The sequence below is a fragment of the Oryctolagus cuniculus genome, chromosome 1 (assembly GCF_964237555.1).
Source record: "Oryctolagus cuniculus chromosome 1, mOryCun1.1, whole genome shotgun sequence".
Lineage (NCBI taxonomy): Eukaryota > Metazoa > Chordata > Mammalia > Lagomorpha > Leporidae > Oryctolagus > Oryctolagus cuniculus.
The window spans coordinates 213,880,071-214,020,617 of NC_091432.1; the positions used below are offsets into that span (position 1 = coordinate 213,880,071).

Here is a 140,547-nt window from a genome sequence, read left to right on the forward strand (position 1 = left end):
CCTGTTGCAGCAGCATCGTCTCCCCAAATGAGTGAGCAGGTCTGCAAGCAAAGGTGCTTGCGAGCCTGATGGGGGGATTTCTTCACATAGTCTCCAAGGCGAAATCTGCCCGGTGTGACCCCTCCATGCTGATCCGATGTGGGGCCCAGAGCAGCTGTCCCCAGCAGTGGTCCTCAAACTGCCGAATCCCAGCAGAGCTTGCAGAACGCAAGGGCCGGGCCTCAGCACCTGCTTCCCTGCGTCGGCCGGGCTGGCTGGGGCTGGAGCACTTCCACTTCTCCCGTGTGCCCACGCGGGGCTGACACTGACCTCACACAAGCACCGCTCTCGGAGCCTGCAGAGTGCATTTGATCCACTGAGCTGGACTGAAGAAGCCAATGCCGCGCTTCCGTTGGTAACGCCACATCACTCTGAAATTAGCCACCTCGGAGGTTTGCACGCATCCTAAGCCCACTCTCGATAATTCTTTGCCTTCACTCTGTGGCTAAATGCTGCCAAGACTTTTGCAGGAGCTTTGTGCTTTGTCCGGAAGACTTCCTCATTGTAGTCTGATGCTCATCAGACTTCTAGCTCATCTCCAGAGCTGTGCTGACATCCAAGCCAGCTCCAGAACTTGATGGGCCCTGGGAACCTCTGGTTCCAGGTGTTGACAAGGCAGACAGGTTGGCCCTGGTCGGGAATCACAAGAGTTTCCCTGCCCCCATCCCTGAACCCCCAGAATAAGACCCTATGGGCCTCATCAATTTTTTTTAAACAGGATTTTGTTTATTTGAAAGGCGGAGAGGTGGTGCAAGAGAGAGAGAGAGAGAGAGAGAGAGAGAGAGAATCAGAGATGGAGAGCTCTTCCACCTGCTATTTCATTCCCCAGAAGGCCACAAAAACTTGGGTTGGGCTAGGCCAAAGCCAGGAGCCCAGAGCATAATCCTAATCTCTCACATGGGTAGCAGGGGCCCAAGCACTTGGGTCATCTTCCACTGCCTTCCCAGGTGCATTAGGAGGGAGATGGATCAAAAGCAGAGCAGCTGGGACTCAAACTGGCAATCTATGCAAGTGTTGCAAGTGGCAGTTGAACGCGCTATTCCACAATGCCGGCTCCCCGTTCTCATCAGCTTTCTTTTTCAGAAAGCCCCGCTTGGACCACTTCCTTGTCTCCTCCCCCGCAGAGCTGGTATAATACAGACTTGGGGCTGCCTCCAGACAGGGAGCAGGGGGTGGGGGAGAGGAAAGGGTGGATAATGCACAGTGGGTGGGTCGCCTTTCTGGATTGGATGCAGAAGGAAACTCATGTCATTGCCACAAGCCCAAGGCCAAGTGCAATTCCTGGAACACTGTTTCTAGGAAGCACGTTGTTCATTAACTGTGGGAGACACAGTCACAACAGATGAAAAGCTTACAGGAATGTCTGAGCACATGGGAAATGCTGGGAAGCGGGCGAGTCCAGAGTAGATGAGTCGAGTCTCAGCAATAAGGAAGTGGCCTATAGAGCCGTTACTGAAGAATGGGGAGGGTTTACCAATGCCTCAAAAGCTGGGAAAAGGCTGGGTTTTAGGGAGACACATTTAGGAAAAGTCACGAGGTTCCCTCTGGCCTCCAGTTCAAGAAGATGGACACTCAAGAGAAGGGTTCTTGCAGAAAGGACCCGAGGCTGCAAGGACCAGGGGAAGAACTGGTCATTCTTCCAGAAGCTAAAAGAATTTCAGATACCTCTCTTAAAAGCCAAGAAAAATGTATTACCCAAGTAAAACAAAATTTTAAAATATTAAATTTATTTGAGAGGCAGAGGAAAAGACACACACAGAGAGAAAAAGAGAGAGAAAGAAAGAGAAATAGAGAGAGAGAGAGAGCGCCCTCCCATCCTTTGGTTCATTTCCCAAATGCCTGCAATGGCTGGACTGGGCCTGACTGAAGCCAAGAGCCAGGAACTCAACCCAGGTCTCTCATGTGGGTGGCAGGAACCCAACCACTTGAGCTATCACTGTCTCCCAGAGTGAACATCAGCAAGATGGTGGGGTCAAGAACCAAACTCAGGTTCTCCGGTGTGAGATGTGGGTGTCTTAACCACCAGGCTAAACAGCCACTTCTAAAATGATCATTTTTCAAAAGAATATGAAAGATCAGAAACGGAAGCAGACACAAAGTATTAAGCAGCGACCATGACCCAGCCCTTCCTTGTGGGGTAGTCTTTCCCCGCCAGCCACTGGGATGTGCACTGGGGGGTGACGTCTTCAGAGTTCCCTTCTCTCTGGCCACTTCTCCAACCTCTCTCAGGGATCACTGGAGTGGAAGCCCCAATCCTGCACACAGACAGGCAGAGATGCTAATCCAGCCCTATTTTTTGAGACAGCCTAGAAATGTGGGCAAGCCCTCCTTCTCCTTCTGGCCAGGGTGCTGCCACGGGTTCCCTAGCACTGAGCCCTGGGAGGAGCCTGAGTGCCCGAGAGGCCCTGAAGGAACCAGCACAAGACATGGGACTCCAGCACCCTGCCCCGTCGTGTTCTGCCTGGAATCAAGATGTGGAAAGGAAATTCTGCATTTAGAAAGTGGCTGGCGGTGTTGACATATCCTGGCACCCAATCAACAACTCAGCGCAGCTTCTGAAAGGAGATTCTCCCATCTGTGTGGGGGCCCAGGGGGGCTTTATTCCTCCTGAGATGTGGAGAGAATGGTGACGTGGACTCCTGTCTCTGTCCACAGCTCCCCTCCATCTCTTATAGCCAGGAGTTGGGGGGCAGTGGAGTTCCACTACTCAATAGATACCAAAACAGGCTAGTTAAGGCGCCAATGAGATCTTCCCTCTTTTCCTTAAAATGATGTCTAAAACCCACAGCTGAAAGCAAAAGAAAGGGCCCCACAGTCTTCTAAGAGTTGCCAATTTTGTGGGTCATCATTTTCCCAAGAGCGAGGCTTCTCAAAGTGTGATCCCCAGACCAGCAGTACAGCATCACCTGGGACTTTGTCAGAAATGCAAAATATTGCGCCCCTCCACAAGTATGGCATCAGAAGCTCAAATGGGGAAAGGATCAGTAATCTGTGTTTTAGCAAAGCCCTCAGGGGATTCTGATGTGTCTAAAAAGTTAGGGAATTAGACTGAGACAGAGATAGCGTGAGCAGAGCCTACTCTCGCTGGGCAAGTGGAGTTGGTAGTAGTTACTGGATGAGACCTTCCTGTTGCTAACTTCCCGAGAAGTCTCTTCCCCAGGCCCTATAGGGCTGTCACTCCCTCCTGTCACACCTGAGAAATCCTTGACTTTGAGAGGTAACTCCGCAAAGCCACGCATCTGCCAACAACAGCACCGCGACTAGAGCCTGATCGTATCTCCGTGCCATAGAAGCACAGGTGTGGCAGCCCCGAGAAACTGGGAGGCCGAGGGTGCCTCAGTGAAAGTGACCTGCCAGAAGCAGCATCGTCTGTCATTCTTTTTTTTATATATAATTTTTTTTATTTTTTGACAGGCAGAGTTAGACAATGAGAGAGAGAGACAGAGAGAAAGGTCCTCCTTTCCGTTGGCTCACTCCCCAAATGGCTGCTATGGCCGGCGCACTGCACTGATCTGAAACCAGGAGCCAGGTGCTTCCTCCTGGTCTCCCATGAGGGTGCAGGGCCCAAGCACTTGGGCCATCCTCCACTGCCCTCCCGGGCCCCAGCAGAGAGCTGGTCTGGAAGAGGAGCAACCAGGACAGAATCTGGTGCCCCAACAGGGACTAGAACCCCGGGGTGCCGGCAACGCTGGTGGAGGACCAGCCAAGTGAGCCGTGGCGCCGGCCGTCTGTCATTCTTTATCCTAGGAAGCCCTGCTTCTACTGAGTGTGTGTCCCACCCACGGGGAAAAAATCAGAACCGTGGGTAGTGTGAAATCTGAGCTCTTTGCTCCAGGCAGGTGTGACAGCTTATGAGTTGGAATGATGTGTGTGTGTGTGTGTGTGTGTGTTTGAGAAACAGAGTGTTCTGGTCCAATGCTCTTGGCAAGAGTAGTCTTGTGGGAAGGAAGTAGATGGATCCAAAGCTCAGCCCCTCATCTGCTCCTCCCCCTTCACGCTCTGCCACAGGAACACCTAATCCTCTACCCACCCAGCTCAGGGATGACCCAGCCCCCAGCAGAAGGCCAGACTCTAGGGTCAAAGGCACCCTCAAGCCTGCCAGGTGGCCCTCAGGCAGTGCTGACCTGGATTGGTTTTTGCTGACTTTACCTGCCACTGAATGAAGTTTTTTCACCACAGCACTGCCTCTTGGACTCTGGTCTCTTAAACACAGGCTCAAGGAAAATGAACTCCAGGCTGAAGAATGTCAACTCCAGGACTTGGGGATTTGTGGAAGCTTTTCAAGGAGGGGAGTGATCTGTACAACATTTTGTATTAACGCTTTTTTAAAAAAAAAAAGGTTTATTTGGGGCCAGTGTTGTGGTGCACTGGGTTAAGAGTTTTGGTTGGAGTCCTGGCTGATCCACTTCCCATCCAGTTTCCTGTTAATGCTCCTGAGAGGACAATAAATTCTGGCCCAAGTGTTTGGGTTCCTGCTGCACACATGGGAAATCTAGATGAAGCTCCTGGCCCCTGGCTTCAGTCTGGCTCAGCTCTGACTGTTGCAGGCATTTGGGGAGTGAAGCAGTAAATGGAAGAACTCTCTCTCTCTCTCTCTCTCTCTCTCTCATTCTGACTTAAATAAATGCATGCATAAAATGCTAATTAATTAATTCAACAGGCAGAAAGAGAGAGATAATGAGACAGAGACACACATATAGCAGATAGAAGATATACAGACACTAGCAGATAGAAGATATACATATAGTTTACTTCCGCCATACCCACAGCAGCCAGTGCTGGTCCAAGTCAGGAGCCAGGAACTTCATCAGGTCTCCCACAGGGGTGGCAGGAACCCAGGCACATAGACCTTGATCTAGTGCCACCCAGGTGCATTAGCAGGAAGCTGGATGGGAAGCAGAGTAGCTGGAACTCACACCGGCACTTCGATATGGGATGAGCCATGCCCAGCAGCAGCTTAATCCACTGCTCCACATCACCAGCCCCAACTCTGGCTTCTTGAGTGCTGTGACTTCACATCCTCCTGGCTCTCCTCCATTCTCCCTGGCCGCCCTTCCCAGGATCCTTTGTGCCGCCTCCTCCCTCCACCCATGTTTCCTAAGGATCTCCTTAGCAAACCAAGGGGTTTGGAAACTCGTTCTGGACCCTGTCTTCTCTCTACACTGCAGAAGCAAGTTCAAACTTTTGCATCTTTTTAAGCACCTCTACATCCTGATGATCCTAAATTCACATTTCTAGCCCCAAACTTTAATCTTCATTTGTGTCTCATGGACATCTGAAACCTCAAATAACTTCTCACTGAATGTGAGTCTTCCTTCAATAAATCCTACTGATGCTATTTCCAAAACACATGATCTACTCATTCTCTATAAGCTTCTGCTCCTGTTCTTGTTTGAGCTAACAGCATCTCTCCCACTGAACTTGCCCTGACCATTTCTGTCCTGACGCTGCCTCTTAAGTTGACCCTCAATTCTTTCCGTATGGAACCACCAGAATAACTTGGATAAACTGCAAATCAGACCATCTGGATCGCCTGTGTAAGTCCCTCACTGGCTATGTGATATATTTGGGATGAAATCTAATATTGTACCGCACCTGCCTGGCCCTCTGTGACCTGGCCCCCATCTACCTGTGCCGGCCAGAAGTGCTGCTCAGCTGTGCTTTCATTTCTTCACTCCTTCCAGGCACGTGGGATGATTGTACTTCTTCATGCCTCGACCATTGGACTTGTTTTAGACAATGAATTGCGAGCAAAGGTGATCTAAGAGCCAGCTCATAATGAAACTGCACTTTCTTTTCCTGCGACACAGACTGGGGAAACCAGTATGGATGTATATGGTGCCATAAGTCAGAGGATGAAATTGGAAAACCTGATTTGCTGATAATACTGCATCTCAAGGACAGCTGCCCTAGAAATGTACCCTAAACTGCAGTGGACCTTCTTTCCTGGAAAAGAAGCTTCTGGTGGCCAGCATTGTGGTGCAGCAGGTAAAGGTGCCCCTTGCTTGCCCCGTCATCACACATCCCAGCACCAGTTCGAGTCCTGGCTGCTCCACTTCCCATCCAGCTCCCTGCTAATGCATCAGTGAAGACTTGGTACTTAGGCCCCTACCACCCATGTTGGGGACCCAGAAGGAGTCCCAGGCTCGAGGCTTCGGTCTGGCCCAGCCCCTGCTATGTGGTCACTTGGGGAGTAAACCAGTGAGTGGATGACTTCTTATAAAAAATTAATTTTCCCACGGGGCCGGCACTGTGGCGTAGTGGGTAAAGCCGTCACCTACAGTGCCGGCATCCCATATGGGCACCAGTTCAAGTCCTGGCGGCTCCACTTCCGATCCAATTCTCTGCTAGGGCCTGGGAAAGCAGTGGAGGATGGCACAAGTCCTTGGGTCCCTGCACTCACATGGGAAACCTGGATGAAGCTCCTGGCTCCTGGCTTCGGATTGGCTCAGCTCCAGCCTTTGTGCGGCCAACTGGGGATAAAACCAGCGGATGGAAGACCTCTTTCTCTGTCTCTCCCTCTCCCTCTCTCTGTGTAACTCTGACTTTCAAATAATTAAATAGATATTTTTTAAAAAAGAGATAAAAGACATAGGAGAAGCCATTGGCTCTGAAGATGAGGAGGTAGTTGATAATCTTCAGGCTTCGGGGCAGAGGCTGCTTGCAGCAGGTGGACGCACGAGTGGGAGTGGATGGGGATGCAATGAACTTTAATAAACAATAATTTCTGCCTCTGGCTAAGAGTGCCAGGAACTTTCACACACGCTGTTTCCAATCCTTTCCAAAATGAGTGCAGTTGTCCCTTTGTATCCACAGAGGACTGGATGAAGGACCCCCAACACTCAAGTCTGGTGAGGCTCAAGACCCTTACACAAAACATTGTAGGATGTGCATATAACCCTCACAACCCTTCCGTGTCCTTTCAAACCTCTCTAGATGACTTGTAATTCCCAAAATAATGTCAATGCTATATATATAGCTGCTACATTGTTTTGTTTGAGGAATAGTGACAAGAAAAAGTCACATGTTCAGTACAGATGCATTTTTTCCCCCTTCTTATAGTTTCAATCTGCAATTGGTTGACCTAAGGATCTGGAACCCATGGGCACAGAGGATTGACTTTGAAACTGAAGCTGGGATATTAAGTCACTTGGTTCACATCACATACTCAGAATGGCTGGATTAAAACCCAGGTGAGGACAGGTGTTTGGCACAGCAGAAAACACACTGCTTGGGATGACAGCACCTTGTAATCAAAGTACCTGGTTTGAGTCCTGGCTCTGTTTCTAATCCAGTGTGCACCCTGGGAGATGGCAGATGAAGATTCAAGTACTTGAGTCCCTGCCGCCCATGTGGGAGACCCAAACTGATGAGTTCCAGGCTGCCGGCTTCAGCCTGGCCTATCGTCAGTTGTTACAGGCATTTGGGGAGTGAACCAATGCATGGAAGATTTGTGTGTGTCTGTCTGTCTCTGCCACTCTGCCTTTCAAATAAAATGAAAATAAATAACTAAAAATTTAAGCAAACATCTAAAACCCAGGTGTACTGGCTCCACAGCCCATGCAGTCTCCATCACCTGGTATGCAGGACCTAGGTCTCCTGCACCTGCCACAGAGCTGCAGGAGCCTTTGGAACAAGGAAGAAATAAAGATTACAAAGAGCATACGAAGAGGGATTACTTATAAGAAGCACCTTTAAAACAAAAGCAAAGGACAAAGTATTTTCAGAAACTGTCCTTGATTTTCAATGTAGATAAAAACAACTGAAACATTTATTATTCATGACAGGAATCACAATCAATCTGCAGATTGGAGTGAATTGAGCGGTCCAAGTGCAGGCACATACACATTCCAAGTTAGCAGCCGTGATATGGATGGGTAAGACTGAACCATCATGTGACAAAAAGGAAGATGTGGTTGAAACTTTACCGAAAGAGAAACAGATATGCATACAAAGGCTCACGCGTGCTTCAATATCACTGCTGAAGTTAAACATTAGAAAGGAAAGATACACTTTCTTCCTCATCACCCAAAGAACATCTGCTTCACTTAGGCTTAGGTTAAAACATATGTCTTTGATCCCAGGCAGGGTCTGAGTGATACAAATCAAGCTGAATGGGGGCAAGTCTGTGGGGAACAGGTATTTTCCAAGCAGGAGTAGTTCTCTGTGTTTTTTAGTTTCTTATCATTATATAGCTTCAATGATTGGCAGTTTACAATAAGAAGTGAATTTGCAGAAAGAGAGCAAGAGAAGAAAGAAAGGTGGAAGGAAGGAAGGAAGGAAGGAAGGAAGGAAGGAAGGAAGGAAGGAAGGAAGGAAAAGAGAGAGAGAGGGAGACAGGAGGGAGGGAGAAAACATCTGTGATGAGGCTGGGATCTGCAGCCTTGGTGACAGGTGACAGCCAGCCTTGCCTGAAGATGCCTTCAACACAAAATGGTAGGTGGCGAGGATCTGACCCTCCTTCTCCAGGGTGACCACATTTTAGGAGGCTCTAGATGAAACGACGTGGTCACGACCAGTGTAGTGACTACTGGGTGAAGTATCCCCCGGACATAGTGACCAGAAAAATTTGTGAATTCTGAGCTCAACTTCTCCAGCATATGTGACAAATCAGAAGACACTGAAAACAAGATTGCCTGTGTCCACTGGTCCCTGGGCATCACTGAGGCACCCCACAGGTTAGGTTCCCTGCTTGGCGTTTGAAAATTCTCCAGGCCTAGAGACAAAGCAGATGTGCTGTTGGCCTCCCCAAGGTGTGGGCATCCAGGGCTCCATAGCAAAGGCTTTGTTTCAAGCAGAATTGGTCTGCACTGACCAGGCAGTACCCTTTCATTGTAAACGGTGAGCAATCTGACGTTGGCAATCTCTCTCTCTCCCCTAAGACAAGTCCATGTTCCCACACGTTCATTTCTCAGAATTCCTATACTTCCAGTAGACCAGTAGACTGTTTCTCGCTCAGACCTAGAACCTCCGTGGTTCTGTGACGATCACAAGGCTGGGACATCTGGCTGAGTAGAGAGCTTCAGACTGGGCCATACAAGCCCAGGTTCCGCGCAGCTTGGGAGATCCTGGGAGTTTTCCTCTGTGGAAATGGATAATGAGCTGCTTTGCCAGACCTGTGTGAGTTCCCTATGGGAGGAAGACACTGAATGCTGGTTTTTGAACTGCAACCCACTGCCTTAGTTTGGGTACTGCCCACCTGACATGGACATTGGGCTTCCTCTGGAGTTTGGGTTCCTTGCTGACTCATCTGATTGTTTTCAAGCAAGCATGGGTCTCCGTCTGGAGGGAGCCTCTGGAGAGACTCTATGAGCTGGCCTTTGGGTTTTACTTGATGATCGGTTTCCTGGTAGGTTTGGACCAAGCGATGCATCTCCAGGTGCGTGTGCCATGCAGACCCCGGGGCCTGATGATGACCTCTGGCCGCCTCGTCTGGCGTCCCCTCTACCTCATCATCTCCCTCTTCCAGAGACACTGAGCTCCTTCTCTCCTTGTTAATCCAAACAGCACTGGTCATGGATTCAGCAGGAGTAGGCGTGTTCCCTCCTGAGAAGAGAAGGCACAGGCAGGGTCGTCACCAGGAGGTACATGAGCAGCTCTCAACTAGAGGGTCTTTAAGCTTTCAAACTGAGGGGAGATCATGCTCCAAATGCCCAGGGAGGGGTACTCAGCGTTATTGCCTGTGTTTATACATACATGGGAACACACATGATCTTACTAGCACATGCTCACACACACACGTGCATGCTTCCCCCAACATGCACACAAATTACATATAATTATTCATTCATTGAACAAATGTTTATTGAACACTTAACATATTCCAGGCCTAATTTACTCTAGGTATCAGGAATACAGCAGTGAACATGGAGATAAAACCCTGCATGATGTGTCCTAGTAGGGTAGGAAGATGGTAACAAAATGAATATGTTTTAAGAACATTGCAGCTGGTAACCATGCTATGGAAAAATTCAAATATAATTGACAGTCACAAACTGGAGCGAGGGAGTGAACTCTGGGAGGAAGTAGGAAACTAGTCCTTGAGGGCTGAGGAATGGCAAGGAACAAGGATGCATGCACACTCCCACACATGTAAGGGTTCACATGCACTCACCATTGGGAAAGGGTACTCTGTACATATGGGGCTTTGTGTCCTGGGATTCTGATAAAGAGATTACCAACCAAAGCAGAGTAGTAAAGAGCTGTATTCCTCCCCTCCCCTCCCCTTCCCTCTCCTCCTCCTCTTCCTTCTCCTCCTCCTCCTTCTTCTTCTCTCTCTCTCTCTCTTCCTTCCCTCCCTCCATCCCTCCCTCTCAGAAAGAGAAACTCCTACCCACTGGTTTATTCCCCAAATGCTCACAATGACCAGGTCTGGGTCAGGCCAGGAACTCAGTCTGGGATTCCCACAGTCATAGGGACCCAATCACTGAGCTGTGGCCACTGCTTCCCAGGGTCTGCACTGTCAGGAAGCAGGAGTCAGCAGCTGAAGCTGGGATTCCAATCCAGGCACTCCCATGGGGCATGCGGGGGTGGTGGTAATCCTGAATCTGAGGCTAAATGCCTGCCCTTGAACTATGTCTTAAGATGGGTCCTTGGGCCAGCGCCGTGGCTCAATAGGCTAATCCTCCACCTTGCGGCGCCAGCACACCGGGTTCTAGTCCCGGTCGGGGTGCCTCTTCCAGGCCAGCTCTCTGCTGTGGCCAGGGAGTGCAGTGGAGGATGGCCCAAGTGCTTGGGCCCTGCACCCACATGGGAGACCAGGAAAAAGCACCTGGCTCCTGGCTTCGGATCAGCGCGATGCGCTGGCCGCAGTGTGCCAGCCGTGGCGGCCATTGGAGGGTGAACCAACGGCAAAAGGAAGACCTTTCTCTCTGTCTCTCTCTCTCTCACTGTCCACTCTGCTTGTCAAAAAAAAAAAAAAAAAAAAAAAAGATGGGTCCTTGTTTTGTTGAGAACCGGCCGTTACCCTTCTATTCCAAAGACACTGTTCTGCAAAGACACTTGCAGCAGCTTCTCTGAACTGACCAGTTCGCATGGATCCCAGCGGTTGGCAATGGCTGAAGCAATGATGGGCTCCTTCAGCTCAGAGGCACCACCTTCCTTTCCAAAAGGCGGCACAGCTGCTACGCGGGACAGCCAGGGCCCTCTGGCTCCCAGTACCCTCCCATGCTGGCCTGCAAAGGGCAGACCATGAAGAGTCCACGGCACTGTATCAGTAACAGCCGAAAGAACTCAGCTTTGACCTTCCTGGGGATCTCCCTCCTCCCTCCACCTGCTCCTCTCCGCTGGAGGATAAGGGGCTGGAATTCGACAACCACTTTACTTCCTGAGCCTGTGCACCGAACTTGCTCCTGGTATGACATCTTCATTGTCTCTCCCGACAGGGAAGAGGTTTCTCTGTCTGCTGTCTGAGGCTAGAGGAGCCTGGGGGAGAAGGGGCCTCATAGATGTCCACGCCCTGTAGCGGGCTCCCTGGCGGCTGGGAATGCCGCTAGTTTTCTGCCCCCAGAGCCAGTTTCTCAGGTCAACCCAGCCAGGAGGCAGAGCTCCCATTCCCCCACCCCCCTTGGCCCAGCAGCGAAGCCAAGCTTGGCTCACCGGGCTGACCAGTCTAGCAAGATCAGAGACAGGGGCCAGGAAGACCTTGGGACAGACCGGATCGAGCTGTTTTGATCCAGCATTCCCTGCAGCACTGCTCCGGCAGCCCGGCTCTTCCCGCCCCTTCTCTCTCCCCCCTCCCCACTCCCCCACCAGGAGGGCTGGCAGAGCCCTGGCCCTGCCCTCCCTGCAGCTCAGCCAGGTCCCCTCCCCCGGCACCCTGCCCGGTCCTACCTATTGGGAGCACCATGAGGTGGGCCTGGGTCCTCTGCAGCCTCCTCAAGCCTTCATACTGGGCCCGCAGCACCTGGGCGTTGAGAGGGGGCCCTTGCCCCTGCGCCGGAGTGCCAGAGCCCTGAGCCATGAAGCGAGGCTCCCGCTGCCCAAACTGGGGCAGGGCAGGGCACGGGCAGGACAACCCCTTCATCCGGATCAGATCCGGGAGAAAAGCAAACACCGGTGGGGTGAGGCTGGGGTGGGGGCGAGAAAGGGGGCAAGAGTGGGAGGAGGGGGGTGGAGAGGAGGTGCGGGGCAAAGGGAAGCAGGAGGGAGGGAGGGGGGGAGGTGAGGGGGTGGAAGAACGTGGAGGGGAGGGGCAGGTGGGAAGAGGGAGAAATTATGGGGAGGAGGGGGGTAAGAGAAAGACTCGGAGGAAGGAAGTCCGGGCGGCAGAGAGGAAAGGAATCGTAGAGGAAGGAGTGACTGCAAGGGGGGATTCTTTGTGGGGTGAGAGGAGAAAGTGAGGAAGATGGGGCAGAGGAGCAGGTGGGGGCAGGGACTGGGGTGGGAGGTTGAGGGGTGAAGCGTAGAAAGAGGAAAGAGAACAAGGCAGGCACAGCTGCTCAGAGTGCTTCTGGGAGCCCCAGGAGGGGGTCTTATTCCAAGTCCTTCATTGCTTGATCCTCACGTTTAGAATCCAATTCCAAGAGCTATGGCGAAGTCCTGGAGCTGGGGCTGAGCCATGCCAAACACTTGCCCAGCAAGCGGCCAGCCTGCCAGTTGGGTTTGCAGCTATCCAAAGGAACTCTCTCGGCAGCCCCATGAAGCGGGTGCTCCCAACACACACACCAGGCAGAAGCCCAGTGCGAAAGTCAGCCGTGGGAACAGAGGCCAGGGAGCCCTGGGCTGCAGCCAGCCCCGCCCCTTTGGCATTTGAGGCAGCCTCTGTGGTCTCAGGGTTTTCCAACAAGCAGCAAAGTGGTGTTCATGTCACCCACAGCCAGGCACACCCTCACCCTCTGCTTGCCACCCCACCATCTGCAGCCCCCCAGATCCCAGACCCTCCCTTATGCTGGCTTTGACCTGCCCTTGCTCCACTTGCCCAGCTGAGTTCCTTTCTGCTTTCTCCTAATGCGGTGCTCACAGAATACCCAGCATGCTTAGAGGCAAGAGAAGCAGTAGAAGCTGAACTCCGGAGATGTGCAGCTGGCGGGATCTGGTCACTGCGGGGGTTAGGAGACAGAGCGTGCATCTTCATGGTGTAGCCTGTTGGTCTGCTGGGCTGACACAACCACAGGCATAAACCACGACTGTTACTGACTCAGTTCTGGAGGCTACAGTCATCCAAGGTCAAGGTGTCCGCAGGGCTGGCTCCCTCTGAGGACAGCGAGGAAGAATCTGTTCCACGCCTCTCCCCTTCCTTCTGGGGGTTCGCAGGCATGCTGTGCTGTTCCTTGGCCTGATCTTTGCCTCCATCTTCACTCAGTGTTCTCTCTTGTGTGTGTGCCTTCCTATCTTTCTATTTCATTAGGACACTGGTCACCTTGGATTAGGGCCCAACCTAATGACCTCATCTGATTCTGATTATATCTGCAATGACTGTTTCCACAGAAGGCAACATTGTGAGACTGGACTTAGGATTTCCATGTATAGATTTGGGGGGGGGGCACTTTAATTCATAGTTCTGTTCATTAGTTCTGTTCTTGGAGTAGGGCACAGGGAGGAGCCGGCTGGGGGAGACAGAAAATGGAAGATTTGTTGGAGATGCTGCATTCTGAGGTTGTCAGAAAGGAGTTCTAAGCTAGGTAGAGAGATGGAAGCTGGAAATGGAGGTGTCATTATTTGTGAATATGATATAGTTCATCACAGGAAAATTTTTCTCATCAGGCAGCCAGGAATACCTAGGGTTATGAGGTGAGCCAAAATAGCTCTTTTTAAAGTCTCTCCATTATCTCACTCAAGTCCATGTTTATTTATTTATTTTCATCTACTTGAAGGTCAGAGAGAGAGAGAGATCTTTCGTTCTTCCATCCACGGGTTCACTCTCCAACAGCTGGGCTGGGCCAGGCTGAAACCTGGAACTCAGTGTGGGTCTCCCACATGGGTGGCAGGGACCCAGGCACTTGGGCCTAGCATCCTTAGGAAGCTGAATTGGAAGCAGAGAAGCCAGGACTTGAACTGGCACTTCAGTATGGGATGCGGGAATTCCAAATGGCCCCTTAACCTGCTGCGCCCTAGCCTCTGCCTCTCAATCCGTGTTTACTGGGCAGTAGAGGACCTCCTGTGTGTCCTCCTACTTTGCTCTTTCTCCTGCCCTGGGTCTACCTTCTTTCTCCCGGCCTCTGGGCTATCATTCTCTTCTAATTGTTGGAGTAGGGAATGAATGGTCCTGGCTGCGTTAGAGTTACTACAAAACTTCTTAGCATATCCTCCGGGCTATGACGTTAACGAAAATAGTCACTGTCTTCCCTATCTCATCTGGGCCTCTCCCTGTTATCCTGGCTTGAGTTGCATAGGGTTCCCATCACGAGTTATGGAGGATATGATGCCCATTGTACTCCATAGGAATGGAAGGCTTCAGCTCATACGGGTCAACTGAACACTTGGAAAAATTGGGTGATAGCTTCAGTTATGTAGAATGTTTTGAGAGGCCACACTCTGGGAATGATCAGTATTTAAGGGGCAGACAAAAGTAGGAAGGTAGTGGTGCAACTTGGAAAAGCACGGTCACAAAAGGAAAAGAAACAGCCCAGAGCAGCATCTCGGATGCCACTAAAAGGGAAGGGTGACCAAAATTGGGGTGGGGCAGAACCCCTGATCGCCTGCATCTGATGGATGTACTCAGGAGGCTCCATCGCTAAGCGTTCGGAACATCGCTGCTTCAATGCATCCCCGAATGCTCTGATTCCATGAGCCTGGGAGTCCAGAGACTGGTATAGCTCTAAAGTTCTTCACTGTTCTGGTGAGCCATCTGCCCCGTTTTCTGGGTCACTGGGGCGCTGGTTAAGAGACAAGCGGTAGGAGCTTGTCAGAGCTTTTTTTTTTTTTTTTTTTTTTTTACAGGCAGAGTGGACAGGGAAAGAGAGAGAGAGAGAGAGAAAGGTCTTCCATTGCTGTTGGTTCACCCTCCAATGGCCGCTGCGGCCTGTGCACTGCGCTGATCCGAAGGCAGGAGCCAGGTGCTTCTCCTGGTCTCCCATGGGGTGCAGGGCCCAAGCACCTGGGCCATCCTCCACTGCACTCCCTGGCCACAGCAGAGAGCTGGCCTGGAAGAGGGGCAACCGGGACAGAATCTGGCGCCCCAACCGGGACTAGAACCCGGTGTGCCAGCGCCGCAAGGTGGAGGATTAGCCTAGTGAGCCACGGCACCCGCCCAGAGCTTCTTCATAGCATTTTGTCAGGTCTGTGGCACGAGCTCAAGGCAAGAGGGCCCCCTGCATACTGGGCTCAATTTCTACTACATTCGCTGTCAGCCTTCGTCTTCTGATGTTGCCCATTTTTGTCTCTTTCTGTGTGTGCATCTTTGTGGCTATTTCAATAAGAAGTAGGTAGAGGTTACTTACTGTTCCTTTATGATTTGTGGTGATAAGAATAAGACTGTAGGGGGAAAATGGCAACTGGATCCCATCCTACGGAGTCTTTGGAAATAATTAACTGAGTGGTTCAGAGCTCAAGACCCCAGAGTGAGGATGAGGTGCCCTGCTTGTATAATTATTCCCAGTTTCTATGTGAATGGAAACTATACGGAACCTGATAGGCAATGTCTGTGGTCAGGAGAGGAATCTGTCATTAAAGGAGCCGCCATAGCTACAGCTCTTACTGGAGCTTGCACTAGGCCGGGAGGACCCTGGGCCACTGTGTGCAAGGGACTGGCTCTGTGGGGAGACTTGGGTGGTGACAGCTGCCACTCATCCCTGGGCCACTATTCCAGAGGCAATGGCTCAGACTGGAGGTGCTATGATGGGAGTGCCAGCCCTTGCTGGGTGGAGACTGGGAGCCCTGATGAAGGAAGCCTTTAGGTGAGCCCCTTTGAGAGCCCAGGGCTGGGTAGACACCATGCATGGGACAGGGGTGGATCCCGTCCTCATGAAAGACTTCAGCTTGAGGTGTTGGCCATCGGAGAGTCCAGGAACACTTAGCTTGCCCTGATCTTTAGCTTTTCCTCTCCTCTCTGATGCTCTTACTCTGAGACGTTCCCACGCCTACACCCCAGCGAGGTGGCCATAGGGAAACCCCAAGGGCCGGATGACGAGTTAAGGGAATTCTCCTGTCATCTCCTGCTTCCAGAGAGCAGGGTGCCTTATGCTACAGAGTGGACTGTGCTCTGGGGAGTGCGCAGTGTTCACAGAGAGCTGGGTGTAAAGGGGAGGGACTCACGAAGGGCCCCAGGGCAACACACCCGAAATTCAAAGTTCTCAGCTGCGCAGAATGAGGAAGTTTCCCCTCTGATACATGAGGTCGCCCACACCCAGGGAAACAATGGGTCCATTCACGGAGCCCAGACAGTGATGGGGCAGGTCTGTGCTAATCAGTCGGGATTAGGCTGCTTTTTATCACTATAACACCATACGTGAGAAAGTTTAACTACACAAAGAGAAAGGTTTTATTTAGTGCACCGTTCTGGAGCTTCAAGTCCAAGGCTGGGTGGCTTGGGTTTGGTGATCTAGTGAGGTTGGTGGATGGCACTGGCAGAGTGTATGTGCAGGAAGGACCCCGTGGCGAGCTAGGAAGCAGGGAACTGTTGGGCCCAAGCTCAGGTTTTTATAACATCCCTCTGGGGAGCGCTACCTTCTGACAGCACACCCTCAATGTCCTAAGCCGTAGGTGCTGTGGTGTGGTGGGTAAAGCCACTGCCTGCAGTGTCAGCCTCCCATATAGGCTCCAGTTCCAGTCCCGGCTGCTCCACTACCAATCCAGCTCCTTGTTAATGTGCCTGGGAAAGCAACAGAAGATGGCCCAAGCACCTGGTCCCCTGCATTCATGTGGGAGACTCAGATGAAGCTCCTGACTCCTGGATGAAACTCCTGGCTCCTGGCTTCCATCTGGCCCAGCCCTGGCTGTTGCAGTCATTTGGGGAGTGAACCAGCAGACGGAAGATCTCTTTCTCTCTGCCTCTCTGTAACTCTGTCTTTCAAATAAATAAATAAATCCTTTAAAAAAAAAAAAACCCTAAGCTCCCCATTCCCCCATATCCTCCATCTCAAATCACCATGACTGGATTATTTCCCCTTCTTCCTACCACTGATTTATGATGCTGGGGCTTAATATCCTACATGAGTTTGGGAGCCAATGGTACTGAAACCATTCTATGTACGTAATTAACTGCCTTTATTGTGGTAAAAGATGCATAACATAATTCCACCATCTTAACCATTTTAAGTGTACGATTCAGTGGCATTGAGTCTGTTCACATGCTATGTGACAATCACCTTTGTCCATTTCCAGGACACTTTCATCATCCCAAACAGAAATTCTATACCCATTAACTAATAGCTGCCATTCCTCTATGACTTTGCCTATTTTAGGTACCTCGTATCAGTGGAGTCATACAATAGTTATCTCTTGGGTCTGACTTATTTCATTTAGCATGATGTTTTCAAGATATATCTATGTTGTAACACATATCAGAACATCCTTTTCTTTTTTAAGGCAGAATAATATTCCACTGTGTGTCTATACCACCTTTTGCTTATTCATTCATCTGTTGATGAACACTTGGGTTGTTCCCAACTTTTGGATGCCAAGAGTAATGATGCTATGAACACTGGTGTGCAAGTGTTTGTTCGAGTCCCTGCTTTCAATGCTTTTGGAATTTCTGGATCACACTGTAATTCAATGCTTAACATTTGGAGAACCTGGACAAAACCAAATTTAACATCCCATGAGAACACCATGAGAGGAGCAACATTACTGCCCTTTCTCCTTCACTTTTATACACCCAGTCCATAGCCAGGCCCTGGAGACTCTGGCTCTGAAAGGTGTCTCAAACCCTAGCACCTGACCCCATTTCCACCACCATCACCCTAGTCTAAGTTGCCATCTTCTCTTTTCCCAAGATCACAGCCTTTTAACTGGTTCCCTGTTTCTACTTTTTTTTTTTTTTAAAGATTCATTCATTTATTTGAAAGTTAGAGAGGAGAGGCAGAGAGAGAGAGAGGTCTTCCATCCAATGGTTCACTCCCTAGTGGCTACAATGGATGGAGCTGCACCAATCTAAAGCCAGGACCCATGAGTGTCCTCCGGCTCTCCCATGCAGGTTCAGGGGCTCAAGGACTTGGGCCATCTTCTACTGCCTTCCCAGGCCACAGCAGAGAGCTGGATCAAAGAGGAGCAGCCGGGACTAGAGCAGGCGCCCATATGGGATGCTGGTGCTTCAGGCCAGGGCATTAACTAGCTGAGCCACAGTGCCGGGTCCTCCTGTTTCTACTCTTGACCTCCCTGCTCCTTTCTGCTCACAGCAACCAGCGTCCTCCTGAAGGCAAACTGGGCAGCAAATTGGGCTTTGTGGCTTCCCCTGGTTAAAGTCTTCAGTAGCGGGGCACATATGTGGCTTAGCAATAAAACTCATTGGGACACCCACATCTCACATAGGGGTGCCTGGGTTCCAGTCCTGGGTCTGCTTCCCGTTTCAGCTCCCTGGGAATGTGCACCCTGGGAGGCAGCAGGCAATGGCCCCAGTACTTGGGTTCCTGATGCACACATGGGAAGGTTGCATTGTGTTCAGGCTCCCTCTTTGAGCCTGGCTCAGCCCCCACTGTTGCAGACACCTGAGGAGTGGACCAGCAGATGGGCGATGCCTTTCTCGTCCTTTTTCCTTCTGTCACTCTGCCTTTAAATAAAAACAGAACAAAACAAAACAAAAAAATACCTTCAGTGGCTTCCCAATGCACTCAAAGGAGCATTCAAAGGCTTCACCTCACCTATGAGTTTGTGCCCATCCTGATCTGCCTCAGTGTCGGGGTCACCCCCAGTGTCGGGGTCCTCTTCTTCCCCTGTCTTTCTACATTCTAGACAAGATTTCTCGCAGCAGGCTACAGCCAGGCCCAGGGGTGTAGACCCTGGGCCAGGTGCCTGCAGTCACACAGCTCCTGCATGGACTCCAGCGGCCCACACAGAGTGCCATTTTCTCAGAGCCACGATGGGAACAAAAGGAGAAAGCTCTCTTACCAGCGCATCCTTCTCTCACTGTCTTGAATGCCCCTGATATCTTCCTGTTCAGACCTTTGCTGTGTGCTTTTCCTATCTTCCAGAACATTCCTTTGCCCACCCTCACCTCCAGCCCGCCATTGCATCCCCACTCTGCGGCACTCACAGCTGTCCTAGCTAACTTGTACCACCCTCAGTTCTCAGCTGCAAAACGCATATAAGGTACCAGTAAAGAGCAGGGGCTCTGGAGCCGGCCGCCATGTGGGTTGGCATTTTACCTTTGAAATTCTTATACTTTGTATCTTTGGCCCACTTGCTTCACTGTGTCTGCGAGAAATTGCCAGAGAGAGTGGGCCAGCCTGAACCCAGCAAAGCAGCAAAGTAGATTTCACCAAGCACTGTCTGCCAGGTGCCAGATACTGAGACAATATTGCTCATGTGTTGCCCCATGTAATCCTCACGTTATTCTCATCACCCTGCTTTCCAGATGGCGAACTTGAACTTCAGCAAGGATAAGTGGCTTAGCCTAAAGCAAGACATTGAGAAACTTCTCACCTCCCTAGCAGTCACATAGAGAGTAATATACTGGAAGACCATTTGCCAGAGAGCAGTGAAGTCCTGGCCTCCACTATTTTTTTTTAAAGATTTATTTATTTTTGTGAAAGGCAGAGTTACAGAGAGGTAGAGGCAGAGAGAGAGAGAGAGGAGAGAGAGAGAGAGAGAGAGAGAGGTCTTCCATCAGCTGGTTCACTTCCCAGATGGCTGCAATGGCCAGAGCTGAGCCGATCTGAAGCCAGGAGCAAGAGCCTCCGGGTCTCCCACATGGGTGCAGGGGTTTAAGGACTTGGACCATCTTCTACTGCTTTCCCAGACCATAGCAGAGAGCTGGATCGGAAGTGGAGCAGCCAGGACTCAAACTGGCGCCCATATGGGATGCTGGAACTGCATGTGGAGGCTTTACCCACCAGCTCCCTGGTCTCCACTATTGATCCAGATCCCGCTGTAGCTGATAAATCCCAGCTTGGTCAATTTCAACAGAAAGATATTTCGTATGAAGAAGTCAGTGCTGATAAAATAGTTAGAAAAAAACAGAAAGTATATTAGCCCTCCAGACCACTCTGCCTCTCCCCTTGCATGGCGTGACTGTTACCTTCCATCCCACGCAGCATTTTGCAGCTCAGCTTGTGACTTTTGTATCAAGATGGAGCCTCTGTCCCTGCCTTGAACTGCGGTTGCTGGAACAGCATCACTTGACCAATAGAGCAAGGTGGAAAAGATGCTGTGCCCACTTCTGATGTGGCCCTTGACTGTGGCTTTCCCTGCCTCGTTGGAAGGTTTGCTCGTGGGAGGTGCCTTCTCTGAGTCTAGACACCAGGCTGTGCACAGCCCATGCAACACAGAGCGGCTACACGGAGCTGTTTCCATCAGCAGCCTCGGGAGCACTTCCCGCCAATAGTCAGCATCAACTGCAGCATCAGCTGTCCCTGGGACACCCAGCCCAGTCCAGCTTTCGGGTGACTACATCCCAGCCAGCATCTGAACATAACTTCATGACAGATCCCCAGGGGAGCAGGCACAGGCCACAAGAAACAGTAAGAGATTGTCGTTTCAAGCCATTAAGTTCGGAGACGGCCTATCACAGAGCAACAGCTAACTGGAACTTTCCTGACTAGGAATGTGCTGTGGCTGGTGCTGAAACCACTGAACAGGAAAACCACCTGCTAACGTAAGGAACTCCCAGGACAACTGGTCCCCAAATCGGGGACCCCTGCTCTGCGATGAACCACACACAAAATGGATTCCTACATTTTGCCTCTTTGCTCCCCCTCCAAAAAAAAAAAAAAAAAAAAAAAAAAAAAAAAAAAAAACTCATGAAAATGCCTATGATTGGTCAACTGGATCATGTATGAAATCCTAGCTACAAGGAAGTCTGGGAAATGTAGTTTTTTTAAAAAAGCTGTCCAGTCTGTAAGATAAAAGTATATTGAAATGGATATTGAATAAAGCGGTCCTCAGCCATCTGTTCTAATTCCTCAATGACCAAGCAATCTCAGGACACAAGAAAATGTTTTAAAAATACATTCTGCATGATTCAAACTCTTCGTCCAAAACATCTGTTGCATTCATTACTCTGTACATCACACTCAATTATTTTACTATTTAGTTGCGTTTCTCTCTGTTCTGAGAGTTCTTTGATCTTTATTTTTTTTTTTAGCAACTACAAAAAACAGTTGAAACATGATAACCCTTTGGTGATTGGTTATTTCTTTATTTTTAGAGAGATCTTTTTTTAAAAAAATATTTATTTATTTTAAAGGCAGAGTTAGAGGAAGGCAAAGGCAGAGAGGTCTTCCATCTGCTTGTTCACTCCCCAGATGGCCGCAATGGCCAGAGCTGCACTGATCCAAAGGCAGGATCTTCTTCCAGATCTCTCATGCAGGTGCAAGGACCCTAGGACTTAGACCATCTTCTACTGCCTTCCCAGAACATGGCAGAGAGCAGTATTGGAAGAGGAGCAGCTGAGACTCGAATTGGCACCCATATAGGATGCTGGCACTGCAGGCGGCAGCTTTACCCACTACACCACAGCGCTGGCACCGACTGGTTACATTTTAACTAGAAGGATGCCGAAGTCTTTGTAGGTTGGACTCATTGTACACAAAAAATAGAATAGTCTGGAGTCTTAGAATATCGGTAAAATTTTCTTTTATAAATTCAGTGTATGTTAAGGGGTTTGTTATTAAGGTAAAAACTCACCTAAAATTCACCATTTTAGCTACTTTAAAGTAAACGATTCAGTGGCATTTAGTACATTCACTGTGTGGTACAAATGCCACCCTCGTATCTGAAACATTTTCATCACCACAAACAGAAACCCTGTATCCACGAAGAGGCCCCTTTCGCCTCCCCTCTGTCCCCAGTCCCTGGCAATCGTTAATTTGCTTTCTGTCATGACCTACTCTGGATATTTCATATAAATGGAACTATACAGCATGTGACCGTTCGTGTGTCTTCTTTTCCATGGCATAACACAGTCAAGGTTCACCTGTGTGCATGTATCAGCACCGCCTTCCTTTTGACAGTGGAACGATATTCCACAGTACGGCTGTACCTCCTTTTCTTTATACACCCATCCACTGATGGACATTTGGCTTGTTTCCACCTTTTGGCTGTTGGGAATAGTGTTACTATAAATTGTTGTTGCTAGGTTTGCATTGATACTTGCTCTCAGTTCTTTGGTTTACATACTACAGAGTGGACCAGAGGGGCCATCTGCCTGCTGTGTGTCATTGCCATCGCAACATTTCCCTGGCTGAAATGTGTTGCATTTGATGGCATTAAAGGTTGTTTGCTTTGTGTGCATTGGCTTTTCGGCTGACAGGTCAAGAGCTCTGCCCTGTAGCCGGCGGGCTTCTGTTGGTGTGCTTGTTTAGGGAAGGGATTATAGCTTTTCATTACAAAAAGACAAAATAACTCCCTGGCTACAAACAAGATTTTCAGAGGAACTGACAAATTTGGACTTCTTTGTTCTTCTCCCCAAACCCTGTTATTTCAAATGAATTTAAAATCAATAGGCAACAAGTTCTTCCAAATTTAGCTGTGTCCTACCAGAATCCATGCCTGTGCAACTACTGCTTTGTATAATAATCATATAAAACCCGTAAGTGACAATTAGAGGTCATATAGTGATCAGACATCTGAAGTTGGCAGCCAAAATACCTGGGTTTGAATTCTGGCTGTCCTGCCTTCTATTTGTGATATCTTGTGCAGTCTTCTTACTCTCTCTGCACCTCAGTTTCTTCATCTGTAAGGTGGGCTAATACTAGTACCTCTGTAAGGATGCAAATACTTAGAAGAGCCTATGACATGAGGGCAGTCTTTGTTGAACATTTATAAACAAATGCATCCAGAAAATTACAATGCCTACAATCAAGATAATAGATTAGTAGTAAAGTAAAGCTTCCTCTGAAGGAGGTTCCTGTTGATTTTAGTTGTGACAATGCCCTTGGCCGGCGCCGCGGCTCACTAGGCTAATCCTCCGCCTAGCGGCGCCGGCACACCGGTTTCTAGTCCCAGTCGGGGAGCCGGATTCTGTCCCGGTTGCCCCTCTTCCAGGCCAGCTCTCTGCTGTGGCCAGGGAGTGCAGTGGAGGATGGCCCAGGTGCTTGGGCCCTGCACCCCATGGGAGACCAGGAAAAGCACCTGGCTCCTGGCTCCTGCCATCGGATCAGCGCGGTGCACCGGCCGCTGCGCGCTGGCAGTGGCGGCCATTGGAGGGTGAACCAACGGCAAAGGAAGACCTTTCTCTCTGTCTGTCTCTCTCACTGTCCACTCTGCCTGTCAAAAAAAAAAAAAAAAAAAAGACTCAGTTGTGACAATGCCCATCCCTTTCAACAAAAGAAAAAAAAAAAGCCAAAACCAGGGTGCCCCCCTGAAACAAAACATGTACAAGCTATAGAGGGAACTTTGTGGCACAACCAAACTTTTTTTTTTAATTAAAGCTTTTTTTTTTAAAGGAAATACATTTGTAGCTTTTTTGCCTTCTTTTTTTTTAAGATTTATTTATTTATTTGAAAGAGTAACACAGAGAGAGAAGGAGAGGCAGAGAGAGAGAGAGAGAGAGAGAGAGAGAGAGAGAGAGAGAAAGGTCTTCCATCTGCTGGTTCATTCCCCTAACGGCAGAAATGGTCAGAGCTGGGCTGATCAGAAGCCAGAAGCCAGGAGCCTCTTCCGGGTTTCCCACATGGGCGCAGGGTCCCAAGGACTTGGTCCATCTTCTACTGCTTTCCCAGGCCATAGCAGAGAGCTGGATTGGAAGTGGAGCAGCTGGGATTTGAACCAGCACCCATATGGAATGCTGGCACTGCAGGCAGCAGCTTTACCCACTACATAACAGTGCTGGCCCTGGCACAACCAAACTTAATAATTCACTTCAGATACTTAAAAAGAGGTACTCCAAAATTTAAAAATAATCTTTCCAATGACAATCAACTATAATAACAGCTTCTAGCTTTTGGGTTTGAAGTCAGGATTCTTTCATGCATCCAGCAAGGACTTATTCAGCTACCATAATGCCCAGACACAATGCGAAGTATGGAATAGTGGCTAAAACAGGTATTATCCTCTTGTATCTTCCAGCCCAGAGGTGGGGGACAGAAATGAAAAACAAGTTAACTATGAACTGTACAGTTACAATCTATCATAAGAACTAATTGAATAGAATACAATAGATAAGTTAAATGAAATAATGCATAAGAAATGTTTAGGAAAGTGCCTGGTCCTTAAAAAACTTGCAATAAGTGTTACCCATGACTATTAATTATTCAAAAATTATCATAATCTATCCAGTTTATTCACCTATTTTTAGGGGCCAGCGTTGTAGCACAGTGGATTAAGCTGCTGCCTGATATGACAGTATCCCATATGAGCATTGGTTCAAATCCCAGCTGCTCCACTTTTGATCCAGCTCCCTGCTAATGGCCTAGGAAAGCAGAGGAAGATGGCCCAAGTACTTGGGCCCCTGAACCCGCTTGGGAGACCCAGATGGAGTGCGAGGCTCCTGGCTTGAGCCTGACCCTGCTATTGTGGCTATTTGTGGCATGAACTAGTGGTTGCAGGATCTCTTTCCATCTATGTATGTGTGTGTCTCTCTTTCTGAGGGAGCGATAGAGATAGACAGAGATCTCCCAACTGATGTTTCATGTCCCATATAGCCATAAGGGCCAGAATTAAGTCAGACCAACGCCAGGAGCCAGGAGCTCCATGGGGTCTCCCATGTGAGTACAGGGGCCCAAACACCTGGGCCATCTGCTGCTTTTCCCAGGCCATTAGCAGGGCGCCAGATCAGATGTGGAGCAGCAAAGACTTGAACCAACACCCATATGGGATATTGGCATTACCAAAGATGCCACAATGCTGGCCTCAATAAATAAATAAATCTTAAATAATAATAATAATAATAATAAAAACCTCATCATCTTAAATTTAGGTTTGCTGCCCTCTGGTGGGAAATTGGAGTCATAGCCACGCATGTGGCTGAGAAAGGTCTAGTGTTGTGGGTTTCAGCTGCCTCCCAGTGACTGGGACCCAGGAAAGGCATGGGATAGGCCATGTAAGATGCTTGCCTGCTGTAAGGCCCTGGTTTGGGAAGCTCAGATGGCTTCCTTGTGCATGCCCAGTGCCTTGTGATAGCACCCCCTCCCCCCCAACTCTCCTTGGGCAGCTGTAGACGTTGGTCAGTGGACTGGGGTAGAGTGGCAGGCCCAGCTAAGCAGACCATAAAAATAGCACAAGAGGAGCTGGTGCCGTGGTGCAGTGGCTTAAAGCCCAGGCCTGCAGCGCCGTCATCCCATATGGGCACCGGTTTGAGTCCCAGCTGCTTCACTTCCAATCTGGCTCTTTGCTATGCCTTGGGAAAGCAGTAGAAGATGATCCAAGTCCTTGGGTCCCTGTACCCACGTGGGAGACCCAGAAGAAGCTCTTGGCTCCTGGCTTCTGATCAGCTCAGCTCTGGCCGTTGTGGTCATTTGGGGAATGAACCAGTGGATGGAAGACCTCTCTCTCTCTGGTTCTGCCTCTCTCTGGACCCTGTCTTTCAAATAAATAAAATACCTCTTAAGAAAAAAAAAATAGAGCAAGACACTTGATCAACAGAGAAAAGGCATGGTGAGTGTTTGCCTGCAAAATGCCTGCTGCCAGGTGGCCAGGGCTGCCTCCCATCTCGAAGATACCACAGCAGCCTTGGGAACCTGGGTGGGGTGTGGGACTGCTGTCTTTTTCCTCTCTTCTCTGATCATCCTCTCACCCGCCATCCACCACCCCCATTAGCCCAGCTGATTCTGACGTCAGCATTTAGCCACCAAAGGTGCTTTACATCCGCCGTCCCAGTCCACCCCCTCATCCTGCACATGAGGTGCTCAGCCAATGCCAGCCACTGGCAGTGCAGGACTCACATCCACTTCTTTCTGTCCTCAAAGCCTGCGCTCCTCCCCCGACCCCATATCCCATGGTATTAACAATGAGTTCCTCGGAGTTAGGAGATCACTTGCTGCCTTACATGACAGCAATGCGTTCTTTTCAAAATCGCTGTGTTCAACAGTGTTAGTCAAATTAGCACATAATGCTTTGTACAAAGCTTTGAAAACAAATGGATACCTTGGAACCACTGGCTCCTCAGGGGCATCAATTGTTTCTCTTCTCTAAAATGTTGATTTATTTATTTTTATGTATTTGCAAGGTAGAGTGGCAGAGCGATAGAGACTGGGTGTGGGGGAGGGAATCTCCCATCCTCTGTTTCATGAAGCTAGGAGCCTGTAACTTCATTTGGGTTTCCCGAAGTGGGTGACCAGGGTGCAAGGACTTGAGCCAGGAGGATGGATAGGAAGCGCTGTGGCTGGGTCTTGAACCAGGCACTCCCATAAGGGATGTGGGCATGTATCCCAAGCAGCGGCTTAACCTGCTCTGCCCTAAAGCATGTCCCCAAACCCAGGCGCCCTGATATGGCTGTCCCATACAACGTCCTAACTACTGCATCAAATGCCCATCTCCTATTTTATTTTAACATTTTACTTATTTATTTGAGAGACAGAGACAGAAAGAAAGAGTGGGCTCCCATTTACTGGTTCATTCTGCCCACCACCCCTTATGCCTGCAGTGGGTAAGTGGGTGAGAGCTGAAGCCAGGAGCCCAGAACTCCATCCAGTTCTCCCATGTCGGTGTCGGAACCCAATTAGTAGAGCCATCGCTGCTGCCTCCCAGGGCTGTATTAACAGGGAGGTGGAATCAAGAGCCAGAGCTAGGACCGGAACCCACATGGAAATGGAACACAGGTATCCCAGTGGGTATCTAACTGCTGGGCCAAACATCTGCCCTGGGTTATTAGTATTCTAATTCAATTTGTTATCATCTGTCACTGCTATTCTTTTTGATCTTAAATTGTCAAAAGGGTGACCCCTGTACAAGCCAGCAGTTATGTACTTTTCCATGTCTTCATCAGCCTTGGAAATTTTCTTCTCTATGAACACACAGAATGCTCCATTGTCAACTCCTATATTGCCTCAACCAGACCTCTCCTCTCTGCTGTTTCTGACTCCTCCCAGCGACTCCTGCGATCATGAATCCTCTGGAGGACATTCCAGAATATTCTGCCCAGCATAGGCCTGCTGCTGACCAAGTCCTAGTGTCCATGTCTCTGAAAACGTCTTGCTTCCACTCTCGTTTGTGAAGAATGCTGTTGAGGTGCGGAAATCGAGGTTAGCAGGTGTTTTCTCTTACTTTGAAAGCATTACCCCTCGTTTCTAGGAGAAGCCAGCTGCCACTCTAACTCTACCGTTCGAAGGAAATGTTGTTTTTCCTACGTGCTTTTGGTGTTGTTGTTGTTGTTTTTGACAGACAGACAGACAGAGGGGCCGATGTTGTGGCAGCATGGGTTAAGCCTTTGCTTGTGGTGCCAGCATCCCATATTGAAGTGTGAGTTCCATGTCTGGCTGCTCTGCTCCAATCCAGGTCTCTGCTAATGCCTCTGGGAAGGCAGTGGAAGATGGCCCAAGTGCTTGGGATTCTGCCACTCATGGGGGAAACCAGATGGAGTTCCAGGCTCCAGGCTCCAGGCTCCAGGCTTCAGCCTGGTCCAGCCCCAGCTGTTGCAGCCATTTGGGGACTGAACCAGCAGAGGGAAGACCTCCCTCTCTCACTCTCGGAGACTCCCTTGAGGTATAAGGCATTGAGCCCTTACGATGCCTCCTTGCCACCCACACGGGTGACCTGGACTGAGTCGGTGGCTTCTGTCTTCAGCAATGAGCAAGAGCACGAAGAGGAGGAGGAGGTGGAGTGTGGACTTGAAGAGGGACCAGGGCCCCGCCCAGCCCAGAGGACCCAGTATCAGGATCCCACGCGCAAACAGGAGGGAAAGCTCCTCTCCTGGGAGCCTGCCTGCCACAGCCCCGGGCTCCCCGGTGTTGTGACACTGTGTTTCCCTGCACATGAGATGCAGTCCTTGGCTTCTATGCCATGGAGTAGGGGAGGTCTTGTTCTGCATGGGTCCTGTGGAGTCAGGCGCCAAGCTCCTAACCAGGGCCTGCTTTTACTTTTATTTTGCATTTCTGGTCTGAGCAAATCAGCATTTCTTAAAGGGAACTGGCTTTGCAAGGAATGGGGAGATGGCTTATCCTTATCCTTGGACTTCCTTCCTCACCAGTTGAATCTCAATCCCAGGAGAAGGAGGCTCCAGGCATCAGTACTTTGCAAACTCACTCAGGTACAGCCAACGCCAAGAACTACCGAATTCTTTAAATGGTTGCTCGTCAAGCCATCTACTCTGGGAGCAGTGGTTTCTTTCTTTTTTTTCTTTTTTTTTTTCTGCCCACATTGCTGGCCGTCTGTTTAGGGGAGTTGGGGAGGAGAGAGGGGATCTGCCTCCTGTCCGCACCTGCCTCCACGCCCAGTCCTGGGCCTTCCGAACAAAGCACGGCTTTCATGTGCTGGGCTGCTCCCTGCATTCTGAACCTGCTACACTGACTCAGAGAGGAAGGGTAAGTCTAGTTCCACGACTTTCAGCCCAGACTGCAGCCACAGCTCTGACACGAAAGCTTGCAGCCGGCCTTTGGAACGCACCTGCACGGGCAGCGTCTGAACAACGTGTTAGTTTGTGCCTGGATCTCGACATGTGTACGAGGCTCCAGGGGAATGTATGGAAACTCTTCTGGCTTCTGCACACACACACACACCCCCCGCCCCGCCTTGTCAAAGATTTCAACTTCATCTGTGTCTTTTGGAGGCCAGGAAGTTTTGCTAATGACTCCTGGGCTTCCAGAAATCACCCACCTTGACTTAGCCTGGTAAGAATTGTTCAATTTGGCATAATTTCCCTCCAATTTTTTTTAAGATTTTATTTATTTATTTGAGAGAGAGAAGTACAGACAGTGAGAAGGAGAGACAGAGAGAAAGGTCTTCCATCCGCTGGTTCACTCCCCTGTGGGGAGCAATCCGGACTAGACTAAGTTACTCGAATTAGGACTTATTCTATGCATCTGCTCTCCCACAATATGGCGCTGGGAGAGAAGTAAACAGCTTCCGCACAGCTGCCTCCAGTTCAACCAATTAACTGTAGGACTTGCTCCTGATTGGAGAGCAGCGTACTCAGCCGAGTTGGGATTGGCGGAGGAGGACTATAAAGGAGGAGAGAGACGGCATGCACCAGAAACATCTATGGGGAACATCTAAGGGAACACCTGTGCAGCCCCCGAGAGAACCGGCCGGCGGTGTGCCGCTCCCCTGCGGAAGTGGGGAATGCGGCCAGGGGGAACTGCCCTTCCACGGAGGTGGAAGGGATAGTAGCCAACCCGGGAAGAACCAGCAGCAAACCCGGGGAGGGCCGAGCAGACGAAAGAACAGCGCAGGGTCCTGTGTCGTTCCTCCACGAAGAGGGGGAGCGACATAATGGTGCCGTGACTCGGATAGGAAACCTAGCTCGGATAGGAAACCTAGGACGGATAGCAAACTTAGGAGGGAAGAAACGGGAAGAACTGGGAAAATATCGGAGAGAGAAACTAGCAAACAGCCTAGGGAAAATACCGGAGAGAGAGACTAGCAAACAGCCTAGGGAAAAGCCGGACGAAAAGGGTGCCGGAAGAAGCTATTGAAAGCCTAGGCATAGACTCAGATACGGACTACGGGGGGAAGCTGGGAGAAATCTCTAAGGTCGAAAGCGAAAGTGAAAGCTAGAACAAACAGACTCGGACGCGGACTGTGGGGAGAGGCCAGGAGAAATGAGGGAGGAATATCGTTGGAGGAAAGTTTGGGGAAACATACCGGGTAGAGAAAAATGTTAGGGAAATTGAAGCCGCGGGGGGCAGGCCGAGGCGGAAACGAAAGCCACTTTGGGGTTCTCAAGTTAGCCCGGGAATAGGGGGCGAAAAGTTGAAACCAGAAGCTGAGACGTAAGCCAGATTGGGATCCGTCTGATTAGCCCGGGGAGCAAAGGACGGGAAGCCAAATCGTGGGGCGGAGACGTACGCTGGGTTGAATTCGCCAGGCTAGCCCGGGGAACTTAGATTGAATCCTAGTGGCGGAGACGCAAGCTACGCTGTGTTACTCGCGGAAGCCGCCGCGTGCAGAGAGAGCACGGGGCGTGAATAGATAGGGAACGCTGGCGTAGGCCGTGGTTTAGACGCGAAAGGGTTAAGCCGAGCCGCGCAAAGCCGGGAAGCTGCGCAGATGAGAGAGGCGCGCGGGCTGAAGCGGCGCAGAGCCGGGAACCCGCTGGCGGGGCGAGGTGCCGGGAAGCTGCGGGGATAAGAGAAACAGAAGTTTTAGAAGTAAAGTGGGAGAAATAGGAATGCCCGGAGATAGAGAAATAGAGAGAAATAAGGCCTCCCCTCAACATGCAACAATTAGGAGGCTTGGATTCGGTCTGCCTGATTTAAGGCGGTAAGCGCCAGCAAAGCTCGACCAGAGTATGAGCTGCAGGTCACCGAAGATAGGCACGAACCGACACTAATAAGTCTCCCCCACAATAAGGCAATGAGAAGGCTTGGATTCGGTTTGCCTGATAGGTTTTGTAAACACCTGCAGGCAGTTCTAGCAGAGTAGAGCATGCGCTGCAGGGCACCGAACACAGGCACGCATCAGCGCCTAAAAACCTCCTCACAATGGCGAAGAGAGGACCCGGATTCGGTTTTCCTGATTGATAGGACTTGTAAGAGCCTGTGGCAACGCTAGCAAGTAGAGCAGAGTGTGTGCCGCGGGACACCGAAGACAGGCGCGTATCAACGCTAAAAAATAAAAAGAAAGGGGGATCTGTGGGGAGCAATCCGGACTAGACTAAGTTACTCGAATTAGGACTTATTCTATGCATCTGCTCTCCCACAATATGGCGCTGGGAGAGAAGTAAACAGCTTCCGCACAGCTGCCTCCAGTTCAACCAATTAACTGTAGGACTTGCTCCTGATTGGAGAGCAGCGTACTCAGCCGAGTTGGGATTGGCGGAGGAGGACTATAAAGGAGGAGAGAGACGGCATGCACCAGAAACATCTATGGGGAACATCTAAGGGAACCCGTGCAGCCCCCGAGAGAACCGGCCGGCGGTGTGCCGCTCCCCTGCGGAAGTGGGGAATGCGGCCAGGGGGAACTGCCCTTCCACGGAGGTGGAAGGGATAGTAGCCAACCCGGGAAGAACCAGCAGCAAACCCGGGGAGGGCCGAGCAGACGAAAGAACAGCGCAGGGTCCTGTGTCGTTCCTCCACGAAGAGGGGGAGCGACACTCCCCAAATGGCAGAAATGCCCAGAGCTAGGCTGATCTGAAGCCAGGAGCCAGGAGCTTCTTCTGGGTCTCCCATGTGGGTGCAGGGGCCCAAGCACTTGGGCCATCTTCTACTGCTTTCCCCGGCTGTAGCAGAGGGCTGGATCAGAAGTGGAGCAGCTGGGACACCATCAGGCACGTATGGAATACAGGTGGAGGCTTAGCCCACTACGCCACAGCGCCTGCCCCCTCCCTCTGAAGTTTTGACATTTAATTTGACCCTTTTGAATATTCTGTTGGGCTATTTTAAAAAAATGTTTATTTTCATTTTATTTGAAAGGCATACATACACACACAGAGAGAGAGAGAAAGGACTCTTCCATTTGTTGGTTCACTTTCCAAAGACCCCTAGTAACCAGGGATAAGACAGGTAGATGCCAGGAACCAGCAGTTGCATCCCAGTCTCCCACAGGGGTGGCAGTGGCCTAAATACTTGAGCCATCACCTGCAGCCCCCAGGGTGTGTGTTAGTAGGAAGCTGGAATTGGGAGCAGAGTCAGGAATCAAACCCAGGCACTTTGATACGGGATGCAGGCACCTGAACCGCTGTGCCAGACACCTGCCTCTGAGGGGCGATTCTCTTCTGGTGGATTTGAGCACGTGGTAAGCCAGGAGCAAACGACCCTTTAAGCACTGGAGTCAAGTTCGATGTCTGCTGCGCTTTCAACCTCCTGAAAGTTCGCTGCATTTGTCCTCAGCCGTACGGACCCCCTCAGGCCTGGGTGGCCTCCTCACGTCCTCACTGGGGAGTCAGGAAGGAACCCATCTTTTCTGCCTCCACTTCTGTGTCCCCAAACGTAGTCCATCCCTCCTGGGACAGCGGACATTGTTTTGAATGGCCAAAGGAGAAAGAATGTAGCAGTGAAACTGTGAGCAAAACAAGCAAATAGATAAATTAAAATTCAAAAATAAACCAATCTGGCCCGTGGGAGGTTTGTGAACACGGAGGATGATGGCTATGTCGGCTGGGCCTGACTCCCTCAGGTCTGCCATCCGCATAAGCTAGGGGACGCAAGGTTAAGTGCTGGGGACACGAGGTAAGCGCTGGAGGAAGTCTTCATCCATCCAGAAACTGGAAGTTGCTTTTTATTTTGATGCCTAATTGAAACACTCCCAGGAGACACTCTCCCTTCACGGTCTAGTGACAACAGTTAAATCCAGCGATGGTCCCTGTACTGAGCTCACCTAGCAGCCCACGGAGAGGGTGGATTTACATCCAAGGTCACTCAAAATCAAGGCACATGCAAGCTTAGAAAGTAGAAAACACCCTTAAATAAAACAGTAAAGTGACATTTGTGACAAATACTGCACTGCAGGACAACAGTTGAGGAAGAGAGAATCTTTTCAATGAATAGCATTTGGGCCACTGGACATTCATATGGGAAAGCATGAATCTTGACCACTACTTCCTCACATTTGTATGCAAAACTCAGTTCTAGACGAACTGCAGGCTCATGTGTAAAACGACAGTCCACCCTCTAGGAGAGATCATGGAAGGGATATTTTTATTCACTCAAAGAAAGCAAAGATAGCTTGAGTGGGACAGAAAGACCAATAAAGGATGTGATTGATAAAAACTGACTCCATTGACATCAAAATTCCTACTTTCTTACCAAAGATTCAATTAAGACTGAAGATGTAAGGCACAGAGGGAATATCAGTTGATGGGATCATACATAGAATGTATAAAGAAATCCTATACATCAATAAGGAAAAGCAATTTTAAAAGATTTATTTGAAAGGTAGAGCATCAGACAGACAGACACACATACAGAGAGAGAGAGAGAGAGAGAGAGAGAGAGAGAGAGAGAGAAAATCTTCCATCCACTGGTTCAAATATTTGCAACAGACAGGGCTGGGCCAGGCTGAAGCCAGGAGCCAGGAACTCCATCCGGGTCTCCCACATGGGTGGCAGACACTTACTTCCTTCCCAGGGTCATTAGCAGGGAGCTGGATTAGAAGAGGAGCAGCTGGGACTCGAATGGGCGCTCCAATATGGAATACTGGCGCTGGAAGGTGCGGCTGAACCCACCGTACCAGAACATGGGCCCCGTAAGAAGATGGCTAGTAAGCAAGCCAAGACTTAGGTGCTTCAAACACGAGGCCAAGAAGCCCGTAAAAGGTCCTCCTCCTCCACGCCACTGAAGTCAACAGCTACACTTTTTTTTTTTTTTTTGAAAGTCAGAGTTACACAGAGAGAGAGGGGTCTTCTATCCGCCGGTTCCCTCCCCAGTTGGCCGCAACGGCCAGAGCTGCACTGATCCGAAGCCAGGAGCCAGGAGCTTTTTCCAGGTCTCCCACCGGGGTGCGGGGGCCCAAGGACTTGGGCCATCCTCCACTGCTTTCCCAGGCCATAGCAGAGAGCTGGATCGGAAGTGGAGCAGCCAGGTCTCAAACCAGCACTGGGATGCCAGCACGTTAACCTGCTGTGCCACAGCGCCAGCCCCAACAGCTGCACTTCTTACAGATGATATGAACGAGATACCTGCAACTTTTTGTTTCTTTTTCCAGCAGTTTCATAGTAACTCCAACAATTATTAGTAGAAACGACATTTGGCCCTGATAATTGAACTGAATATACATTTCTTTTTTTGAAAATATCATTTTTTGATAACAGCAGCAAATGTACCTCTTCCAACTTACCACAACCTCTTTCCTGATTCTATGACAGCAACACAACTATTGGTTCCAAGTAGACGATGAAGGAAGATATAGTCCCTATGTACATAGCTTTTTTTTCTTTCTTGAGAATTCATCTTGAGTTATCTTTTATTTAGATAAAAATAAAGAGGCAAGGGTCTACTGTCATTTGTATACAATTCCTGTTACCTTGGACAAAATAAAAATGTAAACGGGAATGAAGTGTGCTCATTCTCCCTAACTAGCAAAAAAAAAAAACAAAAACCATTTTTTTCCTATCTGCAAATTCCATTTTGAATTCTTCATCCTGGGTAATAATCATTGGTCTTATGGTTTTTATCTATTTAGCCATTATAGCACCAAATTTCAAAACACTGATGCTATTTTCCATTGTTTTCTACAGATTTTTACAGTTAGCTAAGCAGATTGCTTAAGCCTTACATAAACTATTTCATGTAATACTGTTGTTTTTTTTCAAGAATCTCAAACCAGTATTCGTGGTCAATACTTGTTCAATATAGTCAGTTTTTTTTTTTCTTTTACTATTATTCACCTGGTTTCCAGACTCTAGTCTTGGCATCGTACTTCTTTGTGTACAAGGTTATGTTTCCTGTTCTTGTAATGAAGACTCTTGTCCACCCGCTTCTAGCCTAGAATCCCAGTTAGGCTGTCATCAATACCGATTGGAGACTAGCCATGAAACAGGTAATGGGAGTAACAAAACAGTATTTCCTAGAACTTAGGAGTCTAAAACCCAGTTTCGGCAGCTTCTTTATCTGTGTCATGAAATGTAGGTTGTATTATTCGGGTAGGGTGAGGTGACCTCATCAGATGGCTGTGGCTGAAACACGTTCGTAGGGCACAGTTCCCAAGAGGAGGGGTCGCAACACCTGGGCAAGCACTCGAGACCATCACGGGGCACGGGCAGCGAGGGCAAAACGCAGGCTTTCTGAAGCCTTTACTGTGGTTTCTACGGGCTGGAATAGGTGAGGCAGGCTTAGCAGGTTTATCACTGGCTGGTCTGAGTGAGTTCAGCAGGCTCTGGGGTATAGCAGCCACCTCCCGTTGCTTGGTACCTGGCTCCAGGGAGACTGAGGCAGGTGGACAGCGGCCAGAATGCAGCAGCTCTGTGCAGGTGTGGGGCTCTCCGCTGGTTGGCTTAGACAGCTCACACTTACCCTCTAGGCAGGAGCTGGCTCTTCCTGGGAGCAGCAGTCTCCCCAGGGCCAGCAAGGCCAAGCTGGAGACACTCTATTTAGAAGAATGGATGTCATATGAAGCACTATCCTTTCTGTAATGTCTACCAAGTCGAAAATGATTGTCATCAATTTGAAGCACACTTGTTTGGCTAGAAGTGACCTCCCACTGCCCAAAGCTCACTCTCAGTGTCACCCCACTACCCAACGATGAACTCCAGAAGTTTTGTCTTTTTGGCCAATTTGCTGATTGCATGGATGTAATTTTCATAATCTTATAAGATACATCCTAGAGCTAACTCGTTCCTTCTGAATTATGTATTTGGTATGAATAATTTTTCTTCTTTCAATGCTTTAATTAGAAGCTAAAGGATCATTTAGCAAATCTCAGGAAGTTGCAAGGATTTCATCTGACTTCAGTGGATTTGGAAATCATACTTTGTTCACTAGTAATTCAATCTTCATTAATAATTTATAATATTCCATTTCTGGATTTTACATGGGTTACGCTTAATAAAGTCTGTTAATTTTCTTTGTTGGCAGACTTAAATATTTAAATCATCTCCTGGGGGTGGGTGCTGTCGTGTAGCAGGTTAATCCGCCGCTCGGAGCACCTGCATCCTGTATCCCACTGCCGTGTTCTAGCCCTGGCTACGCTGCTCCCACTCTCGCTTGCTGCTAATGCATCCAGGGAGGCAGCAGGGAATGGGTCGGTGTTTTAGCTCCTCCCACCCATGGGGGAGACCCGGATCGTTACTTGGCTCCTGGTTTCAGCCAGACCTAGCACCTGCTGTTGTGGATAAATATCCCCCAAACAGGGAGGGATGCTGCTGTCCCAAGCAGTGCCTGCCCCAGAACTGTCCATCTCAAAGATGCACAAGGGGCTGGCGCTGTGGTGTAGTAGGTTAAGTGGCTACTTGCAGCACTGGCATCCCACATGGGTGCCAGCTCGAGTCCCGGCTGCTCCACTTCCGATCCAGCTCCCTGCTAATGCTCCTGGGAAAGCAGCAGCAGATGGCCCAAGTGCTTGGGTCCCTGCACCCACTTGGGAAACCCAGAAGAAATTCCTGGCTCCTGGCTTTGGCCTGGCCCAGCGGGCCATTGAAGCAGTTTGGGGAGAGAACCAGCAGATGGAAGACCACTCTCTCTGCCTAAAGGTACATAGAGGCTGGACTACCTGCCTCCTCCTGTCCTCGCACCTCATCCATGAGACCCAACCGTCTGGGTCTCACCTTGGTTCCCACTCCCAGAACTCCGTGGATCCTTTGTTCCATTGCTCCTACCTTCTCCTCGTCACAGCCATCATTCTGTCTGTCCCGTGTTCACTATCCAGCTCCGCGTTTGATATGGCTGCTTACCTGAACTTCTTGCCCAGCCATGGGGCCTGCTACTCTTCTCTGAGGGTTCAACACTGAGGCTTTGTGTCTTCTGTGCTGGTTTCCTGGCTTAGCAGGTCGCACAATCCCTGTCACCTGCTGGGTTTCAGCTTGCAGTCACCTCATAGAACCCCACCCCGACCACGTTCTGCACCAGGTCTCCCTATCATTCTCAAAGACTGTGCTGAGCTTTGTGGTTCTTTCTGCCTCATGAAATGTACCACTCTAGGCTGTATTCATTAGCTTGCTTCCCCCTCTAGAATATAAGTTTGTGAGGGTAAAGGGGTTTTATTCAGAGCTGTAGCCTACTCTCAGCACAGCACCTAATATACAGAAGACATTTGGTATTTCTGAGATCAACTTAGTCCAGCATTCTGATTTTTTTTGTTTTAAATATACATTTTGAAAGGCGGAGACAGAGATGGGGAGACATCTTTTATCTGTTGGTTCGGTCCCCAAATGCCTATGAGCCAGCCAAGCCTGGGACTCAATTTGGTCTTCATGTGGGTGGCAGGGACCCAAGCATTTAAGCCACCACCTGCTGCCTCCCAGGGAGCACCTCAGCAGAAGCTGGGACAGAAGCAGATCAGTGTCAAGTGCAGGCACGGACACGGCGTGCAGCACGTGAAGTGCTATGCAGAACGTCCAGCCCAGCAGTCTGATTTCAGATAAACCCAGGGCAGGGCCCACCATTTTAACACTGCGAGTTAGCTGAGTGGTTCGGAGTAGCTGTTCAGGTGTCAAACTTCCTCAGTTCATGCTCCAGCTTCTGCACTGACTAGCTGTGATGCCGGGAAATGAATGACCCTCTCTTTGCCTGCTTCCCCACTGGCAACGGGGAATTACACGTTACAGAACAAGGTCGCTGCAAAGGTCCGGCTTTCCATACAACTAGTCCCGTGATTCTCATTATTACCTAAACTTGAAAACTGTTCCGTCAAGCAGTACCACCCGCCTTGCCGGATTTAGAACACAAGAAGTGATGCTTTCTGAGAAAATAACTAGTAATTTTTCTACATCTTTTCACCAGATACAGTCAAGTCTCTTTCTGGCCTATAAAACTAGAGTTTCTTAGACATTTTGAAGAGAACCACAGGGCCTGTGGCAGTGTTTGGGGGGAACTCCCTTGTGAGTTGACCTTGAAGAATTTCGGATGGGTTTAAAAGGACTTTGTTACCCTGAGTTACTGAGATGCACAGCTCCTGTGACCTTTGGCACAGTGATCTTAAAGCAGAAATAAACAGTCCCTTCAGGGCAGACACTGGTGGTCACACTGATCATGCACACAGCACGGCCGACGAAACTGCTAGAACGAAGGATACCATCTTCCCTGAAACCCCCAAGGAGTAAACTGTGCAGACCATTCTATTATTTGCATTGTTCCTCAAAACACATATTTTCAAGAAATACATTAAAGCAGTAATTTTTTAAAAAAAATCAGAGGCCAACATTATTAAAATGTGATTGAAAAATATACGAAAATAACTAGGAAACACAGTTTTAAAAAGGGTAGAATTGATACTTTATTGTCATTTGTAATCAGATGGCAGGTGGGTATATAGTTTCCATATTTCTACTTTTTGTAAATAAAAAAAATTACAAATCTTAAACAGCTGGAGGCTGGTTATGTTTTCAGAAAACACAATTAGAGTAGTTCATTAATGGTGGCTTCAAGCTTTTCCTTATTAGCTCCAGAAAATTCACCCACCTGTTAAGAGAACATTGAATTGACATCAGACAAGGCATTGTACCACTGTCTGGTACATAAGATAGGAACACAGAAGGAGGGGAGAACAGGATGATCTTATTAAAAATCAACTTCCTGAACAGCACACAGTTCATTTAAATTAAAACAAGTCAAGAAAAGTCAGAAGGTTAAAGTACATTTTCTTTTCATACAAATACTTGTAACAATGATAAACGAACCGCCCCAGTCCAAGAAGTTCTGCGTACTCTATGGCATGTACAAGCAGTACTGATCACCAGGACTCAGCGACTAGTTCTAGCAAAACCAATTCTCCTCTAGCCATCACGTTATGTCCTTACTGAGCAAGGACAGATTTTCACACTCTTGGAAACAGCGACACCCTTTACCCTAAGAGGGAGAAGGCGCTCTGGCTGTTTATTCACACACAGCGCGCGTTCCTTCTGCCCAGTCAGCTCTCCACGTGTTCGGGTGTACATACCTTTTGCCCCTTTTTAAAAAACTGGAAGGTCGGCATGCATTTGACTTCACACTCTGCAGCAATATCCTGGGGGCGGGGCAGAGAGCAAGGGGAAGGGAAATAAACAAGACCATGAAAACAGCTTTGACATTCCTCACCCCAAGCCAGGCGCCTCTGCAGGTGACACGCCCACATCACAGCACCAGGACAGTCTTTAGCACATGAAAATCGATCAAATGCACACAATGGCAGTATAAAGGTCAAACGGCTTATATTCTCAACCAGAATTTCTTACTAACAGAACTACCTCCGCGGAGGGACACAACAGGCAGAATGCTACTACACAGCAACCCAAAAGCTGCTGAATTTCAATGCAGGCACTTGGTTAGTGCCTGTTTCTCGGTCGTGGCATTATGGGAGTAGGGTACAGGCAGAAATGCAAGGGGTGGAGATTTGATCACAATCTTTAGATGGAAGAATTACTTCTAAGTCTCCATCAGCAGAAAACTTAGGGTCCCATTCATTGGCATCTCTGCACCCTTATTCAAATCCACCCACCTACAACCTACACCACTAGATACAGGGCTGCTGAGAGAAAGAGCACATTATCATTTTAAAGTCTTTGGACACATATACCCTTTAACTACCTTCCAAGGAACTTGTATCAATTTACCAGTGTTTATCATGACTTCTGCCATCCAGTTGAAGACTTTTATGAAATCAAATTCATCAGCCTTACCCTAACCATCCATCCTAACACAAGCTTCATAATTCAGCATCAAACAGACTTCAGTTCTGTGACTGCAGTTTTCCAGGCCCAATGCCTCAAAGGCAAAAGACAGAGACCCAGTGAAGGTGTTAAGATGCCAGGAGACGGGCGTGCACTGTGCCTGACACAGTGCCTGTCACTGCGGTATGTTTGGTGCTTCCCAGGATTATTTTTAAGGTTCCATTTCTTCTAGATTTAACACAGAAATATAAGAACGAGGTAAGGAAGCAACAGCTCCGTCCAAATGGTTAATCATTAATAGATGCTTGAAAGGAACTGGCTCTATTACTTTGGACTTTCTATTCGATTCCACGGATCCACCTCTCCTGGTCCTGGAACCTGACTCTGTTTTAATCAAGGCAGCTGACGCATACTTTATTTTTACAAAGCTTATCCCTGCTCATCTCCCCCAGTTTCTCTGTTTTGATTCTGGAAAAATACCTTCTGGATTTTCTTGTCTGCACTGTCTCAGAGTTATCACAACCAGCTTTCCAAAACTGTCATGTTGGGAATGGGTTAAAGTTAGACAAACCAGGGAGTACTGACATTTTAATAATTCCTAGTCAGGCCAGCACTGTGGCTCACTTAGGCTAATCCTCCACCTGTGGCCCTGGGTTCTAGTCCCGGTCGGGGCGCCAGATTCTGTCTCAGTTGCTCCTCTTCCAGGCCAGCTCTCTGTTGTGGCCCCGGCAGGCAGTGGAGGATGGCCCAAGTGCTAGGGCCCCTGCACCCGCATGGGAGACCAGGAGGAAGCACCTGGCTCCTGGCTTCGGATCGGCGCAGTGCGCCGGCTGTAGAGGCCATTTGGGGGTGAAATAACGGAAGGAAGGCCTTTCTCTCTGTCTCTCTCTCTAAAATAAATAAATAAAAAAAAAATAAAATAAAAAAAAATAAAATCTTTCAGAGACCTCAGGAAAGTGCTTTTATAATTATACTGGACCTTTCCTGTCTACAGGAGCTTTATTTTTACTTTTGTTTTCTACTTCTTGTTCTCTGGACAACTCTGCCCGATCCCATAGAGAGTTGAAGGGAATGCATATTATTCAAAATTTCTCAAGTGGTTTCATGTTTGCTGTTTTAAAAACACTCCTTATCTTTATCTCTCCCTTCATTCAAACAGCTGGCCTACTTCTAATGACACCTCTCATTTCCTTGTTTTTTTTTTTTGTAATTTAAAAATGTTTGCATATAGAAAAACTGATTTTGGGGAGGGGGCACCCTAGTTTGGGGAGTTTTGACTAATGCATAGTTGTAACAGACAACCACCCCCACAATCAAGATACAGAACCACTTCCCCCAACATTCCCTCCAGCTGCCCCTGTGCAGACAAACTACGTCCAGACCCCAACCCCTGGTAACCACTGGTCTCTTCTTCACCCTGAGCATCCTGTCCAGTCTCAGACTTCTGATACTGAACACCACAGGACTGTATTCGACCTCACTAAATGGGACTTCACTGGGTGAGGCTAGACCGCTGCTTTGAGTGAGATAACTTTCAGCCTTTTGCTGCTTCTGTTATGAACTCATTCCCAGCTGTCCTAACCGAAATGGAAACACACGGCATTCTAGACGACAACAGAAGTTATTCAGGCTTAAATCAGTTTGCATTTTAATTTGCAAAATATGTGTCATCCCGATTTGTCTGTCAAAGAAAGCATATCGGCCCATCATTTTCTCACAAGAGAATTTCTTCTTGCGCAAGCACTTATGGATCCTTCCATTGAAACCCCTTCGCTGCTCTAGCTTTGGGACACGGAGGCAAAGTTAAAAGGTCTCCAGTTTGTCAGGTCACCTTAAGTTTCAAGACACTTTCAGGGTCATAAGGTCCCCCAAGCAGACACGGAAGAGCAGCTCTGTCGGATCCTCAACTGCTCTGCACTGCCACTTTGGCAAGGGCTCAGGCTGCCGCGGCCAGAGCACCTGTCCCGTGTGCCGCGTGGTGGCTGCTCTCTGCCATCCACCTACTGCACCTTCTGGGCTGCAGTTCCACACCCAACCAGCAGGGGCACCAAGACAAACTACTCCCACGTCTACCGCAAAGATTCCAGGACACCACGCGCACAGGGCGCTGGCCAAGCACATTTTATTACTTTCAATAAAAAGTAGGTGACCTGGCAGGGTCAGGAGCAGTTTATCTAGTCCAGCAGCAATCTTATCCTGGCCAGAAGTGACCACATAGAAAAGATAATACTGTAAGTTTATTGGAACAAGCACTCAGACAATAATTTTTTTCTCAAACAAGCGCAATTAGACTTGTCTCAATTTAAAAGAATGGTAAAGGACGGAATTCACCAGGAGATCGTGGTAGGCTGAGCATCCCTTATCTAAAATGCTTGGGACCAAATGCGTTTTGGATTTTGGAATATTTACATAGACTTTATCTGTTAAACAATCCCTAATCTGAAAATATGATAGAGATGTTCCAAAATCTGCAATTCTTAAAAAAAAAAAAAAAAAAAGAGGCGGAGTAGCTGGACTCAAACAGGCACCCAGCGGGGATGCAGGCGTCCCAGGCAGGGCCTTCACCTGCCGCTGTGCCCCAGTGTCTGCCTACATAACTTTTTGAGCACTGTGTCAGCCATCAAAATGTTTCGGATTTCTGATCAAGACACCCCACCTGCCTAGCAATAGCCCAGGCTGGCCGGGATCTTCCGTGCAGGCACTGGTGTGAGACTAGGAGTCCCCTCACTGTCCTCACGGCTCCCTGAGGATGCAGTTTTACAGAGGAGGGAATCGAGGCCCAGCGAAGACAAACACGGAGCCTGCGCTGCGAAGGACGGGCTAGGCCTGGGAGAGCACGCAGGCGGGCCAGGCAGGGGAGCCACTCCGCCTCACTAGCACTACGCCAAGAGGAAAAGGGGGCGAGGACTGTCCTGGGGACACAGAAGAAGCACCTGGAGAAGGGTCCGTGGAGGGGGCAGAAGCACCTGGAGAAGGGTCCGTGGAGGGGGCAGGCGGGGCAGGGGAGGATGGACCAGGGAAGGCAGGATGGAATGAGAAACTGCACTGAGGATCAGCGGGGAGCGCTGACGGACGCCAATACTACCGAGAAGGCACTGCCGCATCCTGTTTCAACCGGCCCCTCCTCTAGGCATCTCATGCTGGCTCAGTAAGCACCGATGGCAGCTTGACAGTGCGTGAAAGCTGCGGCTCCAGACGCCACCAGACTGGCTTGGAGCAGAGGCCAGTGAGCCATGAATGAACTGCATTCCCACCGCCGCCGGGCGAAGACGCTCACCTATCTGTGCAGAGCCATAGGGCGAGCCGGCCTGAGCAGGCTCTCCCAGGCCAGCGCGCTATGGAAGCAGGAAAGCCATGTGCCAACACCCCGACCTGCACTCCCAAGACAGGGCACCCTTGAGTGTGTGTGGGGGGGTTAAGAGCGAGGGCCAGGCGGCCAGATGCCTGCATTTTAAACCCAGGTTCTGCCACTGGCTCCATGCAACTCCAAGGACAACGTCTCTGTTAGGGAGGATGCCAAGGGCACCGAGGAGGAAATGCTTCGACACCTGGGAGGCACACAGCACGGTACCGGACACACCTCAAGTGCAAGACAAGCATTCACAAAACAGAGCCAACCCCGACATCCCCCGAATTCTTCTCACAGTTCTCCATCAAGCACCTGGGCGTCTCTTACACACGTGAGTCTTCTAATTGAAGAGAATCGGCTGGGACCAGAAGAGCCTTGTCAGTGCACTCTGCTGTGCTGTGACAAGGTCAGGAAGAACCTCCACGATCTGGTGACGCCACCAGGTTTTCAGAGTTAATGACGACAGTCAAATTCAACTTCTTTTTACCGAACAGCTCAGAGTGTTAGGTAGAACAACAGGGGTTCAGGCAGGTGGGGGGGTGGTAAGGTGCAGAAACGCTGATCACCTATTTTTGTACTCATTTGAAGATGTGATATGCAGCCTTGAGTCCACAATTGGCACACTTACCTGTTATTTTAATATAGGGTGATAGTTCTAACATGATCTGACACATTCATGACAACAAACAAAAACAGTGTCATTTAGAGAAAAAGATCAATTTGAAAAGCTCAAGTAGTATCTCAAAATTCCTACAACATACCTGGCAGTCATCCACGTCTACTTCAATGAACACCACGTTGTTAAATTTTTCAGAGAGGGCCTGGACATTTTTAAATGAAAAAAAAAAAAAACAAAAAACAAAAAACAAAAACAAAAACAAAAAGATTTAGATCTGAGTGATGACCATCAACACACACAAGCTTCTTAAAATGAAAATGTGAAAGATTCCCGAACTCAGACTAAGGACCAGGGAAGCATAAGGAGCATTACGTTTCTCCCAATCAAATTCTTCTTGGTGTAAAATAATTTGGCTCATCAACTACCAACTTCGAGGGCTGAAATTTCAAAAAGTGCCCCTGTTTCAACGTGACATGGCAAAACGACCTAGAAAGTCTTCCATAGGCTCTGGGTACCAAATGTTCATTTATTATTTGTTACACTACTACTTTCAGGAACAGCAAAAAACCTCTTCAGCTGTCCTCCTCTCCTAGCTGTGTGGCCACCAACCCCAGCCCCGCCAGCGTCAGCCCGACACTCACGTGAAAGAAAGGTTTGATCATTTTGCAGGGCCCACACCACGTGGCTGAGAAGTCCACCACGACGAGCTTATCTCCTGCGCTGTCCAAGACTTCCTGAAAAGCAGACTACAAAGAGAAAAAGATAAGCTGATGTTAAACACTTTCATGTAAGAAAAAAAAAATAAAGCCAAAGCAACTAGGTCTGAGGGCCTCTTGCACTTGGGGTACTATTACTTGATAAGCTGCACCAACACATAATGTGCAGCATTTATTTATTGGTAGTCATGCCTTCATCAACAGTTTATAAAATACTGGGAATTGGCTAATTTATACCCAAAGGAAGCAAAGGAGAGGAAAATAAAAACAGAGATTTTTATGAAAAACGTTTCCACATCAAACCCAGGTACATGGTGGACGTTCACTAAATGCTCACAGACGGGTGAAAGGGGCCACTTAGATGGGAGAAGCCACAGAGGAACAGGATTGTGCGAAGAAAACATCACAAGTTACTTTAAAAACACCAGCACTTGTGATTATGTAATGTGTCTACGGCGGAGCATGCAGAAAGCTAAAAATAAAAACCAAAAATGTCAAGGAAACTCCCCTCTCTTAAACCCCGACGCTCGGTCACTATTCACACAAGCACACTGCCTCGTGTTCTCCCTCTCGTGAGGTTTCCAGAGTGGAGATCACACGGCTTGTGAGCCTTCGATTTTTGCCCTTCATCCCGAATCTAGGCCCTCACTGTTCATTCAGTGAAGCCCGGTGTTAGCTCCTGGGGAAAGAAACCTTCCCGGGGCATCACGTCGCATGAGGAACACATGCTGCACGACATCCCAGAAACAGTGACCAAGAAATCCCTACCACCAAGCTCCCTGAATTATTCACCAGCGCTCTGGAGACGGCACCCCCAGGAACCCGACCTTCTAGCTACAGGGGACTCCACTTCAGCCGCAATTAGTCGGCCGGTGCTCGCTCACCAAAAACAAAACCCGGGCAATGACGAGAAATCAGAACACAAATCTTCCTATCTGGAATCTAACAGGGTTTTTCCCCCCAAGGGAAAAACACTGGTCAGATTGGTTCAATCAAAAACGGACCGTTCTCTTCCCTTCCCCACAAGAATCATATTAGATCCCACCCAGCCAAGGAGGACAGTAAGTCAACAAAACAACATAAGGCAAACAGTAATAAGAACGAAGTCGCCAGCTCTCCAGGAGTAGTTTACTTCTGCAGAATTCTCCCTCCCGTGTTTGGGGAAGCAGTTCACAAAAGGTGTTCCTAGAACGGCGGGGAACGGTGTGTCATGACTTCGCTAACCTTTGCAGGCATGCGGGTCTACCCACCCCATTCCTGGGTGTGTGCACTCAGGCAGTATGCAGCAGGCTAAGTCACGAGTACACAAACTCTTCTGTCCGAACCATCACTCGCTGTTCCAGACACATTTTACTCAAAAGCCTTCTCAACGTGAAGTTTTCAGATCAAACCGGTCTTCTTTCTTTCTTTCTTCCTTTCCTTTTCCCTCCCCTCCTTCCCTTTCTTTTTCCTGCAAGATCCAGGTAAGACAGGGAATAAAGTATAAGGAGTGACAGTGTCTAGTAGGATAGACATTTTTTTTTTGGAACAGAAGGGACCTTTGTTAAAAACTTGATGAGGGCCGGCGCCGCAGCTCACTAGGCTAATCCTCCGCCTTGCGGCGGCGGCACACCGGGTTCTAGTCCCTGTCGGGACGCCGGATTCTGTCCCGGTTGCCCCTCTTCTAGGCCAGCTCTCTGCTGTGGCCAGGGAGTGCAGTGGAGGATGGTCCGAGTACTTGGGCCCTGCACCCCATGGGAGACCAGGAGAAGCACCTGGCTCCTGCCATCAGATCAGCGTGGTGCGCCGGCCGTGGCGGCCATTGGAGGGTGAACCAACGGCAAAAGGAAGACCTTTCTCTCTGTCTCTCTCTCTCACTGTCCACTCTGCCTGTCAAAAACAAACAAACAAACAAAAACTTGATGAGGAAGAGGAAGGCCATTATTGTGGCTGCCATGTACAACATGGCAGTCTTCTACCACAGTGCTGGTTCAAGTCCCTGCTGCTCCCTGCTACGGGCCAAGTACTTGGGTCCTGCAACCATCTGGGAGACCTGGATGGAGCCCAGGCTCCTGGCCGTCACCTGGCCCAGCCCTGCATTGCAGCCATGTGGGGAGTGAATCAGCGGATGGAAGATGCCTTTCTCTGCCTGTCTCTCCCTCTCTCTGTCACTCTACCTTTCAAATAAAAACGAACCTTTAAAAACAAAAACTTACTGAGGTTACTTTCAGGACAGAGTATACTGTATTTTTAAAACACTCACGGTTTTCCCCAAACAATTCTGAATACAATTCAAGGAAAACTACCTAAAACTCTGAAAAACAGCACATAACAAAAGCCTGGTGTAAATGAACACGAGTTAGAGACAGTAAGTGCAGCCTTCACGTACAAATTCTCTTCTCCTACTTAAGTTTGCCTAAAACTGCTTGAAAATTACAAAGAAGCAACTCACAATTTCTAGCTCCAGAAACTAACAAATAGACACACATAATAGGCATATTATAGACACAGACACAAGTAATTGGAACAAAATAAGGCACCTGGTGAAATGAGGAAGAGCAGAGTCTAACACCTCTCTCATAAACAAACCCGGCTCAAGGTTAATAAGCACCAGCAATCCCAAGGCATCGAGCAAAGTGCTTGGTGTGTAGTTCAGTACGTGGAGAAGCTATTACTGAAAAAAACCCACCATGCACTGTTAATCCCTTCCTCTTCACCCTGTAGACCACTATTTCACTCATGTCTACAATAGACCCAGTGACCCTAAGCTACCAATAGTGCCCAAGAATCAGAGTTTTCCAGATGGCCAATGACATCAACGTTAGCCCATGAAATGAACATTTAGGGTGTATGCAGTATTTGCAAATGACATCAGAGCAACTTCCAGTTAATGGCTCTGGATCAGAGTTTTTAACATCTGGGGCCAGCACTGTTAAGCAGCTGGTTAAGCAGTGCCAGCACCCCATATGGGCAATGGTTCAAGTCCAGGCTGCTCCACTTCTGATCCAGCTCCCTGCTAATGCACCTGGGAAAGCAGTGGAAGATGGCCCAAGTGCTTGGGCCCCTGCACTCAAGTGGGAGACCCAGAAGAAACTCCTAGCTCCTGGCTTCAGCTTGGCCCAGCCCTAGTCATGGCCATTTGGGGAGTGAACCAGTGGATGGAAGATCTGTTTATCTGCCTTTCAAATAAACAAATAAATCTTTCCAAAAAAATTTTTTTTCAAAGATCAACTGATGATCAACATCTCTGGGGGCTTGGGGGGCCAGGCTTTAGAGCATCTTGGAGCAATGGGTTTCCACTCACCCCTGCACACCCTTCTCACCTGTGAGGGAGGAGGGTGGTGCCCTAACAATGAAGGACTCAACAGTGTTCCAGGAACAAAATCAAGTTTCCAAGAAAACAAATACAGACCTCGCAACGGCCTTCTCCTCTCATGGATTCTCACCATGAGGCTGCCAGACCTGGGGGACACAACCCCACCTCCCCCAGGCCCAAGCTGAGCACCTGCCACACCTTAATATCCACCACTAAGGATCTCTTTTCAACAAACGACAGGGGTGCTATTTTTTAATATAAAAGCGCACACGCACAAAAAATGAGAATCTGAATAAGAAAAAAAGGGCCAGACGATAAGAGACCATGACAACATGTGTAGGAAAAAGCAGTTAGGGGTCAATGAATAATCAACTGATCAGGCACCGTCACACAGAAACTGGTTTCCAGAGCCATCTAGCAACACATAGGTCACGGGAACCAGGGGCGAGGGTGGGCACTGGCCTTCCTTGCTCTCCTGGGGTGGGGTGGGGGCACCGCAGGGATCCGTCACCCCTGGAGCAGCATAACCGCTACCCCTTTCTGCTTCTGCCCTTAGCAAACATTTGTGGAGTCGCCCCAGTACCGCAGACACTATGTTACGTCTGGGTTTCCCAATCTGGATGGCATGAGCCTGGCAATAACGTTCGAATACTGGGACACTTTTCGCCTTGGGCATTTTTTTCAAAAGGACAGAACCACAACTAGGGTGCGAGCCACACAGCCCGAAGCCGCCCGCCCGGGGGAAGGGGAGACGGGGGGACCCCCGCTCCTACCCACGCAGCGGCGGGGCTGCCGAGGCCCTCGGGCCGGCCTCGAGGACTGAGTCATTCCAAAGCCAACGCTGCCGGAAACACGCCCTGCGCCGCAGGAGGCGGAGTCCCGAGGGCCCGGCCCGCAGCCTTGCGGCCCCCGGGGACCCACGCCGAGGGGTCGCCAGCGCGGTCGGACCCCCGTGCGCCGCCACCGCGCGCGTCACGCTGGAGGCCGGCCGGGCGAGGCCGGGCGCGGACCGGGATCGCGCGCCCAGCCCCGCACCCAAGCAAGCTCTCTCCACCTTGCGGCACGGGGAGTGGCCGGCAGCGACCCCGGGCCTCGCCACGGGGCCTCGGTCTCCCGACACAGAGGGTGGGCGAAGGCGGACCCTCTGCACGCCCTCACCTCTCCCAGTCGAGGATCGTCGGGGTGGAGCCCCCCGGCCGTTCCCAGCGCTCGTGCACACTCGGGCGCACAGGGCGCGGGAACCGTCACCCCGCCGTCTTCCCGATCCCCAGGGCGCGCTCCGCGACCCCGGGCGTGCGCAGGCCCCGGCTTCTCTCGGTCCCGGGCCGAGCCACCGCGTCCCCTCCTCCAGGGATGCCCAGGCAGCCTCCCCACCTCGAGCCACGGCGGAGTCGCGCACTGTGCCCGGGCCTTCCCGGGGAGCTCGTACCTTGCTTTCGATCTGCTTCACCATTTTGGCTGCTGGTGGGGAGGGGGCTGACGAGCGACCGTAAGAACAGATGGAAGCGGATCCAAAGCGCCGGGCCGAGCCTGTAGCCGGAGCGCGCCGCCCGCCTTCCCTTTATAGCAGGCAGGGCTGGGCGCCGCGGGGCGGGGAGTGCGGGCGCGCGCGGCGTGCGTGGGGGCGGGGGCGCACTCGCAGGCCCCGCCCCCTGTTGCCGAGGAGCCGGGGCGGGGCGGGGCGGAGGGGCGGGGAGGCACCGAAGAGCCGGGGTGGGGCGGGGCCGAGGAGCAGGGGCGGGGCGCGGCCGCGGTCCGGAGCTGGGGTGCGGGGAGCGCCCGTCCTTGGCGTGGCTCCAGGAGGACTCCTCCGGCCCGAGGCTGGCGCGCCGTCCGGGGACCTCGAGGGCGCTCCTTCGCTGCGCCGCCGCGGAGCCACCGGGCTCTCCGGGATCAGCCGCCTCCGTGCCACACACCCAGGCTCGTGATGAGCACAGACCTGGGGCCCACGCGGCAGGGCTGGGATTCCGCAGACAAGGCCCGCCTTACCCGGAACCCCAGCCCCTCGGGCCGCGCAAAGTGCTGAGTAACGATGACTGGAAAGTCTCCGTGCGCCGTCGCACGCTTCCGGGAGGACACCGTGGCCGATTTCTGCCTTTTCCCTCCTTCCTGTCCCCTGCTGTCACCGGGGCACCTGCCGCCCCGCGGTGACCCGGCGGTGCAGTGCGGTGGGGCCATGTTGAGTGAGCTCTGAAGCTTCGTTCCCGCGTGCGCCCCTGGGCGGGTGCCGAGTGTCCAGGGTGCCCGGACACCCCCCCACCCCCCGGGGTCTGCGTGATGCTCCCTAGCGCATGCTGGTGTTTGGACGGCTTGGAGTGCTTGTAAAGGCATTAGGACAGTGCGTGGCGCATAGTAAGCACTCAACAAATCCCTCTAATTACAGCCGTTGTGAATACTAATTAGGCTGGCTTGGTGTGGCGCGCGACCCGGCTGAGCTTGGCTACCGTCTGTGTCCCATGGCATCAGTGCACGCGTCTGCAGAGTTTTTGTTTTGTTTGTTTTTTTCTGGAAGTCAGAGTTGGTATGGACAGAAGGGTGTATCGTTGCCGGTTGGGGCTGCCAGGGGTGGGGACTGTGGAGGGTGAGCGTGTTACCGGCACTGTGAAGTGGCGAGGTCTGCCTGCACCTGCTGGTGGGCCGTGGAGAGAAGTGAGAGCCATAGGTTTCGGAGGGAGGGTCCCAGGCTTGCATAGAGCTATGAGTTCTGCCTGCAAACTGGAAGGGAGAGAAACCAGAGGTTTTGGATCAGTTGTACTGTTTCTGGAGGGCTGAGGGGAGGTAGGGAAGGACTTGGACCAGGGTCACTTTCTCTCTCTCTCTCTCTCTTTTTTTTTTTTTTTTTTTAAATTTTTGACAGGCAGAGTGGATAGTGAGAGAGAGAGACAGAGAGAAAGGTCTTCCTTTTGCCATTGGTTCACCCTCCAATGGCCGACACGGCCGGCGCACCGCGCTGATCCGATGGCAGGAGCCAGGTGCTTCTCCTGGTCTCCCATGTGGTGCAGGGCCCAAGCACCTGGGCCATCCTCCACTGCACTCCTGGGCCATAGCAGAGAGCTGGCCTGGAAGAGGGGCAACCGGGACAGAATCCGGCGCCCTGACCGGGACTAGAACCCGGTGTGCAGGCGCCGCAAGGCGGAGGATTAGCCTAGTGAGCCACGGCGCCGGTCAGGGTCACTTTCTACCGATGGCCCTAGCAGAAGGAGGATGGAGTACTTTAATGTAGTGACTTTCCCCAGGAGAGTCAGGGTTACTGGGGAGAGAGAGAATCAGGATTATTTTTTTAAAAGATTTACTTTTTTATTTGAAAGAGTTACAGAGAGAGGGAGAAAGACTGAGAGAGAGAGAGAGAGAGATTGAGAGATCTTCCACCCACTGGTTCATTCCCCCAGATGGCTGCAATGGCTGTGGGGGCTGGACTAGGCTGAAGCCAGGAGCCAGGAGTTTCTTCCAAGTCTCCCACGTGGGTGCTGGGGCCCAAGCCCTTGGGCCATCTTCCACTGCTTTTCTCCCAGGCCATTAGCAGGGAGCGGGATCGGAAATGGAGCTGCAGGAGGGTCAGTATTTACAGAGGAGCCTTGTGGAGCATGGGGGTAGGATCTGGAGCCTGCTTTTCTGCTGCTGGGTCTTTAGTCTAGCTACTTGTGAGCTTCCTGGCCAAACTGTTACCTGGGGAACTTGTGTGGGAGGTGTCAACAAATCACTGAGCTATAGGAAGTGACAGTGTGGCCATCCAGGCCACCTTCATTTGATGTCTCTCCTGGGACTTCCCAAATACTCAGTGACTCGGGTAGAGGAGGCACTGACTCCTTCCCGCCTCTGCAGGACCGGTATAGAGTAGATGTGGAGGAGGGTACAGATTCAGAGGATGAGGAGCCAGCAAGGCCAGAGTTTGTGTTAAGTCTGGGCTGGGGGTCTGGTGTTGTGGTGCAATAGGTAAATCCTCTGCCTGTGGTGCTGGCATCCCATATGGGCACCAGTTCTAGTCCCAGCTGCTCCTCTTCTAATCCAGCTCTCTGCTATGGCCTGGGAAAGCAGGAGAAGATGGCCCAAGCGCTTGGGCCCCTGCACCTGTGTGGGAGACCTGGAAGAAGCTCCTGGCTCCTGGCTTCAGATCAGCGCAGCTCTGCCCATTGTGGCGGTCTGGGGAGTGAACCAGCAGATGGAAGATCTTTTTCTCTCTCACTGTCTATAACTGTCTATAACTCTGCTTCTCAAATAAATAAATAAAATCTTAAAAAAAAAAGTCTGGGCTGCAGTTAGACTCCCTCATTCTCATCCCCACCGCAACACTTGGTAGCTGGGTAACTGGGCAAATCTAAATAGCTTTTTGTGCCTCAGTTTCCTCAACTGTAAAATGGGGGGGTGTCACAATACCTGGTGCTATTCCAAGGGTTGAGTGAGCTAAAATATATTGCAGGTGTAAGCTGTGCCTGCTATGTGAACCATGTTTCCAGGCAGTTTATTGCAATGGTGAAATCCATCTGGAATGGTGGCAGAGCTAGAGTGGAAAGTGTGACTGTGAATAGGTGTCAGTCTGGGGCTGGTGTTGTGGGCAACAGGTTAAACTATGGCCTGTAGCCCCGGCATCCCATGTGGGCACCAGCTCAAGTCCCAAGTGCTCCACTTCCTATCCAGCTCCCTACTAATGTACCTGGGAAAGCTGCAGAAGATGGCCCAAGTACTTGAGCCCCTGCACCCACATAGGAAACCTGGAAGAAGTGCCTGGATCCTGGCTTCGGATCGGAACAACTCTGGTCGTTGCGGCCATTTGGGGAGTGAACCAGTTGATGGAGCATCTCTCTCTGTTTCCCATTCTCCCTCTCTCTGTAACTCTGCCTTTCAAATATATAAATCTTAAAACAGACAAACAAAAACCAAACCAAGTGTGAGTCTTCAGTGAGTTAAGTAACCAGAGAAGCAGTAATGAGCCTCAAAGGAAAGGCGCTTTTTTCTTTCTTCTCCGAAGGGTAGAGAGCGGACCAGTGGGCTGGATCTGGCCGAAGGAACAAGGGCCCCCGCCTACAGGGACATGGGAAAAGGCTTTAGGGTTCCGGTGAAAACAAGGAGGTGACAATCTGGGAGGAGAGTGGGGTACAGAGAAGTGGAGGGGCAAGAGGAGGAGAGGGAGGGTGCCCTGCAGTCCCCACTTGGGCCATTGGCTGTGCGCATTAGCGCTCTCAGTTGCAAGGAGAAAATTTTGCTCAGCTTGATTAAAACCCCAACGGGAATGAGTAACCCGTATTACCAAGAGCTCCTAGGGGTCCCTCTCGCTGTTTCATTCTCAGGTAGGTTCTCCAGCTGGCGGAAGGCTGGGCCAGGCAGCTCCAGGCTTAGGTGTGTGTTAGCCCAGCATGTCTGCAGAAAGGGCGTTTCTCTCCCCCGGCCTGGTGAATGCCCCAGAGGCTGACCTGCACTGACGGGTTGGTGGGGTGAGGGTGAGCTTCCTGGAATCATTTGCACTGGGGACTGGGAAACATCCAGAGAGGGTTCCCAGAGAAAGGGGCGATGGATGCCAGACCAGCAATAGTTTCACAGCCCCAAGACTCGCCGAGATGAGATGAGTTGTGTGGGTGGTGAGCCTGCTTCCTGTTTCTGGGTCATGTGGGCCTGGAGAACTAGGTCAGCTGTCCCAGTGCAGGTCCCAACCAAAATCTGAAGGCAGCTGTGGGGCCTGTGGAGCAATTTCTTCTCAGATCCCAGATCTGAGTGTGATCCTTGCCTGCTTAATTTAGACAGAGTGGGGATGCTTGTTGGTACTGCAGCGTCTGCGCCAGGGAGACATGTGGAACCACAGTCTTTCCAGGCAGAGCCTTAGAATCTGCATTTTATTTATTTATTTATTTAATTAATTTATTTGAAAGTCAGAGTTACAGAGAGAGAAGGAGAGGCAGAGGGAGAGAGAGGTCGTCCATCCACTGGTTCACTCCCCAGATGGCCACAATGGCAGGAAGCCAGGAGCCAGGAGCTTCCTCCGGGTCTCCCACATGGATGCAGAGACCCAAGGACTTGGGCCATCTTCTACTGCTTTCCCAGGCCATAGCAGAGAGCTGGATCAGAAGTGGAGCAGCCGGGACTTGAACTAACACCCATATGGGATGCCAGCAATGCAGGTGGTGGCTTTACCCACTGCGCCACAGTGCCAGCCCCGGAATCTGCATTTTAAAAAAATCACCCCTCTCCTGGGATTAGGTGCCCTAAGATTTGATCATCTGCCCTGGGAGCTGTGCCCGGGGGAGATGGGGGGAGCAACATTAATTCTGCTTCAAGACTGTGACTAGCAAGAGAGTTGAGAGCATAAAAGAGAACATGATTAAGTGACATAAAACAGGGAGCTCCAAGTACTATGATAAAGAAAAGGACAGGTTAAGCACCCAATCTCCAAAATCTAAAACTTTTTGAGCGCTGACATGAAGTCTCAAGTAAAATACTCCGCACTTGACCTCACATGATAGATTGCAGCCAAAACACAGGTGCACTAAACATAGTGCATAGTTACCTCCAGCCATGTGGATAAGGCGGATACGAACCACAAATGAATTCTGTGTTTAGACATGAGTTTCATCCCCAAGATCGATCATTATGTATATGCAGCTGTTCCCCCAAAATCCAAACACGCTGGTCCCAAGCATTTTGGATAGGGGATACTCAACCTGTAGAAGGGAAAAGGATAAATAAACCTGTGCAGGATCCAAAGTGAGAGGCCCAAAGCTGAGTGCATCATCATTTCTCTCACATCCCTTAAGAGGGAGAAACTGTCCTTGTTTTATAGAAAAGGAAACATTTGAAGAGATTACCTAAGTCACACCAAAGGCTCACTGATTCTTATATTCTATTCTCAAAAGGAAGGAAATGCCAGCCCATTTTTTAAGCCCATCTACATATCTCTTTACTTTTTTAAAGATTTATTTTACTTATTTGAAAGGCAGACTGACAGAAGGAAAGACAGAGAAAGAAAGAAATCACTCCCCAAGTGGCTGCGACGGCCAGGATTAGGGATTAGGCCAGGCCAAAGCCAGGAGTCTGGAACTCCATGTGGGTATCCTGTGTGGGTGGCAGGGCCCAAGTACTTGAGCGATCTTTCTCTGCTTTCCCCAGTACGTTAGCTGGGAGCTGGATCAGAGGCAGAGCAGCCAGGACTTGAACCGTGTTCTGACCCGGGATGCCAGTATTGCATCCCCAACCACGTTGGCCCCAACCACGTATCTTGGATGAATTGCATTTCACTAGTGAAAAATATCTGACAGCGTTTATGCTAATTGATGAACTATATAGATTGTGGCACTTCAGATGTGAACTGTGGAGATTTTAAAACACATAAATTTATGTCATACTTTCAGTGCTAAGGATCTTAATGTAGATAGCATAGAATACAGTCACCCCTGTGAATAATGACCTGTATATCACTGCTCCGTAAGTCTCTGAGTCTGCCCAGTGATCCCCTCCGCACCCTGGCACTCTGGAGCTACCAAATGCTGCCTACTCTCTCCTCCCAAAAGTCCATGGATTTGAGGAAATTTTTTTTAAGGAAAAAAACTTGATCTTAATTCACAACATGCAGCAAAATAACTCAAAACTTAGTGTGCAACGTCTAGGAAGATGATCTTAGCAACCTTGGAGTAGGCAAATATTTAGGGGGCAGGATACAGAAATCATTAAGCATAAAAGAAAATGCTCATTTGAATTCAGCTCACCATAAAAAAGTGAGGTGATGCATATGTTAATTGACTATTTAACCATTCCACATTATATACATATGTAAAAGCTTTGTGTTTGGGGTCATTGTTAGGTGGCATTAAGCCGCTGCTTGCCGTGCTGGCATCTCATGTTGGGGTGTCAGTTTTGAGTCCAGTCCGCCCTACTTCCAATCCAGGTCCATGCTAGTGCTCCTGGGAAGGCAGCATAAAGTTATCTGATCCCTGCCACCCAAGTCGGAGACCAGGAAGGAGTTCCTGGCTCCTGGCTTTGGTCTGGCCCAGACCTGGCTGTAGTGGCCATCTGGGGAGTGAACCAGCAGATGGAAGATCTCTCTCTCTCTTTCTCTCTCTGTAACTCTGCTTTTCATGTAAATAAATGTTTTTTAAAAAAGGAAAAGTGTTTAAAAATAAATGAAAAGGAGAGTCACAGACCAGGAGAAAATAGGCCTAATTCATCCACTCAACAAAGGACTTATATCTAAAATGTATAAAGAAGTCCCACAACTCAACAATAAAAAGATGAACAATTGGCATAAAACCGAGGGTAACAGATTTAAACAGACACTTCTAAAAGTAAGATATATTAGTATAAATGACCAATAAACAGGGACTAGGGAAATTTAACCTGACACCATTATGAGATACCATATGTATCCACTAGACTGGTAAAATAAAAAGGCACAAATGTTGGCAAGCTTGTGGATTAACTGCAAATAACTCATACAGTGTTTTACTGTATGACCCAGTAATTCATCATCTAGATATTTATCCAACAGAAATTAAAATATATATCCACACCAAGACTTGCATACAAACATTCATAGCAGCTTTCTTAATAATAGCCCCAAACTAAAAACAATGCAAATGTCCATCAACAGGTGAAATAATAATAATGTAAATATCCATGCAGTAATACTCAGCAACCTTGTGGAACAATCCGCTTAGTATGCAATAACATGGGTGAGCATAAAACACTATGCAGAGCAGAAGAAACCAGCCGATAAAGATGGTAGCCTCGCTTTTATAGGAAGTTCTAGAGCAGATAAGTGACATAAGTCAGGGATTTGCTGGTGCTGGGTGGGGAGATGGCAGAGGCGTAGGGGAATTGTTTTGTGGCCACATAGGTCTACACAGTTTTCACAACTCATGGAAAATGCATTAAAACTAGGTACACTTTATGTATTATGGTACAAATTACACCCCTAATCAAGATTAAAATGGTTAAAAATGTAGTCTCATAATAATCATTTCTAGGCCCAAAAGCCTTCCTTGAGGACATTAAAATATGTTGATAAAGCAACAAAAGGTAAGGTAAATGGAAACATTTACACAGTTCTATAATTTGGACCATACAAATTGTAAGCATGTGCACTTTAAAGTAGATAAGCCTTTTATTGTGATTGTAGCTTTCAAATAGAATATATAAGGAAACATACATAATCTAGTTGGGTGACCTACCAAACTTACCCTAAATCCAGAAGCATGGAAAAGGAGTGGGGGAAATATGCATAAATGGGTTTTGATGGAGTCTTTACAAAGGGACACTTTCGCAAGCTCAGAGTCATCCCCACTAATGCTTCCAGAGCTACACGTAGCTAAAAAGGTAAGGTGAGTGTGGTGGAATGAGAAGGCTGTGCCAAGATGGCCGCTGGCAACAGAGTCTGCCTGGCAACAGGCTGTGATTGGATGGCTTCAGAAACTGCCTGGCAACAGGGTGTGATTGGTTAGGGCATAAACCGCCCCTTGACCAGATTGGCTGCTTTGGCTATATAAGCTGTTGTAGCAACTGAAATAAATGAGTCTGCAGGCTGCTTGCCTCAAGCCTGCTTTCACCAGACTCCGGGGGTCTGTGTCTCTTGCCCCCACCACGCTCCTCCTGCAAGAAACGAATCCACTGCAACAGGTGAGAATCTTCCTCCTACCTTAACATCAGGTAAAAAGCAAGGATGTCTGCTGTCACCACATCTATTCAATGTTGCCTTGCAGGTGCTTGCCAGAACCCTGAGGCAGGATAGAGAAATAAAAGGCATCCAAGGGCCGGCATCATGGGGCAGCAGGTTAAGCTGCTTGCCTGCCACCCACACCAGGATCTGTTTCCCATCCAGCTTCCTGCGAATGCACCTGGAAAGGCAACAGAAAATGGCCTGGGCCTCGGCCACGCATGTAGGAGCCAAGGATGAAGTTCCTGACTCCTGGCTTCAGCTTGTCCCAGACCTGGCTGTTGCCATCATTTGGGGAGTGAATCAGCAGATGAAAGATCACCCCTCATCCCTAAATCCCTCTATCTTTCAAATACATAAATAAATCTTAAAAAAATACAAAAGAGATAAGTGTTGTGGTGCAGCAGGTAAAGCCACCCCTGCGATGCCCGCATCTCATATGGGCATTGATTCAAGTCCCAGCTGCTCCAGTTCCAATCTAACTCCCCACTAGTGGCCTGAGAAAAGCAGCAGAAGATGGCCCAAGGGTTTGGGCCCCTGCTACTCATGTGGGAGACCTGGAGGAAGTTCCTGACTCCTGGCTTCAGGCTGGCCCAGCCGTGGCCACTGAGGCCATCTTGCAGATGAACCAATGGATAGAAAATCTCTCTCTGTCTCTCTGTCCTTTTCTGTAACTCTGCCTTGCAAATAAGTAAATCTTAGAACACATACACACATACACACATGCACACACACACAATGAGGTTTTATTAAAAAAAAAAAAACATAAAAGCATCCTAGCTTAAAAGGAAGAACTGAAACATCTCAATTTTCAGATGACATGCTCTTATATGTAGAAAATCTTAGGAAATCAGAAAGCTGTTAACACTAATAGGGAAATTCACCAAGAATGCAGAATATACCTTCAAGAAGCAAAATTTAAAAACACTGAATTACTTGGGAATAAATTTAATTAAAAAATAAGACTTGTACAATGAAAAGTAGAAAACCTTGTTCTGAGAAATTTCGGAATAAAATAAGTGGAAGGACATCTCATGAACATAGGTTGACAGTCAATATTGTTAATTTGGCAGTACTTCCCAAATTGACCTATAGATTAAACACAATGATATCAAAATGCAAGGTGCTTTTTGTGCTGAAATTAGCAAGCTGATCCTGAAGTTTTTGCAGAAATACAAAAGATTCAAAATATTCTTGAAAAAGAACAAAGCTGCAGGAGTTACACTTCCTGGTTTCAAAACTTAGCACAAAATTATAGCAATCCAAACAGTGTGGTGCTGGCATAAAGACAGACATGTAGATCGTGAAATAGAATTGAGAGACCAGAATTAAACCCATGAATCTGTGTGTAAACAAAGGTGCAAGTCCATTCAGTGGGGGAAAAGTAGTGTCTTCAATAAACAGTGCTGGGACCACTGGAAATATATGTGCTAATGAATGAAGCTGGGCCCTACTTCACACCTTTTATAAAGATTAACTCCAAATGAATCAAAGATTTGAAATTATAGACTCTTGGAAGGAAAAGTAGTTGTACATTTCTGTGACATTTGATTAGATCAGGAACTGATTTCTTAGATATCAAAACAGCAGCCATATAAAAATAAAAAAAATTGGACTTCTCCAAAACTAAAATATTTTGCTTTTTAAGGACACAAGTGAGAAAGTAAAAAGACAACACACAGAGTGGGAAAAAATACTTTTAAATCATATATTTAAGGGAGCTTTATCTAGAATGTATGGCGAACTCTCAGAATTCAACAATAAAAATACAACCCTTTTAAAATAGACAAAGGATTTGAATAGGTATCTCTCCAAAGATGATACACAGATAGCCAACAAGTGTATGAAAATACGGCCAACATCAATAACCGTTAGGGAAACACAAATCAAACTAGAGTGAGATACTTCTTTGTACCCATGAAAGTGACTGTTGTAAAAGACAGTAGCAAGAGTTAGTGAGAACATGGAAGCATTGGGAGCTTCAAGCACTGCTACTGAGAACTGAAAGATGAGACAGCAGCCATGGAAAAGAGTCTGACAGTTCAGTTAAACATAGTTACCTTATGATCTAGTAGCTCTATATAGCACAAAGTTGGGTCTAGAAGATTTGCAGGTGAATGTCCATTGCAACATTTTTCTTTTCTTTTCTTTTTTTATTTGACAGGCAGAGTTAGACAGTGAGAGAGAGAGAGACAGAGAGAAAGGTCTTCCTTCCATTGGTTCATCCCCAAATGGCCGCTATGGCCGGCATGCTGCACCGATCCGAAGCCCGGAGCCAGGTGCTTCCTCCTGGTCTCCCATGCGGGTGCAGGGCCCAAGCACTTGGGCCATCCTCCACTGCCTTCCCGGACCACAGCAGTGGAAGAGGAGCAACCAAGACAGAATCTGGTGGCGCCCCAACTGGGACTAGAACCTGAAGTACCGGCGCCACAGGCAGAGGATTAGCTTAGTGAGCCGTGGTGCCGGCCTAACATTTTTCTTAATAGCCAAAATGTAGAAACAATCCCAATGTTCATTCACTGATGAATATATAACAAAAGTAATGTATATATTCAATAATCTATTATTTGACTGTAAAGTAGAGTAAAATTCTGATCCATGTCAGGATGTGAATGAACCTTGAAAATATTAAATGAAAGAGCCAAACAGAATAGGCCACATTGTATATGATTCTATTTATACGAGATGCCTAGGATAGACAAACCCGGAGTCAATAAAATAAGTGATTTCGAGTCCAGGGGAAGTGAGGAAGGGTAGTGAGTACTAATGGGTGTGCAGGCATCTCCTTGTGAGGTCTTGGAAACGTTCTGGACTTAGTGGTGATTGCATAACTTCGGGAATATACTAACAACCACTGAACATGAATATGAGGGATAGAGATTTCTCTTCTGCCTTCACCAAATAATCTAATGTAAAGTATAAAAAGAAGAGTGAAGAAGAGAAAAAAAGGAAAATCTTTCACATACAAGCAGGTGAATCCAGTCTTCGAAATGCTTGGGAAACCTTTTCCCTCCCCAGGGCGTGAGTGAATAGAGGAAAACCATCTTTGCCCAGGACCATTAACAACTGTCTAAAGCCAAGGGACAGCCTGGCTCATGTGGGAGGACAACTTGCTTACCTACGAGTATATCCACTAATGAGGAAGTGGGTATTTCTTAGTATGTGCTCCTCACCTGTATGGGATTGATGTGCCATATCATTCAGTGGCATTCTGTTAAAGAATCCCACTATGCACAATTACTTTAGTGAACAGGTAACCTTTAAGGAAGAGAGACTGATCTCAAGAGAGTTTTTTTTTGTTTTTTTTTTTTTTTATTTTTTTATTTTTATTTTTTTTTTTTTTTGACAGGCAGAGTGGACAGTGAGAGAGAGAGACAGAGAGAAAGGTCTTCCTTTGCCGTTGGTTCACCCTCCAATGGCTGCCGCGGCCGGCGCGCTGCGGCCGGCACACCGCGCTGATCCGATGGCAGGAGCCAGGAGCCAGGTGCTTTTCCTGGTCTCCCATGGGGTGCAGGGCCCAAGCACCTGGGCCATCCTCCACTGCACTCCCTGGCCACAGCAGAGGGCTGGCCTGGAAGAGGGGCAACCGGGACAGAATCCGGTGCCCCAACCGGGACTAGAACCCGGTGTGCCGGCGCCGCTAGGCGGAGGATTAGCCTAGTGAGCCGCGGCGCCGGCCTTCAAGAGAGTTTTATCTGATTGAATTCTTTAGACTTAGAAGCAATAAAAGTTCAATTGAAATACGTGATTCAGGGGCCAGCACTGTGGCTCATTTGGTTAATCCTCCACCTGCAGCACCAGCATCCCATATGGGCACCAGGTTCTAGCCCCAGTTGCCCCTCTTCCAGTCCAGCTCTCTGCTGTGGCCCGGGAGGGCAGTGGAGGATGGCCCAAGTGCATGGGCCCTGCACCCCATGGGAGACCAGGAAGAAGCACCTGGCTCCTGGCTTTGGATCGGCATAGCTCTGGCCGTTGTGGCTGTTTGGGGGGTGAACCATCAGATGGAAGATCTTTCTGTCTCTCTCTCTCACTGTGTAACTCTGTCAAAAAAAAAAAAAAAAAAAAAAAAAAAAAAAAAGAAATACGTGATTCAGGATGTGTAACCCTAGAACTATTCAGAAATCACCTGACTACAAAGAAGTGATTGAATGCCTCTAGAAGCACTTCAAAATTGTTCTTGATGGTGGCAGCTTTGAGGGTATGGTCCAGGTGGCGTAAGGCAAGAAGTAGCACACGATCATTGGATTTTTATGTTGATTTGGCCTTTAGCTTTTGTCTTTGTAAATTGATGATGCTTTTGAGGCATGGTTTATCTGTTATAACCTTTGTCCTAGGAAACAAGGCCACTCTTTGAATAAGAATACATATCAGAAAAGGCAGATTGAAGAGACCACACAATTTAAGTATGTATAGTGAATAACTTTTGCCAGATATGAGATCATTGTTTAGTTATAAAGAAAATCTTCACGTCAATAAGTCACTTGGAGAGCCTGATTCATATAAAGGTACTGTAAGTTTATCAGTAAACAAGAATATTTATTTTTTATTTTTGAAGATTTCTTGGGGCCAGCGCTGTGGCACAGTGGGTTAACACCTGGCCTGAAGTGCCAGCATCCCAGAGGGGCATCAGTTTGAGTCCCATCTGCTCCACTTCTGATCCAGCTCTCTGCTAGGGCCTGGGAAAGCAATCAAAGATGGCCCAAGTCCTTGGGCCCCTGCACTCGTGTGGGAGACCCTGAAGAAGCTCCTGGCTCCTGGTTTCAGATCAGCACAGCACAGCTCCGGCCGTTGCGGCCATCTGGGGAGTGAACCATCGGATGGAAGACCTCTCTCTCTCTCTCTCTCTGTGTAACTCTGACTTTCAAATAAAAATTAAATAAATCTTTTAAAAAAGATTAGTTATATGAAAGGCAGACTTACAGAAAGAGGGGGAGATAGTGAGAAAGAGAGAGAGAGAGAGACTGAGATTGAGAGTCTATCTACTGATTCACCTCCCAAATGGCTGCAGTGACCATGTCTGGGCCAGGCCGAAGCCAGGAGCCTGGCATTCCATCCATGTCTCCCACATGGGTGGCAGGGGCCCAAGCTATCAGTCCATCTTCCATTGCTTTCCTACACAAAGATTTGCATGGCTCACATCAGAACTGGAGCAGCCAGGACTCAAACTGGTGCTCACGTGGGATGCTGGTGTTGTGGCTCAATGAGCTGCTCCACAACGCTGATCTCAATATTTCTGATAATTCATGAATATAAAAGCAATCTCCAGATAAAAAAGTGAAAAATACTTAATAGAAAGCATAGAATTTGAAATGGTAAAAAGAAGGAAGAACTTTTGCTTTAAGGAAAATATGCTGATTAAAATGATAGAATAGGCCGGCGCCGTGGCTCACTAGGCAAATCCTCCGCCTAGCGGCGCCGGCACACCGGGTTCTAGTCCCGGTCGGGACGCCGGATTCTGTCCCGGTTGCCCCTCTTCCAGGCCAGCTCTCTGCTGTGGCCAGGGAGTGCAGTGGAGGATGGCCCAAGTGCTTGGGCCCTGCACCCCATGGGAGACCAGGAGAAGCACCTGGCTCCTGCCTTTGGATCAGCGTGGTGCGCCGGCTGCAGCATGCCCGGCCACGGCGGCCATTGGAGGGTTAACCAACGGCAAAGGAAGACCTTTCTGTCTCTCTCTCTCTGTCCACTCTGCCTGTCAAAAAAAAAAAAAAAAAGATAGAATAAAAACTAATACTGGGTGGGTAGGTGGTGCAGCATTTAAGTCACCACTTGGGATGCCCACATCCCATATCAGAGTACCTGGTTTAAGTCCCAGTAAGTCCAGTTCCAATCCAACTGCTTTTCCTTTTTTTTTTTTTTTTTTTTTTGACAGGCAGAGTGGACAGTGAGAGAGAGAGACAGAGAGAAAGGTCTTCCTTTTGCCGTTGGTTCACCCTCCAATGGCCGCCACGGCCGGTGCACTGCAGTCGGCGCACCACGCTGATCCAAAGGCAGGAGCCAGGTGCTTCTCCTGGTCTCCCATGGGGTGCAGGGCCCAAGCACTTGGGCCATCCTCCACTGCACAACCTGGCCACAGCCGAGAGCTGGCCTGGAAGAGGGGCAACCGGGACATAATCTGGCGCCCCGACCGGGACTAGAACCCGGTGCGCCGGTGCCACAAGGTGGAGATTAGCCTAGTGAGACGCAGCGTCCAATTGCTTTCTAATGTGTGCCCTGGGAAGTAGCAGAATGGCTCAAATACTTGAGTCCCTACCACTCAGGTAGGAAACCCAGATTGAGCTGGACTCCTGGCTTTGCCCTGGCCCAACCCTGGCTGCTGTAGGCATTTAGGGAATAAAGCAGTTGATAAAAGATCGCTATTTGTCTCTCTTTCTGCTTTTCAAATAAAATTTAAAAAAATCAAGAAGTCTAATATTACTTGAATTAATTGTGTTTAAGCCACCAATTTTATGTTCCATCATAGCTTCTCTGCTATACTGATCAACATGGACTATAATCAAGTGATACAGAAGAAGCACAAATGACCTAGAGATAAGCTATTAAAAGTAAGGAGAAAAGAAAAAAAAAACTTGTCAATTTTCACTCTTGATTTAGCCCTGATTTGTCTTTGTTTTGATTTTTTAAAAGTCATCTTTAAAAAAGATATTTAAGGGCCGGTGCTGTGGCGCAGTAGGTTAATCCTCTACCTGTGGTGCCGGCATCCCATGTGGCTACAGGTTCTAGCCCCGGCTGCTCCTCTTCCAGTCCAGCTCTCTGCTGTGGCCTGGGAGAGCAGTAGAGGATGGCCTGGGTGCTTGGGCCCCTGCACATGCATGGGAGACTGGGAAGAGGCTCCTGGCTTTGGATTGGCACAGCTCCAGCTGTCGTGACCTTTTGGGGAGTGAACCAATGGAAAGAAGACCTTTCTCTCTGTCTCTTTCACCGTCTGTAACTCTAGCTCTCAAATAAATAAATAAAATCTTTTAAAAAAGTAGATAGACTGAAAAATTAAAAAGAAATAAAAACACATTCAACTTCTTTTTTTAATTTGATAGGCAGAGTTTAGACAGTGAGAGAGAGAGAGAGACAGAGAGAAAGGACTTCCTTCCATTGGTTCACTCCCCAAATGGCCGCCACAACTGGTGTGCTGCATCGATCCAAAGCCAGGAGCCAGGTTCTTCCTCCTGGTCTCCCACACGGGTGCAGGTGTCCAAGCACCTGGGCCATCCTCCACTGCCTTCCCGGGCCACAGCAGAGAGCTTCATTGGAAGAGCAGCAACCAGGACTAGAACTGGCGCTCATCTGGGATGCCACTGCGCTGGCCCCTCTTCTGACCTCTCTGAAATCCAGATGCGTTTTATAAGCCATGGTCTTGTGCGATTGGGGCCCAAGGACTTGAGTCATAGCAGAGAGCTGGATCAGAAGTGGAGCAGCTGGGACTCGAACTGATGCCCATATGGGATGCTGGCCCTGCAGGTGGCCGCTTTACCTGCTACGCCACAGCGACCCCATCAATCCAGGTCTTCCCATGGGTGGCAAGAACCCAATTGCTTGAGCTATCCCTGCTGTCTCCCATGGTCTGCATTTGCAAGAAGGTGGAATCAGGAGCTGGAGCTGGGAATTGAACCCAGGTACTCTGTGGTAGGCCATGGGCATTTCAACTGCTAGGCTAAATCCTGTCCCTTCGTAGGCGGTTTTGCCTGCACAGTTCACGTTCTAAGCATTTGTGTGGGGGAAGGAAGGGCATTCCCTCCATTTTGGATTATCCACCAGATGTTTCCACATCACATAATCATTGATTATAACGTCGTTATGTGGCCACATTTACCTCCAGGAGAGGCTGGAAAATAGCATCTTTGTTCCAAGCAGCCAAGTTAACAAAGCACGGATTCTGTGAACTGAAGAAATGAAGAATGGATTTTGGTGGGACAGCAGCCGATAGTGTCTTCTAGATATCACGTATTGATGTATCGCGGTGAATCCACTTCAAAAAGATGTTCACCTCATGCCCATGTCTGACCTTCTACCTCTGCTGCCACTGGCCTGGCTCAGACTCTCCACTTCCTACCTGGGCCACACCTTTGCTACTCACCTCCCTTCTGTGTTTGCTTCCTCACAGTCCATTCAGCACACCGCGATATGTAGCTCTGAGCACGCCACTCCTCTGCGGGCAACACTTTAGCAAATTGTTTCATTGGTCTCCGACTAAAACTCAGACACTGACCATGGCCATGAGACCACACATGATCTGTTACTTTCCACCTGTACGTGTTACATCTCTAGGTACTGCTGCTGGCCTCAGCGTCCCTCTTTGGTTCACTCTCACACTCTGGGGCCTTTGGAGGAGCCAACAGACCACACTCCAGTTTCCTTTCCTGCATTTGGAATGAACTGGGAAGAAAACATAAGGTTCAGACCCACAGGGTTCAAATATCAGCCCTATTCATGAAAAATTCGGGATTGGAAGATAGGCTTAACAGTGTAGCTATAATCAGACTTTCTTGGGACTCAAAATCATATTGCAGAAATACAAGGACTGAGTTATAGAGGTTTCATAGCTAATTAGTTCAGACCAATACTATTTTATTTCTTTTTGAAAATTTTTCATTTATTTTTCTTTTTTTTTTGTTTAAGGTTTTTTTTTTTAACTTTTATTTAATGAATATAAATTTCCAAAGTACAGCTTATGGATTACAATGGCTTCCCCACCATAACGTCCCTCCCACCCGCAACCCTCCCCTTTTCCACTCCCTCTCCCCTTCCATTCACATCAAGATTCATTTTCAATTCTCATTTATTTTTTCTTATATGAAAAGCAGAGAGAGGGAGAGAGAGAGAGATGGGGGGGCAGGAAAAGAGATTGATTTTCCATCTGCAAGTTTGCCCTGAAAATGCCTGTAGCAGCCAGGGAAGGGCCAGACCAAATCTAGGAGCCTGGAACTCAATCTAGGTCTCCCAGCGGCTTGGGCCATCACTTCTGTCTGCCAGGGTGTATGTTAGAAGGAAGCCGAAACCAGAAGCAGAGTCAGGACTGGAACCCAGGCACTATCGCTATGGGCATTCCACTTGGCATCTGCACCACTGCGTAAGGTATCTGCTCTCTTGTATTGCTTAGTGACTCCAGAAACTACTCAATAATTTACCTAATGATAAAATAGCTTATTCTATGATATCAATGATGATGTTCATACGATTCTTAAATAATTGTCGAGACACAGGTTTTTTTCTCCCCATTAAGATTGCAATTTGCAGAAAATTTATTGCTGTTACTTAGTCATTTTCTCAGAAAGTATGTCTAGGAAATTAGTGGCTTTGTTGGAGAAATATGATAACTGAGCACATAAGACAGCACTGCCCCCACCCACCAAGAAAAATAAACATTCCAGGAGGTCAGTTCTACTTAGTCCTGAGTTGAGTCTTGTAAAATAACATTTATTGAACATGATTATCCAAACTATTCATGAATTCAAACAAATACAACTATTTAACTTTGAACCATTCCCAGCTAAAAACAAACAGTGTGCTCTTAAGTGGAAAATGTGGCTTAACCACCAAAGACTTAAATTGGAATCCAAAAATGAACTATAAGGTGATTCAATTGAGAGGCAATTTCTCTTGTAAATATTTTATTTTGCAACAAATCGTGCCCTTTAGGAAAAGCAAAAACAAAAACATGTGCTTTCAGAGCTAATTCTTTTGATAAAACTTCTCAGACCACTTGCAAAGCAAATACGACACCATGTTAGCACACCATCTGTTCTTCCCACACTGTAGCCTCTACCGTGACCACATGCGTCTCCAGGACAAGGGGGAGTATTTAGGAATGCTCCTTGATGGTGAAGGAGACAGAGACGCCCAGCTGCAGGGATGTTCCTGAGGTCACATAATGTGTTATGTGCATTACGTTAGGAGGAGATCTTGGGTAAGAGTCTGCCTAATTACGATCCAGAAGCTGAAGACCTTGGCCATAGGCCGGGCTGTGACAGCTCTTCATCCTGGATAGTGTCCTACTCATATATGGGACAATTTAGCTGTAGCAGTTGGAACTCCGCATATCACTCCAAGTGACAAAAACCAGACTGCCCCAGACAAGAGCTTTTCCCAGGTAGGAGCAGCCTCAGTACCGGCTTGATGAAGGAGCTCTAGCAATGCCACCAAGACCTTTGGTTCCACATCCTTATTTGTCTTGTTTTCACAGAGCTGCTTCACTCTTGTAACCGTTTGATTGGCGAAGTCCCAAACCTAATTTTCTATCGCTTCAAATCCAATGAAAACAGAGTAAAAAGAAAGAATTTCCCCCAAAGTCCCAGCCCAAGTTTCACTGTGTCCCTTCGGCTCTGATTGAACAGACCAGTCACTGTGTCACTGGTGACATATGTCACGTGGCCTCATATCACTGCAGATCTTGGTCACCTGCTTTACCACTTTGGCTGGACTGGGGGGCAAATGTACAGAACCCTGGGTGCATAGGATCCTGCAGAAGTTTCCAGGAGCACCCTGATTCCCCCGTAGGATGGCAGGCACTGGTTTCCTTGTCCCTCTTGGCATTCACATAATGTAAGAGCCAGACTGTCCTGGCAGGAAGTCAGGCTCAGAAAAGTAAGCTGAATGTTGAGTAGGGGGGAGAAAAACTCCACCACCTCCGTATTTTAGCAGCCCGTGCATACTTGAAATTCTCAATTGTGAGAATCTTTGCTTCTGCTTTGGCTTCTGGAGCCGTGCTGACAGCTCCCATTGTGAGGGGAGGAAGCTGGAAAAGTCTTGAAGCACCACATTCAATGTCAGCAAACAACTTAGGTTATCACTTAAGCAGTAGCCCAAGAGAGCCTCCGTTCCCTGGCATGCATAACTGGGAGTCAGTTTCACAATCTTGAACCAACAAACCAGCATGCTTCTTTCAAGGTCTAGAGAAGAGAGAAGGGCAGCATTTCCAGTCTGCAGCCACTAGTCTAATTAAATTGCTTCTTCATATTGCTCAAGGATAACCAGCAAATTAACATCAGCGCTCCATCCAAAGGGAATTCCACCTGTGAGGATCCACTATTCTAGGGGAAGGAAAACAGGTAACAGGAATACAGGCTAATTTAGGAGCCCCAAAATATTAGTGATGTTTTTCCTACTACAGGTTTTCAATGTGTTTAAACTCTTAAACTTAGCAACAGTGAGATTATTATAGATGAGAAGAGTTGAGTTTTATTAGTCAGGGTAGACCAAAGGACAGGGAAGTTTCCAGTAAAGGGGAGGTTTTATCTGTGCCTGAATTTTGTAATCCTTATGTTCTAAGTCGTCGACCATTCCGGAGATGTTTTTGTTTCACAGTTAGCTTGGTTGAAGCAGGAAAGATTGCATGCATTTCCTTCAACCACTGACAAAGCAGAAGCTTGCAAAGAAAGTGATTCTCCCAGGCTACATCTGCTTTAAAAGAAAAAGGTTGCTTCTCCGCCTTGTGTCCCATACCGATCTCCATGCTAAAGGACAGGTTCAAAGTTTTGCTGTGAATGTTGAGGTTGGTAAGCAACGGAAACTTATGTGGTATGATTGTTTTCTCACAAAATTTATGGTAATGTTTCAGAACTAGGCTTAGAAGCTAAGCAGAGGAGATGACACTGTGGCGTAGCAGATAAAGCTGTCGCCTGCAGCGCTGGCATCCCGTATGGGCGCCGGTTCGAGTCCCGGCTGCTCCACTTCCAAGCCAGCTCTCTGCTATGGCCTGGGAAAGCAGTAGAAGATGGCCCAAGTCCTTGGGCCCCTGCACCCACGTGGGAGACCTGGAAGAAGTTTCTGGTTCCTGGCTTCAGATCGGCGTAGCTCCGGCCATTGCAGCCAACTGGGGAGTGAATCAGCACTTGGAAGACTTCTCTCTCTCTGCTTCTTCTCTCTCTGGGTACTCTGACTTTCAAATAAATAAATAAATCTTAAAAAAAAAATAATAAATACATCTTAAAAAAAATAAACTAAGCAGAAACAAGAAGGGGGGGTAGGTACATGGAAAACAAGTGCCATTCCCAATCCAATAATGATTCTGCTCCCTTGTTCATCAGGTACTCTTCTGCCACTGGAAATGATGCCACCAAATCAGTGTTACCAGATAAGATACAAGCCTCCTGCTTTCATTGGGATTTCAAATAAATGCTGGATAATAGTTCAGTATAAACGTGTCATATTTATGTAACATTTGAACCATATTTATACTAGAAAATTACTAGTTGATACCTGAAATTCAAATTTAATTCAGCTTCCAATATTTTCATGTTAAGTCTGGCAGCTTTGCCCTGGATGTCCCACTGCTACCACCTGCCACTCAAATGGATTTTCCAGGTGATTCCTGGATCTTTGCATCTTGAATTCTAGAAAGAACCTGATTGTTGAGGACTCTGACATCATCACATCATCCCCTGCTCTGCTGTGAGGGAAGTCAGAAAGCTCGTGGTGGCCAGCGCCGCGGCTCACTAGGCTAATCCTCCACCTGCGGTGCCGGCACCCCGGGTTCTAGTCCCATTTGGAGAGCTGGTTCTGCCCCGGTTGCTCCTCTTCCAGTCCAGCTCTCTGCTGTGGCCCCGGGAAGGCAGTGGAGGATGGCCCAAGTCCTTGGGCCCTGCATCCACATGGGAGACCAGGAGGAAGCACCTGGCTTCTGGCTTTGGATTGGCGCAGCGCACTGGGCATAGCAGCCATTTGGGGGATGAACCTATGGAAGGAAGACCTTTGTCTCTGTTGCTCTCTCTCATTGTCTAATTCTACCTGTCAAAAAAAAAAAAAAAAGAAAAAAAAGAAAAAGAAAAGAAAAAAAAGAAAGTTTGTGGTGTCTTCAGCATTGCTAGTGGGAAGAAGCCCTTGTCTTCTATTAAATCTTAAATTCTCAAACACAGAGTTGGGGCAATAATGAGGATCAGGCATCAGGGATGGAGAGAGAAAAATGCCTACCCTATTGCCTCATTGACATCCATCCCTCATCTTTGTTATGTCTAGTGGCCTGTGAGTTGGGGTCAGACGTGATTAACATAACTCTCTTTGCTAGTGGCTGGTTCAAGGACTCAGCGCTAGGCTAAGCTAGATAACGAATGGAAATGTCTGAACCGTGGGGTTGTTTTAGTGTTGGCATGTGATGTGATCTGGGCCAATGAGAGGAGGGGAGAGTTTGCTAGAAGTTTCTAAGGAAAGTCACCTTACTCTTTTTTTTTTTTTTAAGATTTTATTTATTTATTTGAAAGTCAGAGTTACACAGAGAGAGGAGAGGCAGAGAGAGAGAGAGAGAGAGAGAGGGAGAGAGAGGTCTTCCATCTGCTGGTTCACTTCCCAGATGGCTGCAACGGCCGGAGCTGTGCTGTGCTGATCTGAAGCCAGGAGCCTGGAGCTTCTTCTGGGTCTCCCACGCGAGTGCAGGGGCCCAAGACTTGGTCCATCTTTGACTGCTTTCCCAGGCCCTAGCAGAGAGCTGGATTGGAAGCGGAGCATCCAGGCCTCGAACTGGCACCTATATGGGATGCCGGCACTTCAGGCCAGGGTGTTAACCCACTGTGCCACAGCACGGGCCCCATCACCCTACTCTTGAGAGCTACAGAAAGAGATGATCCCATCTCCTCCTAGATACCATTTTGCTCACTGGCGAACACTGGAAATTCTCTCTTGCTTATAGCCTGAGATGAAGAACACAAAGAGCAAACAAAGGCGGAGGGAACTGGAGCTGGAGCGGTGCGGTGAAATATGCAGAGCCTGCCTCCCTCTGGACACCCAGGGGCGTGTCCAAGACACATTTGTTTGCCTTATGCAACTTCAAGTTGGGTGTTCTGGAACTTAGAGCCAAAAACAACCCAATGGAAGAAAAGACTCATGAACATGGGAGATTTTTTGTATGCTTATCGCTTGGTGAGTTCTGAAAGTTTAGTGGCATGTTGTTTTGATTGAATTAGAAATTATTGCTAATGAATTTGTGAGGCAAAGATTAGCATTTAAATTAATGCAACACAAACATCTAGAGATTGACTTCATTAGGCCAGGGAAACAGTTTATGATTCTTGCCAGATTCTTGCTCTTTTCGCATAAAAACACTGAGGATGAGGCAAGCTCTCAGGCACTACCTCTGGAGACCTAAAAAAAAATTAAATTTCTGTAAAGACCTACAGTGTAAATAGAAATAGTATTTTGGAAAACACTGTCCTCCCATCTCTTCCTTGCTCATGTGGTGGACAGCTGCCTAGCAAATGTGCCCACCTCCTTTGGTGATAGCAACCTGCTTTTCCTTTGAGTCCCTGCCTCCGCCTCCATGCTCTGTAATCCTTTGGGGCCGGCCAATGCAGATACCACATTTGCTCCCTATCTCCAGCCTGAAAGGTGAGCATGTGGCCTCAAGGCCAAGTTCACAAGAAGTCACACCTCTAAGGGAGCAACACAAGAGGGAAAATCTTCTTGGAATTATTCCCAAAGGGACTCTTCATGGATACCCACTCTTAAGATTCTTTTATTTTATTTGAAAAGGAAAGAGAGAGAGAGAAATATCTTTTCTATCCACTGGTTCACTCCTCAAATGCTACAACAATCAGAACAAAGCCAGGAGCCTGGAGCACAATCCTGGTCTCCCATACTGGTGTCAGGGACGCAAATAGTTGAGTCTATGCCTGCTGCCTTCCAGGGTGAGGATTAGCAGCAATCTGGAATCAGGAGCAGAGCCTGGACTTGAACCTGGGCTCTACACTATGGAATGTGAGTCCCAAGTGGTGTTTTAACAACTGTACCAAATGCTTGCCCCAGGTCCCTTGCTCTTGACCTCTCTGGAAACACCTGACTCCTCTTTTCTCTGAGGCTTGATTCTAGGGGCCCTTCGGTGGCTCTCCTTAAAGAGATTTGGCTATGGTTTGAATGCGTCCCCTAAGAGTTCTTGTGCTGGAAGCATGGTCTTCATTATAGCAACACTGGGAGGAATTGGAGCCTTTCAGAGGTGGAGCCTTGTGTTACTTTCAGAAGGGACTAAGAGGTTCTTGTGGGACCTCAGTCGGTTTTCTGAAGAGCAGTTGTTATAAAAGAGCAAGATGTGCCCCTCCCCACTTTCTGGCTAACTGTCTCACTTGGGATACTTTTGTGATGCCTGTGCTAGTAGCATGAGATTATCCGTCCTGCTGTAATGTAGCCAGGGATGGGGTGCTCTTACCAGAGCTGGGCGGATGTCAATGCCATGTCCTTGAACTTAAACTGTGAGCAAGGTCAATCTTTTCCTTGTGAAGTACCCAACCTCGGGTATTTTGTTATAGCAATGGGAAACAAGCTAATACAAGCAGCCCCTAGGAGGTTCTGTTGTATGCCACTGGAAACCTTAGCTGACCCTCTGCACTGAAATAATCCTTGAACAGCACCAAGGTTTTTATGCAGGAGTTACTTTTTGTTTGTTTTCCCTAGGCATGTGTGACTGTCTATAGTAGCTTCATTATGTGCCTCAACTCTCACACCATCAATTATCAGCAAGTTTATTGAAAACTCAGCATACTTTGTGTTTTACTTAGTTAACGCTTATATAGTGTTTATTGTGTGCAAAGCATTGAGTATTTGTTTATACCTCGTTATACTACAGTGACATAAGTGCCATGATTCCAATTTTTACGAATTTTGAAGCTGGAGCCCAGGTAGGTTAAGTTAGAGGCTCAAGGCCACCAGGTGGTAGATGACAGAGCTGTAATTCAAACCACAGTGATCTGAGTTCTGTGTCTGCTCTTATTCACAGTTTCACACAGGCATCATCAGATGGCTGAGACTTAAGCTACAAAAGCAACTTGTAGTGAAGAGGATTAGATATGTACAAAAGCATCTTCCCAATAGGTCTTCCAGGGCAGAAGCAAGCAAGGGACCGAGGTGACTGAAGCTCCTGGGGTCCATTTTTCAATTTCAGAGTCAAAAGAAAGCCACTTAGCATTTCCAGGGGGCAGAAGTCTCATCTAATCCGTTAGCAAGCAGTCAGTAAGCCTAAACACCTGCTGCTGGTTTCGTGTCTCTCACTGTTGCCAGGTGATCCAGGAGTGGCCTTGGATCACTAATAATGGTAGTTGATGCTAAATATAATTAAGTATACACTTTTAACTTATTAAATTTAGTTTCATTAAAAATTGCCCCCTAAAACAGATGTTTGAAAAGCTGCCATGGCAAAGGGGAAAATAGAGGAGCATAGCTTTTTTTTTTTTTTTTTTTTTTTTTTTTTTTTTTTTAGCTGATGACTCAGCTGTGAGCTGTCTTATCCACGGGATGAATTGTCTCAACCCAGCATTGCTAACCCTAGTACACATCTATGGAATCAAGAATCTACTGCATGCGTAGAGTGCCTGCTGAGTGCCAGGCATCTGGGCACGGGGGATATGGCCGCAAACAGGCACCCGCACTTCTGCCTGCAGGGTGCTGCTGTTCTGGTGGGGAGCTGTAATCCCACAGCCGCACAAGTGAATAAGCTGGAATTCCTCCAGGCTCCAGACTGTTTCCATTCTTGAGAAAGCTGAGCTTCTCAGAGGGTTATGCTCAGTCTCCATAGAAGACTTCAGTGTGCCTGGTCTTCCCAGACGTGTCCGAGGAGAGGACACGGGGGCCGAAGACTGCGGGCGGAGGTAACAGTATTTGCTGGCAGATAGAGAGGACATGCATTGTGTGTCCCTCCACACAGCAATCTAATAGCTGTTATTTTATGTTTGCTCACAAGCCTCTTTTTTCTAATGTTTTATTTTTATTTTTGCTTTTTTTTTATTTGACAGGTAGAGTTATAGACAGTGAGAGAGAGGGAGAGAGACAGAGAGAAAGGTCTTCCTTCCATTGGTTCACTCCCCAAATGGCACTACAGCTGGCGCTGCACTGAGCCAAAGCCAGGAGCCAGATGATTCTTCCTGGTCTCCCATGCGGGTGCAGGGCCCAAGCACTTGGGCCATCCTCCACTGCCTTGCCGGGCCACCACAGAGAGCGGGACTGGAAGAGGAGCAGCCGGGACTAGAACTGGCGCCCATATGGGATGCCACTGCACCGGCCCCACGAGCCTCTTTGGACCTCTCTGAAATCCGGATGTGTTTTATAAGCCATGGTCTTGTGTGATTGGGGCCAGCAGGGTGGTGATGGTAATGGGGTAATGCCTGGTGGTGTTGCACTTGGTCATAGCTGTTCATATGTTTAACATTTCTGTTGAATCATGAATTTTGTTGATACTGCGCATGTTAGGTTGCTTGTTGTGACAGCTTCTTGGTTCGTGTTGAAGCCTTTTGTTGACATCTGCTGGTGAGATCATCTTGCAGAATGCGTGCCAATGGTATGGAAGAGTCTCCCAGCTGGGGCTGTAAGACAGGGCATGCACAGTGGAGCGCATCTTTAGGGAACGCTACTTCACCAGTCCCACTGATGGAACAGAGTGAGGTTTTGTATGGAAAAATCCAAGCCAGGGTTGTGTCCTAGTCTGATCAACTTGTTTTTCTTTTATGGTACATGGTAGGTGTGCTATAACAAAAGGCATCTTAGATGCAATGAAATACAGAATCATTATCCCCATTTTACAAAGGAGGAACCTGGGGCAAAATAACATGCAGAATTTGCCCCAAAGTTGCAGCCAGAAGTGGCAGAGCCAGGACTTAGTCTTGAATTGTATGGTTTCAGAGTTAACCACTGTACTATACTATCAATTAGATGCAGCTGGTTGAAGGAGGGTCTCACAGCTTGATTTACTTATGTTGTCTATCAGTATTCATTGAAAGCCTACTATGTGATAAATAGTAGCATATATTTGGGGATAGGTATGGTGATGGGCAAGAATTTAGAGCTACCCTCATGGAGTGTGTAACTTTATAAATAAAGGGACTAGGGAGTGAAATAACAAGAAGAATCCATGTTAAGTTGCAACTGTGCAGTAAGAGGCAACAGCGCTGAGTACTACTGTTAACATGTAAAATGAGAAGACCTTTTATAAACTGCGGAGTCAGGGAAGGCTTCCTGGAAGAGGAGTCATCTGAGCTAAAGGTAAATAGGCAAACAGGGTGCAGAAAAGAGCATCCCAGGAAGGAAACAGGGTGTCAAACAGCTATGTGATGGGAAAGAACCTACACTGTTGCAAAATGAAGCCACTGAGGTGTGTGTGTGTGTGTGGGGGGGGGTCGTCAAGAGCCAGAGGGTTCTGAGATGAAGGTAGAGAGGTGGATGGAGGTAAGGTCACATACAGCCCTGTTGTCTTGTCAAGGAGCTGAGTCATTTTTTAAAAAGATTTGTTTATTTGAAAGACATCATTACAGAGAGGTGGAGGGGGCTGGCACTGTGGTGTAGTGGGTAAAGCTACCACCTGCAGTGCTGGCATCCCATATGGGTGCTGGTTGGAGTCTTGGCTGCTCCACTTCTCATCCAGTTCTCTCCTATGGCCTGGGAAAGCAGTAGAAGGTGTGGGAGACCTGGAAGAAGCTCCTGGCTCCTGGCTTTTGATGGGCCCAGCTGCAGCCATTGTGGCCATTTGGGAAGTGAATCAGAGGATGGAAGATCTCTCTTTCTCTCACTGCCTCTGCCTTTTTTTAACTCTGCTTTCAAATAAATAAATAAGTCTTAAAAGAAAAAAAGAAAAGAAAAACAGAGAGGCAGAGATCGAAAGATCTTCCATCTGCTGGTTCACTCCCCAAATGGCCACAATGGTCAGAGCTGGGCCAATCCAAAGCCAGGAGCCACGAGCTTCTTTTGGGTCTCCCATGTGCGTGCAGGAGCCAAAGGACTTGGGCCATCTCCCACTGCTTTCCCAGGTACACAAGCAGGGAAGTGGAGCAGCCGGGTTTCAAACGGGCGCCCATATGGGATGGCGGCCCTGTGGGCTGCAGCTTTGCCTGCTACGCCACAGCTCTGGGCCCCGTTGTTTTCATCTTGAAAACAATGATGCTCCCCCAAAGTTTAATTGCCCCCATTGTTGCCTCTAACTCTAATTCTATTTCAATAAATCTGAAACTGTTCTCAGAGGTTGATTCACACTGCTCAGACAGGAACAACTTTTTTGAACGTGACTGTTCACAAGGAGCTACATACGTAGAAAGGACCAGTATTTCCTCCACCATTGCCTGCTCCGGCTCAAGATGGAATGTACCATAAATTGGAGATATTTTGAAATAAATGTAGGTGTTGTTTTTAGATTCGTCAATTATTAGCAACTAATGGTTGGAGCCATCCACTTGGGAGAGGGCGTCTGTGGGATGTGACGGTATCCATGACAAGAATCTTGCTCAACTTCTGGGCCCACGAGGTAAACGCCAGCCACTCTGCAGAAGAATCATTCCTGAGACTCAAAGCAGCAGGAGTGCGGCCCGTTGGCTGGGGCTTGCCAGGGGCTCCACCTGCGCTGCCTGACACTCTTGGTTACACTCACTCACCAAGTGTCCTGCGGCTGTTGGCCCACCTCTCCGGGGGACAGGGCCATCAGGTGTTGTGAGAAACCAGAGCTGCTGCAGGCACAGGACCGGTCCCATCCGTGTGGTGGATCTGCGGGCTCTTCACACCCCGCGGGGAACCCAGAGGCGAAATCAGGAAGTGGACGGGATCTTCTCTGTGCTCCGCCCCACCTCTCTGGAATCTCGTCCACCCTCTTATTGCCCTTTCCTCTCCCTACATCATCGCTGCCCTTTTTGTATCTGATCTCCAACTCTGAACTGTTTTCAGGGTCTTCTTTGTCTTTTTTTCTTTCTTAAAAAAAAAAAAATTCCACATTAGAGATTCAATGTGGAATCCCTGGGAATATGTGCATGTTACAGACCTCTGGGAGAAGTCAACATTGACCATAAGGACATGAGTATTTGTGTGATTTAGGGCAGCTGGAATCCTTTACATTTTATTTTATTTTTTTATTTTTCTTTAACTTTTATTTAATGAATACAAATTTCCAAAGTACAGAATATTGATTACATGACTCCCCCCCGATAACTTCCCTCCAACCCGCAACCCTCCCCTTATCCACTCCCTCTCCCCTTCCATTCATGTCAAGAATCATTTTCGATTCTCTTTATATACAGAAGATCAGTTTAGCATACATTAAGATTTCAACAGTTTGCTCCCACACAGAAACATAAAGTGAAAAATACTGTTTGAGTACTATATAGCATTAAATCTCAATGTACAGCACACTAAGGACAAAGATCCTACATGAGGAGTAAGTGCACAGTGACTCCTGTTGTTGACTTAACAAATTGACACTCTTGTTTATGGCATCAGTAATCACCAGAGGCTCTTGTCATGAGCTGCCAAGGCTATGGAAGCCCCCTGGGTTCACTGACTCTGATCATTTTTAGACAAGGCCATGGTCAAAGTGGAAGTTCTCTCCTCCCTTCAGAGAAAGGAACCTCCTTCTTTGATGACCCATTCTTTCCACTGGGATCTCACTTTTGGAGATTTTTCATTTAGGTTTTTTTTTTCCCCCAGAGTGTCTTGGCTTTCCATGCCTGAAATACTCTCATGGACATTTCAGCCGGATCCGCATGCCTTAAGGGCTGATTATGAGGCCAGAGTGCTGTTAGGACATTTGCCATTCTATGGGTCTGCTGTGTATCTCACTTCCCATGTTGGACCATTCTCTCCCTTTTTTATTCTATCAGCTAGTATTTGCAGACACTATTCTTGTTTATGTGATCCCTTTGGTTCTTAGTCCTATCATTACGATCAATTGTGAACAGAAATTGATCACTGGGACTAGTGAGATGAATTGGTACATGCCACCTTGATGGGATTGAATTGGAATCCCCTGGTATGTTTCTAACTCTACTGTTTGAGGTAAGTCAGCTTGAGCATGTCCCGAATTGCACATCTCTTCCCTCTCTTATTCCCACTCTTATATTTATCAGCGATCACTTTTCAGTTAAGTTTCAGCACTTAAGAAGAATTGTGTATTGATTACAGTATTCAACCAAAAGTATTAAGTAGAACAAACAAAAAAATACTAAGAGGGATAACATATTAAGATGCTCATCAACAGTCAGGGTGAGGGCTGATCAAGTCACCGTTTCTCATAGTGTTCATTTCACTTTAGCAGGTTTCCTTTTTGGTGCTCAGTTAGTTGTCACTCCTTTACATTTTATAACATGGATACACTCCTTTGACAAACGACACACACAAGGTGATCAAGTAAGGAAACAGCAGAGCCAAGGTGGGAAGATCTAATTCTGCTCTCACACTTTGTATACCGACCAGCCCAGGTCATTACTCTCAGCTAATTCTTTTTTCTCTTCCTATCTATGTCTTGGCTTTCTCTTTTTAAAAGAGATTGGCTGGGTGGATACTATTTCCAAGTTCAATCAAGGACTTAGACAAGCATGGAATAAATCTACTATGTTCATTTTTTCCTGTTGTAGGAATAAGAGTAACAATGCCTCTGAATATTTTTTTTTCTCTTAAAAGGATTATTTATTTGAGAGACAGAGTTAGAGAGAGAGAGAGAGAGAGACTAAGAGACTGAGAGAGAGAGAGAGAGAGATCTTTCACACACTGATTCACTCCCCAAATGGCCACAATGGTCAGAGCTGAGCTGGTCCGAAGTCAGGAGCCAGGGGCTTCTTCCAGGTCTCTCATGTGGGTGCAGGGGCCCAAGGACTTTTGCCATCTTCTTCTGATTTCCCAGGCACATTAGCAGGAAGCTGGATCAGAAATGGAGCGGCTGGGACATGAACTGGCACCCATATGGGATGCCAGCGCTGCAGGCGGAGGCTTAACCTATTACAACCAAAGCATCGACCCTGCCTGAATGTTTTCTAGCTCTCTGGTGCCTTTCAATTCCCAGGTCTTGTAAAAAGGAAGATAGCAGTAGACTTTCTGGTTATTCAGAGCTTTCCTCAATCTCAATACCCTCTTAACTGAACCAGCTTAAACGGTCAGAACTCTGGTTGAAGTAGTCTTTCATAGACTTAGATTTAGCATTGGGAAGACTGATGCTTTTGAAGGGAAAATTATGGACAGGTAAATCATCTGAAGCCACAGGGTTTCAAGGGAGGCTTTGGGGTAGGGGAGACATGGTTACAAAGGCAGGTGTCAATATGGGCTTTGCTTGATTTAAGTTAGGTATTTCATTATGGAAAAAACTAATTTAATGATGGCCACAGATAAATTATGGTGGAGACAAATTAAGACCAAGACCGGAGGATGGCTCCTGCATTGCCAAGAGTAGACTGTCATCCCTACAGCTCTTTTCTGGAGCAGCCAGGGAGGAGCCACACTGCCTCTCTGTGGTGGTGTTCAGGCAGTGGGCCAGCTGGCGCCCGTGATTAGGGCGTGGATCCAATAGGACATCTTGGAAGAAAATGGGAGGGCAGTTTTTTTAAAAACTTTTATTTAATAAATAAAAATTTCCAAAGTACAGTTTATGGATTACAATGGCTCCCCCTCCCATAACTTCCCTCCCACCCACAACCCTCCCCTCTCCCATTCCATTCACATCAAGATTCATTTTCAATTATCTTTATATACAGAAGATCAATTTAGTATATGCTAAGTAAAGATTTCAACAGTTTGCACCCACATACTCTCTCATAGGCTCTTCAGCCAGACCTGAATGCCTTAAGGGCTAATTCTGAGGCCAGAGTGCTGTTTAGGGACATCTGCCATTTGAGTCTGCTGTGTATCCTGTTGGATCGTTCTCTCCATCTTAATTCTATCAGTTAGTATTAGCAGACACTAGTCTTGTTTATGTGATCTCTGACTCTTAGACCTATCAGTATGATCAATTGTGAACTGAAATTGATCACTTGGACTAGTGAGATGGCATTGGTACATGCCACCTTGATGGGATTGAATTGGAATCCCCTGGCACATTTCTAACTCTACCATTTGGGGCAAGTCTGATTGAGCATGTCCCAAATTGTACATCTGGGAGGGCAGTTTTTAACCCCCATTCTCTGTGGTTTTAAGAAGTGACTGTTTCTCCAGTGTTTCTTACATGCCCATAATTAGTCTATCAATGATTTACAAAAGACTGTGAAGTCCACTAGCCACCTACAAGGTTAACTTTTTGTCAAACCTTAACCTACCATAGTTAAATATTGTCAGTTTTATGAAAAGCACCAAAACATCAAGCATTTCAACAAACTCAGTCTCTTTGACTAGCTCTAGTATGCCTATTTAGGCTGTTTAGGGGAAAAAAAAAATAGGGAGGAAAGAAAGGAGAAAGAGAGAGAGAGGGAGAGAGAGAAAGACAGAAGGAAGAAAAAAGAAGGAAGGAATGAAGACAGGAAGGAAAGTTATGTTCAAACAGAGTCCAGCCTGGCTGGAAAGGCAGGAACCAAACACAAGCACCTTATCATTACTGCTTCTGAGCAACACCTGCTGCGGGCAGGTACCGTACAAAACACCTCACGGACATTGTCTCATTTTCGAGGTAGCCATTAAAACCCAGTATGCAAATGAGAAAACTGAGCCCCAGGGAGCCCTCGGGCATGGCAGCAGCCGAGTCACAGCTGCCAACACCGGCCTCACTTCAGTCTCTGATTCTTACGTCACTCACGCTGCCCCCACAGGAAAGCTTGCAGCCCAGCGCAGTGATTAATTGCTAGCCTGATTACTCGAGGCAGGGCCAGTCTGAACATGGACAGATTTATTCTGGCTCTTCCTGCTATTTACCGAGCCTGCCTTTGGACTAAGTTCTCACCCTCATGAGGCGCTCTGTGTGGGAGCAGACTGCATACTAGTAGGGTTTATGAAAGGCGTGCAGTTTATGGATTATTATGGGATGTGCTAGAGACAAGGCAGAGAATAATTCAGATACTGTTGCTCCTTCCTACAGGACCAGTTTCGAGATGATAGATGTCAGAATGTATGAAGTTGGAGCATGTGATATGTCCCCTTTGGAAATGTACATTTCTAGGTGGGAAGAGAAATGGGTTCTTGATCTTGGTTGAACTCCTGTGTGACTTCATAGGAGAGGTTGAGTGCAATCATTCATCTCCTACTGATCACACCCGCACTACGCTACCTTGTAACGTCCCAGACACTGCGCATACAGAGATGGGGAGCACAGCCTTTGACTCTCAAAAGCTGAATCTCTGGATGCAGATGTGGGGTTGCCAGGTTTAGCAAATAAAAAATACAGGGCACCAGGTACATAGGGTATGCTTAGGCTAAAAAAGTTGTCTTTAGTTTGTAGGTAACGTGTGTTTTGTCTGGCAGACATGAAAACCGACTACCTCCAACCAAAACATGTAGCTGCTGTAATGGAAGTGCATATGCAGCTGAAAGGAACGCCTTCCCGTATCCGGAGGCTTCTGGAAGTGTGTGGACTAAGTGCAAGGAACAGTTTTACCGGGTGATCTTGAAGGATGCGGAAGATTTGACAGCAGAAATAGGAGACAAAAGTTCCAGACTCAGGGAAGCTTTGAAAGCAATTCCCAGGGTGCACGGCTCCTGGGAGGAGGGCAGACCCATGAGGCCTCCCACAGAGAGGTGAATGGCTGGACACTTCACCCTGCCATCCACAGGAAACCAACCACACGCGGATTTTTCATTTTTTTTCTCTTATTTTTTGTATAATTGAACTTCAACTAAGCAGTCTTTCACCAAATGTGGGCCATGGGCTGATGTTACTGTGAGGGGCCATTTCAAGCAATAATTTCTGGTGATATGGGGGAATGCAGCATTAAATAATCTTGAGTTATCCAGAGAAAATATTAATTTCTTTTAGTTTAAAGTCTTAATTATATTTTTTACGTGTACACTTTAAAAAGTTCAGACTTTTAATTTTGACAGCAGTTTTAGGCTTCAGAGAGACAGTATGGTGAGTCCCTCTTGATCCCTTTTTTTTTTGTCTTGTTTTAATATTGATCATCCAAGAAGAAAGTCTCAATTTGGCATTATTTTGTCTTTAACATTTCTTTGATAGCGGTTTATTTCGCAGGAGGAGGGAAGAGAAAGACAGAGAGAGAGAGAAAGAGAGAGGGAAAGAGAGAGAGAGTGAGAGAGGATTGAGGTTTTGAATCTTTGACAAGAAGCATAACAATTTAGGATTGAAAGTGAAAGTCAATTTTTTTTCAGCGTATTCATTTTTTTGAAGTTTTCTCCCCAAACCAATATTCAGTTCTGTTTAAGGTATGGTGATAAGAATTTTTGTTGCAAAATTAATCTTTTCTTTACAAAGAATGAGCAGATTAATACATGATAATACAAATGCATACAACTGAACCCTGGCAAGTTCAGGGCCCGGGAGGCTGCATGGTTGGTGGGAATCTGCCGCCTCGCCTGGCCTTCTCAATGTTGATAGAGGAGCTTTCTGAGTGCGAGGGGTGATGGCGGCTGGGGGAGAGGGCTTAGAGAAACACACTGTTGCTCAACCTCTGCTCCTGGCTCCTCTTTTCTGACCTCTCATCTCCTTACTGTGTAAGTTTCATAAAAAGCCCCATGAGGAGTAGTAAAATGAGACTGTCCCATTAACCCATGCAGTCTCAAGTGTTCAGTTCTGTGAATATTTCAACGAAATTGATGCAGGCACATTAAAATAGGTTAGAAATCATAATTTAGAGCTTAGGTAGTCTTTGTTATCATTCAGAACAAAAATCAAATTGTCCTATAAATGGAAAACTGGAACAAAATAATATCTCTTACATATATAAGCCATTCTATAAATAGAACATTGGTCAATGAAGACGTTCTCCCCTACTTTACACAATATACAGAAAAGTGACTTTTGGGGCTGGTGCTGTGGCGTAGTGGGTTAAGCCTCCACCTGCAGCGCTGACATCCCATATGGACTCTGGTGTCCCAGCTGCTCGTCTTCAATCCAGCTCTCTGCTGATGTATGTGGGAAAGCAAGGGAAGATGACCCAAGTCCTTGGGCCCCTGTCCCCATGTGGGAGACCCAGAAGAAACTCCTGGTTCCTGGCTTCGTCTCTGGTCAGCTCCGGCTAGTGCAGCCATTTAGGGAGTGAATCAATGGATGGAAGACCTCTCTGTGTCTCTCCCCCTCACTCTCTGTAACTCTGCTTCTCAAAATAAATAAATAAATAAAATCCTTAAAAAAATTAAAATATCATTGTCTGATATCTCATGGTATAAATTTGAATTAAAAAAGTGACTTTTGTGACCTAACAATTATTTTTGGTGGGAAGGAGAGAACAACACTTTAAAAGTTTACATTGCATGTTTGAAATGTTGTCAGTCTTGTATGACATGGCTTGTTTTTACATTGTTTTCGTTCCAGCATTTGAGAATAATATGGCTTCTTATATCAACTCTGATGTCATCTTGGACAATGCTAGGTCTGGGAGTAGTAAGTGTTCTTCCTCCTGTTGGTTTCTCATTACATCATTTTAGGTATGCCAAGCAGTTATCTATTGAAATTAAACACATTTATTACATTTTTTGTCTTTGGTTACAGGTTTGTGAATAATTCATACCTTTTTAAAAAAATTACTTATTTGAGAGAATTACAGAGAGAGGGAAAGACAGAGAGAAAGGTCTTCCACTTGCTAGTTCACTCCCCAAATGGCCACAACAGCTGGAGCTGAGCCGATCCAAAGCCAGGAGCCAGGAGCTTCTTCTGGGTTTCCCACTTGGGTGCAGGGGTCCAAGCACTCAGGCCATTTCCACTTCTTTCCCAGGCCATAGCAGAGAGCTAGATCGGGAAGAGGAACAGCCAAGACATGAACCAGTGCCCATATGGGATGCTGGCCCCAGAGGAGGAGGCTTAGCCTACTACACCAAGTGCTAGCCCCATAATCCATATTTTTATGAAACACATACCAATTATTAGAACGAACAAAGGCCAGTACCGTTTTTACCTCTAACAGAAGTGAACTATTTGGAAATGAACCAATTGTGTTTTTCCACACCGCCATTGGAATTGCTTTGGATACCCAACGCCTTTGGCTGAGGCACTTTGGCTCCACTCCTTGTTCTTTTTTCCATCATTGAACTTTGCCAAATGATTCCACTGTATGGCAGTGACATATTACCTAACCATTTTACAATGAAAATTTTATTATTTGTAGCAAATATATAATTGCGCAACCCTCTTGCTTATTTTTTCATGAATGCTGTCAGTTTCAGAAGATGTTTGTTTCGTCTGTATACCCTAATGGTGTCTATAGCTTGCAATCCAATATTTCAAAGTATACCAACAAGTCACAACCAGAGAATGGATTGCCAAAAAAAACAAAAAACAAAAACCACACACGCAAACACACAAAACCAGGGTGTGATTGTGGATTCTCTACCACATCAAATATTTGTAGAACTACCTTACTCCCAAGCACACAGGTCACCATTGTCAACAAACAGCCACAGGTTGTAGGCAGCACATTAGAGTACAGGGCGGTATTCTGTACGTTACTATGAAGTACACATGACCCCAGTGTTCTATTTGTATGTAGGACAGTTACTTTTAAGCACTGCTGGTTTGAAATACAGTGCATTCCTTAAGTAAAATGACAACCTAGGTCTAGAAATGCACTTCTCTTTTTTAAAATGTTAAAAAGTATTAGTACAATTTTGCATCCAGCCATTAAAAAAAATCAACTTTTGGAAGAACAGTAAAACAAATCAAAAAACAGTTATTTCCTTAATGTGATATAGTCTAAAATGAACCTACAGCAAAGCACCTGGATTAACAAATCCACTGCAAGCTTTTTCCCTGGAAACAAACCCAGACAATGGCTGTCTCCCCTCTCCATTTCCTCATCTGGAGCCCAAGCATGTTTTTGCATTTCTTTTTTTTTTAATTTTTTTATTTTAAAAATTTTTTTTTATTTTTGACAGGCAGAGTGGACAGTGAGAGAGAGAGAGACAGAGAGAAAGGCCTTCCTTTGCCATTGGCTCACCCTCCAATGGCTGCCGCGGCCGGCCCAGTGCGGCTGGTGCATCACGCTGATCCGAAGCCAGGAGCCAGGTGCTTCTCCTGGTCTCCCATGCAGGTGCAGGGCCCAAGGACCTGGGCCATCCTCCACTGCACTCCCTGGCCACAGCAGAGAGCTGGCCTGGAAGAGGGGCAACTGGGACAGAATCTGGCACGCTGACTGGGACTAGAACCTGGTGTGCTGGCGCCGCTAGGTGGAGGATTAGCCTATTGAGCCATGGCGCTGGCCGCATTTCTTATATTACATGTCTGTTATGTACATATATTGATCATTGAGTTTTTAAGAAAAGATTTTAAGTACATATTTTATTTATTTGAAAAGCACTCAGAGACAGAGATAGAAACAGAGAGAAATACACTGTTTGTTCATTCCCCAAATGCCCGCAAGGGCTGGGATTGGGCCATGCGGAAGCCAGGAGCTCAGAACTCAATCCAGATTTTCCACATGAGTGGCAGGGACCCAAGCACCTGAACCACCTCCTGCTGCCTCCCAGGGTGTACATGAGCAGGGTGCTGAATAGGAAGAGAGAGGCAGGAACCCGACCCAGGCATTCTGATACAGGGTGCAGGCATCCCAAGCAACAGCTCAACTGATGCACCAAATGCCTTTCTCTTCACTGATTTTTTTAATTGTATTTGTTATACAATTTTCATGTATTTCATATATATAGATTTAGGAACATAGTGATACTTCCCTCCCAACACTCCCTCCCGCCAACATTCCAACAATTCTTCGTCCTCCCTCTCCCATTCCCACACCTAATTTTTACAAAGATGTATTTTCAGTTTACTAAATGATCATAAAGTTAACTCTCCACTAAGTAAAAGAGTTCAACAACTAGTATGAAGGAAAAAAACACTGTTTCTCAACGGAAGAGACAAGGGCTGTAATCATTGAATCTAGAAATGTCCCTTTCACGCCAATACATTAGATTTTAGGTACTCTATTAGTTACCTCAGATCGGGGAAAACATATGGTATCTGGAAATCAATCCTTCATCAGTGGTGCTTAAAGATAAGTGTGCATGAGAACCATCTGGGCTTCCTCTGTGTTCTGCAACCCTAGTATAACTAAGCAAGTTTCATGAAATAATACTTCCCATTACTACAATACATGCACCCTAGTATTTTTTGTTTCATTTTAAGAAAATGTATATTGCATTTTAAGAATCATAATTGAGACCTGTCCTAGCTAGAACATGCTGCTAGCATTTGATAAATAAAAATTGCATTGGTGAAAATGCACAACTTGTGTTATACATGGCAGAAATGAAGCTACCTGTCTTTCTCTTTTCCTATTACAATTGAAAGGCTGTTGTAAAAGCATGGACCCATGTAGTTGTAGGCAACTAAGTCACACCAAGAACTAGGTTGCTGAACATGAGGTGGGGAAGCCTTTGGTTCCCAGGGTGTTAAATCTTTAGATTCCTGTGTATGCCCTGTTTGTTCTTAAAATGGGAGGCGGGACTGAAACACCAATATGAACAACTTACCATCTGCCTGCTCCAACACACAGAGAATGTCAGACTCCTGTGGCTGCCAGCGTGAGTCTACGTGACATGTGTCACAACCAGGTATGGAATTCATTCTCTTCCCCCACCCCATTCCTTGTCACTAAAGATCTTTTCTTTCTTTCTTTTCTTTCTTTTCTTTCTTTCTTTCTTTCTTTCTTTCTTTCTTTCTTTCTTTCAGGCAGAGTGGACAGTGAGAGAGAGAGAGACAGAGAGAAAGGTCTTCCTTTGCCATTGGTTCACCCTCCAATGGCCGCTGTGGCTGGCGCACCGCGCTGATCCGATGGCAGGAGCCAGGTACTTCTCCTGGTCTCCCATGGGGTGCAGGGCCCAAGGACTTGGGCCATCCTCCACTGCACTCCCTGGCCACAGCAGAGAGCTGGCCTGGAAGAGGGGCAACCGGGACAGAATCCGGCGCCCCGACTGGGACTAGAACCCGGTGTGCCGGTGCCACAAGGTGGAGGATTAGCCTAGTGAGCCGCGGCGCCGGCTTAAAGATATTTTCAAGGCTGCTGTTTCCAGAGGGCCAGGGACTTGTGGTAATGGGCACTAATGTACAGGAAGTCCTTGACTTTTTCATGTTTACATGGCATGGTTTGAACATGTTCACCTACGTTCATGTATTGGAAACTTAATCCCACAAATGCAATAGTGTTGAGAGGTGGGACCTTTAAGAGCTCACTGGTCATGAGGGCTCTGGCCTCATGAATGGATTACTGTCAGCATTGCAGGACCAGGTTCATCATCTTGAAAATGTGCTTGCTACAAAAGCAAACTTGGCCTTCTCTTGCCTCAGTCTCCCATGTGCAGCCTCACCCTTCCACCTTTTACCATGTAATGACACAGCAAAAAAGGTCTTAGCCAAATCCTGGCACCTTGTATTGGACTTCCCAGCATCCTGAGCAATGGGACCTGAATTTCCTTTCCTTAGAAATTATCAGAATGGGATATATTGCTACAGCAATCCAGCAAAAGTCTAAGACACTATACTTACCAACATTAAACCTGCCTACACATGACCTAACCTTTCCATTGTCACAGGCTGTAAAACAATTTGCAGCCGTCCTCCCTCCAGGGGCTTGTTCTCTGGAATGGGTGGGGCCTCAGCCAAGGGGCCAAGCTTGTTTTATTCACTTGTACCAGTGCCAGTGCTGTCTGTGTTCAGGGGTTTTGTTCTGGTCCATAGTTCCTTGGCCACGTTCTTTGCCCTTTAACAGCTCGGGTCTCTGAAGCGAGGAAGCACTAGGCTCTCATAACTGGTGTAGAGGTCTTGACAGAATCTGCCTCCTACTGAGCCAGTTCCGGACCCTGTCTGCCCTTCATTCAGATATCACGTGGGCTGGGTAGAACAGCAAGTTTGGGGAATGGGTGAGCAAGGACAAGGTCAGGTTAGGCACTAGTTTTGGTGGAATGAGGGACATTTCTTCTTTGTCAAGCTTACCACATGTAGCACATTTGGTGCCAAAGATTTAAAAATTACTATAGGTCATAGAACTTTCTACCTTTGCCTCTGTAACAAGGTCAGCCTTGTGGGAAAGAAATGTCAGGCTTGAGACCAACAGACCCCTCAGAAAACAGTGCCCATTCTCCTCACCAGTGTAGGTATCCATCTATCTCACTGGGGCAGAGATCTGCATTGCTACAAGGCAAAACTTCACTGACAATACTTGTGATTTTTTCTGAACCAAAATGCTCTTGTAATCTCCAAATCTGACTTTGATTTTGACAAATGAAATTTTCATGCAACTCTTCCTCTTGTTAAAAAAGATTTATTTATTTATTTATTTATTTATCTATGTGCTTGAGAGGCAGAGTTACAGGCAGAGAGGGAGAGATGAGAGAAAGGTCTTCCATCTGCTGGTTCACTCCCTATATGGTCGCAATTGCCAGAACTGGGCTGATCCGAAGCCAGGAGCCAGGAGCTTTTCCTGGGTCTCCCATGTGGGTACAGGGGCCCAAGCACTTGGGCCATCTTCTACTGCTTTCCCAGGCCAAGGCAGGGAGCTGGGTGGAAATTGGAGCAGCCAGGGCTCAAGCCAGTGCCCATATGGGATGCTGGTGCCGCAGGCAGAGGCTTAGCTTACTATGTCACAGCGCTGGCCGCTCTTTCTTCCCCCAGGGCATCTCCTTCATAGCCCTCCTTACAGATGTATTGTTTTTGAATAAACTTTTTATTTTGGATTTACATGAAAGTTGCAGAAAAGGTATAGACTCTGTATGCTTCCTTCTCCAGTGCCCTAATGCTGAATCTTAAATTAACAATGCATATTTGTCAAACTAACAAACCAACATAGTACATTACTATGGACGAAACTCTAGGCTTTATTTAGATTTCACCTATTTTTCCACTAACATCCTTTTTTCTGTTCCATGCTCCCATTTGGAGCACACGTCTTGAGGTTGGCCAGTGGGGCTGGGAGTCTGAGGGCCCCTCAGACATAGGTAGAATGGCTTTCACAAGCAAACTGTTAGCTGTGCCTGGAAAGCCTGTCTCCAGGCCAGCTGGCCTCACCCCACTTAACAGCTTCTTGTGCTGCAGGTGTGACCTTGTAGCTTTAAATCACACCTCCAGGGTGGGTGCAAGCTCTCACCCACAGCTGGCAGGGGAAGGGGCTGAGCACCTGGGGAGAGTCGGACCGGCTCCAGGAGACCCTGGCTCTCTTGTGTGACCTGATGGCCTTAAATCACATCTTCAGGGTGGCTGCAACCTTCCACCCAGAGCTAGCAGAGGAGGGGGCTGAGCCCCTAAGGAAATAGACAGTCCCCAGGAGACCCCCGCTATCTCCTTGAGCCCCGAGCCAATCAACATATGTATGTGCAACCCCCTGTCCAATGGGCGCCCCCAATAGGATAATCCAATGAATAGACAGTAATGCTTTACAAACCCGAGACACTTCCTCAAAGCCAGGGTCCTGCTCGGGCACTCCACCTGGTCTCCTCTTGGACCAGATGCTTTCTCTGCCACTTGCCAATTGAATAAAAGTTTCTGCCTCTTTGCAAATTGTTTCCTGGCTTTTTATTTCTATACTAAGCTGAGGAAAAGAACCCACAGGACTGGCTCCAGCAACCGCCTGCCCTCCCCCACTCTGTGACTGGTAACACATCTCATTAGTTGTCATGTGTCCTTGGTCTCCTGTGGTCTGGGCTTTGGGCTAGATCCCAGGGAACTAGAAATGGGTAAGAAGACATGCTTCTATCCTATAGGAGTGTGCTATTAAAACATCTTAAGGCTAAACACAGATCAAGAGACATTCTACCTCTGCTCCCTGCTGGATTTTTCTGATTTTCCCTTTCCTTAGTGAGGCAAACACTGATTAACCAACTTCTGCATTGCAAGAGTCTCACATCTATTTGTTTGCCATTCAGAACAAGTCAAATCGATTTTTAACACCAGTTTTCCTAAGGACCTGAGTTCCTTCCATTTAACCCTTTACTATTGCACTAACCTGTAACTCGTTAGTCCAGAAGCTTGGATATTCATGTTTCCATCAGTATTTGGGTGAATTGCGAGGAAATCTACCCTAAATCATGAGTTCTTCCTTCTTTAGTATGGTTCTAAAGAGGAAAGGAAGTCTTAACCTGAACTGTCAGGATAAATCTTCCCAGCCCACCTCACTTCCAAAAGGATGGGTAAGAAGCAGGAAGCTACTGAGCAGCTTTGAAAGTAGAAGACAAATTCCTAACCAGCAGGTAGCTAGAGGAAATGTAGGCATCCGGGGAATGAAATTCTTTTAGGAAATACAACCAGCACATTTTCATTTGCTCTCTTGAATGATTAAGACCATGATTCACGTGTAACTGAACAAGCCCTCTTATCTCCTGATCCTTGAAAGGGCTCTTGCTAAGGTTGCTGGTCATCTCCATGTTGCTCAGACTAGCGGCCAGTTCTCAGTCTGCATCATACTCGATCACTGTATTTGCTGTGGTTGACCACGCCCTCTTGATATCCCTTTCTCACTGGGCTTCCAGGACACTGCGTGCTGTTTGTTCTCTTCCTACCTCCGCGGTCCTCCATTCTCAGCCTTCTTAGTCTTTTTGCAAGGTTCTCTTCATACATCCTACTAATTGCTCACCAACTGTGTTTGGATGCCTAGGAGAAGTCTCAAACTCAACATGTTCACATCTTCAACTTAAACCTTCCTCTGCAAATTTTGTCCACCGTCAGCCATTGTGTCATAGTGGTTGGCAACCCCAGCCTTCACATTGCTCAGGAAAAATCTCTGGTGTCCTCCTCTTTCCTTCTCTCAGGTCTCCTCTAGGTCCCCAAAAGTTCCAACCTTTTCACTGGATTGAACACTATTGGTTTTTGCCTTTAAGATGATTATGAATACCTTCTCTTTGTTCTTCTTTGTGCGGGTGTGCATATAGATATACATATATAGTATATATATATATATATCTGATACAGTTGAGGCAAGGCAATCCCACTCCAGTTGTGGAGTTGGGATATGCAAATGTGCAGTCTGACACCTGAGCAGATATCTGGTCTTATCCACCAGGATTTGTTGCCTCTGTAAGACTAGATATCATTGGTTCCAATGTGCACCGTATTTCACATTGCAACATCTATGAAATCAGGATGCATCTTGCAATGGGATGATAGAACAGTCAATTTTCTGTGTCAACTGCATTTTCCATGGGGTGTCCAGATTAAACATTTCTGGTTGTGTCTGTGAGGGTGCTCCTGAATGCGATTATCATTTGGATTTGTGGATGAAGTAAAGCAGATTTCCCTGCGCAGTGTGCGTGGGCATCATCCAATCCTTTGAGGGCTGGACTAGAACAAAAGAAGGAGGAGGGAGAAATTTGTCCTTTTGGGTTCCTATCCTCCTGCTTGAGCTGGGATGTCTTCTGTCATTGGATGGGGGGTTTACATAATTGGCTTACTTTTCATTCTTAGACTTTTGGATTGGGGCTGAGTTATATCTTCAGGTTTCCTGGCTCTCCAGGATGGAGATGGCAGATTATGGGACTTCTCGGCTTCCGTAGAATGTGAACCAATTCCTCCCTATGTATGTGCATGTATGTATGTATCTATCATCTATCATCATCATCATCTATCTCATACTGGTTTTGGGTCTCTGGAGAACGCCAACTAGCACAGATGGCAATTCAAAATTCTGGTTGACCGGGTGGCAGGTGTGACATTGTTGTCATTATTGTCCATGTGCTGGTCAGATCTGTTCCCGTTGTGGTCTCTCAGATTTCTGAATATTGTTGGTGCTACACAGGATGACTTTAATTGCAGCTTATGTGTCTTTTAAATGAATACCCTATCAGCGTTGAAATGAAAAATTACTGTGGGTGAAGGAAGGCCTGAAAAGGCAGCAGGAGGAGGTATGGCTGGAAGTGAAGGAGCTGTTCAGTATTGTTCAGGAGACTACAATTCCGTATTTCTTTGGAAAGCAGCAACCAAACGCTTTCTTTGCAAGACCTAAGACAGGAAGATACTCACAGACAAATGACATTTTGTGGCAGATATACATGATAATGAAACATTTTATCACATACAAAGGCAGTGCAAAGAAGGCACAGAGATTTCTGTAAATTTTCTAGAACAGATGAAGGAAATTTCAAGGCATGTGGACTTTGGTGTGGCCAACTCGCTCAGCGTTTAGTTCTACTGTTAAGGTGTGTATCACAGCTCAAATGATTGAGATTTTGCCTTCCTTTTAGTATGGGAAATTATGATGCATCTTAAATTAGATGGTAGTTCGGATTTGATGAAATACAGTACTTGTTTGGCTCAATTAATGTACGTAGGTAACATTATTAATAGATTTGATGTCTTATTAAATAGGAACCTGAGGAGCCTGATTATACCACAGGTTTTGCAAATGCTTGATGCCTGGTCTAAATAGACATGTGGGGCCAGCACTGTGGCGTGGTAGGTTAAGCCTCTGCCTGCAGCACTGGCATCCATGTGGGTGTTGGTTCATGTCCTGGCTGCTCCCCTTCCAATCCAACTTCCTGCTAAGGTGGTTGGGAAAGCAGTAGAAGATGACCTAAGTGCTTGGGCCTCTGTAACCTACGTGGGAGACCCAGAAGAAGCTCCTGGCTCCAGACTCCTGGCGGTGGATTGGCTCAGCTCTAGCTGCTGTGGCCATTTGGCGAGTGAACCAGCAGAGGGAAGACCTTTCTCTCAGTCTCTCCTACTCTCAAAAACTCTACCTCTCAAATAAATAAGTAAATAAACTCTTCAAACGCACATGTATAGAGAGTGTAGAGGGAAGCCCCTTGAACCTCTCAGAGTTTTGGGCAGAAGGCTGTGAGGTTTTTCTTCAATATCAGGGTCTAAGATCAGTTGGATGGGTTGTACATATGTTATCATTAAAACAGTTGTGGCACTTTTAGTTTATGGGCATTAAACATGATATTATCTCTTGGAGATGAAGCAGTTCATAATTACATACTTATCTCTCAGTATTCATGAGAGTTTCATTCTAGGCCCTCGCCCTTCTCCTGAGGATACCAAAATCCATGGAGGCTCAATTTCTTTATATGAAATAGCACAGATCTTACACACTTCTGCCCATCTACTGTAATTCATCTCTAGGTTGCTTATACAACACACCTAGCATGGCATAGATGCTATGTAGATGGTTGTTGTACTGTATTATAAAGGGAATTATGACAAGAAAAAGTGTGTGCATGTTTAATACAATTGCAATAGAAAATGTTTTCACTCTACAGTTGGCTGAATCTGTAGACGCAGAACCCGTGGGTACAGAGGGCCGAGTGGAGCATTCATTTTATGCAACTTTGTTCACAATTTCTAAAGGAACTCAGCCTAGCCCAGAGCGTTTGCTAATGCCTGGTGCAAAACTTTGCCCTTGAATGTGTCAGGAAGGCCCGGCCTCAGGTTGAGGGGGGCTGACTCTGATGAGACCATCACTCCACACCCAGGCTCCTCTCTCGGGACTGGGGTCCGACTCCTGCGCTGAACTTTCTCCCTGTCCACACTGGGGGCCTCACAGGGGACACAGGGTGTGTGTTTCTGTGAAGTGTGGGGCTGTGTATGCGCTGCCACCGCTGCAGAGAGCCCCCTCTCCGAGCTTGAGCCCCAGCCCTCGAGAGCCCTTCAGCTTCTTCACCTAAGCACAGAGCGATCAAGTGCAGCGAGCCGCGGAGGGACTGCCATGAGAACTCAAGCCTCCTGCCGCCCAGTCAAGCCCCTCTCTGACCCTGAACGCCATCTCATTGTGAAAACAAATATTACCAGAAGGGAAAGACTTTGATAAGATCACTGACTTCTCTCCATTTCCCCCCAACTTCCGGTCATCGCAAACTCTGCTACTAAGCACCCCCAACTGCATTTTCATAGCAGTGTGCGTTGCTGGTGTTGTTTTAGCCTTCTCTCCTGTAGCTGATTCCTTATCTTCCAAACCCAGCCCAGTTGCCAGCACTTCCAGGAATTCACTGAGACTCAGCTCTGCTTACGGTCTGCTCCGCCTCCCCCCAGCGAATCATTCTCCCCCACCTGTTTTCTATATCACTTTTCCTTGAATAATGAGTGATTAGAGCATCTCTCGCTGTCATTGCTCCAGCTTTGTTTGTCCATGGCTCTTTCCCCTGCTGAAGTGTGAGTACATCAAAGGTAGCATTCATGCTCTATGCATCCCAGGAAGGGCCTAATGCTAGCACAAAATTACCTCTCCATTCATAACTTTGGATAAGTGAGTGATAGAGAATTAGATGAGACCAAGAAAGGCTTGGAGATGGAAGAAGTTGGGGGAGGGGAGGGTGGAAAAGGAAAGAAGGGTGAGACGCTATGGAAACTGTGAGGAAGGGCTCAACTTAGTCCTGGCCTTCTCACACGTTTTCCAGAACTACCTTTGACGGCCCCATAGAAATGATGGGAAGGAAGATTTAAAAAAAAACAATTTTATTTATTTATTTGAGAGGTAGAGCTACAGAGAGAGAAACCTACCATCTGTTGGTTCACTCCCCAAGTGGCCAGAGCAGCTGGAGCTGAGCCGTTCCGAAGCCAGGAGCCAGGAGCTTCTTCTGGGTCTCTCATGTGGGAGCAGGGGTCCAAGCACTTGGGCCATCCTCCACTGCTTTGCCAGGCCAAAGGCAGAGAGCTGGATCAGAAGAGGAGCAACTGGGACGTGAACCGGTGTCCATACAGGATGCCAGCACTGCAGGTGGAGGCTTAACAGCACCGGCCCCAGGCAAGGAGGCTTTTATAGTTACACTGAAATTTGTAGTTCTGGGTGACTAAGTGTGGACAATCAACCAGAACTTTCTTGGCACGTTACAGGCGTGTTTGCTGGAAATGAGAGGGCTTCATTGGAACGAAATGATTCAGTGAATCTGGATGCATATGTTTCTCTTTTCTGAAAAGATTATTTATTTGAAAGGCAGAATGAGAGAGAGAGAGAGAGTGAGAGAGAGAGAGAGACTTCCATATACAAATTCATTTCCCCAATACCTGTGACAGCCAGGGCTGGGCCAGACTGAAGTCGGGAGCCTGGAACTCAGCCTGTCTCCCTGCGCAGGAGCCTCTTAGGGAAGCCACTGGGCTTGCTTCAGTGAGTGGAGGGGCAGGCACGACGCTTCAGGGAAGCAGACTGTGGGCTTAAGGGTGAAGGAAGGACTCTGCATGCAGAGCTGCGATATTCCTTGTGGAGGTTCAAAAATGGCCTCTCCAAGCCTTAGCGATAAATGGATTTGAATGTGAATTTTGTTTCTTCTATGTTTTTAGTGGTCTTGGACATGTCAACCTCTGAATCTTTTAACTCATCTATAAATCGGCAAGTTTAAGAACCTTTTAGGGATGCTGTGAGTGTAAGAGATGAGCCAGATAGAGTATGGTGCAAATGATGGGGTATGAGGCCAATGTTAAGCCACCATCGTGGTGGGTTAAGCCATAATTTGCAGCGCTGGCAGCCCATATGGGCACTGGTTTGAGTTCCAGCTGCTCCACTTCCAATCCAATTCCTTGCCAATATGCCTGGGAAGGCAGTGGAAGATGGCCCAAGTCCTTGGGCCCCTGCCACCCATGTGAGAGACCTGGAGAAAGCTCCTGGCTCCTGGCTTCAGCCTGGCCCAGCTCTGGTTGATGCAGCTATTTGGGGGAGTGAACCAGTGGATGGAAGCTCGCTCTCTCTCTCTCTCTCTCTCTCTCTCCCTCCCTCCCTCCCTCCCCCGACTTTCAAATAAATCAAATCAATCTTCAAAGAAATCATAGTAGAAGAAAAGACTATGGTTTTTGTTCTTGGGGTTTCTTTTACATTTATAGGAGAATTTTTGAAGGGTACTAGGGGAGAGGAAAATGACACAGTTCAAGCGTAAGATGACACATGGGAGAAGATCTTGCAGTACCACAGACGACAGCTCACCATTCACAAGGGGACCTCAGAAAGTCCGTGGAAAATAGAGATTATGAAAAAACTGTGCATGGCTTTCAAATTGTTTTGGTACTAAAACTTATCTTTTGATTCCATTTTCCATGAACATTTGGAAGTATGCTCACATTACGGGGACACTAGGGTAGCAAGTCATTTATTTAGTCACTGATCACTGTAAACAACTGCATCTTTGGCAGTCTCTGGAGAAGCTTTTTGCCCTGGAATTAGCTGTGAAGGGACTCTGTTGTGAAGGTCATAACGATCTTGTACAAACCTTGAATGTGCTCAGGGCAAGTGGAAGAGTCAGAGAATGGAAATGCCACAACCTCTGATGGAATAGCAGGTTTAAGCGACTTTGTCATGAGATTACAATATGGGACTCCACTCTAAAGCTTTCGGAGAGAATGCTTCAGTGTTTGCTAGAAATAAAAACATAACACATTGGGTGTTGTCTTTTAACATGTCACAAATGTACTTTGTTTCAAAGATTAGCTTACATTAGTTCTTGAATCTTCGTGGCCAATTTTTTAGCATCAGCTCCACAAAATTCAAAAATCTGTTCACAAATACACAAAGGTGAAACATTTATTGGTTTCAAGTATTGCCAAGACATTGAGATTTTGAGTAGTTTTTTTTCCCAAGTGTAAAACTACTCCTCATTTCTGTCATCTGTAAGACACTTCGAATATAAATACACATTAAACATATTTAATTCATGACACTTTACTATTTATTGCCCTTTCAAATAGTTTATGCTAATGCTTTACCAAGTCTCTATTATTCTCCAAAATATTCCTGTAGTCTAAGATCTAAAACTTATAATGGGGCTGGAAATAAACTCAATTATTGAAACAACTCAAAGCTTTCATACGTTGGTACTAAGGACTTGTTAATTCATATATATGATGTGAAATGCAGGCCGGTGCCGTGGCTCAACAGGCTAATCCTCCACCTAGTGGCGCCAGCACACTGGGTTCTAGTCCCGGTCGGGGCGCCAGATTCTGTCCCGGTTGCCCCTCTTCCAGGCCAGCTCTCTGCTGTGGCCCAGGAGTGCAGTGGAGGATGGCCCAAGTGCTTGGGCCCTGCACCCCATGGGAGACCAGGAGAAGCACCTGGCTCCTGGCTTCGGATCAGCGCGGTGCACCGGCCGCAGTGCGCCAGCTGTGGCAGCCATTGGAGGGTGAGCCAACGGCAAAAGGAAGACCTTTCTCTCTGTCTCTCTCTCTCACTGTCCACTCTGCCTGTCAAAAAAAAAAAAAAAAAGAAATCCAATGACCTGTGACTTTCCACTTCCTGGCTTCTGCCTAGGTAACAGTTGTATAATTAATTGATCCTAAGAAGCACATTTTCTTTCTAAGTGTTCACATCTTTGAATCAGTTTTCAGCTTACAACAAATGGTGTGTTATATTTTACTTGCAATTCTTTCTAGTAGTATACGAAATATTGGTGCTTCTCTCAATGGATCCTTTCTGCTGCACCCCTACTACCCATTGCGATTTCAGTGCTAATGGTATTAGGTGGTTGGTGAGAAGAAAGAGAATGGGTAAACTGAGGCTGGGTGAAGACTTGAGTTTCAGCAGTCAGGATAGTGGTAGAACTTTGCGGCAGGGGTTGGAAAAGTCTAGAACTAACTAGACTTGAGACTTGTGCTCAATGTGCCGGAGAGAAGCAGATGTCCCCGCAAGTAATGATTCTGCTCTCCCAGGCAGCCATACTCTCCCTGCGTGCTGTCCTGCTACTTCTTCCCTGCAAGAACACCCCGGACTCGTGATTCCCTCTGATGCCATTTCACTTACCAGGTTGCGCATGGGTCCACTTCCATAACAGCAAATTATTCTTTTGAATCTTGAGAATATGTTTACCTAAGCACAGGTGCAGAATTTCACGCTTTATCTGAGTTGCCTGGTTTGTAACATTTCCCCTAGAAACAGTTCTCTTGGCTTTAGCCGGGCCGGGGAAGGAAGGTGTTAGAAGGCACCTGGGAAAGCTTCTCTTCCTGAAAGTCAGGAAACAGCTGGGTTGGTAGCGCTGGGACAAGAAAGGAGTGTTACACTCTTCGGGGAAATCTGAGGCCAGAGGACGTATCAGGATGAGAACTCACGGCAGAAAACACAGGCAGGCTTGGATGTATGAATGAGGAGATTTGGCAGGGAGCAGAAAAAGGATGCTAAGCTTAGCAAAGTGGCCAGAAAGTGGAACTCATTACCAGTGAGCCAGGGACCAAGGTGAGGCAAAGGAGGCCTTAGGGTGCTCCCAGAGCCTGCAGGATGGGGCAGAGGTGTGTGTGTGTGTGTGTGTGTGTATTTAAACTCTTTTCACTTGGGAGTAGCAGGACTTCTTCGGCAGTCCTGGCTGGTCTTACAGGAAACTTGTCCTTTGTCTCTACCCGATGCTTGGGTGGAATGCAGGGTGTGCGAGGTTTGGGGTTCCACCTGAGTCTCAGTCTTCCCCATGGGACTGAAAACGTGGGCTTTGCTAGGTAGAACAGTGGCTCCCACCTCCTCTTCTCATGCACCTTCTGTCCAAGATTCCTCTCAGTCCCTACCCCTACTCCTCTGTTTCAAGAGCAGTCTGATACACGTCAAGGAGCAGGCAAGACAATGTGAGCGGAAAAAGGCACTGGCAATGCAGGGATGAGAAACTCCCAGGGTGCACCTGCATCTCATGATCACCACCAGGTAAATCTAGATGCTCGTCTGGACCCCCAAGTGGTCCTTGTTGTCCTTATGGCAATAATCTTCGTGGATCTGATTAATTCTGTTATCTTAGCCCATCCTCCATAGCTAAAGAGAAGCATAGAGTCAAATTGTAGGAGGAGGTCTCTGGTCATTGACTTCTCTGCTTGGAGGAAATTTTCCCTCATGGAGGAATGGCACAGGTGCAAAGAACATCAGAGATAGGAGGGATGGGGATCTCCAGGGAGGGGTGATTTCTATGGCCATGGGTTTATGATATGCTTGTGTGTGCCGTCTGGCAGCCACCAAGGACAGCCAAAAGCCACAAGTGCAATAAGAGCCTTGGCTATAGACACAGAGTGTTATCCTGATTGTCCAAGCCAGGAAACTGAAACCACATTAAAAAAAATTCATTCACATTCAGAAAATCCCGGAAATTGTAAAGATTCAGTTTGGAGACTTGTTACAATGAGAATAAACTGTTTCATCACTCCCAAATCAAGATATGGGTGGTACCAGTTGCCAGGCTACCCTTCCTAGGCTCAAAGACAACCACTATTCAGAATTTTTCACACTAAACTAGTTCTGCTTGTTTTTGAACTTCTATAAATAGAATCTACAGTGTTTAGGTATTCTTTCACTTACATGATACTTATGAGATTTACCTGTGTAGCAGTGGTACATTCCTTTTCAGTGTGTTTTTAGATTTCCATAGTATCAATATAATACAGTTTATCCCCTTTGACTACAGCAAATAGCACTTCCTGGAAGATTCTTGTCCATATCTTTGTGGGGATGTTACTCTGTTGGCTTCAGGGGTCATTCAGTTTTGCTGGGGGCCAGCATTGTGGCGAAGCTGGTTAAGCCACTACTTGCAACTCTAGCATCCCATATGGGTGCTAGTTCATGTCCCGCCTGCAATGCCAGCATTCCATATGGGCTCTGGTTTGTGTCCTAGTTGCTCCTTTTCTGATCCAGCACTCTGCTAATGTACCTGGGAAAACAGCAGAAGATGGCCCAAGTCCTTGGGCATCTGCACCCACCTGGGAGACCCGGAAGAAACTTCTGGTTCTAGGCTTGAGCCTGGCCCAGCCCTAGCTATTGCGGTCATTTGAGGAGTGAACCAGCAGATGAAAGATCTCTCTGTCTGTGTCTCTCCCTCTCTCTGTAACTCTACCTTTCAAATAAATGAATAAATCTTAAAAAAATGAATTTTTTTACTACATAATGCAGTGGCTTTTACCTTGGTCAGCAAAAGCTATAACTTGTCTCTCTGTCTCTCTTGTCTCTCTTGTTCCCTGTAAGCCACTGCTCTTTCTTGAAGCTCAAAACCACAAGTCCAGTCATTGCATTCTTCCTTGTAAATGTCCTCAATGTTTTCCCCATCCTCATAAAATCTAAGCTTCCTGCAGGTCTCCTTGATTTTATCCTGTCGGCCTCACTGTTGCTCCCTCTCCCATAGATGGTGAACTCCAACAACAATTTACAGAGGGATTCATTTGTCTACTTTAAATGCAAGGTTGAACATCCCTCATCTAAAAATCTAAAATCCTGAATCTTCAAAATTAAAACTTTTGAGCACCAGTGTGACACCACGAGTCTATGGCTCACACCACTAAGTTATGAGGAACATAAACTTTGTTTCCTGTGCAAATCTATTAAAATATTGCAAAAAATTCCCTTCAGGCTATGCATATAAGATATACATGAACCATAAAAGGATTTAATGGTTAGACTTAGATATCATTCCAATTAATGAATGCCTACCATGAACCAAACTTACTCTGAACAAAACAGACAAAACACCCTCACTGAGTTCATATTCCATTGATAATTTTATATTATAATCTAATTATTCAAATAATTTCTGACCCATACCCATGCTTCTTCCCATCTTTTTCTGCTTGTTAATTTTAACCATCTTTTGTGATGGCGTCACCTGAACTCATGTAACCTGCCTTGAATCTTTCTCTGTGATCCAACAGCAATCTTTACAAGCCACTCTTTATTTTTTTTTTAAGATTTATTTTATTTATTTGAAAGACAGGGTTACAGAGAGAGGTAGAGACAGAGAGAGAGAGAGGTCTTCCATCTGCTGGTTCACTCCCCAGATGGCTGCAATGGCCGGAGCTGCACCAATCTGAAGCCAGGAGCCAGGAGCTTCTTCCAGGTCTCCCACATGGGTGCAGGGGCCCAAGGACTTGGGGCATCTTCTACTGCTTTCCCAGGCCACATCAGAGAGCTGGATGGGAAGAGAAGCAGCTGGGACTAGAACTGTTGCCCGTATGGGATGCTGGAGCTTCAAGCCAGGGCTTTAACCCGCTGTGCCACAGTACCGGCCCCACAATCCACTTTTAAGTAAGTGATTTTGTCATCTGTCTTCTCAGGAGATCAACGATTTTTTCCTCCATATTTTGAGTATCTAACCCAGAGCCATAGACAGAATATGTGCCATATTGATGGTTTTAGGCCTGAGATGCACTAAGCTGATTAAATCCAAGTCCCAGCATCTGGGCAGTGTAAGTTTCAGTGATATGATTTTCCCTGTCTTATCTTTCTTGGCCCAGTTTGCTTAAGACCAATGTTTCTTCTTTTTCTCTCTATCTAGCCTTGAGCCTCGTACTCAGGAGTTTTAATGAACAGAGCTAATAAATAAGCAGCAACTTATTAACAGAAGCATATTTCACAACAACTTTCTTTGGCTATCCATGTATAAAGTTTTTGTTTTTTTTTTTTTTTTTTTGACAGGCAGAGTGGACAGTGAGAGAGAGAGACAGAGAGACAGAGAGACAGAGAGAAAGGTCTTCCTTTGCTGTTGGTTCACCCTCCAATGGCCGCCACGGCCGGCGCACTGCGGCCGGTGCACCGTGCTGATCTGATGGCAGGAACCAGGTGCTTCTCCTGGTCTCCCATGCGGGTGCAGGGCCCAAGCACTTGGGCCATCCTCCACTGCACTCCCGGGCCACAGCAGAGAGCTGGCCTGGAAGAGGGGCAACCGGGACAGAATCCGGCGCCCTGACCGGGACTAGAACCCGGTGTGCCGGCGCCACAAGGCGGAGGATTAGCCTAGTGAGCCGAGGTGCCGGCCAAGAAAGTCTTTTTTAAAATATTTTAATTTTAACATATTTCTAGATTTTTAAAATTTATTCATTTTATTTATTTTAAATGCAGAGAGAGAGAGAGAGGTGAAGAGAGAGATCTTCCATCTGTTGGTTGACTCCCCAGATACCTGAAACAGCTAGGGCCAGGCCAGGGTGAAACCAGGACCCCAGAACTCATTTTGGGTCTCCCCCATGGGTGGCAGGGACCCAAGTACTTGAGTCACCAGCTACTGCCTCCGGGGTGTGGTATCAGCAAGAAAATGTAAAGGAGAGCAAAGTCTGCACACCAACTCAGGCACTCTAACGTGGGATGTAGGCATCCCAAATGGCATCGTAAGCACTATGCTAAATCCTCAGTCCCTCCACAGGATTTTTAAAAGAACCTTTGCTATGGATGTTTTCAAACTTAAAAAGAGAATAAGAAACTGAACCCCCCCCCCCCACACACACCACCATTTACCCATCACCCAGTTTCAACCAGAGGTAGTTTTCTTTTATTGTTTTTGCTTCGATGCCAAAGACATTCTGTCACCCACATAAAGTCCATTACTGGTGCTGGGAAAATGCAAAGGGGTTGGAGAAAGTGGCTCCCTCCTAACAAATGGACTTCAGAATCTGACTAATGATGCACTCATAAGACAATCTTAATAAAGTCTCTTGGTCAGTTGATGTACGATTTTGGTTGAGTGAATACTGGAATTACATTTGGAGCAGCTGTATGATCAAGTTGAGCTCATAAATTTTTCTGACATCTATACTAAGTTCAAAACATCTATGGCAACAACAACAAACCCTGAAGCAACCACATCAATGATATCAGCAAACAAAAAACCCCAACCAACCAATGAATGACATGTTTGGGGGATAGATGTAGAAATCTATGTACAGACAAGTTTTGCAATTTATATTATATGATTTTTCTTTTAAAAGAAAGATTTATTAAGGCATTAAATTATATGAATAAGATGGAAATGATATGTCCAAGAGAGAAGTTTTCAAAGTATCTCTGCCTTCTGTTGGGAGGTGGGCAATGCTAACTACTGACTGATCCTTCCTTGGCTCCTTTCTCTGACCACACCCCATGCATTTCTTCCCTGGAATCATCTATGTCATGTTTGTGATGGGTATTCAAGCTTTTCCATTTGACTTTCAAAACACCCAGGACAGACCTTGCAAATGCAAGGAGATCAATTAAGGCTAATGGAGTTGAACTAAAATCAAAACAAGAAGACAGCTTGAATTGATATGCACTCAAATTCACGGAAATCAATCTGTTAATTGTTTTCCTTAGCTCTACTGGCCTTCTCAACTTGTTCTAATAGTGAGATACCAGTAAAACACTAATTTGATTTTGTTTTCTTGTAGCTGATATGAAACTAGCATCTTTGATTCTTTGAACATTGGTGACTTGGATGAGAACAAAGATATTTTTTTTCCTGTGTTGGAACAGACAATATTTTGTCGTGAAGAGTCAGATAATACCTAGGTTAGCCTTTGCAGCTGCTCAAATTTGCTCTTATGCCAAAGCAGCCTCAGATTTTGTGGAACCAAAGGGCATGGCTGTGCTCCAGGGAAATTTTTACCTACAAAACAGGTAGAGGTCATATATGGCCCTTGGTTTGTAGTTTACCAGCTCTTATTCTTATTCTCAACACCTGGAAGTGTAGAGGTACTCAGGTCAACATGGTTTCCCCTTGAAGGGAAAAGGGTATGCACTTATCACTGGAAATATGGTATGGAACTTTGTTCTCAGGGATAAACGTGGTTTTGGGGTCCACTCTCTTCAATGGCATATCTTTCTGTTCTCATGTTTCCATTGGAAAATCTGCTCACATGCTCAGTGTTAGGGAAATAGCCTGTTTCTCTTCTTAATTCCCCCCACGTCAGAGGTGAATTATCCATAAACCTAGATGCAGCAATGAGCTTACCCCTCTCCTATCTTCTCTCTTTTGGTGGATACTCTACTCAATAGACAGGCATGTTGACCCCTCACTGTTCTAGAAGAGAGTGCTCGGACGAGAGTCCAAGATCTGCCTTATATATAGATCTGGGAAGCTATTACCCCCTTTCTCATTTTTGAGTCTTGACATTTGTATGAAGCAGCAATGTCTTTTTTACCCGGGAAGTTAAATTGCTCTTCCACAGCCCCAGATTTCCCCACAGGAGGGCTGTCTCAAGGTCTAGGCATCAAAGGAACAGTAGGAAGTGTGTTGACATAGGGCGCCAGTCATGCTCTTCAGTGAGCACTGTTTAGAACCACAACTCGTATGAAGGGGATATTTGTATTACCTACATGACTTGTGAGAAAAGGGTTGAGGCAGCAGATCTGATTGCTTATTCCTTGTGTATCTCCAAAGAACCTGCAAGTGTTCTTTGTTGATGATGGATGACTTTGTTATATATTCCTTGATGACTGGACTATGCTAGGCTGGCTTGTCAAGATGTTTTGCACAAACACTACAATTGATGGTGTGCACCTGGTTTTATTGTTGGGGTGCTATTATAGTGCCATGGTGGTTGTATAGCAATGGTTGCATAATAAGATTCCTCTGTGACAAAAACCCATCACCCCCATGAAGCTCTCAGTCCCCGAGCTTAAACAGTGTTCCTAGGCAGAGTCATTCAACATATATACTGGAAATTCATTGCTGGAGAGAAAGAGTACCACTGTGGCCTCTAAGGAAGAACATTAGAAGTCTGTGCTGTCTGCTGTGGCCTGGGAAGGCAGTGAGGGATGGCCCAAGTGCTTGGGCCCTGCACCTGCATGGGAGACCACGAGGAGGCACCTGGCTTCTGGCTTCAGATCGGCGCAGTGCACTGGCCATGGCGGCCATTTCGAGGGTGAACCAACAGAAGGAAGACCTTTCTCTGTCTCTCTCTCTTTCTCTCACTATCTAACTCTGCCTGTCCAAAAAAAATAAATTAGTCTGCGCTGGACTCTACCAATGTGTATCTTTTCTTCCTGCTATTTTCACTCTGTTATTTGCTATAGTAAATGCTAGCTGTGAATATAACTTGCTCTAGAATCTTGTAAGTCCTTCTATTGAGTTACAAAGCAAAGCACTCCTATATTTCAACAATGAAAATTTCAGAGGAGATGAACTGGGTCAGGACTAGGGTGAAAATTGAAGTGGTACTAAAAACTCAAGATAATTAACACTTTAATAGATATTAAGTAAAAGTATTAAAATCAATGCAAAGGCCCATGATGAACAAAGCATCAAAAATTTAAATAAAGATAAGCTTTGACCCTATACTTACAAGATCCTGGCTTACTTAGACACACATGAAAGCAGCACCTTTATCAATGGTGCCAAGGTCACTAACTGGTGCTAGTAGTTGCTGTACTGCCCTGTCTTTCCCTTCATCTCCATTAGCTTTTGCTCCCCACAATTGTTAATCTTCGCCACTGCATCAGTTGCTTTTGGGACTGATTGATCCCTTTTAAAGAATCTGTGTCTTTCAGAGCCCTGAAGACTGTGTGCAAGTTGTTTTACTCCCTTGGGCAGAATTCCATGTCTAACACATTTCCCAGCAGGTTGAATGTCTTAGAGCAAGCAGTTCCTGAATGTTAAAATGGCTTAGATTAAATGGATGTGCAAGTCTTCAGAGAGCTTTAGAAGTGTCTCCTAACCTTATTCCTAAATGTCTATTTATTCATAACTGCTCAGGGTTATAGGCACACAGCTAGATCCTGGGATTCTAATCATAGCTATGTTTTATAGAATGTACCAAGTCCAGTGCTAGGAACTTTATATACATTATCACAAATTTTCATGACAATCATTCAAAGTCAGTTGGTTGTTCCCAGTTCATAGAAAAGGAGAGTGAGCCTCAAGGTGGTCATGGTACATTCCTAAGTCCACTTGTGCTAAGAGGTGGACCGGGGTTCAACCGACAGTTGTCTGACTCCAGGGATGTGACAAATTGATGCAGACACCCTTTGGAAAGATGGGGCAGGCACTGTTCTGTAGGAAGTTGAACAATGAACACTGGGAAGGTGGTTCTCCATGGACAGCCATACTCTTCACCTCCTATGTATCACCCTATGCCCCTACCTTGCCCTTGAAGACACTGAGTTTGTGACCCCTGCTTCCAAATCTGCTCTCTTTCTAGCACATCGTAGTGCAGTCTTCTTGGAATTCTTTTAATCTTTGTACTTTGGTGGGTGCTTACAGAAAATGGCAGTAACTCCCACAGCCTCAGAGGAAGCCCTGTGTTTTACAAGCACAAGGGAAGGAGCTTTTTCCTAATTCCTATGAGAGTGTAGTCCAGCAGCTGGATTCTTCTGAATTATTCACTTGTGAATAATTCATTGATTAGCATATACATATCGTATTCCATCACTCTTACTAGTGGAGCTAAGTGCTTTGTGAAGCCCTTATCCCCTAATATCAAAGAATGACAGAGTCAACTTTTGAAAGTGGCTCATATTTAAGCAGTTGGCCAAGTTGATTATTATTTCTTTGTTTCTTTATCATTTCCCCTATGCCATAGACATACACCAACCATGGATCGGGAACCAAGGTTATTACCCTAGGGAATCCATTGATGGGCTTTAAAGAGTCATTTATTCTATTAGCTAGTATTTGCAGACACTAGTCTTGTTTATGTGCTCCCTTTGGCTCTTAGTCCTATCATTATGATTAATTGTGAACAGAAATTGATCACTGGGACTAGTGAGATGGCATTGGTACATGCCACCTTGATGGGATTGAATTGGAATCCCCTAGTATGTTTCTAACTCTACCGTTTGAGGTAAGTCAGCTTGAGCATGTCCCGAATTGCACATCTCTTCCCTCTCTTATTCCCACTCTTATATTTAACAGCGATCATTTTTTCAGTTAAGTTTCAACACTTGAGAATAACTGTGTATTGATTACAGTATTCAACCAAAAGTATTAAGTAGAACAAACAAAAAAATGCTAAGAGGGATAACGTATTAAGTTGTTCATCAACAGTCAGGGCAAGGGCTGACCAAGTCACTGTTTCTCATAGTGTTCATTTCACTTTAACAGATTTCCTTTTTGGTGCTCAGTTAGTTGTCACCGATCAGGGAGAACATATGGTATTTGTCCCTTTGGGACTGGCTTATTTCATTCAGCATAATGCTTTCCAAATTCTTAACAGGGATCACTTTTCAGTTAAAATACTAACTGATAGAATAAAAAAGGGAGAGAACGATCCAACATGGAAAGCGAGATACACAGCAGACCCATAGAATGGCAGATGTCCTAAACAGCACTCTGGCCTCAGAATCAGCCCTTAAGGTACGTGGATCTGGCTGAAAAGCCCATGAGAGTATTACAGGCATGGAAAGCCAAAACACTCTGGCAAAAACAAAAACAAAAACAAAAACAAAAACAAAAACAAAAACCTAAATGAAAGATCTCCAAAAGTGAGATTCCAGTGGAAAGAATGGGTCATCAAAGAAGGAGGTTCCTTTCTCTGAAGGGAGGAGAGAACTTCCACTTTGACTACGACCTTGTCTAAATATGATCAGAGTCGGTGAACTCAAAAGGCTTCCATAGCCTTGGCAACTCATGACAAGAGCCTAGGGTGATTACTGATGCCATAAACAAGAGTGTCAGTTTGTTAAGTCAACAACAGGAGTCACTGTGCACTTACTCCTCATGTAGGATCTCTGTCCTTAATGTGCTGTACATTGTGATTTAATGCTATAACTAGTACTCAAACAGTATTTTTAACTTTGTGTTTCTATGTGAGTGCAAACTGTTGAAATCTTTACTTAATATATGCTAAACTGATCTTCTGTATATAAAGAGAATTGAAAATGAATCTTGATGTGAATGGAAGGGGGAGGGAGAGGAAAAGGGGAGGGTTGCGGGTGGGAGGGAAGTTATCGGGGTGGGGGAAGCCATTGTAATCCATAAGCTGTACTTTGGAAATTTATATTCATTAAATAAAAGTTAAAAAAAGAGTCATTTAATATCCTACTATTATCTGCACATTTCAGTTCATGTGCATACATTCATTTTTTCTGGAGAGAGAATTTATGGCCTTTGTTAGATTCTAAGAGGGTTTATAAGTCAAATTTGTGAGCTACAATAGTTCCTTCTTTTCTGTGATTTTATTTTTCGAAATTTTACTTGGCTGTGGTTTTGGTTACTGGTGGCCAATTGTGGTCTGAAAATATTAAATGGAAAATTTCAGAGTTTACAATTTTGAAGTTTTAATTTGTGTGCTGGGGCAGGCATTTGTCTTACTAGTTAAAAAGCCTATAACCCATTTTGGAGTGCCTGGGTTTGAGCCCTGGCTCCACTTTTGATTACAGCTTTCCACTAATGTGCACCCTAAGAGGGCAGTAGGTCATGGTTCGAGCAACTGAGTCCCTGACACCCTTGTGGGGTACCCAAACTGAGTTCCTGGCTCCCAGCTTCAGCCTGGCTCAACTCTAGTCATTGTAGGAACTTGGGGAGTGAACCAGCATATGGGAACTCAGTCTGTCTCTCCATTTCTCTGCCTCTCAAATTCATTAACTAAAAAATACATTGCATGCTGTTCTGAGTAATGTGATGAAACCTTGCACCATCCTGCTGTGTTCCACCCTGGATGTGAAACATCTGTTTGTCCGGCATAAGCATGTAGTATACCCTACCTGCCCATTAATTACTTAGAAGCTGTCTAGGCTATCAGATTATCACAGTACCACAGTGCTTACATTCAAGCAACTATTATTTTACTTAATATTTCCATTGTGTAAGAGTAGTTATGGTGGTGATTTGGACACACCAAAGAGAAGCTTCCGAGTGAGTGCTTCCTTTAAGTAAAAAAGTAAAAGTTCTCTGCTTAATAGGGTAAGAAAAAAAGTCACAATTTGAAGTTACTAAGAGCTACGTAAGAATGAACGGGAAAATATAGTGTATTTATGCACTGTTTCAGGGAGCCACGGGGTTCTTGGAATGTTTCCCCCATGGACTGGGAAGCCTGCTGCTCATATAGTAGAATATGGTAACATTCTGGTTATGAAAAACCAGCCAAGGTTTTGGGTGGCCAATTTGGAAGACACCACAGGAATGAACTTATTTCCCCCAATTAATCTTCCTGGAACACGGAAAGATATACATGGTGAAAACATAAGAAATAGAGCAGGAAGGAAGCAGCCCACCTTATTTACTGCCTGGAATTTGCATTGGCTCCCTTTAGTCCTAAACCATGACATAGTTATATTATATTATATTATATTATACCCCTGCCACGTTTCCACCCATCCTCTGCAGGAAATCTGCCAGCGATGGCCAGGGATGGCCCATTATCCACCATGGCCCTAGGTCATCCTACATAGCTTGATTTGCTTTACTTTTCTGAAGTTTCATTTTATTCATGATTTATATACTTTGAAAGTAGTTGCAGTGAGCTAGCATTAAAGGGCAAGATAAAATAATGAAACCATTAAAGGATGATGTAGTGTGGGGATGGCAGTTAGGCTAGGAAACTGGGTAAAGGAGGTTACTGTATTTCAGTGATTTGAGCGGAGGAAGTAATTCTGAGATTCTTGGCAGCAGTGGCAAAAAGAGAAACCCAAGGGATCCCCTAAGTCTTCTAATCTAATGCAAGAGGCAGATGGTGTTTTCAAGGGCAGAAATAATCTAACTCTGTGCTGGTAGGAATTACCATCAGGCTTTTAACGGAGTCTACAGTGAGAAGACTGTACATTGGCAGTGGCTCTCTGCCAGGTGTTTTACTAGAAATGTGAATGCATTTTGTATAACAACCCTTAACAGAAACTACTCTAGGTTTTTTGTTTAAATAATAGATAAATGGCACTTAACTCCTTTAGTAAGTCCATTTTCAGTTGTGCTGTCCTAGGTGAAAGACAGCAGCATATTTATGAAGTTATTTTAAAGAACTGGGTTTAATTTTTCTCTACCCCTGGAAAACAGTGGATGTTCATGGAAGTCTTTCTAGTCAGTTCTGTTGAAACAGGAAGGAAATTGACATGAGTGAGTCTTTTCTTCAGGCCACCCCAAACCTCCTTTGCCCAGGGACTTTTCTTGGAGATCATTGTGAGATAAAACATGGGAGGAGGGTGCTTGTATTTGGTACGAAAGTTAGGATACCGCTTGAGACACCCCCATCCCATTCACGATGCCTGGGCTCAAGTCTGGCTCCATTCCAATGTGCACCCTGGGAGGCAGCAGGTGATGGCTCAAGTACATGAGTCCTCGCCAACTACATGGGAGCCTAAATTAAGTTCTGGGCTCCTAGCTTTGTCTTGTTCTTGCCCCTGCTGTTGTAGGCATTTGTTAAGGGCATTTGGGGAATGAACCAGCAAATGGAAGATCTCTATTTACCTGTGTCTCTTAAACAAAATAAAAATAAATACTTTTAAAATAAAGGTTAAGAATCTGCAGGAAGTTTTCAGAGATGCTATGGTTTAACTGCAGTGTATATGTAATGGTGGAACTGCAGATTCCACAGAGCCCTACAGAGCTGTCTAGGCACCCCGTGCTGGAAGTTGAGTCAAAGAGGTAAAAGATTTGGAGTATTGTCCCTATGGGATCTCCTCTCCTTTTTTGGCCCTTGTCTTTTGCATAGAGGATTGATATTCTTTGTCAAATGGGCCCAGTGTTACAAATCTGAATTGATTCAGGTATGAATCTGCTAGGAGACACAAATGCCTATGCAGAATTTAGAAGTAGGTCCACTTGTATGTAATAACATAAATGGTCTCAAGCCTTTGTTTCATTTTAAAACTCCATAATGTTAAGTTAGTAATATGCAATGAGAAATTCAATTCTCAAGAAAACTTGGAACATGGCTACCCAGAGTGACCTTGGAATTAGAAAATAAAGATTTAGATCAGCTTAATTGATGGTGCCATCAGTCCAGTTAGCTTTATTTTCCAATAGCTACCTGGTGGAAAATTCAAATTTGATGCCCTTCGTAATCTCTAGAGCACAGGCATTTTGTTCTATCAGTTCAAGACAGCCTTAGGGGTGAGGCTTCGGCCTAGTGGTTAAAATGCCTTTGGGATAACCACATACCCTATCAGAGTGCCAGTGTTCGAGTCCCAGATGCCAGTTCAATTCCAGTTTCCTGCTGATGTGCACCCTTGGAAGCAACCGTGATGGTTCAGATAGTTGGATCCTTGATACCCATGTGGGAGACCCAGATAGAGGTAGAACCTCCCGGGTGTGGCCTGGCCCAGTTCCACCTGTTGTAGACATTTGGAGTGAAACAGCACATGGGAGATCTCTCACTATTTTTCTGTTTGTCTCTTTTTGTTGATCCAGCCTTTCAAATAAATAAAAATTAAAAAAGAGCCACACCCTGTAGACGCCAGTTCAAATGCACTTGTTTAGAAGAGTATTGCCCTGCTTGTTTATGAGGCCTTTTCCATCTTCATGAGACTAAGTAGGGTCCCTCAAAACACAGCTTCGATTTGCTCCAGAGCCTAGGCACAATCAGTTGAGAACTCAGAGTCTTGTCTTGTCATAAAATGGAGTAAAGACACTTCAGGAGCAGCAGCCACCCAGCCAGCTCATTTGCAGAGGGAGTGAAACCAGAAAACTGTGCCGAACTGAAGGAAACTTGCTCTGAGTCCTATCTGGTACGAGGACAGAGTCAGAAGTGGAGCAGAGCCGGCAGTAGCAGTGACGGAAGCATTCATACGTTCACTCACTCGCTCACTCATGCGTTCCTTATATACATAATGAGTCTTTTCTGTCCACCCAGAACTCTTCCAAGTGGGCTAAACACTGGGCTTTCTAAAGCCACTGGGCTTTCAGGGAAGCAAGAATGCCTCCAGGTGCTTGGGATGGCACGAGAAAAATACACAAATGCAAGACGTGACTTAAACAGAAAAGGACTTGGAATAGTACATTGGGTTAACATCATGGAGACACTTGAATGCCAGCCTTGGATCTAAGGACTTGCCTTGAACCTGTAGGAAGTACAAGGGGAAGGGCATCCGATTTTAGGTAAGGGCATGGCATTCATGGATCTGTGAGAGGATATATTTGGAGAACAGGGCAGGGCTGTGGAGCTAACTTGGGGGTGAGGAGGGCTATTCAATCATTTAAATAAAACATATTTGTAGCTGGAACTAGAAGCAGGGACAAAATTGTTGGAGAGCAGCTAGGCTAGGAAAGGATACAACATTGTGAAACACTGATATTTGAGAGCAGCCAGAGACAAACTAGAGGAGAGCTTGGGGAGGAATTTAGGGTAGAAGCTAAAAGAGAAGAAAATTCCCACAGTGAACTGTGCTTCCATGTAACCAAGGTATACAAAGATTGGGAAATGCTATTTAAATCAGGGGCAGGGAGACTCTTGGTGACTTCCAGCTACATCAGCCCCATTCCCTTCCCCAAATTAAATCCAGTGATAGGATGCTTTTACCTAAGTGCTTTGGAAAAGCCTGGAGTTAGCTCTGGTTTGGTTTATTTATTTATTTTTATTTTTTGACAGGCAGAGTGGACAGTGAGAGAGAGAGAGAGACAGAGAAAGGTCTTCCTTTGCCGTTGGTTCACCCTCCAATGACCGCCGCGGCCGGCGCACCGTACTGATCCGAAGGCAGGAGCCAGGTGCTTCTCCTGGTCTCCCATGGGGTGCAGGGCCCAAGGACTTGGGCCATCCTCCACTGCACTCCCTGGCCTGGAAGAGGAGTAACTGGGACAGAATCCGGCGCCCCGACTGGGACTAGAACCCGGTGTGCCGGCGCCGCAAGGCGGAAGATTAGCCTAGTGAGCCACAGCGCCGGCTCTGGTTTGGTTTAGATTATCTTGACTAGAGCACCAAAGGCCATTCCTATGATGGAAGTCACTGGTTGGTCCAGGCCTGGAGAAGCAGCCCTAAAGAAACACATGGACTAAGCAGAGAAGACGCGATTCCTCAGAGGATGATGGAGAATGGCTGCTGGGTGGAACAAAAAAGCGTTCAAAGTCCAAGGTTGCGAACGGCCAATGCACAGAGGCCTGGAACCAAGCAGAGGGGATGCAAGCAAGCTGCATGGAGCCTCCTCATTTCTGAGATGAGAGAAGATAATAAAAGATGGTGAACAGGCAATTTGACATGTAGGTGGGCAAGTTGAAGGGACAGATGTTAAATAACTTCAATTTTCAAGAAAAAACCAGGCCAGCGCCATGGCTCACTTGGTTAATAATCCTCTGCCTGCAGTGCTGGCATCCCACGTGGGCGCCAGTTCTGTCCCGGTTGCTCCTTTTCCAGTCTAGTTCTCTGCTGTGGCCCGGGAAGACAGTGCAGGATGGCCCAAGTGCTTGGGCCCTGCACCCGCATGGGAGACCAGGAGGAGGCACTTGGCTCCTGGCTTCAGATCAGCGCAGCACCGGCTGTAGCGGCCATTTGGGGGTGAACCAATGGAAGGAAGACCTTTCTCTCTTTCTCTCTCTCTCTCTCACTGTCTAACTCTATCTGTCAAATAAAAAAAAAAAAAAAAAGAAAGAAAAACCAGAGGAGAGCATGTTTTTACAAGTAATTTAAATCTATCACACCAATTATATTACAATAAATATAAACAAATAGAAACTGAAAATAAAATTCTACAGCTAGCATATCAACTGCTTTTATTTTTCACTTTGCAGATATAATCTTCATAAATCTTAAGCATGGATTTTTACCTTATATATTCTTCATAACATTTTACATTGCATGCCATTTCTAGAATAAATGTATCATAATTCACTTAGCCACGCTACTAAAGATATTAAGATGATTTCCATTTTTTTAAATTTATTTTTTTAAGATTTTTATTTATTTATTTATTTGAAAGTCAGAGTTACACACACAGAGAGGAGAGGCAGAGAGAGAGAGAGAGAGAGAGGTTTTCCATCCACTGGTTCACTCCCCAGTTGGCCACAACAGCTGGAGCTGGGCTGATCCAAAGGCAGGAGCCAGGAGCTTCTTCCCAGTGTCCCACACAGGTGCAGGAGCCCAGGGATTTGGGCCATCTTCTACTGCTTTCCTAGGCCATAGCAGAGAGCTGGCTTGGAAGTGGAGCAGCCGGGTCTCAAACCGTTGCCCATATGGGATGCTGGCACTGCAGACAGTGACTTTACCCTCTATACTCTTCCATTTTTAAAAATTACTCTCTCTCTGGAATTCTGACTTTCAAATAAATAAAGCTTAAAAAAAGATAACTGAGGCCAGCTTTGTTGCATAGCAGTAAAGCCGCTGCCTGAAATGCTGGCATCCATATGGGCACTGGTTTGTATCCTGGCTGCTCCACTTCCCATACAGGTCCCTGCTAATGGCCTGGGCAAGCAGCAGAAGATGGTACAGATGATTGGGTCCCTGCCACTCCCATGGGAGACCTGGATGAAGCTCCTGGCTCCTGGTTTTGGCCTGGCTAAGCCCTGGCCATTGCAGCCACCTGGGGAGTGAACCAACAGATGAAGACCTCTCTAATTCTAACTTTCAAATAGATAAATAAATCTTTTTAAAAAATCAAGCATAATGCTACAATAAGTATATACTTAGCTGTTTATTTTTCATGGGGGTATTTCTGAAGAAAAGTTCCCAGGAATGGAATAAATGTTTAAAAAGGGTTGAACATTTTGTGCTTCCTAAATGTGTTGCAAAAATCGCCTTTCACAAGGTATGCACAATTGTCAGTGTCCTAGGCCAAACTCAGAATCACTAGTTTTGTCATATACTGGGTATTTTAGACATGTTACCCCATTAATGTCTTCAAGATAACCAGCATAACTTACAGAATGTTTAATGCCAGAATGGATCTAAACACTTCAGTCATGTTATAATTAATTTAACTCTCACAACAAACTTACGCAGAAGATAACTTAGTAGGATCCATATTTTTGCAGATGGGGAAACCAAGACACACAGAGAACAAGAAAACTGCTCAAAGTTCCACAGCCGGAAAGTGGTGGAATCTGGACCCAGACCCCGCCTGCTCCACCACGAGGCCGTGTCGCCTTGTAACAGCTTCTGTTGAATGTTTCCCCAGCTGTGCTAACAACGTGTATGCAGTCACGCAAGAATTTCATCGTGTTCTGCTCTGGAAGATTTTCCTTGATGGTTCTGCCCAGGGGAGGGAAGTTCTCGTGGATTTGGACATCTCAGATAGGGAGATTTATTATGTTATGCATTTTTTAACCTGTTGCTAGTGTGTAAAATTTGAAAATTAAAAATTGCATTGCTCAGTACTAAAATGAGTGCAATTTTTCCTCATTCATCCAGGATACTCCAACTTTTTTTTTTTTTTTTGATCTGATGGTTCTATAATCTAATTCAATACTGCTGGTTACCATGGAAACATACCTTCTGGCTTTTCTTGAACATCTGAAATGTGGGTATTGCTTTGACATGACAAGTTTTAGCCAACTCCTAGGAAAGAAAAGAAAAGCATAAAGTCATAGTTCTGGAAATATGGAAATAGGCTAGTGCAAAAATAGAAAAGTGGATCTTTACAAATTACACTTGAGACATGGGATGGTATATTTTTCTAGCATTTTAAGACAGGTTTACCCTTTAGTAAAAGTCATAAACAGTTGTTCTATCTGCAGGGAATTGGTTCTAGGACCCCCACAGATACCAAAATCCATTCTGAAGTCCCTTAGATAGAATGGCATACTATTTTGCATATAACCTATGCACATCCTACTGTGTACACTTCTTTTTAATTTTTATTTATATATTTTATTTATTTGAAAAAGAGGGAAGGGGAAAGAAACAGTAGAGGGAGGGAGGGAGGGAAGGTGGGAGGGTGGAAAAAGGGAGAGAGAGAGAGAGAGAGAGAGAGAGAGAATATCTCCCATCCATTGGTTCACTCCCCAAATATCTACAACAGCCAAGGCTAAGCTCGGCTAAAACCAGGAGCCAGGAACTCAATCTGGGTCTCCCACATGAGTAGCCAAGACCCAAATATTTGAGCTATCACCAGCTATCCCCCAGTGTGCACATCAGCAGGAAGCTGGGAATATGAGCAGAGCCAGTACTTGAAGCCAAGCACTCGGATTTAGAATTGGGGTGTCCCCTGTAGCAGCTTAACCCTTATGCCAAACGCCTGCCTCTTCTGTATATTTGAATCACCTCTAGATTGCTTATAATGTCTAATGTGATATTAAATCCATGTTAATAGTTATTATGCTGTATTACTTAGGAACAATGGCAGGAAAAACCATCTGTAGTTTTTCAGTACAGACACGTTTTCTTAAAGAATATATTTAATCAATATTAATTGAATTTGCAGAGGCAGAATCCATGTACTCTGACTGTAATACAAACATACAAGAGCAGTATGAGGAAATTTACAATAATTTATCAGAAGAAACCGGTTGAATTCAACTTGATTTTAATTTGATAATGTGATTGCTGAGACAGTGCTGCTCAATGACACTGTATTCAAATTTTAAGTCTCTACATGGAGGATTTAAGGCTCTTACCGGAGAATCATCGATATCCACGTTAGCAAACATTACATTTTGGTATTGCTGAGACAGTGCCTTCAAAACGAAAGAATAGAAATGCCCTTGTTAGTTTGGCATTCATATTAAAACAGGTACTAGAAGTATCTTTTCAGCCAAAAGGTTGTTAGATAACTAAGCGTCACTCTGGCATTTCCCTACTGCCTAGAACTGGAAGCCCCCAAATGCCAGATGATGCCAAGGTCAAGCACGGACCAATGGCAGAACCTGGCTCTACAGAATCACAAGATTCAAGTTTCAAGGTTGGAAAAGGACACACAACAGACCAATAATGAAATGGGGTGGGTTTAGACATATCCTAGGGGAAAGTAGGTTTCTCGTGGAAGGGAACTCTGGGAGTTTGTCTTCAAGACACAGTTCTAATACCAAGACCCTACCTCTACCTTCTCATCATGCCAAGCTTTATAGGAGGTGCTGGTACTGGTGGTGGCAGCAGGTGGTTCTGGCCAACGCAATAACGACATTTTTATGCAGTTGTGGCCTGACTGCTTCCCACCCTCAATACCAGCCTTCTGTGCTCTGCTATGTGTTGAAATTCGATTTCCCAGATTCCTTTGCCAGCTGATTTCTCTTCAGGTTCTGCCAATGGGAAACATTTGCAGGAAACAGAAGGAGGAAAGGGGGAAGACATTACACTCTTCGGCTTCTAGTTGTTTCTGGAAACAACTTAAGCAACCGTGACAAGTGTGGTTGGGTAATGGGTCTGGAAGTTCAAGATGCAGCAGCAGCAGTCACAGTGGCCTGCAAGTGCCAGCTCCTATGTTTCTTTTCCAACAGCTGGGTTCCAAATCCTGACACCATCTTGAGTTGTTTGCTTGCTATCCTATCTCAAGAATTTCCAGGCACCTGCTGCAAACGGTAACTCTCTTTGATGGTGCTGTGAGGTATCCAACATTTGGCCAGGATAATGAAATAGCAACACTAATAGATGAAGCTGTCATTGGGCAGGGGGGTTTCCAATGGAGAAGCAGGAGGAAACATGACACGAGGTGGGGGGAGTTCTAATGGAAAAGCAGGAGGCAGCGTGGCACGAGGTGTTGAGGTGAGTACAGGCAGCGTTTGCTGAGGAAATTCTCCTCAGTGGCTTTGAACGTGGATCATTACTGAAGCGGAGTCATTCTTCAGTGGTTCATCAGGACAGTAAAGGGGGGTGGGTGGAGACTCTTGGATGACAGACACAGGAGCCTTTAGGGTTTTAGAGTTTTTCAGGTTAACAAAACAGTGACTTTGATTGGCAGCCTCTCCGTGCCTGGCAGGAAAACGACGTCACCCAAGAACCTGGGCAATTGATTTGCTCACCATCTGCAGCAACATGAATGAAACAGAAAATAGAACGGTGGTTGGCAGGGGAGAGGGAGGGTAAATGGGGAGCCAGACAGTGGGTATGAAGTGTGTGTGTAGTCTGTGTACCATGTAGTGTTTGTAGGTAATAGTCTGGTCTTGTGCACTTAAACATATATTAAAAGTGTAAATCTTCTGTTATATGTTCTTTCTTGTAAGAAAGAAAACAAAGCCGGCGCCGCGGCTCACTAGGCTAATCCTCCGCCTTGTGGCGCCGGCACACGGGGTTCTAGTCCCGGTCGGGGCGCCGGATTCTGTCCCGGTTGCCCCTCTTCCAGGCCAGCCCTCTGCTGTGGCCAGGGAGTGCAGTGGAGGATGGCCCAAGTCCTTGGGCCCTGCACCCCATGGGAGACCAGGAAAAGCACCTGGCTCCTGGCTCCTGCCATCGGATCAGCGCGGTGCGCCGGCCGCAGCGCGCCGGCCGCGGCGGCCATTGGAGGGTGAACCAACGGCAAAGGAAGACCTTTCTCTCTGTCTCTCTCTCACTGTCCACTCTGCCTGTCAAAAAAAGAAAACAAAGTACACACAGAAATATTTGGAAGTGATAACGCATCTGCATATATCTAGACTGCATATTAAATATGCACAGTTTTTGTATGTCAGTTATGTCTCAATAAAACCATAGGAAAAATTAAGAATGCCTTTAAAAAGACACATTATTTATTCAGATAATAAGACTGAAGAACTGGAGGAAGTTTACTCTTTTATATTATAGTTAAAAGTAAGCGCGTTTATTGTGCTCTGTAAACTATTCTAATGTTTAGAAGTTCTGAACTCTGGAACTTTGGTAAAATGTACTTACTATAATGTGAATCATCCATTTGTACAATTGGACTCTTTTGCACAGATATTTAATTGAATTTTAAATTATTCGAGAATGGGGGAGAGGAAGAGAGAGAAAGGGAGAAATAGGGGGGAGGGAGAAAGAGAGACAGCGAGAGCTCTTCCACCTGCTGCTTTGCCCCCCCCCCCCCCCATGCCCACAAGAGCTGGGGCTGGGCTGGGGCTGGGGCTGGGGCGGGGCTGGGGCTGGGCCAGGCTGAAGCTGGGAGCTGGGAACTCAGCCTGAGCTGCCACCCGCTGCCTTTCCGGGCGCCCATCAGCAGAGAGTGGGATTCAGAGCGGAGCCGGGGCTAGGACCAGCTCCAGTACGGGGTGTGCGTGTGTCCCAACTAGCAGCTGAACTTCTAGGCCAAACACCCACTCCTCTTTTTCACATAGTGATACTCCTTGCAGAATTATTCATAGGCAAATAGTAACCATATTCTGGCGTCATTTACTTAGAGCTCATGTATTATCTTCAGGTTAACCCAAAACACTATGGTTCTCTAATGGCTCAGGTGTACCAAACTTTCAACAATTCCTGGGAAAAACATTTAGGGATTTTCAATTTCTGGTACAACCATGATATAGACACTGATGACACTCACATGAAAAAGAGGAGACATTCTTTTGCAGGGACCACACCATTTTGCTGAAAATTCAACCACTACAAGTTTGTATCCAGCAGCTTTCAAAAATGTTTTCAATTCATCCTGAAACCAAAACATAGATGAGGAAATGTGCATAATCTCATAGAGTCTGTCAGAAAAGAGAGTGATAGGTTAGTCAGGTTAGTTCTCAAAAATCTGAACTCATTGTCCTACCCCATTTTTTCTAGATGACCCAACATTTTCTACATGTCTCTGAGGTCAGACATATTCCTCTTTCTAATTGCATATCAATAATGATAAGCCTACTAAAAGGTTAGGATTCTATTTACCAAATGAGCTGATAATGGAGGTTGGTAATGATGATCACTTCTGGGGAGACACTGAGGCTGACCAGGGAAAGATGAGGAGGGAGGGTGGGACTGAAATATTGTTCAAGGTAGATATCTATTTCTATATATCCATATCTATATACTCCTATGTGTATTTTTTGTTCAAATAAGGACCAACATATACATTAAGAGTGAAATTTGAAAAGAGAAGAACTAACCTAATCTAACCTCTTGAGTCCTTTCTTGTTTTGTTTTGCTGTGGGGGAATGACCACGATTTAAGTGAGTACTCATTCCATCAGTTGTGCAGGTCATGTAAAAGAGAAGGCTTCCTGGCCAGTGCCGCGGCTCACTAGGCTAATCCTCCACCTTGCGGCACTGGCACACCGGGTTCTAGTCCCGGTCGGGGCGCCGGATTCTGTCCCGGTTGTCCCTCTTCCAGGCCAGCTCTCTGCTGTGGCCCGGGAGTGCAGTGGAGGATGGCCCAGGTGCTTGGGTCCCTGCACCCCATGGGAGACCAGGAGAAGCACCTGGCTCCTGCCATCGGATCAGCACGGTGCACTGGTCGCAGCGCGCCAGCCGTGGAGGCCATTGGAGGGTGAACCAACGGCAAAAGGAAGACCTTTCTCTCTGTCTCTCTCTCTCACTGTCCACTCTGCCTGTCAAAAAAAAAAAAAAAAAAAAGGCTTCCTTTCCTGAGGCCTCAGATCGCCGTATCTACTCTTCTGTGTGGACAGTGACTCTCCCAGGCTGGTGATTTCATGCTTGGTTTATCTCCCCAAGTGCCTCCAGTACTCAATACTGATCCATCCCTGCCCCTCCCAGAGTTCTGACGGGTCTAATCTGAGTAGTTATGGAATAGTTACTGCCTGAGCAAATGCTTTGTTCATACAGAAGGCTGTCTTGAAATATTTTCTCCTTTTCTCTTGTTGTGTCTCATAGTCTCACACAGTCTTTACACTCACTCTACAGGGCATGTACTATTATCACCCCTAGTTCACAGATGAGAAAACTGGAGTTCATTAACTTTCTCAAGGTCAACCAGCTGACGAGTGGTGCAGCTAGGATTGTTAACCTAAGGAGCCTACTTGCAGAGCCCATTTCCTTGACTACAACACAAAATCATTCCCTGAGTTCTTGGTGGTGATGGGACCCATATTTCCTTTCATTGGCCTGAATGGGGGTTGGGCATGGGATTGTTAATTGGGTTAAGTCAGTAAGGGCCTAGCCCCATTAGGGATGCGGTTAATTCCACACAAATGGTGTGCTTACTCCCTAATAGGGGACTTGACAATTATGTTGCCTTTTGATTTAGTTTCAAGCAGGTGAAAATGGTGACTCCCAAAGAGGCACTCTCTTCCTTTATCACCATTCCTATAGGATACAGTCACTAATTCTTTCAGAGCTCTGCCAAGCCTCCATTTTCTCACTTGTTTCTGAAATAAGGTGGATGCCATCCTCACAAGCTCCCACACTGTTTGCCTCCCAGGAGTTATTGCTTGACTGTGAATTGATCCAGTTGGGCCCATGAACTTGACTTGGCTGAGTTATCTGAAGGGAGTACTCCCACTGAACAGGTATTCATTCAACACATCCCCATTGAAGCCTATACAATGCAGACATTGGACAAAGCTTTAGGGTACATCTGTGGGTCAGAACACAAACCCACAATTCCTTTCTCTCACAGAGCTTACACTGCAGGAGTGGAAGCCAGCTGGTGGGTCATCAGGTAAAACAGGAAGGACGTTAGTGATGCTTTACTTACCAAGAGAAAAATGAAGCGGGGTTGGGGGGAAGGATGGGGATTGGGTTACAAGTGCAGTTGGTGTGGTCAAAGTTCACCTCAATGAGGAGTGGAGTTGATATCTGAATAAGAGTAGGAAGGAGAGAGCTGCCCTTCATAGGTATGTCTGGCGGCTCCATTCTCTTTCCTAGGGTAAGTGAATCTATGTGGATTCTCTAAGTTCCATAGATTTCCAAGCACAGCTAAGGGCAGGGTCTGTGAGGAGCCGACCTGAACCCAGCTAGCATCAGAGCAAGAAATAAGAGTTGGAATGGAAGAAAACCCTTTTTGATCCATTTGTCCCTTGGCCACTTCTCTAGATGGTGCCATCTCTCGCGGAACAGCACAAGGAGCAAGAATGTAAAAGCCTTCCCTGGTTACACAGCAAGGAAGGAAGTCGCCTCAAAGCTTGTTGAGTCTGTTCAAGATGGCCACTTCTGAAATATTCAAGGAAGCCAAATAAGCACTTGCCGTGTCTTTTATAACCTGCACCATGGTTTCCAGCCGGCACCTGCTGACGAAACTCTGTTGGTCCAAGAGGATCACTGGAGCTGTCTCATTAATTATAGGATCCTGGCCAGAACATAAGGGTAACTTCTCTGTGACATCATTGAACATGTCATCTCAGAACCTGGAACCCGGGCAGACTAGAGAGCTAATTCCACTTTGAAGTTATGACTTGTTGGTTAACTTGTGGCCAGTCAAGAACCAGCAAGCTGAGGGCCTTGTATGCAGACTTAAAGACATTTCTGTCTCGTTTTCCTCTTTTGCACATATTTCCAACCATATTTCTGCAACCCTTGTCCCCAGTTACCAAATGAGAAGCAAATGGGTTAAGATTAAGTAGATGAACATTATTTTCATTTAGGATTTTGAAGGAACTCTTTTGCCATTGAGAAAAATAGTGAAGCCTTAATCCTATAATAAGTTTCCAGGAAATGTGGTTTTCTGAGTCACAGATCCCCTGAACTTTGCTACTTTGCTCTATTTCGAAAGTAAAGGAGCTTTGTTATATGCTAGGAAAAGGGCTGACAAACTTTTCCTGTAACGTATGAACCACACACAGTCTCGGCTATAGGGTCTTTGTTTTTACAACTTTTCACAAATAGAAAAACCATTTCTAGCTACCAGGCCAGACAAAAACAGTGGTCTGTCGCTGTCCTCTGCACTTGATGTTTTACCATTTTTCAGAATTGAAAATCAGGAAAACAAACAAACAAACAAACATGTGCAGCCTTGACTGATGTTCCTTAAATCATCAGAGGATAAGAAGAGAGAGCGGAGAGGTGGGGGGAGGTAGCAGATTCTATCATAATACTCCATAAAAAACTCGCTTTTCTCTTCTATACATCCAGCTCTGGGAGTTTAGTCCTGCACTGCGGGATAGCTGTCAGGTGGCGAGAGAAGGGGCTGTCCCTGCGGAGGGTGCATCCTCTTTCCGGGGCCCCACTACCTTCTATCACTTGGAGTCCTCGAGGGCTCATGGAGGAGTGGCCGTTTCTATGTGGCTGTGCCGGCTCATCCTGCAAGGCCCACACTGCCGGGGTGGTGGGGCCATGGCGTTCTTCCACAAGCATTTCAGGGAACATGTCCAATTTATTAACGAACAAGCACACCTTTTAAAGGGCAAGAAGGGGCGTAGCTAGTTCAGGGCAGCACTCATTCTATAGGATAGAGCTTATACTGGCACTGCTACGCTCCAATCAGCTTGAAGGTCACGGTAGCTTTCCTGATGGGCCTGGGCCACACCTGGGAGCAGTTTACCTGATTGGTAATTACAAGACCCTTCAGCAGGGGTGGGGGAAACGTGCCTGGGGCTCCTGCTGCCTGCTCGCAGTCAGGCTCACCTCCTGCATGGGCTAGGCCCGCAGTCCCAACAGGATCACCCACATGGGCGTGCACCTCTTCTCACACCACAATAACAGATATTTGAGGAATTTCTAATGTTTTTGTCCATTGCCTGTTTTTCAGTTTTTTTGTTGCCTTTGGTTGCTTGTTTCTAGGACTTGCTTGGTCCCTGGAGGCGGTTGAGTTGGAAACGTTTGGTTTTGTTTGATGCTTCTGCCGTCCCAGCCAGGAACGTCGTTTGTGTTGTATATTGAAGAGCTTGTCCTCAGTTACTTCTCTTTCATTTTCATTCAACAAGGAAAGACGGATGTTGACATACAACTGAACGTCTTCCAAGTGTTTTGTGTGGTTTCCAGCCATAGCATGACTGGCAGTTTGGGCAGACATAGTTTTGCCACTGGGGGCTGTCCTGTGCCTGGGGAAAGATGTTTAGCAGCACCCTTGGCCTTGACTCACAAGATGGCAGTAGCACCCCCAGGTGGTGACAGCCACAGATGTCTCCTGGCCCACAGCTGAGAACCAATGCTTCAACGTGTGGGCTGCATTCCAGGCATCCTTTCCGTAAAGGTCGTCTTAAGGAGTCTGTGTCCATTCCACAGATGGGAATATTGGGGTACTACAGGTTTAGATAGTTTACGCTAGTTGGAATTTAGAATTCAAGCCTTGATCACCTGTCACCTAGGGAGAAACCCAGGGTCAGCTAACACAGGCAAGTCTCTGAGAAAGCCATTTAGTGCTATATGAACTGAATTCAGGGTGAATTCCCTCCCACCTTCTCTTTTCTGTGCCAGGAAGACACCCACCATTCTACCCTCATTTTCCTTGGGGAATTTATTTCTGAGTTTCTCCCCCATTGCATTTAGAATGAAGACAGTATAGATTTAATTCTTAGATGCAGCTCCTAAACCAACAAACTGGTCACATCCCTGGGTTTCCAGAAGTCAAAGAGGGCCAGGCCAGTATTGTGCCCTTTGGCACTAGGCTTGTCACCTTTTCCATGAATGTGCTGGTAAGAAGTTTGCCCAGCCCAAGGGCAGAGAGTACAAGGTCTGTTCTGTTCACAGAAGTGTTTATTCCCAACTATAATTAAGCTCTATTAAAATCCAGAAAATGGCCAAATGCACCAAAACTGACTTTTCAAAAAAATGTTTTCAGAAAGAATGCCTAGTCAGTAAGCAGGAAAAATCTCTATTCTTGGAAAAAAAGCTCCCATCCAAGAATTTTCTAGAAGAGAGGCATCTAGTCTTTCCCTTTGCCCTTGGCTGCCTCCATGGTTTCCCTGTCATGCACTCACACGTTATTTTCCTAGACTCAGTTCTGACCTCATTGTTGGAATCATGAAGCTTCAAGACGGCCGGGGTGGAGTCTCTATGGTGGAAGCTAGGCTTGCATTTTATTTACTTATTTATAACTTAGCTAGTGATAGAATCCCATGAGTGGGCTGGGAATTTTAAACCTTGGAAAAATAGACAAGAAAAACAACAGGGGAAGAAAAGAGGTAAGGAGAGAAAGGAAAGGAAGTAAAGAAAGCTGGGGAGAGGGAAAGGGAGGGAGAGCAGAAGAAAGCAAAGGGAAGAAACCAAATGAAAATACGATGGGAAAGGAAGGATATACTGAGGGCATGAAAGGCTGGTAAGTAGGACTTACGGGGTGGGGGGAAGTAGAGGGTGAATTCCCTTGTGTGCTCTCGGGTCTTGCTATTCAGTGTCTTACGTAGACGTTGGCATCACCTTGTGGTTTGATTGAAATGCAGAACTTGGGGCTTAACCTCAGATCCACTGAATGACAATTCATGTTTTGTAATTTCTTATGTGAGTCTAATTTTTTTCTTTACATTTGAGGGAGGGGGTTGGGGAAGAGGGTGTGGAAAGAGAAACAGACATATGCAGGTTCATTCCTCAAATGCCCACAATGACCAGGGAGCCCAAGCCAAGAACTGGGAACTCAATCCCGATCTCCCACATGGGTACTGGGGACCCAGTCATTTAAGGCATTATCTGCTGCTTCCCGGGGTCTGCCCTAGCAGGAAGCTCAAGTTGGGAGCAGAGCTGGGACTTGAACCCACGGGCTCCAGTGTGCGAGGCTGCTGGGCTGAATGCCCTCCCCAAGTGTGGTTCTTACGCTCATTGATTGGTGTTGGAGAAATCCTCTAGAGAAGGGACTTTTCCAGCAGGGAGCTGTCAGCTGTGGACAAGTAGCACCAGCCGCGCCTGTGAGAAATGCAGCTTCCTAGACCACACCCTGGAGCTGGTGAATCAGAACCTCTGAGGGTGGGGCTGTGTGGCTATGCTTTAACAAGCCCTCTCTTGTGACGCTGATGCACGCTTGAGTTTGAGAGCCCCTGAGCCAGATGACGACGTTGCTGATGATCGTTACTATTAACAGCTGGATGGATTTGTGTCGGTCAAGTACATCAGCACCCCAAAGCTCAGAAGTAACATTCCAGATACTTAACTTCAGCGGCTTGGACGCTCATCAATCACAATTGTGACAGGTGTGCATCTGCTCAGCTGGTTGTCCTGGCCCAGGATTAACCCTTTTAATGGCTGGGTTTTAGGGGAGACCCAGGATGTCCTGGGGAGGAGTTGCATTGGCCTCAGTGAGGTAGGACGAAGGGATTAGGTAGGGTGGGAAATATCCCACAATTGCAAATTTTGATAATTGAATTGGTATGGCCATTCTTGTGTGAGTCAGCTGAACACCAGCCTTGGGGGTGAGAGATCTTCCCAGACAGCGAATGTCGATTGCAACATTCAGAAGTGAGTTATTTCTCAGACAAGAGATATGTATATTCAAAATTAGCATGAATTGCTTGGAATCTGAGGGTTAAACGGGGTCTCTTCAATGGAGTGTGGAGCCTTCAGCGATTCCTTTACTATTAGGAAGCTGAATTCTGCTAGGCTCCTGGGCTGGTGGCTAAGTTCAGGGTCAGGGCGGGAAGGAGATCTGCTGGCTGAAAGGCCCTTAGTTCTGGCTCCAGATGATGGGGTGGGAGTCTCGGTGCTGGGCTGTAAGGAAATGACACACGTTAGTGGAGAAAAGGAAAGGTAGAAGGCCAAGCACTCAAAGGAAGTGAGATGGAAAAGTACGTTCCTACTCTTCACTTGACCCCTGCAATGTGCGGTAAGGGAAGTGAGTGAAATCATACAAAAAAGCCGTGCCATATGTCCTACAGAAGTGAAGTATTTAGTGTTATGGCAACGACCTAAATGTACACTCACCACAGGGCAATTTTTGCCATCATGGGACAAACTCGTGCCTCTGGCTTTTGGAGGTTTCACAGTGCACCGCTGTGGGCTATGCAGGAACCGTGATCATCATGTGGACAGACACGTAGCTGCTTATCCCAGACTGCTTCTGATCCGAAAGCTTTTGAAGTTTCGTGCAGGCAGACGAGAGCCGGGACAGGGAGCCTGGGGTCAGGGAAATGCGTGCCTCCCTGTAGAAAGGTGAGGGAGGTGTTAGGTGTGGGTGAGTCAAGAACACAGGCCATCAGACACGTTCCCCGGAAACAGAAATGGACCTCTGTGTTCCTGGGGATACACTGAGGCTTAGGGGATTACTGAGAAGGAACACCAAGGAAGAGAATCGCTAGAATCCAGCCATCACTCCCTTTCTTGAAAGATCCCTTTGTTTTCCCTGAGGAGGGTGTCTGAGGTTACTTTATGTGGCACCTCTCTCATTTCTGCAGAGGGCACAAGTCTTTCTCAAAGCTCCCAGCGCTTCTTGTAAACTCCATAATTATATATTGTATATTATATAATAATTATATATTTCCCGTGATTGTATAATCTAAGCATTTGAAGATATGGAAACTGTAAGTTAGACAATTAACTGTGTGTGATATCGTCCCCAGCACTGCAAGTATCACCATCGGTGTTGATATTTTGATGTATTTACTTAGCTACACACACACACACACACACACACACACGAGAATATGTTTTAGTTCAGTGGAGTTGACCTTCCGTTGCTATATGATTTTGTATTCTGTGCTCTCCTTTAACGTCAGGCCAGGAGCATTTCCCTATCTAATGTGCTCAGATCACATGATTTTTTTTTTTTTTAAAGATTTATGTATTTATTTGAGAGGCAGAGTTAGAGGGAGAGAGAGGTCTTCCTTCCACTGGTTCACTCCCCAAATGGCCTCAATGGCCAGAGCTGGGCCAATCTGAAGCTTCTTTCAGGTCTCCCACGTGGGTGCAGGGGCCCAAGGACTTGGGCCATCTTCCACTGCCTTCCCAGGCCACAGCAGAGAGCTGATCGCAAGTGGAGCAGCCAGGACTTGAACCAGTGCCCACATGGGATGTCAGCCCCAGAGGCAGAGGCTTAGCCTCTACTACGTCACAGCGCTGGCCCCACATGACATGATTTTTAGCTGGTGCATAGCATTTAGTTATTTGGATGCACGGCATTTTAATTAACTTTTTCTTATTTATGTTTTTTTCAACCTTACAATCACAAAAACCACCCTGATGAGTGTCTTTCTAATAAATAATTATGAAAATTCTTATTCTTATTAGGGTAATTTCTTCAGAGTAGAACTGTTTTTTTTAAAAAAATAATTTTGGTCATTAAATATCACACTCCCTTCTTGGTGCTTGTAGCAGTTTATATACAGCAGCAGCGTGTAAGTTTTCTCATCTCCATCACCAGAATTATTATTGACTTTTATTACTTCAATTACTTTTTGTCAGATTGACAGGAAAGATGGCATATTATTATAGTTTTAATTTGCATTTTTTGGTTACTAATGTGGTTGAACATGTTTCTTCTTTATATAAAATTAGTATTTACTCATTTTTTTCTAGGGACTCTGAATTTTAATTTGTGAGATGCTTTTTATATTTTAAGTTTTTAAATTACTAGTGATTTGTGTTAGTGCAGAAATTGATTTTTAAGTCAAATTTATTGATCTTGTCTGTCATTTTCCAATGATTTCTTGAAAAGATATTTCTCTCTTGTGGTTACTTGTGTACAGTCATATTTCTTCTAGTAACAAAAAATAAGGTTAGTTTTTACATTAAACATTTTTTGTGATGTTTAACATATTTAGTACAAAAATTAGGAAAATCAAGATACATACAGGATAAAGAATACACCCACCTTCTCAATAGGCAAAATATTATATACACTATTTTCTTGTTGTTTCTGTGTATGTTTTACTCACCATTATTTTCACAATATGTTTTGCTATTGAGGAAAGAAATGAGAATTTTATATATTTGTATCAGTCAATTAACTGAATGTCAATCTTTCAACATTGTTTGTTGATATCTGCTGTATTATTGATGGAGGTCATATATTTTGGGGCAAATTTAAGCATCTTACTCATATTTTGTCCCAGTGACTAATGTACTTATTCTTGCAGGAGACCAACATTTATTTCTTACACATTTAATTAAAACAGAGATGTTCATCTCAGTACTCATCCTTTGCAAATTTTCCACAACTTCAAGAAAAATCAATGCCATCAAGATTGTATAATGGCTTTTGCATGTGAGAGACAATACTGTTACTAGATAACACGCAGAAGTGTGAGTTGTATGAGAGGTAAATGTTTGAAAATTAATTCCCCCTCTGTAGTGAGGGTTGAGACAAGGTGTCAGAAAACTGAGATGGGATAGAAAGATCGGAGTCAGATCATGCAGGGACTGGAAGAGAGGACTGTGAGGTTAATAAGCAACCAAGAAGGGTCCCGAGTGTCCTCCAAAGGGAGAGTGAGACGGAGGACACCACGCCTTAGAAAGGATTAGTGTGGCACCGTTGCACAGGCGAGGGCAGAGCTACTGGATTCAGAGGAACATGTGGGACTCACGGAAACCCATCTGTGATAGAATGAGGGGTTTTACAAGAACAGCAAAGGAGCAGAAGACAAAGTCTTCTCCACATGCAAGGGAGAAGTATTTATCAAGTTTTTACCGACTCGAGGTAGACGATGGACCCTAGGAAGGATAGGAAAGAGCCAGAGAAAGCCACCATTACGCACTTTGAAGAGGTAGTAATACCATTGACCAAAAGGGGAAAGTTTTCCCTTACCATGTGGGCTGCTCAACTCACCACCAATAACCCCCAAGGGATGCCGTCCTCATCATTCTATGTTAACTCCTAGGCGGAACTCAAACGTTCCCATCGCTCATTTTATTTAATATTTTAGCCCATCAGTTATTAGTCAGAGAGCTCAACTATGATTAGTGCCAGCAGTTCTGACTCACGGGCGATCTGCGCACTTCCCTCCCGCTCCCCCAGTCCCAGGCAGGAGGAACTCTAACGGGAGCCCTTCACATCCCAGGTCCCTGGGATCAGTTTATGTAGGAGGCAAAGAGTCAAGGTTCCCTTCCTTGCTCTGGTCTTGGAGAACAGTTGTCAAGGACGGATACCTCTTTAGAATGTGAGGTCTCCCGCAGTGCCCTTACTTCAGCATTTTTAGCTGAATTTTAGAGTGATACCCAAAGTCAAAACCTTGTAACTGGTCTCGGTCTTCTTCTCTGTAGAGTGAGAGTTATAGATTAGTGTTAGCAATTATCTTCAGCTTTGATATTTGCACAAGCAAAATGTCACTGTGATAATTTTAGGAAGTTGCCTCATTGAAGAAGCTATCACCGGGAAGGGATGGCATGAATAGAGGAGGGCCCACATCTGCATATTGCAGGTAAACAGAGTTTGTAATGTGTCACCTAGGTGGGAGCCACCCATTCATAAAAGCATACGTGTGCTGTCCTCATTAAAATAATAATTCAAAAGCATTTTCTGAATGGAAAGTGTTTGAAACCCGAGACATATAGCTTCCTATTTCTAAAGTCTGGAAATTATTATGCTAGAGTATTAGAAGTAGAAGACACAAATCAAATTTTTAGAATTAGGTTGCATGATGAGAAAATGGAGGCACGGGATAGGCCTGATAGCCTTAGTTTTAGGTGATCAAAGCGGGGAGGCCATCTCTTGTTATCATAAGGATACTCATGTTGGGGAAATGATTTCCTCTTTTGCAAATCATTTGAGATAAAATCATCTGATTGGTCAGTGTGGGTACCAGCTAGTTGCGGAAGAGAATGGGAAGCAGCAAGAGGCTGCGGTTTACAAATACAAGGAGAATCAGGTGGCTTGTGAAATTGTGCACGACCCACTCTCTGTCTTGTAATCATCCTGTGTCACAATCATGTGCTTGGTGATGTCAGCCACCTTATAGAAGACAACTTAGAGGAGAGGCGGATTATCTCTGGATGAAAAGAATTTTTTAAAAGATTTATTTATTTATTTGAAAGGCAGAGTTACAGAGAGGCAGAGGCAGAGGCAGAGAGAGAGAGAGAGAGAGGGGGAGAGAGAGAGAGAGAGAGAGATCCACAGGTTCACTTCCCAAAAGGCTGCAATGGCCTGGGCTGGGTCAGGCTGAAACCAGGAGCCAGGATCTCCATCCAGGTCTCCCACCCGGGTACAGGAACCCAAGCACTTGGGCCGTCTTCTGCTGCCTTCCCAGGATGCACTGGCAGGAAGCTGGATCAGAAGCAGAAGAGCCAGGACTTGAATTGGCACTCTGCCGTGGGATGCCAGCACTGTACCACAAAGCCCACTCCCCCCACAACTTTAAAAACAGTTTATTTCTCTGTACTAGTCTTTAGAGCAGAACTTGTGTCTACGAGGTGAGCGACTGGAAAACTTTCTGTAAAAGGCCAGAAGATCACACACAAGAAGCCATATATAACAGGTAAACTACAGGTATAGTTGTGTTCCAATAAAACTTTATCTATAAAAACAGTCCACGGGCCGCATTTGGCCCATTCGCCTTAATTGGATGGTTTGTGTCCTTGATTGAAGGAAGACAAAAGCATCTAAAGGGACATGGATATGTGAAACTCTACACATCCAGTTGAACACAACACATCATCATAAAGTGATGGAATTCTCCCTGGGCCCCTTTGAGCCATTCAGGGTTGGAGTGAATCACACGTGAGTCTGTGGATGAGCGGGACATGCCTCAGGGCATGTTCTAGAATGTTCTAGAGCCTGTCCTAGAACCATTTGGGTTGTAAACACTTCATTTATGTCTTCCAGATTGTTAATAGTCTTTCAGGTTTTCCTGATAACTAGCTGTGAACAGGCCACGTGGATTCATGAAAGTGTTAGTGAACTCTGAATATGTCACTGACTACTTGTGTGGCAGTGAGAAAGCCACTTAATCTCTTATGTATCAGCGTTTTCACTTACAGGTGTTTGTCTCAAACCTGCTTTTCCCCAACACTGGCGGTCCTTAAGCTGAACTGAGCTGTGTGTGCTGTGAAAACACCCGGATTAAATGTTGTTTCTGGGTGTGTCTCTGAGGATCTTTCTGGACGAGTTAGCATTTGAATCTGTGGATTGAATAAAGCGGGCTGGCCTTCCCAGCGAGGGTGGAATCCACCAATGCTCTGAGGGCCGGAGTAGAACCAAGGAGAAACTTGACTGCTTTTGAGCCTCCAGCCTCACGACTTGAGCTGAATCTGTCTTCTCATCGTCTTTCGTCCTTGGACTGGGGTTCACCCCAATGGCTCCCCTGGGTCTCAGCCTGTGACCTTGGCCTGAATGGCATCTTGAATCTGTAGCTTGCAGAAGGCCTATCACAGGACTTCTTAGCTTCCGTACTCCCATGAACCAATCACACACATACACACATACATACACACACACACACACATTTGGTTCTGTTTCTCCAAAGAACCCTGCCTAACACACCAACCAGCAGCCCGCATGGCTTGCACGTGAACTGTAGACTTTGCCTGCCCTAAAATCTACGGTAAGCTCCTACCCAATTGAAAGTTTCAGCGGTTCAATTCTTTCTCCCAGAGGACCATTGCCTCTGATTACTCCAAATCTCTCTCTCTCTCTCTCTCTCTCTCTCTCTCCTCTCTCCTCTTCTCTTTCTGTAACTCTGACTTTCAAATAAATAAAATCTTAAAAAGGGGGTGGTGGTGCTGTGGCATAGTGGGTAAAACCGTCACCTGCCTAGAGAAATCTGGGACCTGCTGATCTGCAAAACGAGACTAGATGACTTGGCGTGCCTACCTCCCTGCATGCTGTGAGGCTCAAGTGGGAGTATCTGTGGAAACTGGCTTTGACAGCTGTGGAGTGATCCTCAAATGAGGGAGATTGGAACACCAATCACCAAGCAATAAGCAGTCACCAGCTAGCTAAGCTGGAGCATGAAGATGAACGACAAAGTTAAAACCACTAGAATGAAAGAGAACCCAAACCTTAAGTGTACTGGAACCGTGTCTCTCCTTGGCCTGTTTTGCAGTGCTGGCATCTCATATGGGCGTCGGTTCAAGTCCTGGCTGCTCCACTTCTGATCTAGCTCTCTTCTATGGCCTGGGAAAGCAGTAGAAGATGACCAAGGTGCTTGGGCCCCTGCACCTGTGTGGGAGACCCAGAAGAAGCTCCTGGCTCCTGGTTTTGGATCGGCACAGCTCTGGTCGTTGCGGCCAATTGGGGAATGAACCAGTGGATGGAAGATCTCTCTCTCTCTCTGCCTCTTCCTCTCCTTCTCTCTCTGTATCTCCCTGGCCATGTGCAGGTGGAAGCCAGAGCAGAGAACTGTGTGTCCTGTGACCTGGGCAAGCACAAAAGAGGGCAAACAGTTCTAAGCAGAGGACAGAAAGAAACCAGTGAGGCAGCAGAACTTGAACATTGCGGGTCATGGAAATCTGGAATTTAAAGTCTGTCTTGTGCTGGCCTGGTTCAGAGCCCTTCCCATCAGAACGTGCCATGCTGGGCATTTTTGCCTACCAGTTTCTCTCCTACTTTGATAATACTTTCCTCAGATATCCGGGTTGAAGAGGCAGATTTGTGTCATTTCTCTTGCTTTTTGCTGGCCAGTAATGAAGCCCGTCTCTTCTCCAAAGAGGGCATCCCAGAGCATGAGAGCAGTGACAGGTGAACTCACCTTGTTCAGCGATGGTTTCATTACAGAAGCAAAACAACACAAGTGAAGATTTAGCGCGTACTGCTCCTCATTTAGGCACACACTCTCCTCTCATTTACTGTCTCCATCTCAAATTGTGTTTTTGTACACGCAACGTGGCAAACGAAGGATCATTTGGGACACAGAAGAGGTGGATTCCAGTGTATGTGTGTCTGTTTTTCTAGAAGTCCATGGATGACCAGGTCTGTAGCTCAATCACTTGTGACTCCCAAGGTGTCTGCCAGTTATTCTTTGGAATGTTTCTTCTTGGGACATATGCTCAGCTCTGAGCCCCCTCCCCCCCAGTGTGCTGTGCACTGTGGGATATGGGAAAGACACATGGTTTGTGACTCCTAGCTTGTCTCCTATGAACAATTCTGGGCCCCAAACTCGTAGGAGTCTCCCTTGGCACTGCAGTTGGTAATTAATCATCGTGCCCAGTCATTTGGAAACAGTTTGGTGCTTCATCAAAACTTTGACACACTTCTCCCTCCATCCCTTCCCTAGTTGCTTTTTCTTTTTTCTCTCCATCCTCCTTCCCCGAGGGAGAAAGACAAAACACAGAGCACAGCCAATACCAACTGGCCTGGGAGATTATGTTACCACTTTCAAGAATTTAAAACTTTGTGAACTGGAAGTTTTAAAAGTAACATACACAAGGCTTTGTTTAAGTGGACTAATTGAGGCGAGCCTAGGAGCAGCTGAGGAGCACCGGGAGTAGAGAGAGGAAAATCTGGTGAGGAGGGTTTCAGAGGGGGTCCTCTGGCCCACCCCGGGGAGTGCTGGGTCAAAAAGGACTGGATGTCCCATACAATATTCGTGGAATGTTGGGGATGTGAACAGTGGTCGCTGTTGCAACATGGACATGTGGAAAAAGGCATTCTTCCTCAGTAGTAGGATGCCCCACGCCTGTGTGACAGGTGGAGGACAAGTTCAGGGGCATGAACACCTGGTAGGAAAGGGCAGTGGCAACAAGAACTGAGGGTAACTTCGCAAGGCGTATTACAGAGATGTCTCATGTTAAGGGCCAAAGTGAGCCCAAGGGAGGTGGGGCCTTCTGGAGAAACGGGTGAGTTAAAAGGGAACCGGGAGAGGAGAGAAGGGAAGGTCCAGACTGGGCCTCTCTTCCTGTTTCCGAGCATCTGTGAAGGGATGTCAAGACCTGGGCAAGGAGGCCTCAGGATTTTATAGACTGAGAGGACCAGGTAGCTGAGCTCAGACGCACAAAAGCCCAATTCGTCTTACCCCCTCTTACCATTAAGTCTGTTAAATTTTGATTTTATTGCCTTTATTTGAGACAAAATTATTGAATCTTTGTTGGATCATATGTGTGTGTGTTCCCATATGTTTTTTTTAGATTTATTTATTTATTTGAAAGTCAGATTTACACACACACACACACACACACACACAGAGAGAGAGAGAGAGAGAGAGAGAGGTCTTCCATCTGCTGGTTCACTCCCCAATTGGCCACAATGGCTGGAGCTGGGTTTATCTGAAGCCAGGAGCCAGGAGCTTCTTCCAGGTCTTCCACGTGGGTGAAGGGGCCCAAGGACTTGGACCATCTTCTACTGCTTTCACAGGCCATAGCAGAGAGCTGGATCAGAAGTGGCTCGAGCAGCTGGGACTTGAACCGGTGCCCATATGGTATGCTGGCTCTGCAGGCGATGGCTTAACCCACTACGTCACAGCACCAGCTCCCCCATATGTTTTTTTTAAAAAGATTTATTTATTTATTTGAAGGACAGAGTTACAGAGAGAGAAAAAGAGAGGGAGAGAAAGGGAGAGATAGAGAGATCTTCCACCCACAGGTTTACTTCCTAAGTGGCCACAATGGCCAGAGCTGGGCTGATCCGAAGCCAAGAGCCAGGAACTTCTTCTGGTTCTCCCACATGGGTTCAGGGGCTCAAGCACTTGGGCCATCTTCTGCTGCTTTCCCAGGAGTATTAGCAGACAGCTGGATAGAAAGTAAATCATCCAGAACTTGAATTGGCACCCGTATGGGATGCCAGTGCTACAGGCTGTGGCTTAACCCGCTGTGCCACAATGCCAGCTCCCTCCCATTTTTTTTTTTTTTTTTTTTTGCTCAAAAGAGGATGCAGCTAATATGTTCAATGGCACAAGGAGGAGATTATAGCCTCAAGTCAATGTTATATAAAGAAGAGATGGTGTATTTGGAGAGAACCTTAACTGAAGGAAAGGGTACACACTCCCGGAGGAAGGGCTGGCGGCCATGGACGACGTTCTATTCTGCGCTGTCTTGCTAATGATAGTGTCACTCTGGGAACATCTCTCACCCTCCTAGCCTCATTTTTAAATCTGAAAAATCTAGAAAGGCCCTGTCATTAAATATCCTAAAGATTTTGCTAAGACCTCTTTCCCCTTTCTCCTACAACACAGAAGAGAGTTGTGCTGTCAAGGGGACTGGTTAGTTGAGATTCCTGCTGCAGAAGCTGCTGTGGGCCAGGGTACAATTCCTGGGAGAGAGGACGGTGACACTGAAGGCGAGCATGCGAGGAGAGGAGAAGAAAGGGATCAGCGCAGCAGAGGGAGACGAAGGAAGGGTGTAGGGCGTAGTCCGGATATTGCTGCCAAGAAAAGCCGGCCTCCAGAGCATGCTTATGTGAATCACCAGGGAACTTGATGACAAGGCTGATGTGGGGTGGAGAAGGTGCTTCAGGGATGCGAAAGTGGATGACTCTATTATAAGAGGCATCTGAGGGGGAGGGAAACAGGAACGCGCCAACACTTTCCCGTATTCTCCACGCAGCCTGCAGGGAAACCAACAGATGAGAGGGGCATGCTGGGGTAGAGTGGTGTTCCACCACGACTCATACAAACAAGAACAGCGGCACTTAGCCAAGAGACTTTCTCAAGTCCAGGTTCAAGGTTTCGAGGAATTCATATGCTGTTGTGCTTGCTTTTTATCACCATGTTTGTTTTTTTTTTTTTTTATTAGAAAATAGCAGGGTTTTAAGAACACAGCCCTAGATATAGACATGCTAAGAATTTTCACAGACCTAGAAAATATCTCTAGTTCCTTCTCTTGGGCCAATAATTCAACTAAAGCCATTAAAGTTTTATATGATAAATATTATATCCATGCAATGTCAGCCATTGGAGATTTAATTTTATCAGTTTTGATTGAAACTAAGATCCCATGTTTGTAAGACATAATTGTTAAGTTGCCAATTATGTGATGCCAGTGCACAATAGTAAGCTGTAGTCCCATTTCAAAGATACTAAATATGAAAAAATAATTTGGAGTATCTGAACTATTGATTATTGTGATTTATGTTTGTGTTTAACTACTACCCAGACATTATCATATTTGAAGATGTGGTGAGGTGACTGGCCAAGACTGTATAAATCTTTCAGGCCTTATTCTAATACTGGCTCATAATGCTGAACACCTGGCCTGGAGAATTAAGTGGGGAGGCTTGCTGGTGTTGTGTTGGTAGCAGAGGCACCGTGTTTGTGGGTTATGGGAAAATACGTTGCCTGGCAAATTGATAGCATGGCCCAATAGGCCAAAGATGAGTGCTGTTCAACCTCAGCCCGAGTGTTTGACAATGCCTGTCTCTCGCTATTGGTCCGTCTCCTTCATGGGGAAGGTTGGAGACATCAAGGCGTCAGACCCATAAACTCCACCGAATGCCTCATTCCTTTCATTTAGAGCATCGACAGCTCACACTGGGGCTGATAACACTACTGGTGCTTTCTTCTGAAGGGCTGCACTTTCAGAACTGTGACGTTTCCTCCAGTCTAGCATGAGTGGACGGACAGAATATGGAAATAGGAAAGAAGATCACCACCCCATGAACCATTACTGTGGTGAGAGGACTCAAAAAGAAGCAACTTAATTGAGGAAAATTGATTTAGTGGTGGTGAATCCCAGAGTTTGTTCTTTGAATCACTGCACCTATAAATAAGAAATAAACTCTGCTGTTAAAGAGATTCAAACACAAGAACTAGACATGAAAGGAAAAGAAAAGTCCTTTAATAGTGATGTGCATAAAGTCTATGGAACCCAAATGATGACGCAACTGAAGTCTGGAATCTAACAAGTGAATCAGAGACCTGAGGGTGAGTGACCCAGATACATTTCTTGTCATTTTAAGAAAGGACACGTTTTTCTGTAATTTCAGACCATGGATGTTCTAGATCCCATGCAATTGTGTATTTGTAGATGTAAAACCTTCCTGATGAACAATTAAGTGGTTAAGACATTAAAAATAAAAAGAGCAGTTTTAAAAAAATTGTTTAAAGATTTTTTATTTATTTGAGAGGCAGAGTTAGAGAAGCAGAGGCTGAGAGAGAGAGAAAGTCGGTCTTCTATCCACTGGTTCACCCCAGATGGCTTCAACGGCTGGACCTGAGCTGATCCAAAGTCAGGAACCAGGAGCTTCTTCCAGGTCTCCCACATGGGTGCAGGGGCCCAAGGACTTGGGCCATCTTCCACTGCTTTCCCAGGCCATAGCAGAGACCTGGATTGAAAGTGGAGCAGCCGGAGCCGGCGCCGCGGCTCACTAGGCTAATCCTCCACCTAGCGGCGCTGGCACACCGGGTTCTAGTCCCGGTCGGGGCGCCGGATTCTGTCCCGGTTGCCCCTCTTCCAGGCCAGCTCTCTGCTGTGGCCCGGGAGTGCAGTGGAGGATGGCCCAAGTCCTTGGGCCCTGCACCCCATGGGAGACCAGGAGAAGCACCTGGCTCCTGCCTTCGGATCAGCGCAGTGCGCCGGCTGCAGCGCACCGACCGCGGCGGCCATTGGAGGGTGAGCCAACGGCAAAAGGAAGACCTTCCTCTCTGTCTCTCTCTCTCACTGTCCACTCTGCCTGTCTAAATAAATAAATAAGAAAGAAAGTGGAGCAGCCGGGACTCGTACTGGCGTCCATATGGGATGCCGACGCTGCAGGCGGTGGCTTTACCAGCTATGCCACAGTGCCGGCCTCAGAAAGGGCAGTTTTTATGGACAGCACAGAACATAACTCTGTTTACAAGATGAAAGCCACCCAGACAATGAGACAACAAACACCAGGGCTGATGCACGTGAACCAGCACACGCCAAGGCGAGCAGCACCGAGGCAGCAGGCTGCAGGGGTCCCCGACACTGAGGAGCGCGATGGCCGCTTTGCAGGGGGACGTGGAAGCAGCAGCTCTTTACAGTCACAGTAATTTGTCACTAGCAAGTGTCTTCCACCCCCAGCATCGCTATGTGCTACCTCCCCAGTCCAGCCTTCTGGGTAACCACCAACATTGTTACGCCTCAGATTTCTCCTTTCACTTTGAAAAGGCAAATTACGAAAACAGGATTGGAAACTTAGGTTGTTTTCCTTCAAGAGAAAAACTTCCGTATGTATGCTGCTGTTTTCCCAGGGAGCCACCAAAATGATTTGTCATTAAGCTGGATGAAAGCATTCCACCTCCCACCCTCATCTTCATTATTTAATTCCTTTATCAGTATTTGTTGAGCAGTTAGTGCCATTTGTCAGAAGCATAAATTAGGGAAGAAGCCACACGGCAAGAAGAACAAGAGCAATTTATTCCAGAGTTAAATGTCCATTCTCAGAGCCACCACGAGTACTGCACTCCTAGTTATCTCAGTACAAGATCATGAAACTATAGGAACTATGGTAAAACTGAATTGAAATCCAAAGCACAAAGCAAACACAGTCTGCGGAAGAACGACCTTCAACAACCTTCAATGACCTTCACCTTGGTGGAAACCTTAGGTGTGGTTTGGAAGGGATCTGTGATGCTGGACCCTAAGCTGAGCTGTACCAGGCCATAAAGACGGCTCCTGCTTCTCACGGATGTGCTTACTCTTCAGCTTACTACAGAACTCGTGACATATTAGCATAATGATAGATGTAAAAGCACGAATACACATGGGTGGCTGTGCCTCCCTGTTGCCTGCCTTGTTCCACTGGGTCAGGTTACCAGAGGGTGACGATCTTGGCAGACTGTCTCTCGCTCTTCCTGGAGACATCTTAGTGCCCAGGAATCTACTCTACTCACATGTAAGCACATCTGTTCTATAAAGCAGTTGAAGGTTTCTGGGTTCCATGTCTGTATTTTTGGGCCTAATTAAGGTTCAAGTGTAGCAAGCTTGGCTGTGGCTTAACATCAAGGTCATGAATAATTTTGGTAGGGACAAAAATGTTTGTGGTATGTGTAGGGGGGTGAGAGGCAAGGTGAAGAGAGAGAGAGAGATTCTTGATATATTTAACCTATAACCTATTGTTTTCCCTTCTCAATCTCATTACATCACAAATATGTCAACACACATGTGTACACACATTCATTGTACATTTTTTGGATAACCCACTTTTGTTTGTCTGTTGCACTCTTTGGCATTGTTGACTACAAACAGATGCTGTTCTTTTTAAAGATTTTTTTTTTATTTATTTGAAGGTAGAGTTAGAGACAGAGAGAGAGATCTATGCACTGATTCACTCCTCAAATGGGTGCAATGACCAAGAATTGGCCAGGCCAAAGCCAGAAGCCTGGAACTCCTCTATGTTCCCCATGAGGGTGGTGGGGCCCAAGTACTTGGTCGTGTTCCACTGCTTTCCCGGGTGCATCAGCAGGGAGCCGGATTGGAAGTGGAAAAGCTGGGACTTGAACGAGTGCTCATGTGGGGTGCAGAGTCAGGGCTTACCCTGCTGTGCCACAATGCCAACCCCTCTCCCACTGTTCTATATCAATCGGCCTTGGAGGTGCGGGGCAGGTCTAGAACAAAGTCAACAGCATCTGAAAACTCAAGAGAAGTGGTGGTGTGGGGATGGTGATTAGGACGGTGGGGTTAGCTGAGGACAGGGAGGTGAGCGGTGCAGGCAAAGGAGATGACTGGGCAAAGGCCTCGAGGTGAGAACACGACACATTCAGAGTATGAAAGCCATTTACCGCGAGGCCATCTCAGTGTTGCAATTCTGACTAGGGAACATTCTGCACTGTCCCTTAAACATAGCCTGAAGTTATTTGGTGGGACTTCCACACAAGCCAAGTGTGCTTTGTCATTAGGCACATTTTCTTCTGCAAACATCAGACACCTAGGCTGTCATAACGCACTGCCCTGTGATAGCATATACCGTGGATGAAGCTTCCAGAGGCTTGCAGATGCCGGGGTCATGGTCTAGCAAAGGTTCATCCTCTGCAAAGGCGGCTGTGGCTAACAACTCTGTGCTGCAGCCTTGGGCCTCAGGGGTCGGGATGTGATTTCCAGATCCTGTTGGCATTGCTTCTCTGTGTCTCCATTTTCTTAAGTATAAAGAGGGAGCTTTGTTGAGTTCGATGAGACAGACTGAGGAGGAGCTAAGCAGAGGGAGGGGCAGTGACATGTATTTAGCTATTGATAAGTGGTAAGTATCCACGTAGCTTTTAATTCTCCCAACTTAGGGAGACACTGTAGGAGAAAATACACCAAAGTTACAAAGCAGAATACAAACTATGAGGCGTGCAAAAGAGACCTGGGAGGCATTTCCTTTGGGCTTTCATAGAGTCTCTGTACTAGCTCTTTTGAAGAATGTGGTATAATTGAGAAATGCAGGCAGGTAGCTTCTGTACGTTAGCCGTTCTTTCAGGTTTTTCTAGTTCGTCAGTGCTCCCTTTATTGCTCTTGCTGATAGGCTATTCTTGAACTCACAGAGGCATAAGCCAGACTCCACAGTGCTGGGAAAGGAGATGTAATGAAAGGAGAACTCTAGTGATTCAGAAGGGTGAGGATCGGGCATGTAATTAGACAGGTCAGGACTGAGGAGGGTGGAGTGAGACACCTGGCACACGGCTTGGGTGAGGAGTGGCTGTGATCAGCATTGCCTGCTGAGGAGGGGGGACAGAAGTCTGGACCGGTAACCCTTACAGCGTGGCTTGGTTCATGAAACTTAAGAGCCCCGAGATGTCCCCGACAGGATCACATGTTTTAAGTGGGGTTTCCTGCTTGCCACTGCAGCCTGGGAAGGCAGCTCCAGCGACCTGAAGATGTGCAGTCCGAACCCTGTACTTACAGCTTTTCTCATTTTT

The 140,547-nt window shown here is 46.7% G+C and overlaps 4 protein-coding genes and 1 long non-coding RNA gene across 8 annotated transcripts; 2 read left to right on the top strand and 3 right to left on the bottom strand.

Annotated features, from left to right (window-relative positions):
- Positions 1–7,759: 7,759 nt before the first annotated feature.
- C1H9orf152 (chromosome 1 C9orf152 homolog) lies at positions 7,760–12,064 on the bottom strand. Its single transcript, XM_002708129.5, has 2 exons — positions 11,872–12,064; positions 7,760–9,585 (listed from the first exon to the last, which is right to left on the bottom strand). The coding sequence occupies exons 1-2, from the start codon at positions 12,062–12,064 to the stop codon at positions 9,062–9,064; spliced, it is 717 nt and encodes a 238-aa protein (XP_002708175.1). The 3' UTR covers positions 7,760–9,061.
- Positions 11,964–21,021, top strand: LOC108177932 (uncharacterized). The gene is made up of 2 exons (XR_001794593.3): positions 11,964–12,101; positions 20,169–21,021. It is a non-coding gene; the product is annotated as an uncharacterized lncRNA (long non-coding RNA).
- A 16,988-nt stretch (positions 21,022–38,009) lies between these two features.
- TXN (thioredoxin) lies at positions 38,010–49,779 on the bottom strand. Its single transcript, XM_002708083.5, has 5 exons — positions 48,815–49,779; positions 44,016–44,120; positions 43,517–43,576; positions 38,698–38,763; positions 38,010–38,219 (listed from the first exon to the last, which is right to left on the bottom strand). The coding sequence occupies exons 1-5, from the start codon at positions 48,836–48,838 to the stop codon at positions 38,157–38,159; spliced, it is 318 nt and encodes a 105-aa protein (XP_002708129.1). The 5' UTR covers positions 48,839–49,779; the 3' UTR covers positions 38,010–38,156.
- On the top strand, positions 49,173–114,583 carry LOC138844960 (uncharacterized). 3 transcript variants are annotated; one of them, XM_070055453.1, is made up of 4 exons: positions 49,418–49,568; positions 81,113–81,248; positions 86,305–86,362; positions 114,236–114,583. In XM_070055453.1, the coding sequence occupies exons 1-4, from the start codon at positions 49,418–49,420 to the stop codon at positions 114,536–114,538; spliced, it is 648 nt and encodes a 215-aa protein (XP_069911554.1). In that variant the 3' UTR covers positions 114,539–114,583. The 3 variants fall into 3 exon arrangements, 1 of the variants encoding a protein (XP_069911554.1); XR_011381485.1 differs by lacking the exons at positions 81,113–81,248; positions 86,305–86,362; positions 114,236–114,583 and adding an exon at positions 51,395–51,628 and having other exon boundaries at positions 49,173–49,568; XR_011381484.1 differs by lacking the exons at positions 81,113–81,248; positions 86,305–86,362; positions 114,236–114,583 and adding an exon at positions 51,395–51,628 and having other exon boundaries at positions 49,182–49,737.
- Positions 95,456–121,338, bottom strand: TXNDC8 (thioredoxin domain containing 8). Of its 2 annotated transcripts, XM_051855947.2 has the most exons (7): positions 121,215–121,331; positions 118,630–118,780; positions 115,817–115,876; positions 114,693–114,758; positions 97,450–97,515; positions 96,150–96,208; positions 95,456–96,071 (listed from the first exon to the last, which is right to left on the bottom strand). In XM_051855947.2, the coding sequence occupies exons 2-7, from the start codon at positions 118,765–118,767 to the stop codon at positions 96,062–96,064; spliced, it is 399 nt and encodes a 132-aa protein (XP_051711907.2). In that variant the 5' UTR covers positions 118,768–118,780; positions 121,215–121,331; the 3' UTR covers positions 95,456–96,061. The 2 variants fall into 2 exon arrangements, with proteins under 2 accessions (XP_051711907.2, XP_017202126.1); XM_017346637.3 differs by lacking the exons at positions 95,456–96,071; positions 97,450–97,515 and having other exon boundaries at positions 96,104–96,208; positions 118,630–118,734; positions 121,215–121,338.
- Between the last annotated feature and the right edge of the window lie 19,209 nt (positions 121,339–140,547).

Bases quoted from the DNA above. Each gene is read 5' to 3' on its own strand.
- C1H9orf152 (XM_002708129.5), bottom strand. From the start codon at position 12,064: ATGAAGGGGTTGTCCTGCCCGTGCCCTGCCCTGCCCCAGTTTGGGCAG. The intron at 9,586-11,871 runs GTAGGACCGGGC...TTCTCTTCTCAG, and splicing joins CCTCATGGTGCTCCCAATAG to GAGGGAACACGCCTACTCCT.
- TXN (XM_002708083.5), bottom strand. From the start codon at position 48,838: ATGGTGAAGCAGATCGAAAGCAAG. The intron at 43,577-44,015 runs GTGAGTGTCGGG...AAAAATGTCCAG, and splicing joins TGATCAAACCTTTCTTTCAC to GCCCTCTCTGAAAAATTTAA. The intron at 38,764-43,516 runs GTATGTTGTAGG...CCCCGCCCCCAG, and splicing joins TAGACGTGGATGACTGCCAG to GATATTGCTGCAGAGTGTGA.
- LOC138844960 (XM_070055453.1), top strand. From the start codon at position 49,418: ATGACTGGAAAGTCTCCGTGCGCCGTCGCACGCTTCCGGGAGGACACC. The intron at 49,569-81,112 runs GTGAGCTCTGAA...TTTGTCTGGCAG, and splicing joins GTGCGGTGGGGCCATGTTGA to ACATGAAAACCGACTACCTC. The intron at 81,249-86,304 runs GTGATCTTGAAG...TCCAACACACAG, and splicing joins GCAAGGAACAGTTTTACCGG to AGAATGTCAGACTCCTGTGG.
- TXNDC8 (XM_051855947.2), bottom strand. From the start codon at position 118,767: ATGCACATTTCCTCATCTATGTTTTGGTTTCAGGATGAATTGAAAACA. The intron at 115,877-118,629 runs GTGAGTGTCATC...TTCGTTTTGAAG, and splicing joins GAATGTCTCCTCTTTTTCAT to GCACTGTCTCAGCAATACCA. The intron at 96,209-97,449 runs GTAAGTGAAATG...ATTTGTGAACAG, and splicing joins GTGGACCCATGCGCAACCTG to ATTTTTGAATTTTGTGGAGC.